General features: G+C 41.9%; 4 protein-coding genes, 1 non-coding gene and 1 pseudogene across 11 annotated transcripts in view; 2 read left to right on the forward strand and 4 right to left on the reverse strand.

Annotated features, from left to right (window-relative positions):
• Positions 1-1,832: 1,832 nt before the first annotated feature.
• On the reverse strand, positions 1,833-39,996 carry LOC102972133 (coiled-coil domain-containing protein 170-like). The gene is made up of 8 exons (XM_042989265.1): positions 39,718-39,996; positions 32,755-32,883; positions 25,028-25,284; positions 17,030-17,165; positions 13,868-14,068; positions 7,639-7,809; positions 6,158-6,373; positions 1,833-2,144 (listed from the first exon to the last, which is right to left on the reverse strand). Exons 1-8 carry the CDS (start codon positions 39,853-39,855, stop codon positions 1,983-1,985), a joined length of 1,410 nt encoding a protein of 469 aa, XP_042845199.1. The 5' UTR covers positions 39,856-39,996; the 3' UTR covers positions 1,833-1,982.
• Positions 39,997-42,255: 2,259 nt separating this feature from the next.
• Positions 42,256-111,453, forward strand: MTHFD1 (methylenetetrahydrofolate dehydrogenase, cyclohydrolase and formyltetrahydrofolate synthetase 1). Of its 2 annotated transcripts, none has more exons than XM_042989870.1 (28): positions 42,256-42,740; positions 64,003-64,087; positions 71,973-72,032; positions 72,708-72,761; positions 73,858-73,994; positions 74,134-74,234; positions 76,283-76,419; positions 77,727-77,838; positions 82,105-82,232; positions 82,822-82,919; positions 83,555-83,728; positions 84,357-84,493; positions 86,019-86,065; positions 86,707-86,814; positions 86,957-87,031; positions 90,275-90,377; positions 94,238-94,314; positions 94,936-95,076; positions 96,968-97,036; positions 97,310-97,421; positions 97,520-97,659; positions 100,170-100,211; positions 102,529-102,629; positions 103,456-103,633; positions 105,917-106,024; positions 107,048-107,200; positions 109,797-109,890; positions 111,200-111,453. In XM_042989870.1, the coding sequence occupies exons 1-27, from the start codon at positions 42,703-42,705 to the stop codon at positions 109,884-109,886; spliced, it is 2,805 nt and encodes a 934-aa protein (XP_042845804.1). In that variant the 5' UTR covers positions 42,256-42,702; the 3' UTR covers positions 109,887-109,890; positions 111,200-111,453. The 2 variants fall into 2 exon arrangements, with proteins under 2 accessions (XP_042845804.1, XP_007095267.2); XM_007095205.3 differs by lacking the exon at positions 42,256-42,740 and adding an exon at positions 48,246-48,534.
• Positions 42,601-42,807, reverse strand: LOC122239754. The gene has a single exon (XR_006219150.1). It is a non-coding gene; the product is annotated as a small nucleolar RNA U3 (small nucleolar RNA).
• On the reverse strand, positions 65,708-65,797 carry LOC122239749 (annotated as a pseudogene).
• A 7,560-nt stretch (positions 111,454-119,013) lies between the features above and the next one.
• Positions 119,014-120,546, forward strand: AKAP5 (A-kinase anchoring protein 5). The gene has a single exon (XM_007095204.3). The coding sequence runs from the start codon at positions 119,252-119,254 to the stop codon at positions 120,539-120,541; it is 1,290 nt and encodes a 429-aa protein (XP_007095266.1). The 5' UTR covers positions 119,014-119,251; the 3' UTR covers positions 120,542-120,546.
• Positions 120,547-131,352: 10,806 nt separating this feature from the next.
• Positions 131,353-143,874, reverse strand: part of ZBTB25 (zinc finger and BTB domain containing 25) — a 23,443-nt gene continuing 10,921 nt past the window's right edge. For 5 of the 6 annotated variants that reach the window (XM_042989877.1, XM_042989875.1, XM_042989874.1 and 2 more), the window contains 2 exons: positions 140,563-140,742; positions 135,646-137,240 (listed from right to left, as the gene is read on the reverse strand). In XM_042989877.1, coding sequence (XP_042845811.1) covers positions 136,106-137,240; positions 140,563-140,735 — 1,308 coding nt within the window. In that variant the 5' untranslated portion in view covers positions 140,736-140,742 and the 3' untranslated portion in view covers positions 135,646-136,105. Of the gene's footprint in view, positions 132,102-135,645; positions 137,241-140,562; positions 140,743-143,874 lie in introns of those variants that run through there. The other variant, XM_042989873.1, reaches the window with a different exon arrangement.

Consider the following 143,874-nt stretch of genomic DNA (forward strand, 5'->3'; position numbering starts at 1 on the left):
AACTCCATCTTGTTCTGTGTCCTTCACCTTGACCTCAACTTCTCCCCTTGAGTAACCTCCCGCTCACCCGTTCAAACTTCCTGATCAAAACACGCCTGCGTAACAGGACCCCGACCCTTCCCCAACCAATTGGCTGAGGCCACAGCTATTACCTCACCAACTGCCCCTAGGCCCCAATAAAACCTTTGTCCTTTCCCCGGCATCTCACCGCTGCGTCGGTGCCGGTAGGGGATTGAGCTCGAGCTAGGTCGAATAAAGGCTCTTTTGCTTTTGCATCGGACTGGGCTCCCTAGTTGTCTTTGGGGATCACGAATTCTGGGCATAACAGTCCTTGACTGAGTATTCAAGATAATCATTTTCTCCAAAATACAACCTCTCTAAGCTCCAGTATAACCTGACCCCTTCCACCTTGAAGATTCTTCTAAAACCAGGGGCGCCTGGGTGGCTCAGTCGGTTGAGTGTCCGACTTTGGCTCAGGTCATGATCTCACACTCTGTGAGTTCGAGCCCCACGTGCTGATGGCTCAGAGCCTGGAGCCTGCTTTGGATTCTGTGTCTCCCTCTCTCTCTGCCCCTCCCCTGCTCATGCTCTGTCTCTGCCTCTCAAAAATGAATAAACGTTAAAAAATAAATAAATAAATAAAAAATAAAACTAAGCTCCACAGGAGATATTTTTAGATGACCACAGCAGATACTGAGAGTCCAGATTCTGACTTGTTCCTATGGAGGACATTTTGGATAAGTCTAAAACTACCTTGGAAGAGGAACAGTTTCCTATTTTAAATGAAATAAATAATAAATTATAATAACTGTTTATTTATTTTGAGAGAGAGAGACAGAGGGTGTAAGTAAGCAAGGGGCAGAGAGAGAGAGAGAGAGAGATTGAGATTGAGAAGCAGCCTCACCCAATTTGGGGCTCCTGCTCACCCAGTGTGGGACTCGAATTCACAAAGCATGAGATCATGATCTGAGCCAAGTCAGATGCTCAACGACTGAGCCATCAAGGCACCCTCATTTTATTTCCGGGATAGCCCACACGCATGCGCATGAGCAGGGGAGATACAGAGAGAGGAAGAGAGAGAACCCAAGCAGGCTCCATGCTCAGAGCAGAGCCCAACATGGGGCCTGATGCCATGACCCTGGGATCATGACCTGAGCTGAAATCAAGAGTTAGATATTCAACTGACTGAGCCACTCAGCACCCCAAGAAGTTATAATTGTTTAAAATGTAGCCATTGACTTCAGGGTGCCTGGGTGGCTCAGTCAGTTATGTGTCTGACTCGAATTTGATTTTACTCAGGTGAATGGCTGATGGCATGGCTCATGACATGGCTCAGGTCATGATTTCACAGTTTGTGAGGTCAAGCTCTGCATGGGGCTCCACAGTGGCAGTGCAGAGCCTGCTTGGGATTCTCACGCTCCCTCCCTCTCTGCCCTCCCCTACTTGATCTCTCTCTCTCTCTCTCTCTCTCTCTCAAAATAAATAAACTCTTTAAAAAGCCTTTAAAAAGTAAGTATTCTTAATTACTTTTTTGCCACTCAACGTTTCGTATCTGGTTTTCACACTCTCAGTTAATCAAATAGATAAGACAGATTCAAAGTATAGAACACAACTGTACCTGGATTTGTAAGCGGGTATACCCAGGAAATTGTTCACTCTAGAAATAAATAGGCTGTTAACTATAAATATAAATATTACAACTAAGAACACAAGTCCTGATTAATACCCTGCTTAAAATACAATTAATAATAAATATAATTAGATATTGTATATTGCAAGTAACAATCTAGACTAGACCATAAATAAATGTGTAGAACACGACAATGACAAAGTTAAATGCCAAATATCAAAGGTGAGAATTTTTCAAGTGAAAAATTCTCAGTGCATTTTATTCATAACATAGCTGCTGCATTCAAGATGCTACAGGAGATGCCCATATCTACTGAGTTCTTGTCGGGAGTAATGAAAAGGACAGAACTTTTTTATTCATTATCCTGTCCAGTCTCAGAGTGAGAAGCAACCTTTGGTTTGTCAGATGCTTTATAATCTTGTATAATAAGCCTTAGGTGATTGATGATTTCCTTGTCTGCTGTTCTCATGTTAAATCCCAACATCTTCATAATAGTTTCTCGAAAATCAGTAAGCTACAAAAAACCACCAAAAACATCAAGTCATACCATTAGTTTCAGTCACCTACATATTATGTACAATAAAATCAGTATCAGAAATGTAGTCTTATTAAACATTTCTCTATGATATGTAACATTCTACATTGAAATTGTATTTTTAAGATAGAAAAATGGTCTCTTTTGGAGTGCCTGGGTGGCTCAGTGGGTTAAGCTTCCGACTTTGGCACAGGTCATGATCTTATGGTTTATGAGTTCAAGCCCCACATGGGGCTCTCCCACTCTCAGCACGGAGCCCACTTTGGATCCTCTGTCTCCCTCTCTCTCTGCTCCTCTTCTGCTCTCTCTCTCTCAAAAATAAATAAAAACATTTAAAAAAGAAAGAAAGAAAAGTGGTCTCTTCTATTACAAGAACTTTTTATTTAAAATGTCCTTTTCATTTTAAGATTTTTCTTTTTAAGTCTTTTTCACCCCCAGCACAGAGCCCAACATGGGCCTTGAACTCATGACTCTGAGATCAAGAGTTGGATGCTTTACTGACTGAGCCACCCAAGCACTCCTAAGATTTTATTTTTACACTTTATAGACTAAACCTAGGTTTTTTTATTTGCTTTTTTATTTGCTTTTCATCTCTAAGGTAATTCCTTTTTTTGTTTTGTTTTGTTTTTTTGTTTTTTGGGTTTTTTTCAATATATGAAATTTATTGTCAAATTGGTTTCCGTACAACACCCAGTGCTCATCCCCAAAGGTGCCCTCCTCAATACCCATCACCCACCCTCCCCTCCCTCCCACCCCCCATCAACCCTCAGTTTGTTCTCAGTTTTTAAGAGTCTCTTATGCTTTGGCTCTCTCCCTCTCTAACCTCTTTTTTTTTTTTTTTTTTTTTCCTTCCCCTCCTCCATGGGTTTCTGTTAAGTTTCTCAGGACCCACATAAGAGTGAAAACATATGGTATCTGTCTTTCTCTGTATGGCTTATTTCACTTAGCATCACATTCTCCAGTTCCATCCATGTTGCTACAAAGGGCCATATTTCGTTCTTTCTCATTGCCACGTAGTACTCCATTGTGTATATAAACCACAATTTCTTTATCCATTCATCAGTTGATGGACATTTAGGCTCTTTCCATAATTTGGCTATTGTCGAGAGTGCTGCTATAAACATTGGGGTACAAGTGCCCCTATGCATCAGTACTCCTGTATCCCTTGGGTAAATTCCTAGCAGTGCTATTGCTGGGTCATAGGGTAGGTCTATTTTTAATTTTCTGAGGAACCTCCACACTGCTTTCCAGAGTGGCTGCACCAATTTGCATTCCCACCAACAGTGCAAGAGGATTCCCGTTTCTCCACATCCTCTCCGCCATCTATAGTCTCCTGATTTGTTCATTTTGGCCACTCTGACTGGCGTGAGGTGATATCTGAGTGTGGTTTTGATTTGTATTTCCCTGATGAGGAGCGACGTTGAGCATCTTTTCATGTGCCTGTTGGCCATCCGGATGTCTTCTTTAGAGAAGTGTCTATTCATGTTTTCTGCCCAATTCTTCACTGGGTTATTTGTTTTTCGGGTGTGGAGTTTGGTGAGCTCTTTATAGATTTTGGATACTAGCCCTTTGTCCGATATGTCATTTGCAAATATCTTTTCCCATTCCGTTGGTTGCCTTTTAGTTTTGCTGGTTGTTTCCTTTGCTGTGCAGAAGCTTTTTATCTTCATAAGGTCCCAGTAGTTCACTTTTGCTTTTAATTCCCTTGCCTTTGGGGATGTGTCAGGTAAGAAATTGCTACAGCTGAGGTCAGAGAGGTCTTTTCCTGCTTTCTCCTCTAGGGTTTTGATGGTTTCCTGTCTCACATTCAGGTCCTTTATCCATTTTGAGTTTATTTTCGTGAATGGGGTGAGAAAGTGGTCTAGTTTCCATCTTCTGCATGTTGCTGTCCAGTTCTCCTAGCACCATTTGTTAAAGAGACTGTCTTTTTTCCATTGGATGTTCTTTCCTGCTTTGTCAAAGATTAGTTGGCCTTACTTTTGTGGGTCTAGTTCTGGGGTTTCTATTCTATTCCATTGGTCTATGTGTCTGTTTTTGTGCCAGGTAATTCCTTTTTTGATTTCAGACTTGTTGTATGATAATAGCAGTCCCCAAAATCCATCTGTCTCCACCCCTCCTCCTTTATAAGGAAAGCAGCTCTAATCACCCATAAATCATGAGCCCAGGCTGAAGGATGCAGCTGGCCTCCAGGGGCGGCCCAGAAATAGGACAATGCATAAATGAGGAAATACTGAGAAGTCCAAGACCTAGTGGGTCAGAACCCTGGCAAGTGAGAGGGAAAAGAGAGGGCCTTGGAAACACATTAGCCGAAATGGGCAGTTGTAAAGGACAAGGTTTCTGAGGGGAGGAAGAGATACTTGGAAGGGTAAGGTGTTCCTTGGAGGTTTAGAGATAAAGGAAAAGAGAAAAGCAAACAGTGGGAAATGAGTGATTTCTATAAACAAGAGTGTACTGCAGAATCAGACATCACATAAACCCCCCCACACCTCAATGTAAAAGACTTGAGGTGGTAAACTTTAGAAACTGCACTTACTGTACCAACACAAGAGGGTAGTATTGAGTTAAGTAACTAAGTAAGTAAACCATGCCCTGTAACTATGTAAAGTAGAAACACCTAAAATTGAGAGGGCAGGACAATTAAAAGGATTTTAAAGTGAATAGATAAATGGCAAATAATATCCATCCAAATTTCTTTTTTTATTGAAAAATTTTTAACGTTTATTTATTTTTGAGAGACAGAGTGCCAGTGGGGTAGGGACAGAGAGAGAGGGAAACACAGAATCTGAAGCAGGCTCCAGGCTCCAAGCTGTCAGCACAGAGCCCGATGCGGGGCTCAAACCCACGAATCCGTGAGATCATGACCTGACCCCAAGTCGCACGCTTAACCGACTGAGCCACCTAGATGCCCCCATCCAAATTTCCTTAAGAAGAAAATAGCCTCCTCCAAACTAGTCAGGTGATGAAACTCTGCCCTGACCCCCCACCCCCCTTCAAAGAACTCCCATGAAGCAAAAGAAACATGTTTGACACAATACCCGGTATGGACTAAATATCAAACAAGGATTTTCAGACATGGTGGGGGGGAACCTTTGTTTTGAATCAGAAATACAGTATTCAGAATACAAATGGACAAAAAAAGATATCCAAGATGTCTCATAGATAAGATGTGAGGTCAGGTTTAAGTCAGGCAAGAACAAGACAAAGTCATCTCAGAGATAAGGAGTAAGCTACAGAGTACCCAAAGTAGAAGAGATCTGACTGAAAATATAATAAGGAACATCGAGAAGAATAAAAACAAGAATATACATAAGCAGAAGTTTAAAAAGAGAAAAAGCCAAATAATATCATGATTTTGTGTTTTAAGAATTTCTTAAGGTAATCTCTAAAGTTACATATTTTGTAAGAATTAATAATGGACAGGCGGCATATAATCTCACAATAGCCCTAAATTACCAGTTAGCCTTTAAAAAATTCTCCGAAAACATGTGCTCTGTAAATGCAGTGGAAATCTAAGCAAATTTAGAAGCACAGCCCTCTTTTCCTAAAAGTGACTCAGCCCCAGACACGTGGGTTCCCCTGAACTCCCAGTCTCTCACATCGTTTTCCTCCTTGTCACCGGTTAATCGGAGGATGTGTATGCAAACCTAACGTAAGATAATCATATATCCCCTCCTTTGCCACGGAGGATTTACCAGGAATAGGCATTTGATCTAAGCTGGGCTTATAAGACACTTTCTTGGGATTCTCTCTCCTGTCACAGAATCTCTAAATATCAAGCAAGCTTACATACATGGCGAAGCCAAGCAGAGATGGTGAAAAGAGCTGTATGAGGCTCCAGGCACTGATCCTGGGGCCCTCTCAGAGGTCTGGCTGTTTAACTCACCTTTGATTCCATAAGCCAACAACGTCCTTTTTATCTGGCTTAGAGTCTAAGTTGAGATGGGTGTTGATCACTTCGACTTAAAGAATCTTAATAAAGTAATAAAACAAACCTCTTGTTGTCCTGATACTTTATCAAGCGTGCTCTTTGCTGTGTAGCGCTCAGGACTGATAGCGTCTAACATCTGATGGACTTTCTCTTTGTCTCCTCTTTCCTCTGTCTTGGCAGAGTCTGATGTAGTTTTCAAGTTGTCTGTTTTCATAACTGTCTTCCCTTGCGTTAGTTCAGCTTTTGTTAAAGATTGCCTGAGCTTTTCAATTGTTTTGTCCTGTGAGGGTATAAGGTTGGGGGAAGGGAGATGGCTGTGATTAGATCTTTTCTAAATAATAGACAAGATGCATGGTATAACCCATGCTTCTTTTCCTTCTTCTTCTTCTTGTTTTTTTTTTTTTTTGACCTGATATACGGAAAAGAAAGAAAATTCCATAATTTATGAATTAAGAGAACATTTCTTAACCATCAAACTCATCAATAACCAACAGTCACTGAGCACCTGTATCAATTAGACACTTGGGATTTAAAGACGTTTAACGAGTATTCCATGCCTTCAAAAGTCTTACAGCCTCTGCTAGCCAAATTCAGAAATACAGACAATAACTGGCTTTGAAGTAAGATAAATATTGTGATAGAATGGGAAAAAAAACACACTGATCCATAAGTATTTAGTGCACCTTTGGTTTAAGGAATCAAATGTATGCTTGAAATAGTACAGCGAAGCTTGGTATGGAGAAGATCCAAAGAGGAGCCCCCAAAATGAGTAAAACTTTTAACTATTACCCCAATAAGAAAGACCAAAATAAAACTTAAAAAGCAAGGGTTCTGGGGCGCCTGGGTGGCTTAGTCAGTTAAGCGGCCGACTTTGGCTCAGGTCATGATCTCTCGGTCCGTGAGTTCAAGCCCCGCATCGGGCTCTGTGCTGACAGCTCAGAGCCTGGAGCCTGCTTCAGATTCTGTGTCTCCCTCTCTGTTCATGCTGTGTCTCTCCCTTTCTCAAAAATAAATAAACGTTAAAAAAAAAATAAAATAAAATAAAGCAAGGGTTCTAGAATCCCAACATTTAGAATACCAGTTACCTTTGAGAAGTAGGGAAGAGAATACATGATGGCTTCAGTGGAGTTGATAATGCTCTTGTTCTTTAAATTTTTTTTTTTATGTTTATTCATTTTTGAAAGACAGAGAGAGAGAGAGCACCAGCAGGGGTGGGCAGAGAGAGAGGGAGACACAAAATCTGAAACAGGCTCCAGGCTCTGAGCTGTCAGCACAGAGCCTGATGCAGGGCTCGAACTCACAAACCGCGAGATCATGACCTGAGCCGAAGTTGGATGCTCAACCGACTGAGCCACCCAGGCTCCCCGATAATGCTCTCGTTCTTAAGATAAATGGTAGATTTGCATGCATCTAATTTTATTATCCAATATATATTCTTATGTGTGTACATAAGAATGCTTTTTAATTCAATGAGAAACATGCAGCTAAAATAGTAACAAGACCAAAGCTTAAGTGAATCTTTGAAAGCTCACTTCCTTTACTTACCTTAAGGACATTTACTCTTGTCAGTTGAGTTTTCATACTTTTATTTGACAATTTCAAATCACTCAGCTGTTTCTGAAGTTTCTGAATTTTCTCCTCTAATCTTTGAGTCGTAGCATTCTGCAAATTCTGCTGAATATTCAATAGTGTTTGTTGCTCATTGTCTTTCTCTAGCTATTTGGATATCTTGCCATGTTCTGCTATCCACGAATTCTTAATCCCAGAGTTTTCCTTTGCAGAAATCAACAGTATGGAAATAAAGAAGTTGTGCTTTAAGGTGGTGTTCCACACTAGTATACCACATCTACTCTAGTCTAATGAACTGCAGACAGTAATACTTATATAAGTAAATTTTTTTTCACCATAAATATGCATTATTAAAATAATCTGGAAAATAAAGTATGACAATATAAGGGGTGGCTCAGTGCTAACAAGGGCACAGGTAAGTAGACAATTTCATAAACATCGGATGGTAACAGAGGAGATCAGCTTTTCAAGGAATGTATTATAAGGAAATATTTAGTAAAGATGCATACGCAAATATATTCTTTACATTATTTATAACACAAAAAAGCAGTAACAGTGCAAATGCCAAAAAATTACATATTATTGATTATACATTCCCTAGAAGTCAAGCTTCAAAAATATTTACTAAAAGAAAATATTAATGCTACAACTAAATGAAGAGAGGAGGATTAAGAAAAACTGCCTACCAATTATGTTAACATAGGTATAGAAAAATATTCTTTTTAAGTATTTATTTGTTTATTTTGAGAGAGACAGACAGAGCATGAGTGAGGAAGGGGCAGCCAGCAAGGGAGAGAGAGAGAATCCCAGGTAGGCTCCATGCTGTCAGCTCAGAACCAGACCGGGGGCTCGATCTCATGAATTGCAAGATCATGACCTGAGCCAAAATCAAGAACCAGATGCTTAACCAACTGAACCACTCAGGTGCCCCTCTATGGAAAAATATTAGAATTATACCTATATTTTAACACTGCTTATCTTACAGTGCTAGGATTACTGTGATTTTAATTATATTCTTTCTAATAATCTATACTTTATAAAATTAGTACCAGAAAAAAAGAGAGGATAAAAATTGAATAAAAATACCATATATTTTCACTATATATAAATCAAAAGATAATAACGTTTGTATTAAAAAAAAACCCAACTGTTCTTTGGAAGAATAAAATAGATGCCCCAAGCAAGCCTGGTTAAAGAGAAAAGAGAGAAAGTAAAAAATACATAATATTAGGAAGGAAAAACATACAGAATGCATAGATACAGAAAATATGAAAATAATTCTACACTTGATCTTAGCCAAAAGGACGAGAGACAATTATATGAAAAGAATTCTAAAAGAATATTTTATAATTCAGTGGCAAAAAGTTGAAAATCTAAAAGAAATACATTATTTTCTAGAAAACAATAATATGCAATCATGACCAGAAAACAAAAAACCCTAGTAAAGGGGCACCTGGGTGGCTCAGTCAGTTAAGTATCCAACTCTTGGTTTCAGCTCAGGTCATGATCTCATGGTTCATGGGTTTGAGCCCTGTGTCAGTCTCCATGTTGACAGTGCAGAGCCTGCTTGGAATTCTCTCTCTCCCTCTCTCTGCCCCTGCCCCTCAAAATAAATAAGTAAGTAAATAAATAAATAAATAAAATGAATTATACTTGGAGAATTTGGCATACTTTTTCAGAATCAAGGAAAAAAAATCAAAGATACTGACAATTTGAACCATATGAATTATATGAGCATTAACTATCTATGGAACTTTATGCCCAACAAACAGAGAGCACATTCTTTACAAGCACACGTGGAACAGTTACCAAAATCAATCCAGTATTAAGCCATGTAAGAAGTCTCAATAAATTCTCAAGGATCAGGTACTTCCAGCATGTTGTAATAAAAGACAAAAATCTTAAATCCCATGCATCTGGAAACCTAAAAGTGTATTACTATGTTTAAAATGAAAAATAAGGAAAACAGTCCATGTCAATATTTGTGGCACAAAGCTAAAGTGCCTCTTGACAGAATAATTATAGTTTAACTAAGCACATTTATTAGGATATTTGAAAGGTTAAACATAAAGCAGGTGCTCTTATTCCTTCTCTTCTTATTCTTCCTTTCCTTTCTTTTCCTCTCTGGACAATATAGTCCTCATGCTGGTAGATGGGCGGGACAAGGTAGGCACCAGAATGAAAAGAGAAAAGCTGTGACCCAAGCGGGCTGGCAGAAGTGGACACAGAGGTGGGTTGCCCTGCAGAGGGACTCAGAGCCTGACCAGGGTGAAAGGAGAGCCCAGGTGGAGAGGTGACCTGCCATGGAGGGTAACAGCCCGAGCAGGGTGAGGAAGGCATGCACACGGTTTTGGAAATTAACAAGAAGAGACAGGAACCCAAATAGGCAAATGGGTGAAGGAAACATCCAGGCAAAGACTAAAAAGCCAAAAGACTAAAAAAGATAAAAGAAATGCTCCAACTCACTAATTAGAGAAATGCAAATTTAATTAACAACACTTTATACCCCCCAAAATAGGAAAATTTAGGAAGCTGGTTAATGCCAAGAAATGACAAAAATGTGGAGATTCAAGAGCCCTCCTGTATCTCTGGTGGGACTATTGTTCTGTGAAAGCCGACTGGCAGTACTTAATCAAATTAAATGTCCATCTATCCAATGAACCACCAATTCCAATCTTGAGCAAACAGGTCCTTAAGGCGACTTGTACAAGGATGTTGGTAGCAGTATTTGTGGTGGCAGAAAGACAGAGGTAACTGGGGTGCTCATCACTGAGGAGTGGACAGGCAAATCATGGCCCATGTGCACACTGTAGAATTCCATGCAGTAGACACAAGCAATGAACTAGATGAGAAAATAGCAATACTATGTGGATCTTAAAAATATAAAGCTGAGGGCACCTGGGTAGCTCAGTCATTTAAGCATCCAACTCTTGATTTCGGCTCAGGTCATGATCTCATGGTTTGTGAGATCAAGCCCCGGGTCACCCTCTGTATTGAAAGCACAGAGCCTGTTTGGGATTCTCTCTCTCTCTCTCTCTCTCTCTCTCTCTAAATATAAATATTTAAAAAATATATATAATGCTGAGTAATAGAATGAGATTTTACCACAGTACTATTTATGCAAATTAAAATACACATATAAAAGTATAATTTAATGGGAATGCAAGCTGGTGTAGCCACTCTGGAAAACGGTATGAAGGTTCCTTAAAAAACTAAAAATACAACTATCCTACGACCCAGCAATTGCACTACTAGGTATTTATCCAAGGGATACAGGTGTACTATATATATATTGGAGTATATATATTGGGGTATATATATATATATTGGAGTATATATATATACTGGAGTATTGGAGTATACAGGTGTGCTATATATATATATATATATATATATATATATATATGTATTACTCAGCAATCAAAAAGAATGAAATCTTGCCATTTGCAACTACGTGGATGGAACTGGAGGGTATTATGCTAAGTGAAATTAGTCAGTCAGAGAAAGACAAATATTATACGACTTCACTTATATGAGGACTTTAAGAGACAAAACAGATGAACATAAGGGATGGGAAACAAAAATAGTATAAAAACAGGGAGGTGGGACAAAGCATAAGAGACTCATAAATATGGAGAACAAACAGAGGGTTACTGGAAGGGGTATGGGAGGGGGAATGGGCTAAATGGGTAAGGGGCACTAAGGAATCTACTCCTGAAATCATTGTTGCACTATATACTAACTAATTTGGATATAAATTTTAAAAAATAAAATTAAAATAAGTAAATAAGTAAATAAATAAATTAAATAAGTAATAAAATAAAAGTATATTTAAAAGAACATATACAAATGACCCTTGAACAACATGGGTTTGAACTGTGTGAGTCTACTTACATGCAAATTTTTTATCAACATGGTACAGTACTCTCTCATGGTACAATGTATTGTCTCTTATGACTTTTTTTTAACATTTTCTTTTCTCTAGCTTACTTTATCATAAGAATACCATATACATAAATATGGCATACAAAATATGTGTTAATTGACTCTTTATGTAATCAGCAAAGCTTCTGGTCAACAGTAGGCTATTAGTAGTTAAGTTCTGAGGTAGTCAAAAATTATACATGGGACCTTTCAACTACATGGGGAAGGTGTCAGCACCCCTAACCCCCACATTGTATAGACAAAAAGATACACATTAAACACATTAGATTGCTCTCTTTTGGAAGAGGGAATGGGAAAATAGACTTAAAAGGAGTAAATAAATAAGAGAAAGCTCTTCCATGACCCAAGATAGTGTGTTATGAACCATAGAGTTTGATTAACTCAACCTTCTGCATATGAGGTCCAAATTGTGAGGAGTAGGGAAGCAAAGGAATACAAGAAGCCAACAAGCAAACAAACAAAAAACAAGGTGGTCAGCCTTACTAGTAATCAGGTAAATGTTATAACTATACTATTTTAACCCAACTCTCTCTCTCTCAAAGAATGACATCATCCAATGCTGGCTAGGCTGTGAAGAAGAAGCAGGCACTCAGGCATTTCTATTTGGAAAGTGAAACTCTTGCTTTTTGGAAGGTAGTATTTTGGCAGTGGCTATTAAAATTTAAAATACTCATACACTGTGATCCTATAATTTCATATCTAGAACTCAATCGCCTAGGGGGAGAAAGCACCAATGTGGAAAGACATATGTATAAATATATTTATTGCTACATTATTTGTAGTGGCATAAAAGGTGGAAATAATTTAGTAGTCCATCAGTAGGGAACTAATCAAATAAATAAGTTATATATACTCTGTGGAATACTATGCAGCTATTAAAGGAATGAGTTAAATCCATTCTTTTAACCTAAGGAAAAACCATGAGGTACTTACTTTTTACTATGTAAAAAGAGTATTTAACTAGCCTAGTCCCAGTTTTTTTTTCCAGTTTATTTATTTTGAAAGAGAGAGAGGGTGCAAGCAGGGGAAGGACAGAGAGAGGGAGAGAGAGAATCCCACGCGTTGTCAGCACAGAGCCCGACGCAGGGCTTGAGATGCTGACCTGAGTCAAAACCAAGAATCAGATGCTTAACATACTGAGCCACCCAGGTGCCCCCACACAGTCCCAGTTTTATAAAAAGTACCTACATACATGTACTTGACTATTTCCATAACCATGGCAATAGTTGTAGAAGATATATATACTACTGTTTACTGGGGTAAAATAGGCAGAAAGAAGGTTGGGGGAAATTACTATTGTTTTCTTAAAAACTTTTCACTTGGTTTCAAGAGTTATAGAGAGCAGGTGTTAATTGAATATTCTTAAAATTTAATATAGCATTTTACGGGTGCCTGGGTGGCTCAGTCAGTTGAACATCTGACTCCTGAGTTTGGCTCAGATCATGATCTCACAGTTTGTGTCGGACACTGACAGTTCGTGTCCTGACATTCTGGGGAACACAGTGCCTGATGCTCCACTTGTACAGTCATTCCTTTGGGCTTCTTTCCTTCGAATCGGCTTTTTAAAGCACATTAAGAAATACATTAACAAATGCCCTCATAAAAAATACCAAATGTGTGCATTTTAGAGAAATGAGAGATATGGAAAGAGGAGAGGATTTTTTTTTAATGTTTATTTATTTTTGAGAGAGAGAGAGAGAGAGAGGGCGCAAGCAAGAGAGGGCCAGAGAGAGAGAGGGAGGCACAGAATCTGAAGCAGGCTCTGAGCTGTCAGCACAGAGCCCGACATGCGGCTGGAACCCATGAACCACAAGACCATGACCTGAACTGAAGTCAGATGCCCAATCAATTAAGCTGCCCAGGCTTTCCAAGGAGAGGATTTTTTTTTTTTTTCAACGTTTTTTATTTATTTTTGGGACAGAGAGAGACAGAGCATGAACGGGGGAGGGGCAGAGAGAGAGGGAGACACAGAATCGGAAACAGGCTCCAGGCTCCGAGCCATCAGCCCAGAGCCTGACGCGGGGCTCGAACTCACGGACCGCGAGATCGTGACCTGGCTGAAGTCGGACGCTTAACCGACTGCGCCACCCAGGCGCCCCAAGGAGAGGATTTTTGATAAAAACAGAAGGTTTAAAGGTTTGTAGCAGATTTTCCTCCCTTTTCTAATATTAACTATCAACAGCTTTAAACGTTAGATGATACCATAAAATACGATCATTTTCATTGTCAAAGAAATGCTTTATATATAGGAAATTCTTACTTTTTTCCTGTGCAATTCTAATCTCTCTTGAAAAAAGTCATTAATAGCAGTGTTTCCCTCCAGACGTTTCAAGGGTCTTTTTTGTTCCCTCTGCCTTTCTTCCATTTGGGAGAATTCTCCAGCGGCTTCTTCAGAGTGGCCACGTAGCTGCTCCAGCCGTTTGGTGAGCATCTGGATTTCCTGCTGCAGACCTGCTGTCCTCTGTAGGGAGAAAAGGATAGACAAAGCTCCCGACGGTCTGTGACCTCTATTTCAATTCAAAACTATGTATGAGGTCTACTGACACTGACATTGTGCTGACATCACATTACTAAATAGGTGAATGGGGCAGACTTCTAAGATTTGACATGTAGAAGCTGGTTTTAGAAAAAGAAATCGAAAGGTGTGATATACAAAATCAGACATTTTAGTTAGCATTGAGAAATAAAACTGCGTGATGAATTTTAAGCAAAAAGTAAAAGAAAAAAATGGAACTCCCCAACAAACAGACTGAGCAGATTTTATCGACACACTGAATTTAAGCAGGTTCTAACTTTGTTTGAATTTTAGGGCGAAGAGGCATGAAATTTTACTAAAATCATGTGGACGTGACAAGGAGATATATAGCCACTTAAACTTGCCGGTTCAATCTTTTGATAGACTCGGCCAGTATATTCAAACAAATGACTGACTTGACAATATATTTTACCCCATTGACTGAACTGACCAGTATTTAGTCATGATGGACACATATATATCTTCACCATACCACTATTTTTTTTAATTTTTATTTATTTTTGAGAGAGAGAGAGCAGGTGAGGGGCAGAGAAAGAGGGAGACACAAAATCCGAAGCAGGCTCCAGGCTCCGAGCTGTCAGCACAGAGCCTGACACAGGGCTTGAACCCACGAACCGCGAGATCATGACCTGAGAGGAAGTCGGATGTTTGACCGACTGAGCCACCCAGGCACCCCACCACACCACTATCTTTAAGCTAGCATTCGTTGACCTTCCACTGAACCGTAGTAAGCATTTATCATGTATTAATCCATTTAATCCTTACCACTCTGTGAGACAGGAACTGTGCCCTCCCAGTCCCCACCCCGCCCCTCTCCACCAAATTTTACAAATGAAACCGAGGTACAGAGAGGATAAGGAACCGGCCCAAGAGCACACAGCTGGCAATGGCTCAGCTGGGATTCATACTGGGGCCCTCTACTTTTCACAAATACACTATACTACCTCTGCTGTAATAATGGACATCCTCTTCCCTTTTATATTGTAGTAATAAAAATGAAATCAAAATTAAAATTCAGAGCCACGGAATTTACTAACTCGGCTAATATAAAAAAATCCACATGTTAAAAGAAACAAATCTGAAAGGGTGGCTTGTCTGTCAATACACTTAACAGACTTCCAAGATTGCTCCTTTGCACCAACTTCCTGAACCCTCTCTTTCGCAGCTTCCTCCGTGGCTAGTGTGGGGACAACACTGGTGCTCAGAAGAGTAGCCAACCGACTGAGGAATTTCTGACAGTAACATCGCGCAGTTTTTGTTTCCCAGACGGAAGGATACAAAGGTCTGTCCAACTCATATTTTTGTTTTTCCTTCTGGATTGAATCTTGCTGACATTTATCCCAAATTTTCTTCCCATCTTTTGGTCCTTCAGAGTGAAAAATGTTGTCTCTCTCCAAGTTCTTGGTCAGGATAGCTTCCCCTATATCCTAAACGTGCCAACACACGTGAAACTTCCCATTTGGAATTTAATATGGAGACATTGACTTCCTTTTGTTTTCTTGAAATAGAAATATAGTCATAATACAAGACTTCAGGAGAAAGGTCTTCCAAAGAAATAAAGAGTTATGGAGTCATAAGACAGACGAGGGCATGCTCAAAAGAGCAAACTGGAATATCAAGAGGTATTAAAATGACTGTATGAAGAAATTGTTTTGAGAACACAGGAAATTTAGCTTAGAGAAGCAGCTAACCAAATAGCCTCAGTTATGAAGTTAAACTCTTAATAGAAAATTCTGGGGGTACCTGGGTGGCTCAGTTGGTTAAGCATCTGACTCTTGGTTTCAGCTCAGGTCATGATCTCACAGTTTGTGGGTTCGAGCCCTGCAGTGGGCTCTGTGCTGACAGCTCAGAGCCTGGAGCTGCTTCAGATTCTGTGTCTCCCTCTTTCTCTGTCCCTCCCCCACTCGTGCTCTGCCTCTCTCTCTCTCAAAAATAAATAATAAACATTAAAAATGTAAAACAAAAAAAAGAGAAAATTCTGAGCTAATAAATGTAGAAGGAATGATAGAAATTTAAAAATCAGCATTTTCTATCTAATGAAATAACTGATTCAGGCAAGGACCGTCAATGAATGCTAAGACACTTAATGAAAAGTTAGGAGGGCAACAGATATTTCTACAAAGACTTCATCATGGTTCTATAACATCACTTAGTAACAACAACTTTGACTATGTAGATGTATAGATGTATAAATGAAAGTAGTCACACCTCTTTCCCCCAACCTTTCCCTTGTACTCCTGTAATCATCCTGCTTCCATTATAAATAGTCAGGGCTAAAAAAAAAAAAAAAAAAGCTTGTATTTCTTCCCTGGCTCCCATCCTCCGACATTCTTCTATAAAACCTCTATTCATCCGGTGAATTGCTTTCTACTAGTGACCAGGCTCATCTCTTCCTTCTAAACCCAACTCATGCCATAATTCTAAATTTCAAGGTCGAATGTAGATGATCTGCCAGTTTAGCTTTGTGATTTCTGTGCCTCGGTTTCAATGACTTTTGCCTACACCGCCCTTCAACACACATTCAGAGCCCAAAATCCAGCTGCTGGCAGCAGCAGGAGGTAACTCACACCAGAAATGTAAAACACCGACATTTCATTCTCTTATCACCACCGCTCCTCCCAGGTCTCGCTCAGCTCCAATCCCTTTTACGGTTCTATCACAGAGGTCTTAGATCCACCTTGTGATTACTCTCTGTACCTCAGAAAGGCTTTCGGTCAACCATACTGCACAGCTTCCTTTGATTCCCCCCCCCCCACGCCCCCCCATTCCCCATCCCCCCAGGATCAGAAGCAGACCAACAACCTACTAAACATTTGCCAATTATCTCTCAGAGTAACACGAGGTCTTGCAAATCCTGTTTCTTGAAAAATCAATATTTATTCTCACCTTCATCATGAAACTATCCAAGGAATCTTCTTGTCCTTTCATATTCATATGATGGGTGAATCCATTAGCACCTGCTAACTTTTTCTCCAAAAGGCCTGTTTTCCGCTCTGCCTTTTCTCTTTCAGACAGATGGACTCTGTGTAAAATATTGGTGGGTAACAATATCATGAAACCAACTCAATTTTCAAACTTCAATTAAAAATAATTAAAGTTGGGGTGCCTGGGTGGCTCAGTCGGTTAAGCATCTGACTTTGGCTCAGGTCATGATCTCATGGCTTGTAGGTTCGAGCCCCTTGTCGGGCGCTGTGCTCACAGCTCAGAGCCTGGAGCCTGCTTCAGATTCTGTGTTTCCCTCTCTCTCTCTCAGCCAGCCCCCATCTCAAAAATAAATAAACATTAAAAAAAAATAATGAAAGAGAGCACCTGGGTGGTTCAGTCGGTTAAGCGTCCAACTCTTGATTTCAGCTCAGGTCATGATCTTGCGGTTTGTGATTTCGAGCCCCATGTGGGGCTCTGCGCTGACAGTGCAGAGCCTGCTTGGGATTCTCTCTTTCTCTCCCTCTCTCTGACCCTCCCCTGCTCTCTCTCAAAATAAAGTTCTAAAAAATAATAATCATTAAATAAGCAATCCCCACTTAAAATATATTAAATATATGTATCAAGTTAGAAATGTACTTTTGCAAAGAGCTGTGCGGTTACCCAACTATTTTTAGGGAGAAACTAGAAATGGCAGAGAAATAGAGATGAAAACAATCCAGTGCTAGGTCCTCTAGTAGTTCCCCTGGGGAAGGTTAATTTTTAAACTGTCCTTTTCACGGGGAAATTTGAGCATGAATATCTGCCTGCCACTATTAGTAACATTGTGATGACCAGGAGGTTCCACAGAGGTACGAGGACTCCTGTTTTAATAATATCTGATGGCTCTTCCACTGGGATTTAATGAGAGGAAAGGGAATTTGAATAATGATGCAGCAATAGAGAAGAACATATGTAAAAACTTGTTTTATTATCAAATATACAAATAGCTAATTATTTGGTGTGGGTGTGTGTATGTGTGTGTGTGTGTGTGTGTGTGTTTGGTTCTTGTTTTGATTACCTATCAATTGCTAGGTATTGTTAATATTTTCTACCCTGTACCCATAGCTAGGTCAAAGTTTCAGCCGATCTTCCATATTTTTGTTTGTTGCTGTTTGTGCATTTTTGATCCTCTCCTGTCTAAGAATTGCAGCTTACAGAATTAGTGAATTTGAGTCAGGTTAAAAGAAATTACCTGTATTATCCAAACAAATTTTTAATCGAAAAGATTATATTAGAGGGGCGCCTGGGTGGCTCAGTCAGTTAAGCGTCTGACTTTGGCTCAGGCCATGATCTCATGGTTTGCAGGTTCAAGCCCCACATTGGGCTCTGTGCTGACAGCTCGGAGCCTGGAGCCTGCTTCAGAGTCTGTGTGTGTCTCTCTCTCTCTGTGCCTCCCTGTTCATGATCTGTTTGTCTCTCTCTCCCAAAAATAAACACATTAAAAATTTTTTTAAAAAAGATTATATTAGAGACATGCAGGAGACCCTCAATAGGTCTAACACACCTATAACAGTAGGCCTAGAGTGAGAGTAGAGACAGAATGGGAAAAAACAATATTTGAAAAAATAATTCCCAAGACTCCATACCTGATGAAAGACATAATTGATAGATTCAGTAAGTTCTTTAAATCCTAAGCAGGACAGATACAAAGAAAGCCACACTAAGACACATCATAGTCAAATTGCTACCAATAAAAAGCACATCTTATTACCTCCAAAGGCACAGCAATAAGACTGATAAATAACTTTTCAACAGAAACTATAGATGTCAGAAGATAACCAGATGACATTTTAGAGTGCTGAAAGAAAAAAATACTGGCAACCCCAAATTTTGTACTCAGTAACACAAACCAAAACAAAAAATGACCTTCAAAAAATGAAAATGAAATAATATAGTTTCAGAAGAAGAAGAAAAAACAGAAAGACTGTCAGAAGAAATGCTTTATAGGAAACACTAGGGGAGGTTCCAGTCCAAGATGGTGACATGGGAAGACCCTGGGCTCACCTCCTCCATGGAGGCACCAGGTCTACATCGATCTGTACAGCAATTCTGCCCTAGGGGGAGCTGAGGGCTGACTGAGCAGCTTCTATACAACAGAGGATGGGGTGACCACATGGAGAGGCAGGACAGACAGAGTAGCCGATACCCCTGCAAGCTCCGGGTCACTGGCCCACACCAGGTCCAGATGCCCTGGGGCTTGGAGGGAAAGCTGAAGGTTGGAAAAGCAACTGGAATGTGGAGGAACTGGCCCTGGAACCTTGCCCAGTGGTGAGAGAGCTGTTGGAACTCTCTCTGGGTAGCATAGTCTGTGCTCCCCCTCCACCACGGTGGGGATGTGGATGGGAGCAGGGTTCCAAACCCCTCGTTGGCCTGCCACCCCAGCGAGCCTGGGCCCACTGGGTCCTGGGCCCATACCAGCCCCAGACACCCTGGGGCATGGAGGAGAAGCCACGGTTTAAAAGAGCAGCTAGGGTGTAAAGGAGCTAGGTCTAGAATCTCGCTAGGCAGTGAGGGAACAGGTAAAGCTTTTGCTGGGTCAGAGGGGCTGGGGAGCACCATGGTTTACCTTCCCCTTCTACCTGGATGGTGCAGATAGGACAGGGTCCAGGCTCCATGGCCAGCCTGTCATGTCAACAAGCCCCATGCCCCTGGCCAAACACCAGCCTCAGACACCGTGGGGCACAGAAAAGCCACAGTTTAAAAGAGGAACCAAATATAAAAGAGCCAGTCCTAGAACTCTAACAGACAGCAGGGGGACCTGCTAGAACTTTCCAGGTTGAAAGGGCTGGTGAACACCACAGTTATGTTCCCCATCCAACTTGATAATGTGGACGGGAACAAGGTCCAGGCACCATAGCCAGCCTACCACCTCAGTGAGCCCCAGGCCCCTAGCCCGCCAACCCCAGCTGTCACACAAAGATGGCCCCAGCATGACACACACTGGGACACCCCCGGTCCAGCACTCACTATGGCTCCAACCATCATGCCAAGGTGACACAGGCACAAAGCACCTCCTTGGAAAATTCCAGGCCCACACCACTTCAGCTCCAGATAGCTTGCTAGGGGACCCCTGACACAGAGCACTCTGGGACCTCTTAGCTAATGCCTACTTTGGCTCCAGCTGCCTTGCTAAGATGTCCCGTGCATGGAGCACCCTGGGAACCCCTAGCCCGTGTTCACTTTAGCTCCAGCTGCCCTGCCAAAACACCTCCTGTATGGAGCACCCTGAGACCCCAAGCCCACCCCTCACATCGGCTCCAGCCACCCCACCAGGGAGCCCTCTGTACAGAATATCCTGGGACAACCTGGCCCATGCTGGCCTCCGTTTTAATCACCCCAATAGGGCACACTCTTCACTGAACACCTCAGGACACCCTAGCTTTCACCTACTTCTGCTTCAGGTATCCTCCCAGGCTGATCCTGTGCAGCACATGCCTCACCTCAGTTCCAGACATCCCACTGGGACACTTCCTACATGAGGTGCCCCTGGACCCTTGGGCCATGCCCTCCTGTGGCTCCAGCTGCCCTGCCAGGGCACTTTGTGTGAAGGACCCCAGGACCCACTGGCTTGAGCTCACTTCAGCTTCAGCTGTCCTGCTGGGACACCTTCTACACAGAGTCCTGGGACCACCCAGGCCCACACTCACTTCCGCTCCAGCCATCCCACCAGGGTAGCCACAGCATGGAGTGCACTGGGACCCGAGCCCATGAAGACACAGTTCCAGCCAGCCAGCCAAAGGCACCAGCCACATACAGTCTACACAGAAGATGACCATATACAAGACCATTCCTGCAAGTTTAGGAGAAGTAGCTGTTCCATCTAATTCATAGAAACAAACACAGACAGTCCAGCAAAATGAGGAAACAGAGGAATATGCTCTGAATAAATGAACAAGACAAAACCCCAGAAAAAGAACTAAATGAAATGGAGATAAGCAATATGCCTGCTACAGAGTTTAAAGTAATTATCATAAAGATGCTCACCAGACTGGAAAGAAGAGTAGACTCAGTGAAAACTTCAATAAAGAGATAGAAAACATAAAGAGAACCAATCAGATTTGAAGAATACAATAACTAAAATGAAAAATACATTAGAAGGCAATCAACAGTAGATTAGAGAATACAGAAGAATATATCAGCAATCTGGAAGATAGGGTAATGGAAATCACCCTAGCTGAACAGCCAAAAGAAAAAATAATCTAGTTTTAAAGAGGATAGGGTACCTGGGTAACTCAGTCAGTTAAGCAACTGACTCTGGATTTTGGATCGGGTCATGATCTCACAGTTCATGAGTTTGAGCCTCATGTCAGGCTCTGTGCTGACAGCCCGCTTGGGATCCTCTCTCTCTCCCACCCCTCTCTCTCTGCCCCTCCCCTGCTCACTCTCTCTCTCTCTCAAAATAAGTAAAATAAACTTAAAACAAAAAGAGGATAGGTTAAGGGATCTCTTGAATAACATCAAGCAAGCAAACATTCACATAATAGGGGTCTCAGAAGAAGAAAGGGGAAAAATTTTTTTTTGAAGAAATAATAGCTGAAAAATTCCTTAACTGGAGAAAGGAAACAAACATCCAGATTCAGGAATCACAGAGAGCTCCAAACAAGATGACTTAAGGAGGTCCATATCACCAACACATAATAAAATAATTAAATGTCAAAGGTTAAAGATAAAGAGAGATTTTAAAAGCAGCAAGAGAGAAGCAACTAGTTACATACAAGGGAAACCCCATAGGCTATCAGCTGATTCTGCAACAAAAACTTTGCAGGCCAGAAAGGAGTGGCATATATTCAAAGAGCTGAAAGGAAAAAAACCTACAACCAAGAATATGCTACCTGTCAAGGTTATCATTCAGAATTGAAGAAGAGATAAAGAATTTCCTAAACAGGGGTGCCTGGGTGGCATAGTCAGTTAGTATCTGACTCCTGATTTTGGCTCAGGTCATGGACTCATGGTTTGTGAGATCGAGCCCCACATCAGGCTCTGAGCTAACAGTGTGGAGCCTGCTTGGGATTCTCTCTCTCTCTCTCTCTCTCTCTCTCTTTCTGATCTTCCTTCCCCTCTCCCCCAAATAAATAAACTTAAAAAAAAAAGAGTTACCCAGACAAACAATAGTTAAAGTTTATCACCACCAAACCAGCTTACAATAAATGTTAAAGGGGCTTTGTTAAGTAGGAAAAAAAAGGTTATAATTAGAAGTAAGACAATTATGAATAAGAAGATACAAAATATACGACAGCATATACATAAGATGTGGAGGAGAGTAAAAAAGAAGTTCTTTTAGAATGTGTTCAAATTTCAATCAATTTACTATAAACTGCCAAAAACTTAGGGCCCTATATATGAACCTCAAGGTAACCACAAACTCAAAACCTATGATGAATACACAAAAAATAGAGAAAAAGAATTCAGGCATAACACTACAGAGAGTCATCAATCACAAGGAAAGACAGTTTGAGAGGAAGAGACAGAATAACTACAAAAATAACCAGAAAACAACAAAATGAAAATAAGTACATACTTATCAATAATTACTTTCAATGTAAATGGTCTAAGTTTTCAAATCCAAAGACAAAGGTTGGCAGCTAGATTAAAAAAAAAAAAAGAGCTATCTATATGCTGCCTACAAGGGACTCACTTCAGACTTAAAGGCTTACACAGACTGAAAGTGAAAGGATAGAGAAAGATACACCATGCAAATAGAAATGAGAGAAGAAAAAAAGCCAAGATAGCAATAGTTATAACAGACAAAATAGACTTTAAAACAAAGATTGTAAGTAGAGATAAAGAAGGACATTACATAAGATAAAGTGGTCAATCCACCAAGAGTATATAATGACTGTAAATATCTATACACCCAAAATTGGAGCTTAAATACATAAAGAAAACATTAGCAGACGTAAAGGGAGAAATTAACAGTAGTACAATAATAGTAGAGAACTTTAACACCTCACTCACATCAATGGATAGATCATCCAGGCATAAAATCAATAAGGAAACAGTGTCTTTGAATTACATATTAGACCAGATGGACTTAACAGATATATACAGAACATTCTATCCAAAACAACACTATGCATTCCTTTCAAGAGCCTATGGAACATTCTCCAGGATAGATCACACATTAGGCCACAAGGCATGTCTCAATAAATTTAAGAAGATTGAAATCATATCATGCATCTTTTCTGACCACAATGGTATGAAATTAAAAGAATCATAAGAATGTACTAGAAAAAAAACACAAATGGAGGCTAAACAACACGCCGCTAAACAGTCAATAGGTCAATTTAAAAAAATCAAAGAGGAAATAAAAAAATACGTGGAGACAAATGAAAATGAAAACACTATGGTCCAAAATTTTGAGGACACAATGAAAGCAGTTTTAAGACAGAAATTTACAGCAGTACAGGTCCACCTCAAGAAACACACAAACACAAAATCTCAAATAAACAAACTAATCTTACACCTAAAGGAACTAGAAAAAGAAGAACAAAGTCCAAGTTTAGTAGAAGGAAGGAAATAATAAAGATTGAAGTAGAAATAAATGAAATAGAGACAAAAAAGAAAGAGAGAAGAAAGAAAAAAGAAAGGATCAGTGAAACTGAGAACTATTACTTTGAAAAGATAAATAAAACATTGATAAACCTTTAACCAGGCTCATCAAGAAAAAAAAGAGAGAAGACACAAACAAATAAATCAGAAATGAAAGAGGAGAAGAAACAATAGACATGACAAAAATAAAAAGGATTATAGGAGACTACTCAAAAAATCATATGCCAAAAAATTGGACAACCTAGAAGAAATATATCAATTCCTAGAAACATATAATTTTCCAAAACTGAATCAGGAAGAAATAGAAAATCTGAACAGATTACTAGTAACAAAATTTAATCAGTAATAACAAAATTTTTAAAATCTCTGAATAGGGGCGCCTGGGTGGCTCAGTCGGTTAAGCGTCCGACTTCGGCCCAGGTCACCATCTCGTGGTCCACGAGTTCGAGCCCCGCGTCGGGCTCTGGGCTGATGGCTCAGAGCCTGGAACTTGCTTCCGATTCTGTGTCTCCCTCTCTCTCTGCCCCTCCCCCATTCATGCTGTGTCTTTCTCTGTCTCAAAAATAAGTAAAAACGTTAAAAAAAATTTAAAAAAAATAAAAATCTCTGAATAAACAAAAGTCTAGGACCAGATAGATTCAAAGGTGAATTCTACTAAACATTTAAAGAAGAGTTAATGTCTATTCTCCTCAAAATATTCCAAAAAACAGAAGAGGAAGGAAAGCTTCCAAATATGAGTCCTGATACCAAAATCAGACAAAGACACTACATAAAAAGAAAACTATAGGCTAATATCCCTGATGAACATAGATGCAAAAATTCCCACCAAATAGGAGCAAATTGGATTCAAAAATACATTGAGGGGCGCCTGTGTGGCTCAGTTGGTTGAGCATCCAACTCTTGATTTCGGTTCAAGTCATGATCCTGATTGTGGATCATGGGTTTGTGGGATCAAGAGCTGTGTCAGGCTCCACACTGAGCAAGGAGCTTGTTTAAGATTCTCTCTTCACCTCTGTGTCCCTCGCCCATTCTCTCTCTCTCCCCCTCACTCTCTCATTCTCAAAAGTAAAATTAAAAAAATACATTGAGGGGCGCTTGGGTGTCTCAGTCAGTTGAGCGACCGACTTCCGCTCAGGTCATGATCTCACGGTTGGTGAGTTCAAGCCCCACATCCGGGTCTGTGCTGACAGCTCAGAGCCTGGAGCTTACTTCTGATTCTGTGTCTCCCTCTCTCTCTGCCCCTCCCCCACTCATGCTCTGTCTCTCTGCGTTTTAAATTCTGTGATCCATCAGGAATATGGAGTTTATATACTATTTGCAAACTCATTATGACAAATGAGATGTTTGAAAACAAACTAGAACATTTCCTACCTTAGATTGTTTTCCAGTTCTATAATTTTTTCAGTTAGATCCCAGTTGCCTCTTTCAAGATTCTGAATATTGGTGTTTTTCAAAGATTTAATTCTGGTTAGAGAAGCGATAAGTTCCTCTAGGTCCTTGATATCCTCTTTCAGGGACATTATCTGGGAAGACTGATGCACGTTATTTCGTTTGTAACTTTCTAGCTCACTCTTCATCTCTTGCAATGAAGTTTCTTTTATGAAGAGCTTGTTTTGAAGGTTTCTTAGCTATTCAGAAAGGGAAAATGTTACTTAAAATCATAATGTTGGTTTTAGAAAATTCATGACTTTAAATCATTATGGATATTTCAGTTATAACTTATTATACAATAAAATGAAGATTCTCAAATCTCCTAACAGTATATTCCAGTGTTACACTCATTTTTTTTTTTTAAGTTTACTTATTTATTTTGAAACAGAAAGCAAGAGTTGGGGAGGGGCAGAGAGAGAGAGGGAGAGAAAGAATCCCAAGCAGCGTCTGCAGTAACAGCACAGATCCCATGAGCCTGAGATCATGACCTGAGCCAAAATCAAGAGTTGGACTCTCAATAAAAAAAAAAAAGAGTTGGACTCTCAACTGACTGAGCCACCCAGGCGCCCCTGAAGAGTGTAATTGTTTTAAACATTTATTTATTTATTTTGAGAGATAGAGAGAGAGGGAGAGAGAGGATCCCAAGCAGCTCTGTGCTGCTGTCAGCACAGAGCCCACGCGGGGCTCGATCCCATGAACACTGAGATCATGACCTGAGCCTTTAAATCAAGAGTCAGACCCTTAACCGACTGAACCACCCAGGGACTCCTGAAGCAGCATAATTAAACAACAATAACAACCACAACAACAACAAAAACCATTAAAATGACACATTAGAATAAGCGATTTTATTCTCATCAACATTAAAGTTGTTCAAATTTTGTTGTGAGAGTAAATCACACCAATAATGAATTCTATGACACCTAGCAGAAAAGAAACACTTAATGCTTTGGCCGTAGACGTGTTACTTTATGTTGGTTGTGAAGGGGAGTATGTTCAGAGGCCTCTCTCCTTAAAAGCTATGTTTACACCACTTGTTTCCTGGCCTTATCTGTGCTCATCAGTGAAATGGTTGCATAGGAGAGTCAGGAGAAAGAATGAGGCTTATACTGAGTATATATTATTTTAAAGCAAATAAAGGAAAGAAAAGATCATAAAGTTATGAAGAGAAGCAAGAGTGATGGCTTGCGAGAGAGGAAGCAACAGAAGACAGCCACAAACCGCTGAGAAAGACCAAAAAGAGATTGGAGAGGCAGAGTGCATGGCTGCTGTCAGGTGACTTATTTATCTTTTGGTAGCATTAAAAAAAAATTTTTTTTTTATTTTAGGAGTGCCTGGGTGGCTCAGTCGGTTGAGCATCTGACTTTGGCTCAGGTCATGATCTCGTGGTTTGTGCATTTGAGCCCCATGTCAGACCCAGTGCTGACAGCTCAGAGCCTGGAGCCTGCTTCGGATTCTCTCTCCCTCTCTCTCTGCCGCTCCCCTGCTTGCACTCTGTCTGTCTCTCCCTCTCTCTCAAAAATAAATAAACATTAAAAATTGTTTAAATAATAAAATAAAATAAAAAATTTTAAATTTTAGAATGGAGAGCAAGTGGGGGAGGAGGCAGATGGAGAGAGAGAGAGAGAGAGAGAGAGAGAGAATCTTAAGCAGGATCCACATTCAGGGGGAAGCCTGATGCAGGACTTGATCCCATGACCCTGAGATCAAAACTGAGAGTCAGCTGCTCAACTGACTGGTCATTAGGGTGCCCCTTGGTATCATTTTTTAAACCTCTGCTCTTCTATCTGATAAGTGAAGAAAGTTCACTAGATGGAGAAAATTGAGGTACTGCTAATATTCAGGGGTCAGTTAACTTTTTTTTTAATGTTTATTTTAATATATAGAGAGAGAGCTCACATGAGTGGGGGGAGGGGCAGAGAGAGAGCAAGAGAGAGAAGCCCAAGCAGGCTCCTCACTGTCAGTGCTGAGCCTCACGCAGGGCTGGATCCCACCAACCGTGAGATCATGACCTGAGCTGAAATCAAGTCAGATGCTTAACTGACAGAGCCACCCAGGTGCCCCAGGGGTCAATTACCTTTTGATTTAACCTAATTTGTTCAAATTTCTTAATAGGCTGTATAAGATCCTTATGAACTAGTAAGAGAGGAGGGAAAAGGGCAAATTAGATGTAACATTATAGGGGTGCCTGGGTGGTTCAGTCAGTTGAGCATCCGACTTCAGCTCAGGTCGCGATCTCATGGTCCGTGAGTTCGAGCCCCGCGTTGGGCTCTGGGCTGATGGCTCAGAGCCTGGAGCCTGCTTCTGATTCTGTGTCTCCCTCTCTCTCTGTCCCTCCCCCATTCATGCTCTGTCTCTCTCTGTCTCAAAAATAAATAAATGTTAAAAAAAATTTTAAAAAACCTGCAAATGATTCTTCAATTATCTCAATAAAATTTTCAATTTTAAAATTAATAATAATGGGTTCTGACATATTTTTCCTTAGCAGGAAAATTTACATTGCCTCCATTCACCCCCTCCAGAACTAGCTGAATCCACCAGGTTTCTCCTATTTGCCTTATTACCAAGCTAAAGGAAGAGAAGCATCTTATCTGCATGAACACAGTCATATTGCCCTCACAAATAAAAATTTCTATGAAAAATCAAACTAAAAATACTGGCAAAACACACTAAATTTATTTTAGGACACCAGGCCTTATTATACATATTAGTAACATTTTTTTACAAGTTCTTTAACTCCTGTTTATTACTACAGCAGTGTACCTGACTATGCAAGAGTTTTAGTTCAACATCACAATGCCTAAATTAGACAATACAATCACCAACTGAATACTTTAATATTCATCACTTCTATATCTGGCTTTTCCTAAATATAGCCCTTCTTGCACCTGTGTCTCCATTATTGGGCAGAAACACATGATAATGTCCCACAAAGAAATGAAGTTGATTATAACAAAAAAATTTAAATGCATGCAGTGAAGAGAATAAACTGGCTTATCAAGACAATTGTGTTCCTGTGGAATTAAATAATAGGTTATTGGAAAAGAGAAAGATGACTCATGTTGAAGATATTCTGTTGAAATCACTGGACTCTTTTTTTTAAATAACTTTAGGGGCACCTGGGTTGCTCAGTTGGTTAAGCGTCTGACTTCAGCTCAGGTTACGATCTCAAGGTTCCTCATGGGTTTGTGAGCTCAAACCCCACATATGGCTTGCTGCTGTCAGCACAGAGCCCGCTTTGGATCCTCTGTCCCCCCCCCCCCCCTTGCTTGTGTTCTCTCAAAAATAAATAAATAAATAAAACATTGAAATAACTTTAACACTGAGAAACCATGCAATAACAGTCACCAATTTTTATTAAATTCAGAAAATCCCAATAAGTGATACAGAATACTTTTTTTTAATTTTTTTTTATTTTTTTTATTAAAAAAAAATTTTTTTTTAACGTTTATTGATTTTTGAGACAGAGAGAGACAGAGCATGAACGGGGGAGGGTCAGAGAGAGGGAGACACAGAATCTGAAACAGGCCCCAGGCTCTGAGCTGTCAACACAGAGCCCGACGCGGGGCTCGAACTCACGGACCGCGAGATCATGACCTGAGCCAAAGTCGGACGCTTAACCGACCGAGCCACCCAGGCGCCCCTACGGAATACTTTTTAATACATATACTATCAAAAACCAAGTCAAAATGATATCTTGTAGAGCCTTTCATATGTGTTTTGATAAATAGATTAAACATACTTATAGTTACCAATGACTTATGTACATGTAGAGAATTGCTTTTAAAAAGTACTTTGAAATTCTTGAAAATAACTTACATATTTTCTTTAGAGAAGGTTTAAAACCTATGATCTTTTGTTGACAATTTGGTTTAAAAGCCTTCTTTATGAATTAGGCATAGATAAACCTTAATCTACTCCAAATCTGAATTATCAAAAATCCCAAGGGACACCTGGATGGTTCAGTTGGTTAAGTGTCCAGCTTGGGCTCAGGTCAGGATTTCGTAGCTTGTGAGATCCAGCCCTGCATCAGGCTCTGTGCTGACAGCTCAGAGCCTGGAGCCTGCTTCAGATTCTGTGTCTCCTCTCTCTGCCCCTGCCCTGCTCATGTTCTGTCCCTCTCTTAAAAATAAATAAACACTAAAGAAAAAATTTTTTTAAATCTCTAACTTGTTAAATATTAGTAGTAAGTTATACTGCGGACAAGAACAATAATGTTACCCATACTAAAACTGCTAAGGTTTTCAGGGATTTGGCATTATATTTTTCTGTGGGAAAAAAAAAAAAAAAAAAGACAAATTAAGAAATCTCTCCAGTGTCATAAAATGGATTGCATTTATATAAACTCCACCACTTCAATTTAATCTCTATTCACCTCCATATACTAAAAGAGGGAAAAATTTAGAATAAATAGAATTAAAAGAAATATATTTATCTATATATCTGTATATTTATTTAAAATTTTTTTTACATTTATTTATTTTTGAGAGACAAGGTGAGACAAAGTGAGAGTGGGGGAGGGGCAGAGAGAGGGAGACACAGAATCTGAAACAGGTTCCAGGCTCTGAGCTGTCAGCACAGAGCCTGATGTGGGGCTTGAACCCACAAACTGTGAGATCATGACCTGAGCCGAAGTCGGACACTTAACCGACTGAGCCACCCATGCGCCCCTGTATATTTATTTTTTTCATGTTTTTTTAAATTTTATTTTTGAGAGAGAAAGAGAGACAGAGCCCCACGTGGGGCTTGAACTCACCAGCCATGAGATCATGACCTGAGCCAAAGTTGGTCACTTAACCAACTGATCCACCAGGCACCCCTATGTTTATTTATTTATTTTTTAATGTTTATTTATTTTGTGAGAGAGAACGAGTGTGCATGAGTGTGAGCAGGGGAGGGACAGAGAGAGAGAGACAGACAGACAGACAGAGAGAGACAGAGAGAGAATCCCAAGCAGGCTCTGTACTATCAGCACAGAGCCTGATTGGAGCTCAAACTCACGAACCAACTGTGAGATCATGATCTGAGCCGAAATCAAGAGTTGGACACAACCAACAGAGCCACCCAGGTGCCCTTCTTTATCTATATGTTTCAATAAAACCTGGAGTCAGACTATTGGTAGATGAGATAGCAGAAAAGAAGGCCCAAGGAATCAGGCCCCTGTTGTAGGCTGAGTTTTGTCTTCTCAAAATTTCACATGTTGAAGTGCTAACCCCCAGGGACTCAGAATGTGACTATATTTGAGGACAGGATCTTTAAAGAGGTAATTAAGTTAAAATGAGATCTTTAGGGTAGGCCATAATCCTGTATGACTGATGTTCTCAGAAAGAAGTGAAAGTTTAGGGGCGCCTGGGTGGCTCGGTTGGTTGAGTATCTGACTTCAGCTCAGGTCATGATCTCATAGTTTGTGAGTTTGAGCCCCACATAGGGCTCACTGCTGTCAGTACAGAGTCTGCTTCAGATTCTCTGTTCCTGCCCCAGCTCCCGCCCGGCCCTTGCCCCTCCCCCACTTGCACATGCTCTCTCTCAAAAATAAACATAAAAAAAAAAAAAGAAGAGGAAATTTGGTCACAGATACAGAGGGAAAACCTCATAAAGACACAGAGAATAGATGGCTATCTATCTATAAGCCAAGAAAAGAGGCCTCAGAAGAAATGAACCTTCTCACCACACACACACACACACACACACACACACACACACACACACACACACACACAGTCATTATGTGAGGTGATAGAGGTATTAACTAACTTTACTGCGATCATCATTTTGCAAAATATATGTACATCAAAACATCACAGGGGGGGCGCCTGGGTGGCGCAGTCGGTTAAGCGTCCGACTTCAGCCAGGTCACGATCTCACGGTCCGCGAGTTCGAGCCCCGAGTCGGGCTCTGGGCTGATGGCTCAGAGCCTGGAGCTTGCTTCTGATTCTGTGTCTCCCTCTCTCTCTGCCCCTCCCCCGTTCATGCTGTGTCTCTCTCTGTCTCAAGAATAAATAAACGTTAAAAAAAAAACAAAAAAAAAACAAAAAAAAAAAACATCACAGGGGCACCTGGGTGGCTCAGTTGGTTAAGCGTCTGACTTCGGCTCAGGTCACAATCTCTCGGTCTGTGAGTTCAAGCCCCGCATCAGGCTCTGTGCTGACAGCTCGGAGCCTGGAGCCTGCTTCACATCCTGTGTCTCCCTCTCTCTCTGCCCCTCCCCCATTCGTGCTCTGTCTCTCTCTGTCTCAAAAATAAACATTTAAAAAATTTATAAAAAAAACCACATCACATTGTACATCCCAAACTTACATAATGTTACATGTCAATTATGTGGCAATAAATCTGAGAGGAAGAGGAAGAGGGGGAGGAGAAGTAGCAGTTGCAGTATTGGTAGGAGAAGAAGGAGGTGGAGGAGTACTACTAATCCTGCTGATACCTTGTCTTAGACTTCCAGCCTCCAGAACTATGAGAAAAATTTTTATTATTTAAGCCATCTAGACTGTGCTCCTTTCTTATGGCAGCCCTAGCAAACTCATGCACACGCCATATATAGCTACTTACTTGAAAGGCTGGTCAGTGTCCCACAATATAAGCATTCAGAATATTTTACTTGAAGGTAACCATAGAGACAGGGCAGGCATAAACAGCCACATCACAGTACCTTAACAATGATAGTGGCCTTTGAGATTCAATCATGGTTATCTGGGAGACTCTCTTGCAACAAATAGCCTGAGGGTGCTTGAGCTCAACTAAAGAATTCCTACACTCTTGGGGCGCCTGGGTGGCTCAGTCAGTTGAGCGCCCAACTTCAGCTCAGGTTATGATCTCACAGCTCGTGGGTTCGAGCCCTGCGTAGGGCTCTGTGCTGACAGCTCAGAGCCGGAGCCTCCTTTGGATTCTGTGTCTCCCTCTTTCTCTGCCCCTCCCCCACTCATGCTCGCTCTCTCTCTCTCTCTTAAAAATAAATATTAAAAAAAAATTACTACACTCTAGTTCATCACCTGGTGTTAAGGGAAAAGTCAAGGCATTTTCTACAAATGTGGTTTCTTTCTTTTTCAACTGTTGATGTTACTCAGATGTCTCCTCAAGTATTATATAAGACTAGTGGATATTTGACATTTGGTGCTGTTTTAAATAGGAACTCAATCTTTCCATTAAAAAACGCATAATACATGTAATTGATTAGTATCTTTACATAAGTTTTGAGCATGGCAGTTCCTAGCACGATTTTAACACTACAGCATTCAGTGGTCCACTCAAAAGTATCTAACTATGTACCATCTTCAAAAGGATTTATCTGGTAAAAAAGCAAACAGATTTGGGTCTAAATTAGTGTTCCTCAGTAATAAGACAGTTCAAAATTTAGAAAAAAAGCACAACTGAGTTATGAGTCCCTTATCAGAATGTTTCTCTCTCTGGTGCACCTGGGTGGCTCAGTTGTTTAGTCTGACTCTTGATTTCTGCTCAGGTCACGATCTCATGGCTCATGAGTCTGAGCCCCACTTAGGGCTCCACACTAATAGCACGGAGCCTGCTTGGGATTCTCTCTCCCTCTCTCTCTGCCCCGCCTCCACGTGCATTCCCTTCTCTCTCTGTCTCTGAAAAAAAAAAGTTTCTCTCCTTACTTTTACAGAGGATACATTTTCCTTTGGCACTTTATTTTCAGATAATCCATATACCTCAGCTAAAAGAGTCTTGTTTTTCACCAACAAAGCAGTAAGGTCAGGACAGACTGGGTCAGCTGCTCTTTTCTTGTACATCATTGGGTTCTTGGTGGGAACCGTTTTAACAGGTGGATCAAAACAAGCCTACAAAGAGAAACTGCAAATTAATTAACTGAACGTGTACCCTATTGATCAAAACCAACAATGTTTGAACTCACATAGATGCAATTAAGTAGCTTTAAACAGAATACAACTTTAAAATATTTATTTTGAGGTGCTGGGATAACAAATGCAATAGGTCTCAGGAAAATAGCAAGTAGCCCATATTATTTATCTAAATAAGTATAATTTCTAAGAGTATAGGAATCAAGACAACACATATGAGATATCTGGGGAAATGTTAAATCACATCCAATAAAAACTTTATAGAGACGTGAACTATTAGAAAGCCATTGATGAAAGAATTACCAGTATGTATTTGTTTTATTTTTGGTTACAAATCAATTCCTATGCATTTTATTATTATACAAATTGATTTTTTAAAATCTGATTTTAGTAAATCAGTGTCAATTTTGTTTTTTCCATACCTATATGGAGGGTAAAACTTAGGGAGTATTTACCTGTATGACAGTATCTCCTCCTATTGTCAAAAGGGTGTGCAAAGTGTAATTGTAATTAGTACAATTTTTGTTAAGAACAAAGTTTATATGACTCAAATAAAACCAAGAAACATGTATTAACATAAATCTCTAAAAAAAATATAAATCTATCACATGGTGCTTAATGTGCTAAAGAACAAAATACATTTTTCTAAAGTTACCAGGTTTTAGAATTTTATGCTTACCAAGATACTAGGAAACAGAATTGCACAAGAGAATACAAAATAACTATGTTTAACTATTTAAAGAAATGAAAAAGGAGCATTTGGCTGGCTCAGTCGGTAAAGCATGCATCTCTTGATCTTGGGGTTGTGAGTTTGAGCCCCAGGTTGGGTATGGAGATTACTTCAAAACAAAACATTAATAAAAAAATAAGAGGGGCGCCTGGGTGGCTCAGTCGGTTGAGCGGCCGACTTCAGCTCAGGTCATGATCTCGCGGCCCGTGAGTTCGAGGCCCGCATCGGGCTCTGTGCTGACAGCTCAGAGCCTGGAGCCTGTTTCAGATTCTGTGTCTCCCTCTCTCTGACCCTCCCCCGTTCATGCTCTGTCTCTCTCTGTCTCAAAAATAAATAAACGTTAAAAAAAAAAATTTAAAAAAAAAAATAAGAGGGCTGCCTGGGTGGCTAAGTCACTTGAGCATCCAGCTCTTGATTTTGGCTCAGGTCATGGTCCCAGGGTTGTGGCATTGAGCCCCACATTGGGCACCACTCTGAAAAAAAGAAAGAAAGACGGAAAGAAAGGAAGAAAGAAAGAAAGAAAAGGGAATTTGGAAAATATAAATAAGTCACAGGATCACAAAGAATAAATGTCATGGAAAAAACAACCAAATAAGATTTCTAGAAATTAAAAGCATAATTTTAATTTAAAAATGGAATGGACATGTTAAAAAACAGATTAGGCCTAGTTGAAGAATAAACGGATTTATAGGAAGGAACAAGAGGACAGCATACAGGAGACAATAAATGGTAAATATAAAAGAGAGTTCAAAGGCACAGAAACAACATGAAGTGGTCTATCATATGTCTATTTGGAGTTCAAGAAGTTTATAATTTAAAGAACAGGAAGAGGCATTATTTAAAAACATAATGTCTGAGAATTTTACAGAATTGTTGAAAGATATCAATCTAAGTGGTCTAGCAGATCCCAAGAAGAGTAAATAAAAAGAATTCCTTACCTACACACTCATAATGAAATTGCAGAACATCAAAGAAATATCTAAAAAGCAGATAATTAGAAAGGACAGGTAGTTACAAAGAAATAGCTGTTGGACTGGTGAGTGACTTCTCAACAATAATACAGAAGATCGAAAACTGCAAAATGATAGCTAAGAAAAATTTCCACCGATTCTAAGAGACACAACTTGTCAAGTCTCTGCAACTGGGATGCATCTAAAGTTGGTGCCATTTCATATAGTGGGTAGTTTAGGTGGCAACATTTTTAAACTTTATAATAGTGCATAAAATAGTAGCAATTCTTCAAATCAAGGATATATTGTAACTGGAAGCTAGAATTCTATACTGAATGAAATTATGTTTTAATAGGGGGGTAGACTAAAGACATTTTAGAGAAACAAAAACTGAATTTACCAATATGCCCTCATTTAAGAAAATTCTAAAGGATAGATTTCACATAGAAAATTAACTTACAAAGTCTAAAATACAAGCAAGAATAGTAAAAAATAACAGTAAATATGTGGATATATTTAAAGAAGCATTAAGTAATTTTAAAAATAGGATTTAGGGGATTGAAAATAAAGAATAGAACCAATGCAGGACAAAAAAATGCATATACATGGATAGGAGAAAAATAGTTTAAAGCAGTATAAAATCTTCAGATTTCTCAGGAGTTAACAAAGATTTCAGTTAGCTTTGTTAAGTATATAATGTAATATAGTTAATATAACTACTAAAACTGTAGTCATATAACTTTTAAACTAGTAGAAAAGGATGGGGTGCCTGGGTGGCTCAGTCAGTTAAGCAACCGACTTCAGCTCAGGTCATGATCTCACAGTCTGTGAGTTCAAGCCCCGTGTCAGGCTCAGTGCTGACAGCTCAGAGCCTGGAGCCTGCTTCGGATTCTCTGTCTCCCTCTCTCTCTCCTGCTCATGCTCTGTCTCTCTCTGTCTCAAAAATAAGTAAAACATTAAAAAAAATTTTTAAACTGGTAGAAAAGGAAAAAATGGAATGAAAAAATAAATACAACAAAACAAAAACATAATCAGTTTTTGGCACGAGAAGAGGAGGAAAAGGAAACAGAAATATAATGGGACAATAGAGTATGCATAATGTGGGGTGTCTGGGTGGCTCAGTCAGTTAAGTGTCTGACTTTGGCTCAGGTCATGATCTCATAGTTCTTGAGTTCGTGCCTCATGATGGGATCTGTGCTGACAGCTCAGAGCCTGCTTCAGCTCCTCTGCCTCTCTCTCTGCTCTTCTCTGCCTTGCACCCTCTCTCTCTCAAACATAAACATTGAAAAAAACAAAAAAAAGAATATGCATAATGTAATGACAGATATACATCCAAATAGTAATATCTATAAATGTAAATGAACTAATCCTTCTAGTTAAAAGCAAAGATTATCGACATAAGTTGAAGCAAAAAACTGAAAAACCATATGACAACTAAGAGTTTAATAGGCAAATAATGTGGTATAGTCATACAATAAAATACTGCATAGTGATGGAAATTAATTTTTCATTTATTATTTTTTTATTTTAGAGAGAGAGAGCACACACAAACAGGGGAGAGGGGCAGAGAAAGAGAGAATCTTTTTTTTTAAAGTTTATTTATTTTTCGGGGCGCCTGGGTGGCTCAGTCGGTTGAGCATCCGACTTCGGCTCAGGTCACGATCTCGTGGTCCGTGAGTTCGAGCCCCGCGTCGGGCTCTGGGCTGACAGCTCAGAGCCTGGAGCCTGCTTCCAATTCTGTGTCTCCCTCTCTCTCTGCCCCTCCCCCGTTCATGCTCTGTCTCTCTCTGTCTCAAAAATAAATAAATAAATGTTAAAAAAAAATTAAAGTTTATTTATTTTGAGAGATAGAGAAAAGAGAGAGAGAGAACCAGCAGGGGAGGGGCAGAGAAAGAGGGAGACAGAGGATACAAAGTAAGTTCTGAGCTGTCGGCACAGAGCCCAACATGGGGCTTAAACTCACAAACCTTGACATCATGACCTGAGCTATAAAGTCTGATGTTTAACTGACTGGAGCCACCCAGGTGCCCCAAGAAAAAGAGAATCTCTTTGATGCAGGGCTGGATCCCATGACCCTGGGATCATGACCTGAGCCAAAATCAAGAGTCAGGTGCTCAATTGATTGAGCCACCCAGACACCCCAAAATTATTAATAACTGTAGTAATTATTAATAACTGCATCAACACAAACTCACAAAACAAAAGAAGTAACAAAAGAAAGCAGTATAATTCAATTCAAATCAACTTTCAAAACCGATAAAAACATGGATTAGGGATACATGTATGGGTGATTAACTAGGAAAAGAAACAAGGAATGACAGATGCAGAATTCAAAACATCTACTACTTTGAGGTTTAGGTGGGAGGAAAGGGATTTAGTTAGGAAGGGGCACACAGGAAGCGGATAAGGCAATGTTCTGTGAAACTAGGGAGTAAGTTCATAGGTATTAGTTTCGTTATCTAATCTGTGTGTATACATTTTGTAGTTTTCTAAGCATGACATATTTTTTAAAATAAATCCATACACAAAACAAAGCCACGTATTTTTAAAAGATGTGTATATATATTCAAAGGCATATATCAAATATATTAGATTGAAATGGGATACAAATGGAGATTATGGGGGAAAAAGTAAAGCACAACCTGACACAGAAAGATGACAATATACCATGAACTAACATGAGTAACTTGACAGCATACCTGAGATCCAAAATAAGAGTAAACTGATTAAAATGTGCTAGCTATCTTATTTAGTACATTTCAATCTCCCATCCAAGTACTAACCAGGCCCGACCCTGCTTAGCTTCCAAGATCAGACGAGATCGGGCGCGTTCAGGGTGGTATGGCCGTAGACTAGTACATTTCAATCTCACTAAGATTTATTTTTTTTTAAACAAGGAATATTTCTTTTTATTCCCTCTTTTTTTTTTTAGTTTTTTTTTTTTTTTAATCCTTTTTTATTTTTGAGACAGAGCATGAGCAGGGAAGGGGCAGAGAGAGAGACACACAGAATCCGAAGCAGGTTCCAGGCTCTGACTTGTCAGCACAGAGCCCGACTCGGGGCCCAACTCACAAACCGTGAAATCATGACCTGAGCCGAAGTCAGACACTTAACCAACTGAGCTACCCAGGTGTCCCAGTCTTTTTATTCCCTTTTAAGACTAAAGCTAATATAGTTAGCTTTCAGGATTTAAGAAAGTCATGTACAAAAAATAAGCATTATTTTTCCTTGAAATATCACTGAGACTTAAAACACCAATAATAAAAATGAAAATAATAACTATTATTTCCAGTTAGGCTTTTGGTTCATAAAAATAAGCAATATACAACCTACAATTTATTTTTTGTATATAGTTCTTTCAAATACAGTTTGAAAACTTTTTATTTCATAGTTTAAAAGGTATGGATAAGGAGGCATGCCGTAAAAGAATACGCAACTGCGGCTTGTATATATACAGAAATTAAAATATATAAAAAATGTGATATATTAATTTGTAATGAAATTCTATGCAGCAGTTAACGTTCACAGACTAAACTAATGTGAATCAAAAAGAACAACTTTCAAAAACATAAGATTGAATGCAAATAGCATGGCAGAAAGTTATGTCTAGAATACCATTTATATAATTTTTTAAATGCCCAAAACATTAAAAGCCTTCATATATATGCAAGAACATAAAGATTATATATACACTTAGTTCACAAGAGTTCTCTCCCAAAATGGAAAAAAAAAAAAAAAAAAAAAAAAAGGCCCAAGATGGCCAAATAACACTTTCACAGAGGTTTGTAATAGCAGCTGCCTGGGGCACCTGAGTGGCTCTGTCGGCTGAGTGTCCAACTCTTGGTATCAGGTGGGGTCATGATCTCACATTTCCCCTAACCGGGCTCTGTGCTGACAGCGCAGAGCCTGCTTAGGCTTCTCTCTCCCTCTCGATCTCTGCCCCTCCCTCCACCTCAAAATAAATAGTTAAAAAAAAAAAATAGCAGCTTCCCTAACACCTCCATATCTCACCACCCCAGACCCTGGGGGTGCTCACCCCACTTCAGTCTAGTATCCAAGATACCTAATGCTCAACAGCAGAAACTCCAAGGCCTGCTCCAGTGCTAGGAATGGCAAAGATTCTTACTGGTTGATGTCTGATCTTGTTAAATTTTTTATATCATCCGTCCCGAGAGCTGGGGATGGGATCAAAAGTTACACAATGGTCATCAACTGTTACCAGTCAAGTTTAATCTCTTTTAAAAGAAGAAGTGAAGCAAACTGGGAGGGGGGGGGGCGGGGGGTCAAATATAAATCTGTGCAATGGGTACGTGTGTATATACATGTATATGTAACATTTCTTTATCCATTCATCCACAACTTATTTTTACGGTAAAACATTTCCTCTCCTAGCAAAGCAACTAAGCTTGTGATTCTCATTTAACCCCAATATGGGGAGTAGGAAATAAACTACGCTAGTCTGCATTTTCACCCCAAGCTCAGACGTCATCCCCGAAGAGCTGTATGCTAAAGATAAGGTGGATCTTTCTAGTGATCTTAAAAACATCAATGGAAGGGACATCAACTGATGCAAGAGGATATGTAACCTTCAGAAAGATTCTCATTAGGGTCTAGCGCTAATAAAACAAGGCTGTAAACCAAGGAGGTAATATGGTGCATATGGAGGTAATATGGTAAAAGGTAACAGGACTCAAGACTACTTAGTTCTGCCCCCAAATCACTGTGGCCTCTCTAGTGCTGTTTCCTAATTTGGAAAATGATAGAGTTGGATCAAATTAATTCAGAGGCCCGTTAGAGTCTATTTTTATGTTGTTTTGGGATTATTGGGCCTCAGTGAAATGTCAGAACCACCAAAAAGGCAAATATAAACAAAATCCACTTTGAGGTTCCATTAGATTGAGTTGCTTCACTGTTCCTTATTCTAGAGTCAAGCCGGGAATCAAAAGAAATGAGAGTTCATTTGACCTCACATCTTAGATCAGTCACTAGCAAAGACATAAAAGGGTGCTCGCACAGGCAGGTGGGCAAACAGAACTGGACTTTCCTTTCCCCTGGCCCTCAATTGTGCAGGCGTTGTTGTACCTCTGTCTTCTAAGAACAGGGCAAAAAAATAAATGCCAGCGTACAACTCACCACTGGGCTATTTTTCTGAGATGTGTGAGCTGATAGATGCTTGGCTTTTGATGGCTTAGCCTCGTGGAGCCCTTTGCTTTGGCCAGTAGCAAGGCTTCCTGGATCTGAGTGGTTTAAAAACTGGAGAGGGCCTGACATGTTGGAGATAAAAGAAGCATGAAACAGATCTAGTAGTGGTGATCCAAGGTGCTTCCAAGGAGAGTCTGCATAGAGCAGTCAGGAATTGCTGCTGAGGTATGCCCAGCATCAATAACAATGTCTTTAGGAAGGTTCCACTTCAGATCCACACACCTTAGCCAGACTTGAGAAGGAGATGCCTGCTGAACCTGTTGCTTGGAGACAAGGCAGATCTACCTTCTAAAGAGCAAATCATGGTTTAAATTGTAACTGGTGGAAACAGCCTGCTAACGTATATATATATGTACTCATATCATATTTAAATGCTACTTATGAATCATATCTATGGAAATAAGACTTGCAAATAGCCTTCATTTTCAGTTTCTCTATCTATCAGGATCCCTAACTATATCCCTCTGGATTCAGCCAAAAGATAGAAAGTCTAACACGAGTTCATAACGTAGCATCTGATAACTCATAGTGCTCTTTTTGCCCCAGCAGAATGTAACTTTACATTATAATTTTCATAAATTCAATTTCCCAAGAACTTCAGTACTGCCTTAAATCCATATTCCCTACTCAGTTCAACTTCATATATTATCTTTCTTTTCTAACATTAAAGTAAAGGCAAGAGTGGAAAGCCATCTTCCAAATTAATGTTCACATTTTATTAGACAATAAGAGCTTTCTTTATTAAGAAAAGGAGATTTCTTTTTTAAGATCAGGGGATGTATGAGGGAAGGGGAGGAGAAAGCCACATTTAGAAAAACTGAAGGCCAGAGGGCTGCATGTAAGTGGGGTATGTGTTTCTTTGGCTGGTTGGTATCTCCCAGGAAATTAAACTTTCCTAGATTAAAGGCATTTTCACAGAGAAAAAAAAAAAAAAATCAAGATGTGTGACTTGAATAACATGGAACAGAAAGCATGAAGGCCTGATTTTATTCACTAACCCTGAAATCCATTTTGAAATTCCTGTATTATTTCATTCTTTTGATATTTAAGGCAATTACTAAAGTACAAATATCTCTGAGGCACCTGGCTGGCTCAGTGGGTGCAGCACGTGACTTGATCTCAGAGTTGTGAGTTTAAGCCCCATGTTGGGTGTAGAGATTACTTAATAAAATCTTAAAAAATAAATAAAGTGCAAATATCTCTAATGAGACTTTAGTGTTTTCCTCATTCTTATCATTTAATACCTACAATCATTACTACATTCCTTTTCTAAGAACCAAAGAAGAGAATTGAAAAACAACTTAAGTTTTGGTGAATGAAAAGGGAGAATAAATAGCTCCTAAATTCTGGAACAAAAATGATAGTGGAGACAAACGTCTCCGTAAGAAATCTAGGGGCACCTGGGTGGCTTAGTTGGTTGAGCATCTGACTTCGGCTCAGGTCATGATCTCACGGCTCATGAGTTCAAGCCCCATGACGGGCTCTGTGCTGACAGCTCAGAGCACGGAGCCTGCTTCAGATTCTGTTCTGTGTCTCTCTTTGCTCCTCCCCTGCTCATGCACTGTCTCTCTCTCTCTCTCTCTCAAATATAAATATAAAATCTTTTTAAAGAATTCTATTCTTTACTTTTATTTCCTTACATTTTATGAAAATTATGCTCTATTAAAAACAAAGTTACTTAATGAGTTTCATTCATATTGCTTCTAAAAACCAGGCTATATTATTATGTGGACCAAACTATACCTCCAAAAGCATGAACATATAAATTCTTCAATATCAGTTCAAATACCACCTTAGTCCCCAATTCCTGCAAGGTAAGGGGGTAATCTCTTTCTCTAACTCTTGTAGTGTATGATCTACACCTTCCTTTCAACTGTTACCTCATTCAATGTTGGATTATGTAAAAATATTATCTCTCCTACTACATTAAAGGTACCTAAGAGCAGGATCTATTTCTGGTTTATCTCTATCATCTCAAGAGTAGGCACAAAAAATACACATTGAACAACTAAAGAACCCAACAGAAAAAAAAAATTCCTTAATACAAAGTTAACTCATATGGGTAATAGTACTGTTTTCCCAAACTAACCTTATATAATAAAAATGTATTAGGAGACTACACAAAATAGAGCAATATGACAGAATTATTCTGTGATGAGAGGTTCCTAGATGACTATTCTGTTTTTCTATTCATTTAAAAGATGTATCAATACTTCAAATGAGAAAAGATACAGTATGCTACACTTCACTATGCTTCAGAATGTAAAAACCATACATTTTTACCATATCAAACACAAGAGAAAAGTCCGAATTTAAGTTCAATTCCCAGAAGACACTTCAATTGTACAAGGTGAGTGGCAGCCTGGCAAGATTTGCCAGTAGAATGTTTGCACAACAAAGAAGCTGTTTCTAGGTGAACGCAACACAGAACTCCAAGGAAGGGAAAAGTCCTTCCAAAGTGACGCAGTAAGGTAGCCCATGACTATTTCCTTAATTAATGACGTGAAAGCACAAAGCGATTTTCATCAAGCACTAGTAAATCTAAGAACTCTGAAGAAAGTGATTACCCTGAAAGTAAACCTTTCAGAAAATTTGGGGCCTTTTGTGAAATTCTTGAAATAGGTGAAACTTTTGTCTCCAATACCTCATTCAGGGAAGAAGTACTTTGAGAGGAAAAAATGATTTGATTCAATCTACTATTTCTAAAGCAGAAGATGATTTGTCTGCAAAACTGATATTCTAATTCTAAGCAAATACTTTTTTACACTAGAGAAAGTGTGTCCCTAATATGTTTGTTTTTTTTTTTTTTAAGAAACTACCCAGACCATGTCCCTTTCTTCCTAATTGCTCAAAGGAGGAAAAGAACCATCACCAAGGGTAAAAAGCAGCTGTAAAAGCAACACCAAAGCCAGCTTCATGCTCAGGAAAGGACACTGCACCTCCTCCCTGTGGTTGTAAGTACTCTACATGTTCAGAGAAACTTCTCTAGTAGTGAACTACAGAAATGATCCCTGGGCACCTGGGTGGCTCAGGTCATGATCTCATATTTCGTGAGTTCAAGTTCCACATTCAGCTCTCCGCTGTCAGAGCGGAGCCTGCTTCAGATCCTCTGTTCCCATCTCTTTCTGCCCCTCCCCCACTTGCGTGCACACGCTCTCAAATAAACATTAAAAAATTTAAAAAAAATTAAAAAAAAAAAAAAGAAATGCTCCCTGAAAGTATAGTCTTCCTGTTATGTATTCTTGATACCAGAATCATTGGGATTATACTTTAAATGTCATCTTCTCATCTTCTTGGTTCTCAGCTCTGCCTGCACATTAGAATCTCGCGAAAACTTTTAAAAAAATACTGATACCCCGATCCCACCCCAAATTCTGACTTAATTGGTCGACACTGGAGCCTATGCATAACTTTTTTTTCTCTAAAGGTACACAAGTAATTTTAGTGTTGCTTTAGGGTTGAGAATGACTGTTGTACTATCTTCATTTATAAATATTAAAAATGAGGCAGCACAAAGTGATATTCATTGGAATGAGAGTAATAGTTAATAACTAACCTTAGAAAATAAGCAATATAATTTTCCCCTAAAACAAGGTTTTAAAAATTATATCCCTAAGCAGCAGGAATAGAAGCATGAACAAGACAGGAAATGTATTACAAAGCTTACATTTCTGGTGGAAAAAGTGAACAAGTATATAAATAAGATTATTTTATATAGTGATAAGAGTTGTGAATAAAATAGGCTAATGTGACAGTTATGAGTTAAATGAGTAGGCAGGCAGCTTTTGATAGTATAATCAAAGAAGGCCTGTTTTACATATATTAACATAAATTAAATCATATTATACATTTTATTGAATAACCTGAGTTTATCATTTAACAAAATGTGAAAGCTATCTTACACATCTATATGCATCCATTACATATGTCTATTGCTCCTTTAACCACTGTATCCATCCTGATGAAGATTTTTTTTACTACTGAAATCAACACTGTGAGGAACACTTTTATACATTTGTACACTTTTATACTCCAGGATAAATTCCTACAAGTGAAATTACAAGGTTAAAGAAAGCATACATTTAAGTTTCTGATAGATAGGATCAGATTTTCCTCAAAAAGTTTGGAACAAATGGAGCTTCTGCAAAAGGTTGCATTTTTTTTCAAGCAACTGCCATTAAGATCATTTGGATAAAAATATTTTGTCTTTCTATTCTCTGTGAAATTATTGATTCTCAATCTTTACCTGATCTGACCAATTTGCAATATATTTGAGTTACCCTTTTTCCCATAAAACACTTTCTTTACCTGTCTTCTAAAGAGGTATGCCTCTGTGGTTTTCCTCATAACACACTGGACTCTGCTTTCTTAAAAAAATTGTGTTATGTTTATTATTTATTTTTGAGAGAGACTCAGCATGAGCAGGGGAGACAGAGCGTGAACAGGGGAGGTTCAGAGAGAGAGGGAGACACAGAATCTGAAGCAGACTCCAGGCTCTAAGCTGTCCCCACAGAGCCCAACACAGGGCTCGAAACAATGAATCATGAGAACATGACCTGAGCTGATGCTTAACAGACTGAGCCACCCAGGTTCCCCTGAACCTTGCTTTTCAATCTGCTCTCCAGGTTCTTCCTCATTTCTTGAATTCTAAACATTGAAATATCCTGGGGATCAGTTCTTGGTCCTTTCTCTACCTACACCCATTCCCTTCATGGGCTCTTATCTAATCTCATGGACTTAAATATCTATTTCATTTGGATGTCTAAGAAGTCTCTGAAAACATCTAAAACTGAATTAAAATTCAAAACCTGCTCCTGCCACAGAGCTATCTTATTTCAATTCAATATATGACAACTCCATCTTTCCAGTTGCTCGAACCAAATCCATTCTCCTACACCCCAATTTCTTCTTTTCAAACAGGCTTCTGCCCAAGTCAGATTCCCCAGAGAAGCCTTTCTTACCACATTTCTAAAACAGTACTTTCCTGCCTCTTAACCACCATTGCCCATCCTCTCAGCTTGTCTATTATTTTTTTTGTTTTTTTAAAAAATTTAATGTCTATTTATTTTGAGAGATAGAAAGTGCGAGCAGGGGAGGGGCAGAGAGAGAGAGAGGGAGACATAGAATCCAAAGCAGGCTCTAGACTCTGAGCTGTCAGCACAGGGCCCGACGCAGGGCTCAAACTCACACGCCGTGAGATCATGACTGAGTCGAAGTCAGATGCTCAAACGACTGAGCCACCCAGGTGCCTCTCAGCTTGTCTATTTTTTTTTTTTTTAATTTTTTTTAACATTTATTCATTTTTGAGAGACAGAGAGAGACAGAGCATGAGTGGGGAAGGTACAGAGAGAGAGGATGACACAGAATCTGAAGCAGGCTCCAGGCTCTGTGCTGTCAGCACAGAGCCCGATGCGGGGCTCGAACCCCAAATGGTGAGATCATGACCTGAGTGGAAGTCAGATGCTCAGCCAACTGAGCCACCCAGGCGCCCCTCAGCTTGTCTACTTTTAAAAAATGATATGTCAACATCTAAAATTAGAGCATATATTTCTTTAATTGGTCATTGTTTTGTTACCAGAATATTAGCTGGGGACAGGAAATTCATTGTTTCACTATGGTATCTCTAGCACCCTGAGCAGTACTTTTTTTTTTAAGTTTGTATTTATTTTTGAGAACGAGTGAGAGAGAATCCCAAGCAGGCTCTACGCTGACAGCATGGAGCCCAACGTGAGGCTCAATCCCACAAACTATGAGATCAAGACCTGAGCCGAAATCAAGAGTTGGATGCCACCCAGGCACCCCAGTATTTTTTGTTGTTAGCACAGTAGCCACTCAATAACCATTTGTTCAATGAATGAATGAATGATATAGGTCACATAAAGATATTTTTATTGAAAACCAGGTTGTTGAGGTGGAAAAGACAATATATTTAGAGACGAAGCATCAAGGTTTGGGGCCTGTCCCAGGCACAGCTATACAGCTTTGGGCAAGTTATCCTTCAAAGTCTATTTCTCCAGCTGTAAATTGGGGTTTTGCCATCTTCCTCAGCAAACAAGACAGCTGAAATAGTCAATATGTACTTGGTATTATAAGCCACAAAAGTTTCACTACCTGCAATTTACCAGGAACATTTGCTTCAATTTTCCTCTTAATTTTACTTGTTTAGGTCAAACACAACATAAGGGTATGTGTTCAGGGGTCCTTATATTAAGTTATTACATTACATCACTATATTATATATTATTTAAAAAAATTTTTTTTAATGTTTATTTTTGACAGAGAGAGAGACCAAGCACGAGCAGGGTAGGGGCAGAGAGAGAAGGAGACACAGAATCCGAAGCAGGATCCAGGCTCCAAGCTGTCAGCACAGAGCCGATTCGGGGCCTGAACTCACGAACCGTGAGATCATGACCTGAGCTGAAGTCGGAAGCTCAACTGACTCAGCCATCCAGGCGCCCCTATTATTATTTTTTTAAGTAGGCTCCATGGTCAGCACGGAGCCCAACACGGAGCCTGAACTCACAACCCTGAGATCATGACCTGAGCTGAGGTCAAAAGTTGGACACCCAACTGACTGAGCCACCCAGGCACCCCCATATTATGTATTATTAAGTTGTACTTCTATTTTGTCTACTTGTGCAAACTTTAAGAAAGGTAAAGTAAATGCAATTACTAGAAAAAATTCACCAAAAAATTTTTAATTCTACTGGTGGTGGTTGTACAAGTCTGTAAATCAACCAAAAATCATTCAGTTGTACACTTAAATCAGGTGAATTTTATGGCATATGAATTATATCTCAACAAAACTGTTAATAAAACAAAAAAAGAGATTCTCTGACTCTCTATATAAGGCTACTGTAAAATATCCTCGGAATTTAGGAATAAGGCCAAAGTCACCTACCAAAAGCCCAAAATTAAAAAAAAAAAAAAGAAAAAAGGTCAGAAGATGAGCTCTGCCATTAGTTGAAGCATGACACTGTAAAAGATGTTTTATAAGAAACCCAGATATTTGGTCAATCCAAAATGACCTGAACAAAATCACTATCTCAAAGAGGTATCTGCACCCTCCTGCTCATCAAAGCATTATTTACAATAGTCAATAAATGGAAAAACTTATTCCCATGGAAGAATGGGTAAAAAGAATGTTATACACAATCCAACCCACCTACCCACAAGACTATTAAAAAAGGAAATCCTGCCTTTTAGGATAACGTGGACCTTGAGGGCATAGGCTAAATGAAGTAAGGGACAGAAAAATACTGATATAGTTTATATGTGGATCTAAAAAAGCCTACTTCATAGGAATAGAATGGTGATTGCCAGGGGGTAGGGGAAATGGGGCGATCTAAGGGTATAAATTTACAGCGATTAAGAAGAGTAAGTTCTGGGGATCCAATGTTCAGCATGGTGACTACAACCAACAACCATCAATACTGTATTATACACTTGAAAGTTAAGGTAGTAAACCTTAAATGTTATTGTCACACACAAACTACTGTCATTATGTGAGAATGGAGATGTTAACTAACCCTCTTGTGGTAATTATTTCATAACATACACGGGGATCAAATCATTATTCTACATTTTAAGCTTACATGGATTGTATATTCATTATCTCTCATTAAAACTGGGGGTAAAAAATAAAGGAAGTGACCTGAACAACTTAACTTTACAGCTACACCGGGATGACCGCACAGTAAGAACGCAGCTAGTTTCTAGAGCTGAGCAGACAAACGCCCCATCCCGCTTCCGGAGTGGAGCCTGCGGGGAGGGAGTGTCCCCTCCGTGGGTCACTTGGCGCCTAGTTCAAGCAGCGTCCGTCCCTTCCAACCCTAGATCTTCGCGGGGGAGCTGACAAAATTTAGGCTTGCTGAGCCGACGACCCTCCTTGCTTGCACTGACCGACCCCGAGGTTACCCCGGCCGCTTGGGGACTGGCGGCGCTTCAGCTCAGAGGGGTCTCACCTAGAGCGCTTCGACCTTGGCTGAGTAGGAGTCACCCGAGATTTCAAAAACGGTTACGGGCGCTATTCACCCGAGATTTCAAAAACGGTTACGGGCGCTATTCGGACCCTCGGACTCAGAATAGGGGTGGAAGCCCCACACCAGTCTGACAGCGCCGGTGGGCGAGAAGAAGCCGCCCCAGGCCAGCCCTGCGCCCCACCAGGTACCCCGCGCAGAGACCGGCGGAACTCTCCCGGGGAAGCCACGCGCCTTCAGCCCCCGGGGTACACCTTCCCTTGGGAGCAATCCTGCCCCAGAGACCCGCCTCACTCCCGCGCGCGCGAAACCGTTCTCCCGCGAGATCGCCCCTCCGACTCCGCCCACTGCTCCGCCCACGGAGAGCTGGCCTGGAGGCCAGACCCCTCTTCGGACAGTTCCCCACCCCACCCGAAGGCGCAATCTGAAACTATTCCTTCCACCAGCCAATCATTTCCTCTAGTCGCTCATCACCGAGTTCATCCATCTTTCCGGGGCTTTCGGAAGTCCAAATCCCGGCTCTTCACTACAGAAGTGCCTAGGTCCTTCCGGACTGCGCATGCGCATCGATGGGGCGGAGGGGGGGAGGGGCGGGTGGCGCAGGCGCAGTAGCATGATCTCCGGGGGTGGTCGCTAAGCACGTGGGTTGTGCTGGCCAGCGCGCCAGTGGAGCTACTGGATCCTCAGTTTCGGTGGTGTCCATCGTGGGCAGCGGACTAATAAAGGCCATGGCACCGGCGGAAATCCTGAACGGGAAGGTGGTCTCCGCGTAAGCACCTGTCATTGTTGTTAGGGCATGTTGGGCTGCAGGCGAGGGTTCTGAGCAGAGTATGCAGGTCCCCATATTCCCATTTTTTTGCTGGAGGGACACTTGTAGCGCAAGAGTAAGGCTGGCCGGGGGCGTGGGGGAGGACGTAGTGTTGAACCCATCACACTTGAAGATCGATCCCCTGCAGTCGAAAAAATGGGGACTTGGGCACCGTCCGCGTTTCTAGAAGGGCTCCCTGATGGCTGGGCCGGCTGGCTATTGGATTTTGGACCAGTTTTCTTAACCCGCCCGACTGTGCTCCTCAAAATGCAGCTGCTGACGGCTCTCTGCCAGAAGAGAGTGGTTGGGACTGTCTGCAGCACCATATCAGAACTCAGAAATGCAGTTTCCTCACTTACGCTGTAATTCGGAGCTGAGGAGACAAATTAGTAAGATTAATGAGTGACAAAACTTGACAAGGGTACAAGACTGATTAGTGACGGAGGGACCTCTTCCAACCATCGCTTTCCCACTGCACCTGAGTCATCATTTGCTAAGTGGAACCCAATAAGCTTTCGCTTTCCCTTCAATTTCATGCTCCTCTAATACCCTTGTCTGCATCCAGGCCCTAGAGTTACGTTCAAGTTTGGCTCCTGAGTCCTGACACTATTATGTGTAGCATTTGGCCTCTGCTTGTTCTACCTGTATAGGAAATGTAAATGCCTAACTGGTGGATATGATTGCCAGACTTACTCCCAAGAAGTACACCCTGCTGTTTTTTGTCTGGGAGGTGACTAGTGGGAAAATATGAGAGTAGAAGAGGAAAGGATACATTTTGTGTGACTCTCCGGGAGGTTGATCTTGGGGCCTTTGACTTCGCAGTTATTTAATAACTACTGTAGTTGGCAACAGTAATTGTCTTGTAAACCTGCCAACTCTGTGGGTAAAAGGTTTTTGAGTGTATTAGGGAGTCACTGGTAGTGAAAACCATCCTGGGGCAAAATGATTTTTCCTGGAAGGTAGAGATGGTGGACAAAGGAGGTGAGATGTACAGTAAATGGTAATGAATCTTCCACATTGGGAAAGAGAAACTCCAGACTTTTAGACTGGAAGTCACAATACATCTGAGTGCTTTTGAACATGTGGTATGCTGAATTACATTGTTTCTGCTTTACTTTGCTTTTGGCTTGCCTTCAGTCAAACCTACTCCCTTTACCAGTGGCTTTTTTCTGATAAAGTCTTTTTAAAAAGACTGGTTGAAGAGATAATTTAGGCTTGCTTCTTGGCAGGCCACTGAAAATAGGTGCTCAATGGGTACGTTTTTGTTGAGTGGAGAGCAAGTTAAATATGTTTGTTAACTCCACAAAGGCATTGTCTTGTTTATGTCTATGTCCAAAACACCTAGAAACCTTTCCTTAGTAGTTAGTTATGTGGCTTTAAGCAAATTGGTTAACCTATCTATACCAGAACTTCCTCTGATGTAAAATAAAGATAATATGTAGACCATTGAGTTGTTAGGAGAAACTAAATGAGTTCTTAGCTGAAGAACATTTAGAGTTATTCCTGACACGTAGTAAGTGTTCAACACATGTTAGCTGTGTTAATGATTAGAAATTAGTTAATGTATACATGGATGATTGATTCATGATCTTTTTGACAGTGATAGGTGCTTGAGATCTATTTCAATGGTTCCCAATATTAACTCACATTGAAGTCACTGAGGAAGATTTTGTTTACTATTTCTTTTTATTTAAACATGAATACATACAGGGGTGCCCTGATGGCTCAGTCACTGAGGCTTCCGACTCTTAATTTTGGCTCAGATCATGATCTCGTGGTTTGTGAGTTTAAGCCCCTGTTGGGGTCTGTGCTGAGACCACAGAGCCTGCTTGGGATTCTCTCTCTGCCCCCCCTCCCCCTCAAAAAAAACCCAAAACTTTAAACATTAATACATACAGTGAGTGTGCCTATCACAAGTATACAACTCAATGAATTTTTTGCAACTGAACTTAATAGCACCCAGATCAAGAAATGGCATTGACACCCAAGAAGCCCTCCCTTCCTAAACCTCCGGTCACCATCCCCAACAAAAGTCATCATTTTTAAGAAATATTTGTTTTTGAGAGGAGAGGAGGGGCAGGGAGAGAGGAATACACAGAATCTGAAGCAGGCTCCAGGCTCCAAGCTGTCAGCATAGAGCCCAATGTGGGGCTCGAACTCATGAACCTTCAGATCTTGAGCCGAAGTTGGACACTCAACCAACTGAGCCACCCAGGTGCCTCAAAGGTGGTCATTCACCTGACTTCTAACAATGTAGATTAATGTTGCCCGTTTTTGAACTTTATATAAATGGCATTGTATGGCATAAAGACTTCTGGGTCTGGCTTCTTTCAATGAACATTGTGTTTCTGAGATTATTTCATATTGCATGTAGTTGTAGTTCATTTACTCTCATTGCTGTATTGTATTCTACTATATGAATATGCTACCATTTACTCATCCAGTAATTAGGACACTTAGGTTTCTAGTTTTGGTGATTAGGAGTTTTACTGTTATGAGCATTCTTTTGCATGTCTTTCGATGGAACATATGCATATTTCTGTTGGTTACATATTTAAGAGGATTGTAGAGTAGTAGGACAAATATGTATAATTGTATTTAGTAGAAATTGCCAGTCTTTCCAAGATAGTTTTGCCAATGAGTCTCATAGGGTACTTTTGAAACATATCAATGCCTGGTGCCCACACCAGACTGATTTCATTTGAATTGGCTAGCAATAAGCCACTGGATTCAAATATTCTCTAAATCTTTTAAAAGCTAATTTCTATGATTCTAATGCATCTTGAAAGTGAGAACCACTTATTTAAAACCTTACATATAGATCCAGTTCTCATCATTGAAGTATGGCAACGATTTGGCTATAAGGATTGAAAGCATTGTCTGGAAAAGACTGTTCCAGGTACTGGAGGGGTCCCCTCTACCCAGCCTGCTCAGAGCTGACATAGCTAACTTTTTACATTGCCCTGTGGTAGAGCAGTCAGTTAGTTCCTAACACAGTTCTTACAGGAGCATTAAGACCAAGGTCTCCTTGTCCTTACGGAAGATCTGTCTTTTCATGTGCTAATAAAATGGTTCAGAGACTGCCATACCTTGCCACCTTGACCTTCATGGAGCTTGTAGTACTCACAGTTCCTCAGAGAGAGGGAGCCTTGGCAGGGGAAACAGCCTTCCTAGCTCATGGGGATCTTGCAATTCCCCAGCAACTTGTACTCAGGCTGCAACAGGTTTCTGACTTGGCTGCTGGCTCAGTGGGAATCTGAAGAACACGATTCAGCTTGAGTAGGCTGGATTGCAGGCGGAGGCTCTGGGCAGGGTATCCCCGCCTGTTGTCTTTTACTGGGTCAGGGACACTCTTGGGAGGAAAGGTAAGTGAACTTCTTACATTGCAACCAGGGATCCTGGAGTCCAAGGAAAGGGTCCCTCATTCCCCAAGTTTCAGATCAGCTTTCTTGGTTGCCAGCAACTGTTGGGTCTCTCTGGGGATGAATTTGCAAGCCTTCAAGGGCCCTGGGCAGTTTCTTCCCTGATACAGTGTTTGGAATGTAAAATCCCTTCCTTGGGGGGAGAAAGAGTGGAACAGGCCATGAGTTCTACAGTCAGAATTTCTCCAAAATCCAGTCCATTCAATCCATCCCATCCTGCAGCTGAGGCAATAATAGTTGAGGCTAGAAAGTGATGCGATTTGGCCAAAGGTTAATGGCAGAGGTTCAATTGGAACCAAGTCTCGTTCACCCAGCACATGGCATTTTTCACGCTATCAGGCACTTATAACTTTGCTGAAAGGAATTTCGTAAACTAATCTTTGTCTTACTTAACAGCAGTCTCTCATTGCTGTGCTTCCCACTCTGCTGAGAAGACCATCCTTGACTTTTGTTTACTTTTATTATTGTTTATTTTATTATTTATTTTATTATTATTTTTTTATTATTTATTATTTTGTTATTCCTTTATACCTTCCTGGAAGCCAGGACTAGACAGAGTTCATCATCTCCAGATTCCATCTCTGCCTGTTCTACCCTGTGGGAAATCTGGATCTAGTTGCCAAATTATCTCCCTTTGGGAGGAACACCCCATTTCTCCCTTAAGGGGAGTTTGAAGGTTGCAGTCCACGTTTGACAGTTGGGAGAGATCTGAGGGTCAGAGACAAGTGTGTGTCGTTTTGGGGTATTTATTGACTTATTCAACAAATATCTCTGTGCCTCCCGTATGCAAGCACTCTTCAGGACCTAGAGATGATGGCAGTAAGCAAAATAGCTCAAATCCCTGTTTCTGGAGTTTGTGTATTGATAGGTAGAGATGCACAATAAAATAGGTACAAAAATGTGAGGTGGTGAGATGTGCCAAAGGGAAAACCAGAGCAAGGAAGAGGGACAGAGATTCCTGCCACATGGGGGGACTGTAATTTTAAATATGGGAATTAAGCTCATACTATTGTAAAAGTGACTTTGGGGCAAATACTTGAAGGCTGTGGGGCCATGAGCCTACCGATGTTATGGGGAAGAGGGTTCCTGACCAAAAGCAAGCCTGTGCCATGGACCTTTGACCTCATTCTTTATTAAATGACTGCCTTAGGGTCAACAGTGAGGGCCCCAGAGAAGCTGACTAAGCATAACTGGGTGAAGTACACTGTCTTTGGCGGTGACCCACCACCTTGGCTTAAAAGAGGTGTCCTTAAAGAGACAAAGGGATGGAAATTAGATGGAGGAACCGCCCTGATTTGTGTGGTGCCTCAATGGGGTATCTCCTGATCAGATGGGGGCCCTAAATGCGGGGCAACAATCAGGTGGAAGCCTGTGGGGACGAGGGAGGTGAAAGAATTCACCTGAGGCAGAACAAAGGAGGTACAAGTTTACTGAATATGCAGCGAGGGAGAGGAGAGGCTGTCTGCTTGGAGGCAGTAGAAGGAGGCAGCTTTTCAGGAGGGAAAGTGAGAGGTTTGGTGACATAGGGAATTTTCCCTTTTTTGGCAACTGGCTGGTTGTAAGCAGCCCCTTGGTCGGTTAGGGCCTCTGGATATTTCAGGGTGGGTCGCCTGATGGGCCTGTCTGTGTTCAGCCTGGTGATCACTGTGGCCCTTTCTGCATTCCTTTGCTCAAGCCTGCTTGCCTAAAAGTGGCCTCCACAATTTGGTTTTTAGGCTAGAAATTACAATTCTTACCTGTGTGTGCTTTTCAAAGTGAGACTTGCTGGATTTTGTGTGATTTGTCTGCTTTTCCTTCTTCTGTTTGATATACCTGAGCCCACTCCCTCCATTGGTGGCATTTTTCTTGGTCAGGTCTTCTTTCTGCAAAGACTGGTTGTGAAGAGACAGGCAGCTTGCTACTTGTCAGGCACTGAGAGAAGGTGCTCTTAGTTTTTCTGGGTTGAGCAGAGCAAGTTGGATAAGTTTGTTATGCTCCCTGTGGGCGGAATCCCCAGATCTAGACATAGTGCTGCTCCCTCTGGGGAGCACGGGTAACTTAATTTACCTCTTTGTGCCTTAGTTTCCTCATCTGCATGTTGCGGATAGTGATGGCACATAATTCATAAGGTGGTTGAAATTAAATGAGTCATTCATTACTTTGAAAGCATTTGGAGCAGTTCCTGGCCCATGGTAGGTTTTAATGAATTGGTGCTTTATAGTTAGTATCTGTTGAATAAATAAGTGGTGTCTGTGTTTATCCAGGCTGTGTCTTTGGTAGCTGCCTTATAACCTTGAACCTTAAAATTAGAATTTGTCCTACTGATCAAATATAAAAATGGAACCGTGCTATACATTTAGCTCCAGGGCTAGAAAAATTATTTCTGTGAAAAGAATTTGCCCACCACAGAGAAGGGCTGCTAAATGTTGATAAGCTTTTCATTTTGTCCTGTAGATAAAATACCTGTAGACCTTTTGTGCTTTAAAAGATTTGCCTGTAATGAGATCCAAAGTGCAGGCCTTTCAGAAGTTACACGGAACCTCGAATGCCCAAGCTGGCTTGACTCTGGGAGCCTTGCAGGGGAGTGGGATCTTCTGCGAGGTTGTAACTAGGCCGCCTATCTAGGCTACTGGAGTATTGTTGTAAGCGGACCCTGGCAGAGTCTGGAGCTGGCAGCCAACTACTGTGGCCATGGCTCCAGCGAAAATCCTGAGGATGTGGCCCAAGAATAAGTGTCTGTCCTCATCCATCAAGAAGGTTGGCACCAGGCAGTTTGGGATTTGGACAGTGGGGCTTTGAGTAGGGGTGTGTGGTCCCTTGTGTATCCCTCAGGAAGAAGAAATATCAGGTTAGCCTAGCATGGAGTAGGGTCCCTGGAGCAGAGGGAAAAGACACCCTGTCCTTCCATGGACCCTGGTAGGGGCTGAGCAGGGTAGAAAGACCAGGGCAAGTTAGTGAGCCTCGCTTTCCTCTCTTTTCCTCTTCTGTACTGTGGGGGTGGCCGTAGCAGTTATTTATACCCTGGGGTTGCAGAGAGGATTACAAAGGTGTGTAATGTAAGGCTCTCAGAGCCACAGAGCTACTGTGGGCTACTGTGGTTATGACTGTATCCACTGAGGTCTGATCCATAGTGTTGAAAGTTCCCAGCACCCCTGCACTGTGCAGTTAGCTCCCCTTGATACTCTCCTGTAAGGTATCTCCTGGCACTGTCCCTCCGTGAGCTTGAAGGAGTGGGTGGAGGATGGTGCCACAGTCAGGATTCCTCAGCCACCCTGGCCACCTCACCCTCCATTTTGCAGTTTCTGAAGCTTTGGCCAGAATGACTAACTTGACCAAAACTTACAAGGCTGGAGGGGTGGGGGGTGGGGGGAAGAGTTATAAGTCTGATGGCAGGGACTCCACAGTGTATTTTTCTTCCTAGCCAAGGGCTTGTTACTTGCTTGCCAAAAGAAATTGCAAACTTGTATCCTCCTGTTAGGAGATGAAAGGACAAATTAAATCAGTTTGGAAGGCTCCCAGACTGCTTCTCTTCAGAAAGTCATTTTCAAGGTTGGAGACAAGTCAAGCCTTCTTGCTTTGTTAGCTAAGTTTTTCTTTTCACCCTTGATAAGAAGTTCTTCCCCTAGAGCCTGGGCAGGAGAGGTATAGCTTTGTGTTACTGGTGTTTGAGGACTACCAGGAAAGAGGGAGTATTTCTGTAAAAGGTTTTGCCAGAGCCTAAAAGGAATTTATCTTCAGTGACCTAACGTGATAAATGATCTTTCGTTTTGGTTCCAAGTACGAGTCCTTGTAAGCAGCCTCCTAAAATTTTATTTATTTATTTATTTATTTATTTATTTATTTATTTATTTATTCACTCACTCATTCATTCATTTATAATTTACTTAAAATTTTTTATGTTTATTTATATTTGAGGGGTGGGGAGAGAAACAGAGACAGAATCTGAAGCTGACTCCAGGCTCTGAGCTGTCAGTAAGCAGAGAGCCTGATGTGGGCCTTGAACTCCTGAGCTGTGAGATCATGACCTGTGCTGAAGTCGGCTGCTCATTGGACTGAGCCACCCAGTTTCCCCAAGCAGCCTTTTAGATGTAAGCCCTTTTTACCCAAGTTTTTCCTTTAGCGTTCCATAAAAGCAGAAAGCTTAGGTCTTTGTGAGGCTTTTCTCAGATAGAGCTCTTGGCCTGCTCTTCCTCTCCAACCAGAGGCCCCCAGTCTTCCACCTTCTTTCCACATTCTGCTTGGATGATGATCCAAAGACCTCTTGGACTTGGGCCCAAAAGCAGCTCTGATGGCCAGATGTGTGGTTAATGGGGAGACTAACTCTGCGTGTTGGGCTCTTGCTTACAGAGCCTCATATGTGGGGCCATCCTGTGATGTCTCATAACTCTTGTTACCAACTGACAGTTACAAAATGGTGGCCTAGCAGCCAGATGTAGTTATACATTTTGTTGGGTTTACAGAGTTATTTTTAAAAATTGGATTGCTTTCCAGCACATTTAGGTGTATAATTATACCCCAAAATCTGGAATCCTGACTTTTTGAGAGGAAAGGGAAAGCTTAGCAATGCTGTGCTCTCTATTCTTAATGTCACCAAGTTTGTTGGATCAGGGTACAAGCTTCCCCCTCTCCCCTGTGAGGGGAAAGGGCGGTGGGACCACATTGTTCAGGAATCCTACCACACTTGGTTGTGTCCACCTGGACTTGACAGTGTTTTCCACTTTGTGACCTTTTTCTAATGCACGTTTTTTCTGTCTGTCTCTCTCTCTAATGCACATTTAATCCACTTTTAAAATCGTACATTTCAGGGGCGCCTGGGTGGCTCAGTCGGTTGAAAGGCCGACTTCGGCTCAGGTCATGATCTCGCGGTCCGTGAGTTCGAGCCCCGCATCGGGCTCTGTGCTGACAGCTCAGAGCCTGGAGCCTGTTTCAGATTCTGTGTCTCCCTCTCTCTGACCCTCCCCCGTTCATGCTTTGTCTCTCTCTGTCTCAAAAATAAAAAATAAACGTTAAAAAAAATAAAAAAATAAAAAAAATAAAGTCGTACATTTCAGGAAGCTTTTCTTGACCAGTTCAACCTGGTTTCCCAGCTCCATGTGTTGTCTCTAGATCGGTGGTTCTCAAATGCTGCCAGTTTGCCCTTTTCTTCACCCCAAGGCACATTTAGTCAGGGCACATTTGGATGTGTCTGGAGACATTTTTGGTTGTCGGTTGGGGACTTGTCATCTATGCTGGTGGCATCAAGAGGTAGAAGCCAGGGATGTTCCAGAGCATCCTACAGTGCACAGAAGAGGCCCCTCCAACGAATAATTATCTGGCCCAAATGTCAGTAGTGCAGAGATTGATAAACCCTGATCTAGAAATTTAAGGAAAGTAGTTATTGTATCATTGTGTATATGGATTAATGATGCCTTGTACACTCACTGAGAATTAGAAGATTCACTAGAATTTTACACCATTAGCTGTTTTCACGTCCTGAATGTCAGGCACTTTACCTTCCTTAGGTGTTGGAGAGATTGGATGGAAGAATTTTACATTAGAAATTTTTATTGGAGCATGAAATGGAATCACATTAAGCTTTCAAATATATATTTGAGGTATCTGTCAAGTTTAGTATATATTTGCATTAATTATAATAATTCTCATATTAAATATTTTATTCTTCAACATAATGAAGGAAAGTACTGATACTAGTTGATCTGTATACTGATACAGTGTAGCTGTTGCTATTATACCATGTATCAGTGAAAACAATCAGGTGTTTTTTAAATGCTTATTTTTTTATTTTGAGAGAGAAAGAGAGAAAATCCCAAGCAGGTTCCAGAGCCTGGCACGGGGCTCAGTCTCATGACCTGAGCTGATATCAAGTTTGACAATTAACTAACTGAGCCACCCCAGGACAACCCTCCCCACCTCCCCCCCCCCTTTCTTTTTTAATAATTGAAAACAGTTCTAACAAGAAGGTAATTTAGACTTTTAATTTAACTTAACTAGGAATTTGAAATATATGTATTTCTTGGAACACTAGGTGGCCTCACAATCACAATTGTTTTTACAAGAAACTACGTGTTTTTGTTTTTGTTTTTGTTTTTTAATTTGAAGTATTTATTTTTAGCAGCATAACATTGTATGGACAAATGAGATAAAACAACAAATGAACAACATGAAAACAATGCAAATAAAATATATGTGTTGTTTTGCACAGTTAAAACCTTACAACAATAATTTACTCCTTGGGAAGTTGGGCAAAAGAAATTTGTGTCCTTTAGAAAAGCCCTACATACTGAATGAAGATGAATGTCCGTCCTTTTTCTCTGATCAGTTACTAAAGGTATATTCTGTTCACCTTTGAGAATCATTTGGGAATTACTCTAAGCTTGTGTTGTATTTCACTGTTTGTTGACTGAGGCAGCTTTATTTTCATCATGTAGATTTCTCAGCCAGGTGGTTAAATACCCTTTACTGCCTCCTTTTTCCACCTATAGCTTCTGTTGGAATGGCCCTGTTGGGTTATATTTTAGCAATGCTTTTGTCTCTGTCATAAAATGTCCAAAATTTGAAAATGAGCCAACATTTTATATCATAAAGAATGAGTTGTAATTTGTACTGGGCTTTTCCAGGAGTAATTGTACAACTTTGGCAAAAGAAATCTGGGTGACTATTTACGGGTATTATCTGACTGGGACTCTCTGGGGGTAATGTGATTCTATAGGGACATGCATCTTTGACTTACTGATTAGACTGTTTAACAACTGTATGTGGCAGAAGTTAAGTTGGAGAAAATAGTAATGCACATGACTCTTATCTATACAGATTTAAACAAATTTTGACAGGTTGAAATATAAATGATTAAAAAAATTTTTTTGAATGTTTATTTTTATTTTTTTAAAAAATTTTTTTTTAAGTTTTTTTTTTTATTTATTTTTGAGACAGAGAGAGACAGAGCATGAACGGGGGAGGGTCAGAGAGAGGGAGACACAGAATCTGAAACAGGCTCCAGGCTCTGAGCTGTCAGCACAGAGCCCGACACAGGGCTCAAACTCACAGACTGTGAGATCGTGACCTGAGCCGAAGTCGGCCTTTCAACCGACTGAGCCACCCAGGCACCCCTGAATGTTTATTTTTGAGAGAGAGCGCGAGCAGGGGATGGACAGAGAGAGAGACACACACAGAATCCGAAGCAGGCTCCAGGCTCTGAGCTGTCAACACAGAGCCCAACATGGGGCTTGAGCCCACGAACTGCGAGATCATGACTGAGGCAAAGTCAGCTGCTTAACTGACTGAGCCACCCAGGTGCCCTGAAATATAAATGATTTCTACCTTGCTTTTCACCCCTTAGACAAAAAGATACCTCCAAACATTGCATCTTATTGGCCAATAGCAATGCTTCTCAACTTTGGGTACTATTACCATTTGGGCTAGATAATTGTTTGCATTGCATTGTAGGATATTTAGTTGCATCCCTGGCCTCTACCCACTAGATGCCAGTAGCAACTTAGTTAAAACTGCATCTGTGTCTCTATCTAATCGCTATGATTATTTTACTAGTATCAGTTTAACAGGACCAGAGACTTGAATGGTTTACTGCCACTTTGTCTTGCCACATTCACCTGCACTTTAGTACTGATTTCTCCTCCACTGAGATTGAGATGTATCTTCCCTTAGGTTTTAGAGAATGTTCATGCAGGATGGTGAGACTCTGGCATATGGAGGTCTACCACCCAGGCATCAGGGGTGTTCTCCAGGTGCCTGTTTCTGCCTCACTTTTCCCTGAATCTTTATTAGCAGTGTAACTCATGGGCCATGGCTGGAAATCAAGGCATCTGCAACTCAAGAAAGTTTCTGTTGATTTAGCGGGTGTCAGTGTTTCAGAAGGTGTTCTGTGATGTGGCATTTTAGCTTTCTGGAAGTAATGAACTATGAAAACTAAAGAGTTTCCCAGCATTTAGCTCCTCATAGCTCTCTGACCCTAAAATAAAGGTAGATGAGGGAGAGAGTGTTAACTTTTCTCTCCATGTCTTTTATAGTTTCTGAGCTTCAAGCATGCTTGCACTTGGCTGTTGTTATTCTGCTTTTCATTCCAGAGTTCCTCAGTGGCCAACTCAGAAACCAAGGCAGGGAAAACCTTATAAGGGACCGTGGAGACCTTATTACAACTGTCTTTTTAAATTTTTTTAAAAATATTTTTTAATTAAAAAATTTTTTAAACATTTATTATTTAGAGAGGGGGCACAAGTGAGCGAGGGCGGTACCACAAGGGGCAGAGAGAGGGAGGGAGACAGAGAGACAGAGAGAAAGAGAGAAATGGGGCTTACCAGAAGCCGGTCTCATGCTCACTCCATGCAGGACTTGAACTCACAAACCGTGTGACCATGACCTGAACCCAAGTCAGATGCTTAACGACTGAGCCACCGAGGCACCCAGTTTTTTTTTTTTTTTTTTTAATTACAACAATCTTGATTTTTTTTTTTCTCCTCGCTAAGACAGAAAAGTTTCTGCCTATTGCTTTAGTGTTCTGGGCTGTCTAATTCTTGCTGATTGTGGTTTATGTGCATTTTTAAATGTTTCATTGCTATTCTGATCATGTCTCATAAGGAGACCTAAATGTTAGCTTTTAAACAAATCTTTCTAGTTGGAAGAATAACCCTGCTAATGCAACTTCAAAAACAGTCCTGCTTCTTAGAGAAAAGCTTAAGGGAGTCACTGTAACTGATCTCAGTCTATGATCTTTTTTAGAAAAAAAAATTGCACACTTAGATCCATTTAAATTATAGCATAGAAAATACAGAACATTTTGTTCTTTGCTCTTAACCTAGTGGGCTGAAATATTTTCCACCTATACCACCTTGTAGTACTGGGTTCTCATAGCTTGCTACCTGCTGGGTAAGGATATTACTTTTAGTTGTCCCTAGAGTCCCTTCTTCAGGCCTCAGATGGTCGTTATTCTAGAATCCTTATAAGATTTGGGAAATGAATTCACAGTATCAGTATGAAATCTGCTCTGTGCCTTAAAATATTTGTAGTTGTCAATCTTCCCAGCTCTATTTTACACCCCCTCCCCAAACCTCAAGAGTCATCGGTAGCCCCGCATTTTCCCTGTGCTTCATGTTAATATATCTAGAATCCAGCCACTTCTTGCCAGCTATGGATACCAGAGTCCAAGGCACCATCCCCTCTGGCCTGGATTTTTGCAATTTGAATAACTTTTTGCTTGTGTCCCAGATTCTCACCATTCTCCCTTTAGTCTGTTCCCAGTTCAGCAGCCAGGAGTAATTTTTCAGAAGTGTTAAGTCCTGTCATGTCAGCCCTGTTCCAAGTCTTCTAGCAGCTTCCTATCACATTCAGAATAAAAGACAGGCACCCCGCTTTACCCTATCCGGTTACCGCTTCTCCTGGGACCCCATTTACCCACTCAGAGCCTTTGCGCTTGCTGCTTTCAGCTAATTGGCTTTCAGAACACCACATGACTGCTTAGAGCCTGTTTCTATATCTTGAAACAGGAAGGCCTCTCCTCCCTTGGCCATCTCATAACATTGTTGAGAATTTCGGATACAGGTTTCCTCCACTATTCCACAGTACAGTATTCCTATGAAACCTTTCATAAGCCAAAGTGGCACAAAGCAAAGAAGCAGGTTTGGAAAATTTTTCGAGCATTCCAAGACCCAAAAAATAACCTCACTTAGGCTTCTCTGATACCTGAGGACACATCTTGCGCAAAATACATTGAGATAAAGCCCAGACACTCACACAGTTCAAAGCTCTCGTGGCTTCATGCTGAATTGCTGAGTTCCCCAGGAGGGAGCTGGGGAGTGCCTTTCAGGAAGGGCTTGCTGCAAAACAAACACTAAATGCTGTTTTGTTTTTGTTTTTGCTTTTTTTCCCCATAAAGCAAAAATCCTCTGTATTCCTTTGGGCTAGTGGAAACAGATATTAACAGAGGTTTTTCTGAAAAGCAAAGTGGCAAACCTGAACTTTTGAAAAGCAGGGAATCCCTGTAACGAGCTGTTTCCTCTCATGGTTCCTGTTAATGTCTTACATTGTGCCTGGCAATGGTTCCCCCCCAAGTGAGCTTTGTTTGGGTTGGGAGGGCTAAAGGAGAACCTGTAGGAACCTGTGCCTAGGCCTTTGTGTTACTATAATGGTTGGAGGGAAGGGAGGGGACAGGAGAGAGTTGAGTAGCCCAGCACTACACCTAGTTGTCCTGGTGGGGAGGCAGCCAAGGCTAGGACTGCTGGGGAGTTTCAGAGGCAGGGCCAGTGGAAATGCCACGTGTTTCCTGTTCTCTTGTGTTCGAGCAGAACTGTGATCTCCAGGTCAAATCTCTGATAGAAAAATCCAACAATCTGTTCATTCTTTTGAACTATATCATTGTATGGGATAATTGATACAAAATGATTTTTAAAAATAAGGTCACAAGCTTGAGATGATGAGGGAATGTGGGGCAAGCCGAGGGCAAGGTGCAGGCTAACAGCAAGCCCACCCCACCCCCGCCCCCACCAGTGGGACATGTATAATATTCCTTGGACACTCCCAGGCTACCCAAAAATATGGAAAGGACAAAAAACAAATGGTTAAACTGATAAGAGTCTCCACCAGTTTACCAGAAAAAGGCAATCCCATTATAGCCTAAAGTCCAGGAACTCCCTAGTGTCTTAAAGTTAATGCTTTGCTAGAGGGAAAACCACCTTAGCTTGACAATAGCTAGGCCTCCAGCATGTGAAAGTCTGGAAACTCCCTCTTGACTTTATCTCTCCCGATTGCATAAAATGGTCACCCCCTACACTTGCAGTGTAACTCTTTCTGCCCACGGGTCCTGTCCCCTTGCTTTAATAAAATCACCTTTTTGCTCCAAAGATGTCTTTAAGAATTCATTCTTGGTTGGGGCCCCTGGGTGGCTCAGTGGGTCAAGCGTCCGACTTCACCTCAGGTCAAGATCTGGCAGTTTGTGAGTTCGAGCCCTGTGTTGGGCTCTGTGCTGACAGCTCAGAGCCTGGAGCCTGCTTTGGATTCTGTGTCTCCCCAACTCTCTGCCCCTCCTGTGCTCATGCTCTGTCTCTGTCTCTCTCTCTCAATAATAAATAAACGTTAAAAAAATTTTTTAAAGAATTCTTTCTTGGTTGTTGGCTCCAGACTCCATGAACCCCCCCATCACCTCAAAACTTCATCAGAAATACAATTTTGAAGTCTTAAGTATGACTTCTTGTATCATTCAACATTCTTACCATTGATGAGGCTAATCCAAATAATCTATTTCTTGTAACACCTGTGCCTATTTATGTCCGTTGTTTATAAGTGTGGAGGACTGGAGCAGGAACTAATCAAGTCAGAAAGAGGGAAGAGATGTTTGTAATGTCCATATATATTTCATATGTCAAATGTGGTTGAGATGAAGAAAGGCGAATGATGTAATCTAATGTACTTGATGTATTGTCAAGAAGTTGTTTGTTGGTAAATTGATTTGTCCTTTGTTTCATGAGAGGTTATACTTTTAACCTTGTGTTAAATTCTTCTGTAAGGAAAATTCTTTTCTGAATTGGAATATATTTATAAATTCATATTGACTTTGGAGTGTGATTCATTGATTATCATTCAGCCTTATATGGGTACCCTGTGATCATCTTAGCAGGGAAAGTTGAGCAGGTGTGAGCTGTAGTTCTTTCCTGCAAAAGTTTTTCATTTAGCACCTGGAGAGGGGGAATGCTGAAAAAGATGAAGATTAACAGCCTTCCAGAAGTGTTGGTTCAAGTTTTCATTTATTCACTCTATGATTTTGAATGCCGTCAACTAATATGTTTTAAACTAAATGTCCTCATTCCACATGGCCCAGTCAGTGTAGTTAGGAGTTAGAATCTAAGATCCACATCTACTTGAGTCCTGGAAAATGGATGCGTATCCGTAATATCCTCAATTATACCAGATAATGTCTATTCAAGGGAGGTATTTTTAATTTAAAAGAAAAACGGCCTCTTTTAAATGACTTACTTGCGCTTGAGACATTCAGTGTTAATTCCAACCTTTCCTTTTTCTCTAGGCAAATAAGGGAGAGACTGAAGAACCAAGTCACTCAGATGAAGGAGCAAATTCCCGGTTTTACACCAGGCCTGGCAATTTTACAGGTATTATGATAGTGTATTTGCACGAATATCCTCTTTTCCCAACTCATAAGTAGCACTTCAGACAGCAAGCACTTCACACATCTTCCTTCCTTTCTCTTTCTCTTTCTCTTTCTCTTTCTCTTTCTCTTTCTCTTTCTCTTTCTCTTTCTCTCTTTCTCTCTTTCTCTCTTTCTCGGTTTCGTGAAACCTCCTCATACCTTTTCAGGCTCTCTCTGCAGGCCGCTCTTCTTCAGCTCAGCTTGTACGTGTTGCTGTATCCTGGCGTCTGCTATTCTTTGGGGGCACCTCTTCCGTAGTCCAATGTCCCTAGACCTTTGGTCTCAGGATCCCTTTACACTTAAAAAATTTTAAGACCTTAAGGACTTTTTGTTTATATGGATTCACCCATTGATGTATACTGTATCAGAAGCTAAAATGTTTTTAAATATTTATACGTTTTAAAATATCAATAGTAAGTTTATTATATGTTAGAATGAGTAACATTCTTATGAAAAAAAATAACTTTGAGGAAACAAAATTGAGGGGAGCTTGGGTGGCTCAGTTGGTTAAGTGTCCAACTTAGCTCAGGTCATGATCTCACGGCTTATGAGTTTGAGACCCGCTTTGGCCTCTGTGCTGACAGCTCAGAGTCTGGAGCCTACTTGGGATTCTGTGTCTTCCTCTCTCTCTGCCCTGCTCCAGCTTATGCGCTCTCTCTCTCTCTCTCTCTCTCTCTCTCTCTCTCTCTCTCTCTCAAAAATAAATAAACATTTTTAAAAATTTTAAAAATAAAATAAAAGCAAAATTTAGTGAGAAGAGGGGCATTATTTTGCACTCTACTATCTGGCTTAATGAAAGACACCTGGATTCCCATCTGCTCCTGTGTTCAACCTCTTGCTACATGTTGGCTTGATTGAAATATATGAAGAAAATCTGGACTTGTATAGATGTATAGTTGTAAAAAGGAAGAGGGTTTTTTTGTTGTTGTTTTGTGTTTGTTTTTGTAGTCTTCCCAGGTAATTGTGGATACTTTTGTTACTACAACAGGACTCAGTAAGTTTTTATAGTTTAGTTGCAATGTGGAATCTGACACTGTGCAGTGAACTCTCTCGTGCTTGGTTACATCCAAACCCACTGCTTTATGTTGCAGTTTGAATGGATATTTACCCATGCTTGGTTTGTTTTGTCTTCATTCCTCATTTAGAAAATAATGGTTCACTGAATTATGCAGATCTTCTGAATGTTAACACATTTCATTATGCAATGTAAAGAAAAGCACAATCATTAGTATCATAACAAACTTATCAGAAGAGTTTTTGATTATTGAGAAGCTTGTGGAGCTCACAGGAGTGGATAAAAAAACTTCTGATTTTCACTTGAAAGCTCAGATTTTACCTTTGGCAACAAATACTATTAAGCTATTTTCCTTCAAGTAGCAGGCTCGCTCTGTCCAGTTTTGAGAAAATATTTGCCAAATATTCAAGCATGAGTAATCATTGTTTGTCAGCTGTTTTTTCAAGTAAAGATAGCGTTCCATGTAAAACTGTGGCAGTTCAGCTGGCCGGGAGAAAAAGCACAGGACTTTTCCTGGAGACCACACCCTTCCCAGTTCCCCACACAGGATATAAAAGACATGTATGCAAGGGTTGAGGTTTAATAAAATTAATCATTTTTACTGCTTCATCGAGAGCATTTCTACACTTGATCTTAGCCAAAAGGCCGAGAAGCGATCGAGAGCACTTTAAGTGAAATTGGCATCTGTTTTTACTGAGAGTGGGGCAGTGACTAGTATAGTTTGGTGCCATTGCCTTGATTTGTGCAAAGTCTCACCCACCATTGGCTTTGCAGCCTCCATACAGATGTGAAAAAGGCAGATGACATCACGGTATCATTATAAAGTAGTCTGGCACTTGAAAGGGTCTTGGGGTTCCCTCAAAAGTGGGTAAGCTGCCCCAAATCTGGCAGTTTAACCTGGCTCTCAATACCAGCTCTAGGTCAGTAACTTCTTTTTTTTTTTTTTTTCTTTTTTCTTTTTTAAAAAGTTTATTGTTGGATTTACATCCAAGTTAGCATATAGTGCAACGGTGATTTCAGGAGTAGATTCCTTAATGCATGCCCCTTACCCATTTAGCCCATCCCACCTCCCCCAACCCCTGCAGTAACCCTGTGTATTCTCTATATTTAAGAGTCTCTTATGTTTTGTCCCCCTCCCTGTTTTTATATTCTTTTTGCTTCCCTTCCCTTATGTTCATCTGTTCTGTGTCTTAAAGTCCTCATATGAGTAAAGTCATATGATATTTGTCTTTCTCTGACTAATTTCACTTAGCATAATAATACCCTGTAGTTCCGTCCACGTAGTTGCATATGGCAAGATTTCATTCTTTTTAATTGCCGGGTAGTATTCCATTGTACATGTATTCACCACATCTTCTTTATCCATTCATCTGTCAATGGCCATTTGGGCTCTTTCCATACTTTGGCTATTGTCGATAGTGTTGCTCTAAACATGGGGCCGCATGCGCGCCCCTTCGAAACAGTATACCTGTATCCCTTGGATAAATGCCTAGTAGTGCAATTGCTGAGTTGTAGGGTAGTTCTGTTTTTAGTTTTTTGAGGAACCTCCATGCTGTTTTCTAGAGTGGCTGCACCAGTTTGCATTCCCATAGGTCAGTAACTTCTAAACCCGGGCTTCTTCTGAATTCTGGACTCTTGGTTTCTTGGAAAACTCTCACTTCCCTTCCTTCTCTGATCTCCTTTGCTTCCTGTTCCTTATCTTCCTGATACCTGAACCATTTGGATGCCATAGGGTACAGCCACAAAACCCCTTTTCCACCTATTCCTTCCCTCAGTGAGCTCACCTGGTTCCATGGCTACCTGGGAGAGTCCTTCCTGATTGAGGCCTCTGTCCAGGGTTTCTTCCTGAGCTCCAGATTCACCCAGTAGGACGCCTTCAACAAATTGGTAGGAGGCATTCAATAAATGTTTTGTCAGATGGACACATGGACAGACACACATTTGAAGGGTTGACTTGGATGACAGGAAGCCGATAACTTTCGTTTGAAATTCCCTTCAGAGATGGCTGCTTCCTCACTTCACATTTCTGTGTGTGTCTCCACATGTTATCATTTAATCCCTTACTAAGTTTTCTGTTCCATGTTCATCAAGAATTCCAGAGTGAATGGTTCTTAAATACTTCCCCCTGTTGCTGTTCATTATCCAGGAGGCCTTAGCCGAGAAGAAAAGCACACAGGCCTGGGTGTGTTCTCGCCTGTGGTGGGTTTTTCATTTCTTTGCAGATTAATGAGAATCAAAGGTATATGTTGTGGGCATTCACTTGGTTCGCTTGGGAGACCAGTTATTTCTTGACTTATTCTTGTGAATTGTTTAGTGTAGAAAGAGGAAACGTGGTAGGCAAGAACTCTATTTCTATAAACCTTTTCAGAAGATTTCAGAAAGGATTCAAAAAAAATCCCAATATTAGCAATATTGGGATTTTTTCCCCCTGTTTTTAAGATCAACTTCTGAACTCGTATTTCAAATTTATTGATTGCGAGACTTTTTGTTACATAAACACTTCTGCAGCTTGTCTCCTCTGTGTTGCTGCCAGTGAAACAGTGTTAGAGTATTTTCATCTTGCACTTCAGCACCAAAGTTTACAACATCTTTCCCTGATGCAAGGTTTACATATTATGTTGTAATCACGTCCCTGCTACCTTGGACCTCTTGTTTTTTTTTCCCCCTCCTGATGACTGACACCATCTTCCCACACACTCAACCAGAAACCTGCACTCTTCTCTTTAGGATTTCTCTCCCTCACTCTCTTGAGTCCCCTTAGTGAATGCCATGCTACTGATTGTGCCTCTCATAAGCTCTTTTCAGTTTGTACTGCTTTCACCCTCTGGGGCCACTGCAGTCACCTGCTTACAGGTTTTAGGGTTCTAATCTGGACCCTTCCAGCCTGTCTTTAGCTGCTGCTGCAGGACCCACAATCATCCAGCCACACACACCCTGTCCTTTACAGGAGTGAGAGTACTGCTTATACAGAGTGTCTGCTGTAGTCCAAACGGTCTGTATATATTTCTAGTTGTTCTGAGTTGCATACTAGCCTATAATCGCATTTCCTTATAGTCACAGTAACTGATGCTCAAAAGATCGTGGGTACTTGCCCCAAACCAGTCAGGAAGTGCCTGCGTCTGGGATGTGAACCCCGGTCTGTCTATCTCTACCCCCATTTGCTTTTCCTTTTTGTTTTCCTAATTCCTTAGCATTGCAGTCAAGGATATTTGTGATCTGGTCCAGGTATATACACCTAAAAGTTGGATTTTTTTTTTTTTTTTTTTTTTTTTAAAGAACAATGGACTGGTGACTTCCCAAACAACTGAATACTTAAAGGAAATTAAGACTTGACTTTTCACTATAAGAGATCAAATTGAGGCTGTATTTCTATCCCTTTAGCACATAAAATATTCATTATTAATAATATAATTCATTAGTTGCTTCCTATCAGGAATTATTCAGAGTGTTTTATATATAGTAACTCATTCAGCCCTCACAAAAGACATGGACAAAACAATAAAACGAATAAACTCAACTGGTCTGAATATCTACAGAAGTTTCCTGAAGCAGAAAGAAAAATTGATAAATAGGCCAACACCCAAGATATTTTATGGCATAAAGCAGGGATCAGTAAACTGGGGCCCCATCCAAATGCTGCCCAATTTGGAAGCCGTTAAGAATGAAGCAGGAGAATATACGACAGAGTATGTGGCCCCCAAAAGCTAAAATATATACTGTCTGACCCTGTACAGAAATAGTTTGCAGACTGTTGGTGTTAAGAAAAAAAAAAGTCCCCAATTTATTCTGGGATAGGACCTTTTTAGAATAATGCAATTCACCTTTTTCAGGGAGGAAATTAGCATTACTGATAAAGTGCTTCAGTGATTTTCTTGATAAACTGTGATGGGATTAAGATTTGTTCTCGGAAACCAGTCTTCCACCTACTCACTTGACTGTCAGTCAAGAATCTACTGTTTTTCAGCTAAACATTCTTTCCGCATCTAGTCTACCAGCGATTGTGTAACCTTTTCCCCTATGACGTGTCCATACCGAGAGGCTTTAGGAGGTCTTTTCCTTTGCACGAGGCTTACCTTAAAACTTTGATACATGCTTGTAATCATAACTATTGCACTTTATTTTTAAAACTGGTGGCAGTTTTGGAATTTTTTAAAAAAAGATTTCATCTTTTAAAAATGTGTTATTTTTGAGAGAGACAGAGAGAGCAAGGGAGGGGCGGAGAGAGAAAGGGAGAGAATCTCAAGCAGGCTTTGCATCGTCAGCACAGAGCCTGACGCTGGGCAAGGACTCATGAACCATGAGGTCATGACCTGAGCCAAAATCAAGAGTCAGACGCTTACCGTCACCACCCAGCCAGGTGCCCCTAAAAGATTTCAGTTTTAAGTAATCTCTACACCCAGTCTGGGGCTCAAACTTACAACCCTGAGACCAAGAGCCAGTCGCTTACTCCACCATCTGAACCAGCCAGGTGCCCTTGGTTTTGGAGTTTTAGAAAAATTCTTTCAGAAATATGCAGACAGAAAGCAGTTACCTGTAAAAGAACCACAACAAAAGACTTGAGACTTACCACTAGATGCTGAAGATAGCATTTATGAAGGAAAACTTCGTGACTCCAGATTCAGCCAGGTAAATCCTCTCGAGGGCAAACGCAGCAGAAAAATATTTTCAGATACACATAGACTCAGAAAAATGCCCACATACCTTTTCTGGGAAAGTGACTTAAAGTTGCATTTCCGCTACCTGGGGGATGTATGAAGATGAACTATAGAACAGAGAAGTTGTGGTTTAAAAATGTCTGGCAGAGGGGGCGCCTGGGTGGCGCAGTCGGTTAAGCGTCCGACTTCAGCCAGGTCACGATCTCGCGGTCCGTGAGTTCGAGCCCCGTGTCAGGCTCTGGGCTGATGGCTCGGAGCCTGGAGCCTGTTTCCGATTCTGTGTCTCCCTCTCTCTCTGCCCCTCCCCCGTTCATGCTCTGTCTCTCTCTGTCCCAAAAATAAATAAAAAACGTTTAAAAAAAAAAAATAAAAATAAAAATAAAAAAAAAAAAATAAAAATGTCTGGCAGTGAATAACAAAACCATCTAATCTCAGAATTGAGTTTAAATAACTAATTGTAGGGGCCCCTGGGTGGCAAATTGTGGTTGTGCGTCCAACTCTTGACTTCAGCTGAGATCATGTCCCAGGGTTGTGAGATTGAGCCCCACTTTGGGCTCTGTGCTGAGCATGGAGGTTGCCTGGAATTCTCTCCCCCTCTCTCTGCCCCTCTCCCCTAGTCATACTCGTGCACACAGCACACGCTCTCTCTCTAAAATAAAAAATAAATGTAGTTTAAATATTAATGATAATGAGAGGAACAATACTGTTGTGTTTGGAACCACCTCCTTTCCTACTTAGATCTAAGAATCCCAGAGTATGTTTAATGTGGTAACTGAATCAGTGAGGGCTTGAATGATAGGGGCAAGGAACACACAGAAAATGACTGAAGAAGAAACAGGAGAGGCTCTGAAATTCTGGGGATGCCCCCACAGGAAGCAGGTAACCCATAGAAAAATCAAATTCCCGTCAAAGGATTCATCTGACTCTTGAAATTCAGATGAGGGGCGCCTGGGTGGCGCAGTCGGTTAAGCGTCCAACTTCAGCCAGGTCACGATCTCGCGGTCCGTGAGTTCGAGCCCCGCGTCAGGCTCTGGGCTGATGGCTCGGAGCCTGGAGCCTGTTTCCGATTCTGTGTCTCCCTCTCTCTCTGCCCCTCCCCCGTTCATGCTCTGTCTCTCTCTGTCCCAAAAATAAATAAAAAATGTTGAAAAAAAAAATTAAAAAAAAAAAAAAAAAAGAAATTCAGATGAGTGCAGGCAGAACTGAGAAGTATCTGTATAAGGGACAGCCGAAGCTAAGAGGAAGGCCAGGTTCTATGACCCTGAGGAGAGCTTCCAGGAACCCCATCAACATGACAAGGACTGGAAGCGCTCACCCTTCTTTCTGTGCGGTTGTCCTCTTAAAAGGAGTCCTGCGTCTGTTATCTGTGGTATCAGTGGACCTACCATTTTTCCCCTCTGCGGTTTTGGGAGAAACCGAACTTACTGTTGATCACGAGAATGTGGAAAAATAGTTGTAAAATAAAAATTTACAGATATATGGCCAACAGTGAAAAACTCTTAAGTATGTTCATGATTAGAGAAGCTGAGGGAACCCAGTGAGACCGGCATGGTAGTCAGAGGGTTTGCTCCTGCACCACACTTTGCTCTCTGTCTTGAGGGCAGCGGACTGCCCTCTGCCTCACATAGCTCTTCCGAGTAAGCTAGGATTAGCTCCACCCCAGCGGGTTTCTCTTCTCTGTGTAACTGGGCAAGAGAATTTTCCACTGCCCCCGGGGGCTGGTGGGTGGGAGAGAGGGTGCCGAATATACCTTCTGGGTTTTCCTGACTCCCACAGCTATGGTGTTTGTCTTGCCTGATGACAGTTTAGCCCTCCATGTTTTGTGGTTCTGTACGGCAGCTCCAAGGCAGATTCCACATGTTTCAGGCAAGCCTGTGGCTCCTTTGTTTAGTTCCCATGGCAGATGCAGATGTCCCCTCCTTTATTACTTTTTTTTTTTTTTTGCCTTGTGGCTTTTTCAGTGGGAATCAGGGTGGGCCTTGTTTGGGGAGGGATTGGTAACACCACTGTGTTCATATCTCCATTCTGCCCCAACATTCTCCTATTCTCCTGTGAAGTCCTCTGCAACAAGAATCTCATGATTAAACATTCCTTTTATCAAAACTAAAACTTTAGAAGCTTTTCTGTACACTTTGCCTTTCCTTGATCGTCTGATTTGCATGTATTTATTATTCTAGGTTGGCGACAGAGATGATTCTAATCTTTATATAAATGTGAAGCTGAAGGCTGCGGAAGAGGTAAAGCCCGGAAGGGCAGCGCCGTCACCCCCAGCCCACCCCCTCCCCAGTCTTGTTGGTGACCCCGTGCCCTTTGTGCCCTCCCTGTAAAAGCTTTCATTGCCCATAGCAGGTTTGAGTCAGAAATGCAGGGCTGAAGCTGCAGCCTCTGGTTACCCTGGAATGTTTTCTAATCAGTGATGTGCCGACTTCCCAAAGAGCAGGAACAGTGGACGTGAAATTGCTTTAGTACAGTGGTGACAATGAACAAGTAAAGGATGAATGGGTCAAAGTGAGAGACTCATTCTTCAGACCATATGGGGGTGTGAGGTGCCTGGGTGGCTCAGTCAGTTAAGCAGTTAAGTATTTGACTTTTGATTTCAGCTCAGGTCATGATCTCACGGTTCTCGAGATTCTCGAGATGGAGCCCGTGTCGGGCTCTGCCCTAGCATAGCGGAGCCTGCTTGGGATTCTCTCTCCCTTTCTCTTTGCCCCTCTCTTGCTTTTGTGTGTGTGTGTGTGTGTGTGTGTGTGCGCGCGCGCACGCACACACACTTTCTTTCTCTCTTTAAATAAAAGCAAGCATACAAGGGTGAAAGGGTGACTAAGGCCATCTGATTTGTTAGTCATATTGGTTAAAAGAAATGGGCCCATGTCTGACATTCTCTTGCCTGTTTTAAATGTTCATTTTTGCAGATTGGGATCAAAGCCACGCACATTAAGTTACCAAGAACAGCCACAGAGTCTGAGGTGAGCTGTGAGGAATTGACTGTTAAGAGGGGCAGCTAAAGTGCTTTCATCTCTGGTCTTTGGTTTAGTGGAATTTTAGGGATTGGTACATTCACCATATGAAAGACCTCGAGGTAATTCTTTCTTTGCAGACTCTGCTTCCAGAAAATTTCTGAAACACCCAGAGTAAATGGTGCCATCCTGGGGTATGGCTGTGTGTATACTCAGTGCGTGATCACAGTGTCTTTTGCTTCAAACCCCCTGCAGTATTCACTACAAACCAATCCTGGACCTGTAGCTGTTTGCCTTTTAAAAACCAAATATGGGGGCGCCTGGGTGGCTCAGTCGGTTAAGCGGCCGACTTCGGCTCAGGTCATGATCTCACGATCCGTGAGTTTGAGCCCCGCGTCGGGCTCTGTGCTGACAGCTCAGAGCCTGTTTCCGATTCTGTGGCTCCCTCTCTCTGACCCTCCCCTGTTCATGCTCTGTCTCTCTCTGTCTCAAAAATAAATAAACGTTAAAAAAAAAAAATGTTTAAAAATAAATAAATAAATAAAAACAAAATATGTATTCCATTTATGTGATGTTCAAGAATAGGCCAAACAGGTCATGAGTGATTAAACTCAGAAGTGTAGTTGCCTGAGGGTACAGGGGTAACTGTGAAGGGGCAGGAGGGAGAAAGAACTTTTTGAGGTCATGGAAATGTTCTACGTTCTGTGTCCAGTGGGGTAGCTACTAGCCCCCTGTGGCCGTTCAATTAGAATGAAACAAAATGTAAAATTCAATTCCTTGGTTGTGCTAGCCATGTTTACAAGCATTCAGTAGACATTACTGTGTGGTAAAGGGCACATTATAGAACGTTTCTGTCATCACAGATCTTGGTTTGGGTGAGTAACATGGCTATTGCTATTAAAGTTCTTAGCTCTTTTTCTTGATGGTGTTCTTAGCAGACACTGAAGATTACATATGGTGTTAGAATTGCTCTCAGGTTCAAGGGGAGGTACATTCTAAGAGGACTACGATTAAACTCCTGGGGGAAAATAGGGCAACCAAAAAGTGTTTCTCCACCTTTTTGGTTTCTGTGTATAACACAAATTGTGTGCGCTATTTCTTTTAGGTGTTGAGGTACGTTACATTGTTGAATGAAGACCTCACTGTACATGGTTTCATAGTGCAGCTACCTTTAGATTCAGAGAATCCCATTAACACCGAAGCAGTGGTCAATGCCATTGTACCCGAAAAGGATGTGGATGGGTGAGTGTGCCTCGGCTCTCTGTATCACGTTGCGTGATTCCAATTATATTTCTGTTTCCAGAACAAACCATATGTGCTTCTGGAGAGTAAAGACATCTAATTATCTTTATTTTTCCCTTCATTGCTTTAATTGTTTTAGATTGACTAGCATCAGTGCTGGAAAACTTGCTAGAGGTGACCTCCATGACTGTTTCATCCCTTGTACACCTAAAGGATGCTTGGAGCTCATCAAAGAGACAGGTAAAAACAAATGTGAAAACAAAGCACCGTTTCTTGGGTCTGGTCTTGACCCATGGAGGTAAGGGGGAGGTACACTGTGGGCCCTAAATGAATGGACTTGATTGGCACAACGACCTGTCGGCTGGGGGCTTTTCCTAAATTCTCAACTTTTTCGACAGCTCTATGGATTAGGTACTGTTACTGTTTGACAGCTTGAGAAAACAGGCTCCGAGAGACACATAACTTGTCCCAGAGGCAGCCATGTCAAGATGTGAGCTCAGGGTTATTTGAGTTCAACGAAATTTATTTATTTAATTATTTGTTTTTGTTTTTATTATTTTTTGTTTGTTTGTTTTCAAAGAAGTTTGCTTTTTATGGAAAAGTAACTTACAGAGTCCTAAGAATTCAGACAAAGTGAAAAGTCCCAACCCCCCACATGGGCACTGAGTTGAGTTTGAGGACTCGACAGATGGCTGGAAACAGATCTCTTGAACAGTTGGCCATATTACCCCACCACCTAGTCAACATCTTGGTATTTTAATTTCATCATGAACACTTTTTGCAGAGGTTATTTTTTACCAGGAAATGTGTCCTATTTAAAGGAAGTGGATCAGAAGTTTCAAGTGGAAAATGCTGGCCAACGTATATGAAAATTTTCTGTGGTTGGCAAGAAAAGGTTAAGCTGTAAGCCTCGGGACAGCTATTACTGTTCAGTCCTCCAACTAAATTTATATACTCTAAAGCATATTTAGCAAACGATGCATTACAGAAGCAAATCCCATGAGCCACAGCAGCTTCTCTGCCCCAACACAGCTTCAAGTCCTTCTCTGAATCCTCGAAAGTCTATAATAAGGTACCTTTCAGACACCTCAGACTTTGAGGGCTTTACTTCTAGATGCTTATGATATTAGCATTACATAGAAGCTTATCTTTTTTGAATAAAATTAATGTTATACAGGAAGCACAGTTTAAAATAAGCCACCTTAAGTAAGCAAGAGTCCACTCAAGCCGGGCTGCATAGAGGAGCTCAGGTGGAGTCTTTGAGGTCTTACCCCTGCTTTCTTCTTGTGGTGGCTCATTCTTGGGCTCTCCTTGGCTGCCCCGAGCATCTCCAGCCTTGTGCCTGACAGTCATACGATTAGCTCTCATTGGCCAGGGACAGAAATGTGAGTGAGGGGCGCCTGGGTGGCTCAGTCGGTTAAGCGTCCAACTCTTGATTTCACCTCAGGTCATGATCTCATGGTTTGTGACTTTGAGCTGCACATCGGGCTCTGTGCTGACTCACAGAACCTGCTTGGGATTCTCTCCCTCTCTGTCTGCCCTCCCGTGATCATGTGCTCGCTCGCTCTCTCCCTCTCTCTTTTTCTCTCTCAAAATAAATAAACAAAATATTTAAAAAAGAAAAAAAAATGTGGGGGAGTACACAGATCATCTCCTTCAATGAGTAGAGTATGTCAGTCCTGGAAAGGACATTGGGATAGTGCCAGAAGAATGGATGCTGAGTCATCAAAAAAGAAAGCTTTCTGGTACATTTAAAGTTCCCCTTTATCACTTCCCTGCAAATAATCCTGTGGCTCAGGCCCTATGCCAAAAGAGAAATCTGGATGAGGAACTACATAAATAAACTTACCAGAGCTGGAAAGAATTACTGATACTCCTCTAATTTCCTTTGCTTCTGTCCAGCACGTCATATGTACCCTATTTGTTGTAACTATTTTTCCCATGTAAGTAAATCTACTGTCTTCCATATGGCAGTTTAGCTGTATGTCAGGGTTTCTTTCTTCTTTGAGTGTAGGTTTTCTTCCCACTCTCCTATGACTCAATGAATGGATCTTGGCTTAGTCTGCTCCCCAAAACCCACAGCAAGAAAGGCACAGTATAAGTCCCAATTTGCAGCTGAAACCCTAGAGCTGAGACTATTATTGCCAAAGAAGGGATGTTTTTAGGAAGATTTCTGTTTGATGCTCAGAACCCGTGTTTGTGCACTTGTTCTGAATTTTCCCATTTAGGCGGTGTGTGAAGAGGGCGACTTCTCCCCACACTCTGACTCACCCTGGCTGTTCTTTCAGGGGTGCAGATTGCTGGAAGGCACGCCGTGGTGGTCGGGCGCAGTAAGATAGTCGGTGCGCCCATGCATGACCTGCTTCTGTGGAACCACGCCACAGTGACCACCTGCCACTCCAAGACCGCCAACCTAGGCGAGGAGGTAAGGGGACCGCAGCCGAGTGGAAGGGTTCTGTGTGTGCCTGTGTGCACACGTGTGCGGTGGGCGTTCTCACCTGGTTTTGAGTGCAGAAACTGCCATGTACTTCATTCAATATCTCATTTAACCCCTACAGCAACTCCCTCAATTCTTGTCTCATTTTACATGATGAAGAAACAAATTCTACTTAAAAACTTGCCCAGGTTGTACAGATTTTGTTCTGATCGTATTCTTTCTTTACCGGTCTGCCTCGTGGGAAGGTAGGGATTCGCAGTATAGAAACTGGGGTGGATCACAGCAGCCAGATCGCAGATGTGTGACACAGTGGGGGCCTCAGAGGTGGAGGTGCTCCTGAGGGGGATGTGGACGGTGGTCCCCTGGACCCCTGTCACATCTTGTTCTTTTTTTTTTTTTTTTTTAATTTTTTTTTTTTTTTAACATTTATTTATTTTTGAGACAGAGAGAGCATGAACAGGGGAGAGTCAGAGAAAGAGGGAGACACAGAATCCGAAACAGGCTCCAGGCTCCGAGCTGTCAGCACAGAGCCTGATGCGGGGCTCGAACCCACAGACCGCGAGATCATGACCTGAGCCGAAGTCGGACGCTTAACCGACTGAGCCACCCAGGTGCCCCCTGTCACATCTTGTTCTTGACTCTGCATCAGATCCCGGAGCCTAAGAATTCTCACGTGTACCTATCCCGGCTGACAACGCACCTTCTCTTTTAATGTTTATTTATTTTTGAGACAGAGAGAGGCAGAGCGTGAACAGGGGAGGGTCAGAGAGAGAGGGAGACACAGAATCCGAAACAGGCTCCAGGCTCTGAGCTGTCAGCACAGAGCCCGACGCGGGGCTCGAACTCACAGACCGTGAGATCATGACCTGAGCTGAAGTTGGACGCTTAACCGACTGAGCCACCCAGGCGCCCCCGCACCTTCTCTTTTAATCCCCCCGAAGCAGTGGTCTGCAGGAGGTGCTGGTCCCCGTACTGCATAGGAGAGGGGGCAGCCTCCCAACGCCTCGTAATTTAGAGCCGGGCCTGTGGCTCCAAGCCAGTGCTCCTCCCTGCCCTACGTGTTTTCATCACGTTCCCCATTCGGGAAGATTTTAGTAGCGGGGAGCATTTTGGCACATGGAGGAATGAGCCCAGCATAGGAACTGTCAGACGTGGTGTGTGGTCTGCATAAAACAGCTGATGACATTGAACAAGTTCATACAAAGCTCAGGGATGTCTGTTCCACATGTACATTTTTATTTGTTTGTTTTATGTCTCACTGTTTAATTTCTCAAATCAAAATCCTCTTTTCCTAGGTAAATAAAGGTGACATCCTGGTGGTTGCAACTGGTCAGCCAGAAATGGTAAAAGGGGAGTGGATCAAGCCTGGGGCAATAGTCATCGACTGTGGGATCAATTATATCCCGGGTGAGTGCTGCTGGAGGATGCAGGTGCTGTCTGGTGTAGGGTGGGCAGAGGAAGACATCTAGGTCATCACGTGAAGCCTACGTGAGAACCTCTTGTCCCGTTTCAGGCTCGAAGTGCTAACCCTAACCCTTTTTAACAAAGGATGAGTGGATTTAAAATGCAACGTGATCTTTGCAGAATGCTCGGGTGCCTCCAGGAGAGGGGCTAGCTTCGCCAAGACTCCCATAGGAGGGCTTTACTGAGAAGGCTTGGGCCCAGACCCTTCCAGGCAGAGAGAGTAAAGCCAGCGCACCGTCATCCCCTCCCAATTGTTCCCTGTGTCAGATTCGTTTTTAAATATCGGAAATTTTCCCTGTCTTCTGTCTTCGGTGTCTCCAGTGAGCGTTAACCCTCGCAGGTGGAGGCCCTGCTGTGCGTCGGTTACTGGTCTCCCACGGCCAGCTGACTCCCACGCACATCCATCTGCGAGTTCTTGCCGTGTTGGTGGGTCTTGACGTGGAGCTTCTTCCTCCCACGTTACCTGTCAAACTCCTCAGCCCCACCCTGGTTTCAGCCAGCTCTGTGGCCGTTTATCTCACACCGCTTTTGAACACGTGTCTTCACGTGTTGCCGAGTGGACCACGTGCCCTTCTCTGCCCGCGCCTTGCTTGTCCCTGGCGGCTTCTATCCCCGCATCCTCTGTGCAGTGGGTGATTCCCTCATGGTGACGTTTTCAAAATTTGACAGGACGATACAGTGAATAACTGTGCCTCACAGATTCAAGAAAGGAACAGCCTTTCATCAGACAGCTGTTTCTGTGCATCACACACCAGGGCAGGCCTTGGGCTATGTGGTCGGAAAAACTCTACTTTGATCTTCAGTTTAAGCCACTTCCTCTCTATCTCTCCTTCTCTTGAAAATCCTTCTCTCCCTCCCTCCCCTCCCACAGAACCTGGTGTCTCTTTTACTGTGTGTGGTGTCCTGTGCTGTCCTCCACCTTGGAGCCGTGGTCTCTGCAGTTCCTTGTCTAGCTTTATGCCCTCTAACTGCTGGCACTCCCACCTGTTGAATTGTTGAAGGGAGTTTCAGCAAGAATATTGGGTTTTTTTTTCCCCCTTCCCATCTCAAGTTTGAAACATAGACACTAAGCTGCCAGGAACATTAGTCACTGTCAAGCCTTCACCATTTTTAACCTCCCTCCCACTCTCCTTACCGTACTTTTAAGACAGTAGCTCATAATTGATCACTCATTTTCTTGTAGTGTAATTATCTAATGGGTGATAAAGAAATTGCTCTCCTACAACTCCTCACTTTGAGTACTTGTGATATGACATTCAAGCCCATTCTGTTTAAAACCTTGCATCTTCTGTATCATATTTCTGCATTTTGGCATTTTGGGGGGTGGGGAGGGGGATTTGAGAGATTTGAGAAGATAGAAGAAAAAAACACCTGGATAGGAATCTTGAGTCCCACAGGCATGAAATGTTGACTTAAACATGAAACTCCCCATCCTGTTCACATTTATTCCTCACATAGATGTTGAAATATGAGTAAGAGCAAATCAATATCTGGTCAGCTGTGTTTTTACTGATCTGGGGTATTTAGTAAATAAGTTTTGATAAGGCTGGATTTTATTGTTTCCTTCTCAAATTATCTTTAGTAAGCCAAGCAGGAAGGCTGCTTTTATGTGTTTCTCTTCTGCTCTGAACTTGAATCTTAAAAGTATTCCTTTTTTTTTTTTTTTGGAAAAAAAAAAAAAAAACTTAATTCATTCTTTTTTTAAATTTTTTTTTTTTTTTAACGTTTATTTATTTTTGAGACAGAGAGAGACCGAGCATGAACGGGGGAGGGTCAGAGAGAGGGAAACACAGAATCTGAAACAGGCTCCAGGCTCCGAGCTATCAGCACAGAGCCCGACTCGGGGCTTGAACTCACCAACCGCGAGATCATGACCTGAGCCGAAGTCGGCCGCCCAACCGACTGAGCCACCCAGGCGCCCCCTTAATTCATTCTTAATTTGGCAAATGTCTTAGGATATTATCCCTGCGTGGACCATGCAAATGACTTTTATTCTTTAAAGTTTTTTTGAGAGAAAAAGAGCATGAGGAGGGGGAAGGGGAGAGAGAGAGAGAGAGAGAGAGAGAGAGAGAGAGAGAGAATCCCAAGCAGGCTCTATCCTGTCTGTAGAGCCTGACATGGGGCCTGAGATCATGACCTGAGCCAAAATCAAGGGTCAAACCGACACCCAACTGACCAAGCCACCCAGATGCCCTGCAAATGATTTAAATAATCAAAATATAAGTCAGGATACGGCCCAATTACAGAACATGATGCCTTGAAAATGAACATTGGCAAAGAATAGTATTTAGTTCCTCCAGTCCACCCACTGGTCTGTAACTCAGTGATTGGATTTTGTACCTATAATTCACAATGAAAGAGAACTTCTAGGGCTCAGATAAATAACCAGAATGTTTATTGGTTAGTGAAACCATACACTTAGTTTGAGAAGTGGTCACTTTTTCTACTGACCACATCATACTTTACACAAAACACTGGACATATACCAGAGGGCACTCGGGTCAACCCTAATAGTGTTGATTCAGGAGCAAAACAGAGCTCATCTAGTGTAGCAGTTGTACAGTGATTGATATGTCTCCTATATATAAAGACACTAAAATGACTAGCATGAATAAATAGGAAGAGGTGCAGGGCATTTTAGACTAATGTCCATGTTAGACTATTGAAACCTGTACAGTAGCTCTTAGCCATAGCTCCTTGGCATTTTGAAATGACTATAGGGGCGCCTGGGTGGCTTGGTCTGTTAAGCGTCCGACTTTGGCTCAGGTCATGATCTCACGGTCCGTGAGTTCCCCGCATCGGGCTCTGTGCTGACAGCTCAGAGCCTGGAGCCTGTTTCAGATTCTGTGTCTCCCTCTCTCTCTGTCCCTCCCCTGTTCATGCTCTGTCTCTCTCTCTCTGTCTCAAAAATAAATAAACATTAAAAAAAAACTTAAATAAAAAAAATGAAATGACTATAGGGTTCTGAGAGGAAATGTTCTGTGGTAGCTTGCTTTATAATTTAGCAACCTGAAACTATCCCAAGGAGAGATATTCTCCAGCTCCTTATAGTACATATAGAAAATATCCTATGTATCTAGGATGGGAAGAGAAACCCTTATGTTTAGAGAACGCTTTTTAAAAAAAAGCACAGAGCCCAACACGGGGCTCAAACTCACGAACCGTGAGGTTGTGACCTGAGCCGAAGTCGGATACTAAACCAACTAAGCCACCCAGGCGCCCCTAGAGAATGCTTTTTCGATTTCAAGAATGCACACAATTTCTGACTTCTCAGCGAGCTTGTGAAATAGGTAGTGTCAGTCCTTTGTAATCTTTGGCCTTCTGGTCAGGAAGGAGCCCACAGAGGCTAAGGACTGGCAGTCAGCTGATCCTAGAACTTAGATCTCTTGAAGTCTGACTTTTGGCTACATCCTAAAGTTTGCTCTGTCGGTTGTGGTGATCTGATCAAACAGAAGAGGTGAAATGGCTAAGATCCTACCAGATCCTGCCTCGGGAGCCTTAGAGCTGCAGGGTCTAGCCCTGTCCCCCAGCCCCTCCCGAAAGTGCACTGAAGCCAAGTAGAGGAGGTACTTTGTGTGAGTGAGCAGTGATGCATCACTGGGTTTTGTTCTCTCGAATAGCTGTTCTTTGCTGGTGAGATTTGTAGTTGTTCTGATTTCCTTTTAAGGGAAGCGTAATTATATTCTTTGCCTTTTGCATACATTTAAGTAGCTGCTTGTCTCTGGAATTGGATGTTGAATTGTTCCTCCAGCTCACGCATGGAGCTTACAAAGTGCTGACAGTTGCTGTAGAAACGGTATCTGGCAGCTGTGACATAGTTGGAGCTTTGTGCACCAAAAAATTCCTTTGTAGGCCTTGGCAAATTAACATTTTAAAAGGTGCTCATTACATACTGGGTAGTTGGTTTTAAGAATAAAAAACAGTTGGTATTTTATTTGCCACATGACTGCAAAAGGATTCTCCTGGTTCTGAAACACCACTTATGCAACTTGTGAATTTTTGCGGATAAAGTAAGTTTCTACCTAGAAAATAGCAAACACCTGTCATCCTATAGCTTTTTAGTAAAGTAGATGTTTGAGCCTGATGGGAATACACACCCTAAACTCTAGTTATTGGTGCAAGCTGTCATACTCAATCACTTAACTTGGAAATAAACATCACGATTGCAATTGTGAGACCTTGCCTTGCTTTTTTCCCCCCCTTGACCAGATGATACAAAACCGAATGGGAGAAAAGTTGTGGGTGATGTGGCCTACAATGAGGCCAAAGAGAGGGCGGGCTTCATCACTCCTGTTCCTGGCGGTGTGGGGCCCATGACGGTGGCAATGCTAATGCAGGTGCGTGTGAATGGAAGTTTCTGCACTGGGGGTTAACTGGACTTACTGTGATTATTTTGCAGTATATACAAATATTGAATCATTGTGTTGTACAGCTGAAACTAATACTGTTGTATGCCAGAAAAAAAAAAAGTTTTTCTGATGGTTGTGAAAAGCTGCCAGAATTCAAGTTACTGCTTTTAAGTAAGGATGTGAATCTATTGAAGGAGAAAAAGGGACTGTTAGAACAGAGATATAGAACCAGTTCTATTAGTAGGGCAAGGTAGGGATGGCACAATGGGGATTTACTCTGGAGTATCAGAACCTCAGGAAAAGGAAAGTGCGAACCCACAGCTTTGCTAAGTGCACTTTGTCTTGCTTGCCCTTGTTGATACACACACAAGCTGAGATGGGGCGAACCCAGGGCACTTTAGCGGCTGTAGATTCTAGGGGCTCAAACTCTCAAACATGCCTAGGATTGAAGCATGTTTATAGGGGGGTCATAAAGCTGTTCATTTTGTGGTTGAACTGGAGTGACCTGGGATTTGGAATTGAGGTGGAAGTTAAAATAACCACTTCTTCTAAGTTCCATTTGTGACCTTTCGTTTAGAGCACAGTAGAGAGTGCAAAGCGTTTCCTGGAGAAATTTAAGCCAGGAAAGTGGACGATCCGGTATAACAGCCTTAATCTCAAGACACCTGTTCCCAGGTAAAAATAAAATTTTACGGGTTTAAAACTTTGTGGATTATCTGTTTTTATCTCACGGATACTATGGCTACATATGTGCCTCCTCCAGAAGCGCCATCAGTGGTCGGGGTGGGTCATTCCTAGGATGCGGTTAAATAAATTCAGTGAGTCGGGGCACCTGGGTGTCCCAGTCGGTTAAGTGTCCGACTTCAGCTCAGGTCATGACTCACGGTTTGTGAGTTCGAGCCCCGTGTCGGGCTCTGTGCTGACAGCTCTGAACCTGGAGCCTGCTTCAGATTCTGTCTCCCTCTCTCTCTGCCCCTCTGCCACTCATGCTGTCTCTCTTTCTCTCTCTCTCAAAAATCAACATTGAAAAAAATTTTAAAGGGGCACCTGGGTGGCTCAGTCGGTTAAGCATCCAACTTCAGCTCAGGTCACGATCTCATGGTTCATGAGTTCAAGCCCTATGTTGGGCTCTGTGTGGACAGCTCAGAACCTGGAGTCTGCTTCAGATTCTGTGTCTCCCTCTCTCTGCCCCAACCCCACTCACGCTCTTTCTCTCTCAAAATTAAATAAACATTAAAAAAAAAAATTAAAGTTTTTAAAAAAAGTTCAGTGAGTCAAGATTGATAGATATTTTCTCTGTTTCTCGTAAGTGACATTGACATATCACGATCTTGCAAGCCGAAGTCCATTGGCAGCCTGGCTCGGGAAATTGGTCTGCTCTCCAAAGAGGTAGAATTGTACGGTGAGACAAAGGCCAAGGTTCTGCTGTCAGCACTGGAACGCCTGAAGCACGAACCCGATGGAAAATACGTTGTGGTGACCGGGTATGGTTGTTACTCCTTTGCTCTTGGAATCGTACTCCTGATTATTATTATCAAAGATGGCATTTCCTCTTAGCATATATATGAGAAGTTTCCTTTCATTTGGTTTTGGCATTTTCACATGTGTTTAGTCTCATTCGAGTCTTAACAGCAACCCTGTGAGGTAATTAAGAGTAGATTCTAACCCTTCGGAGATGAGAAAATTTGTCAAGGTTATCCATCTAGTAGGGGAAAGAGTTGAGTTTTAAAAGCTTGTCTTCAGATGGAATCACCTTTTTTTTTTTCAACCCCAGATTTTTTTATTCAGTAGATGTATTGAGCATTTATTTTTATGGTTTGGCTGAGTTATACACAATAGCTAATTTTTTAGATTACATCGAGCTATTAAAATTATAGCAGTGTCTCTATAAGATCAAATGTATTTTCTCCTCACAGTGCGAGGGGCTCAATTACAACAGTCTTTTTAAATGTAACATTTTTTTGCAACTTCAGTAAGACTCTTGGAAAAGAACTTTTTCAGGTCTTCTTCCTTACTATTCAGGTTAAAAATTATTCTCTAGGTCTGGTTTAGTGATTCACATAAATTTAATTCCTATAAGTTCACTTTCCCTCTTTTGCTTTCACCTTGAAGAATAACTCCAACGCCCCTGGGAGAAGGGAAAAGCACAACTACCATTGGGCTGGTGCAAGCCCTTGGCGCCCATCTTTATCAGAATGTCTTTGCGTGTGTGCGACAGCCTTCTCAGGGACCCACCTTTGGAATAAAAGGTATTAGTAGCACTAGACCTTGGGTGGCCAGAGGCCACTGCTTCTCCTTCAGTCCTCCCTGGTCCACTTGACCCAGGAATGCTTATGGGTCTTCATATAGACACCGGGAATGTCCTCGTGGTGCAGCCCCTATTGTGATGCTTTTGGTGAAGGCTTTTCATCAGATCATCCCAGCTCTTGCTGTCACTATTTGACACTGCACAGGGGTTCCCTGGGATGGGTAATAATGTAGCGAGAGGTGCTTTTCTATGACTAATAGTCAACTGTCACAGTAACAATAAAGGTAATCGTAGGTACTGATCATCATGCTGACTTTCTAGAAACAAAGACACCCTACAGCTGTCTCAGCCTGTTGGGAATAAGAAAAGCCTACTGTTACTGAGTATATGCTTTGCGCTGTGTTTTATGCTACGCAGCGTATGCATTTTCTCTTCTAATATGAGATAGTTACCGCTGCCACCAGTTGTCAGCAGCAGTGGCTGGGACTCCCAGAGTAACTTTGTCAAGTGCCAGGGTGGGTGCCATTTCAGTTTCAGACCCTTTAACAGCACTGCCCCCACAGGGTTTCTTCTGATTCCACAAAAACATGACGTCACTATTCACTCTCCACCTTTCGTTTTTGGTAGCTGTGGTACTGCAAACATGCTCTTTTCATTTAAAGTATTTTCATTAATCGTAAGTTCGTAGAGTTAGCGTTCTCATGTGCTCGGTGAGAGCACCACATATTCTGCTTGTTCTAGAGACTGCTGCACAGGGCACACCTTTGCTCTTCTGCCTGTAGTAATATATTTTATAAATGTCCCGACTCAGTACACTCTGAGCTTGTCTTACCAACCGTCTTTCCACTTCAGAATGAACCGTTCCCTTGCACTGCTTATTGAACCCAGTATTCTGCTTTTACTCTTATCACTAATTGCCCCATTTTCATCGCGTGGTCTCTGCCTCACAAAAAACCCACAAAATCTAAACCTCAAATTGACATTTGTCTCACTGATAACCAGAACATTTTTGACTGGTCTTTTGTTAATAATCCAAACAGACCAGCAAAAGCTAGCAGTTAAGCTGTTTTCTAACATGTGTCTCCTATTTAGGAAGAAGTACAGTCTCTGTGTTTGTGTTTGGCGTGTATATTTTAAACATTCCTTTTTTTAAAATGCCAGCGTAGCATTTATGAGAGTACGAAATTGAGCAGAGTTGCCTTTATGTAACTGTAGGCTGGGTCTTTTAACAAATGTTAGGAATCATGGGGAACCTGTCTCTAAAGATAATGAGTAGGTATGTATGTGTTCATGGTTTTGTCATTTAGAGTCAGATTTCAACAGAGACTATTCAGCATGAGCGAGATCAAGTGTTTTAGACTGGTAAAAGAAAATTAGAAAACACTTGGTCAAAGCTGTCCAAATGGTTGAAAAAAGTAAATAGATAATGTGCGTAGCAGCGACGAAAACCAATTTGCTTTTATTTGATTTGCAAGTGGTGGAGAAACACACTTAACCTGAGTCCTCACCCTTGGCCTGCCCTGTAGGTGGCGCTGCAGGAGGTGGCTACTCCCAGGTCATTCCCATGGAAGAGGTAAAGTACCTGGAATTTGGTTTCATTTGGACCTTTATTTATAGTTTTTCTTACAGAGATTAACTTTTTTTGTGCAGAGTTCTTAGTGGACAAATGACTTCTTTTTAATCAGAAAGGGGAAAACATCTTAATATGCAGGCTTGTGAGACAGCTTAGTTTTTTTCACGTGACAAGGACTTCAAGGTCTGGCTTTCACTGGGAATAATAATTTTTAAGCAAGAGATGAAACAAAGCATGGGAATGGGAAGGACCAACACAAGGTGTATTCAGAGCGGCAACTCCAGACACGGGAGCATGGTATGAGCATACAGGCACAGGGCTGCCCTCATGAACCCCTCGGTGCTCACAGTCTAAAGGACAGGAGTGTGCCCTCAGTATCCCGTGGTTGCTCCTGATGCTGGTGGTACGGGGTTTGTGGTTACAGGACATGTCCCTTCAGGTAAACACCAATTTCTTGTGAGGCTACACAGTCTGTAATTTATGTTTTCAAGAGCGATTTGTACCGGGTGTTTGTTTGCTAACTGTGCTGCCGTCAGGTTTCTGTTAGCTTTAACACAGGGATTGATTTGGTTGCGATACAATGATCATCGGAAAGATGTCAGAGAAGGTGAAAGACTAATGTGGCCTCTGCTCTTTTGTAGTTTAATCTCCACCTCACTGGTGATATCCATGCCATCACCGCAGCCAACAACCTTGTGGCTGCAGCCATTGATGCCCGGATGTTCCACGAACTAACCCAGACAGACAAGGTAGGCTCCTGAGGCCCACAGGCACTTTTGAAAGGGCTGACGCACCCAAACTAATGTTGTTGGTCCCTTGGGTGTTGATGATGCAGGTGGCAAGGCAGGGGGTTCCTCTCACTTCAAAGCCCTTTTCCTCCTTTTCTTTAAGGCTCTCTTTAATCGTTTGGTACCATCCGTAAATGGAGTGAGAAAGTTCTCTGATATCCAGATCCGAAGATTACAGGTGAGATTTTCCCCTGTTCATTTTTGATAATTGTATGAAGTTGGGTGATTAATAAGGAGATACCTATTTTAGATCAAGTTACATCCATAACCGTAACCTTAAGGTCATTGTATACATAACAAAGGTTGGTGGTGGAGGGTATCTCTCATCCATCTGTAAATTATAAGTGGTTAGTCCTGGAATACATACAGCACTGACACCCCACCCTCAGTCAAGAAGACTGATAATTCCAGGGCACCTGGGTGGCTCGGTTGGTTAAGCATCCAACTCTTGATTTCGGCTCAGGTCATGATCTCACGGTTCATGAGTTAGAGGCCTGCATCAGGCTTGCGCTGAGTGTGGAGCCTGCTAAAGATTCTCGCTGCCCCTCCCCTCCCTCTCTAAAATAAAAACAAATATATAGTCATTAAACATACATTGTACCCTGTGACCCAGAAATCCTACTCCTAGGTATTTATCCAAGACAAATGTTAAGTTGTGTTCATACAGAAACACGAATGTTTTTAGCAGTTCAACTAATAACCTCCAACATTTAGAAACAACTCTGATGTCCCTTAGTGGATGAATGGATAAACAAACCTGTACATTTATGCAATAAAAAGGAATGAACTATTGATACACACAATTTGAATGACTCTTAGAGGCATTATGTGGAGTGAAAGAAGCCAGTCTCAAAAGGTTGCATACTGTGTGCTTCCGTGTACATGGCATCCTCAAAAAGACAAAGCTGTCGTGATGGAGAATAGATCAGTAGGTGCCAGAGGTTATAGATCTGGGGAGGGTGTGACACAAAAGGGATAGCACAAGAGGGTTTTTTTAAATAAAATTTGAAAATATATTCATCACTTTTGTATATGAAAGAAATTATATGTATATATATATTTTTTAATGTTTATTTATTTTGAGAGAGATTGTGAGCAGGGAAGGGGCAGAGAGAAAGAGAGAGAATCCCAAGGAGTCTCCACACTGTCAGTGTGATCACAGACCTCATGAACCGTGAAATCACGTCCTGAGCCAAAATCAAGAGTTGGATGCTTAACCGACTGAGGCTCCCAGGTGCCCTGTACATATATATTATTTAGACAACCTGGCATATGTAAGCTTAAGTAAATGGCACGTGCTGCTTATTAGCAACAATAGTTTTATTTATTTTAAATTTTTTGCAACTTTATATTTTGATGTTGCAAGAATAGTACATGAAGCTCCCCTTTACCGAGCTACATCGTTTATGTTTTGCCCTACTTGCTTTACAATTATGTTTTATTTATTTATTTATATGCATTTTTTTTCTGGACTTGAGAAAAAGTGACTTAGACACACTATGATATGTCTAGCTTACTTTGTTTCCATACCCCCAAAAATCCTGTGTGTAAGGTAAGTTAATTATTGCTCTGTTTTGTAAAAGGGTCATGTTTTGAGAGGCATGTAAAGAGCAGGCAACGTCTAACCTTACTTTTGCTGATGGAACTTTCTGTCAGATGTGGGGAGGTGCTGGACTAAATGTGTAAATGATTCTTTAAAAGTCTCTAGGATTTGAAATCAAGGGACTTGCCCAAGGCCACAGTACCCTCTCACCACCACCGCCCCCCCCCAGGTTTGAGCTAGAACCTCGGTCTCCTCCTGGGTCCCCAGGCCTCCTCTGTGGCAAAGTGTGCTCACGGTCTACACCCCGTGTGCCCAGTCAGAGTGGGGTGTCAGTGGCAGATTCTCAGCTGAGTGACTGAGAGTTGGGCTAACTTCTGTAAACAGTGTCATGTACTAGGCTTCTGAGGCCTGTGATGAGCCAGTGAGGGCCAGCTCTGAAAACACATCTGAGATTTTATTTTACTTATTTTATTAAAAAATTTTTTTTTTAATGTTTATATTTATTTTTGAGACAGAGAGAGACAGAGCATGAGCAGGGGAGGGGGCAGAGAGAGATGGAGAGAGGGAGAGTCCCAAGCAGGCTCCACACTCTGAGCTGTCAGTACAGAGCCCGACACGGGGCTTGAACCCACAGACTGCGAGATCATGACCTGAGCCAAAGTCGGATGCTCAACCAACCAAGCCACCCAGGCGTCCCACATCTGAGATTTTAAAACAAAGTCTTCACAGTATGAAAAAAAGGAACTGTGGGAAGAACAGGGCTTGCTGGAGCCCACTCAGATCTACCACACATTAGGCAAAAAAAAAAGGAGGGGTACCTGGGTGGCTCAGTCCGTTAGGTGTCCAACTTCGGCTCAGGTCATGATCTCAGGGTCCCTGGGTTTGAGCCCCATGTCATGCTCGGTGCTGACAGCTCAGAGCCTGGAGCCTGCTTCGGATTCTGGGTCTGCCTCTCTCTCTGCCCCTCCCCTATTCGCACCCTGTTTCTCTCTCTTTCTTTCTCTCTCTCTCAAAAATAAACATTAAAAAATAGAAAAGGAAAAAAAAGGAGAACACATTTTATTTTATTTTTGTTTTTTTAGGAGAATACATTTTATACTCACTTTCCATTTCAGGATGCGACCTGTATACATATACTCTGTAAATAAATAAAATTTCCAAGTTCTGTGAGGAAGAAGAGACAAACTTTTTTTGTGCCTTTTGGAACAGTAAGAAGGCACTAAAAAATGCAGTGCTGTGTAAAAAGCATGTGAAGGTGATTAACACAGAGTTTTACTGATTAATAACTTATTTTTACCCTTCCTAATTTTTCATGTGAATTGGGGTTCTCAACTGTCTGCTTGAGAAAGCTTTTGTACCTTGTGTTTCCTTTCATACACTTGGGCTTGGTGAATTAGGTACAGCACTTTTTGGTCATTGTGCTTTTGTGTTTTTTAAAAAAATTTTTTTAATGTTTACTTTTTGAGAGAGAGAGAGAGAACACAGGAGAGGGGCAGAGAGAGAGGGAGACACAGAATCTGAAGCAGACTCCAGGGTCTGAGCTGTCAGCACAGAGCCTGACATGGGCCACGAACCCATGAACCGTAAGGTCATGACCTGAGCCGAAGTCAGAAGCTTAACCAGGTGCCCCTATGCTTATTTCGGGCTAGGTTTAGGGAAATGCCTCTGGGGCCCAGTTATAGGGATAAACATGTTAACAACACCTGTGTGTGTGAGAAAGCGTAAGAAATAAAGGTTTGGCCTAAGGATTCTAATTTTCCCTTCTGAATGTCACGTGGTATATTTCCTAGAGGGCACTCCCTCCGGAGATAAATTTTTAAAAAATTTATCATGCTTGTGTTTTGTCTTACTGATGTTTTAATTTTCCTGCCTCTTCAGAGACTGGGCATTGAAAAGACTGACCCTAACACACTGACCGATGAAGAGATAAACAGATTTGCAAGATTGGACATTGATCCAGAAACCATAACTTGGCAAAGAGGTACCAGTGCAGTGTCTGCGCCCCGTTGGCTTTCATTGTGCTGCATGTCCCTCCCTGCCTGTGGGGGTTATTCGAGTGTAAGGTCCGGAAGCTTGTGTGTTGGTGTTTTCATGGTTAAGGCTTGACCAAGATGGTGCCTGACCTGTTTTTCTGGCCACCTCCATCAGTCTCTCTCCTTATGAGCTGTAATCAATCCTCCTTTCGTCGAGTTAGTTGGACATTTTGCTGGCTTTTCAGTGTTGATTGCAGTGAGGGTAGTTATAAGGAAGTTCATGCATAAACTGGAAATAACATTCTGCAAGTTTCTTTTTATGCAAAAAGTTTGGGTTTCATGAAGTAGAGAAATTATGTTTAATCACTTCTTGAATCATGCCGTTCTTTACTCCCAGAACTCTTGTCTGGCACACGTGATGTACTTTTTCTTGTCACTCTCTAGGTTGCCTACTCATTTTCACCTCATTTTATTAAACTCTTGTAACAAAGTAGGTAGGTTTCAAGGTTTAAACAGTTGGCGGTAGGTTGCTTTTCTCTGTGCACAACTGGTGTAGCTTAGAATTTTATTTGGTACCAAATTTACCAACATAAATTTTATTTATGTGGTGCATCTACATATTCTGTGTCATTGCTAAGAAGAAATTTTTATCCAGTCATGCAGAATGCAGCTAGTGGCAAGTTTATTCACTGTTTTTGTGATTTTCATTGGCTTAGTAACTATTGCTAGCTAATGGCATTTTTAAAGATTTTGTCTTTCGGGGCACCTGGGTGGCTCAGTTGGTTGAGCGTCCGACTTCGGCTCAGGTCATGATCTCACAGTCTATGGGATCAAGCCCCGAATCAGGCTCTGTGCTGACAGCTCAGAGCCTGGAGCCCGCTTCAGATTCTGTGTCTCCTTCCCTCTCTGCCCCTCCCCTGCTCATGCTTTGTCTCACTCTGTTTCTCAAAAATAAATAGATGTTAAAAAAAATTCTTTTTTTATTTTGTTTTTAAGGTTTATTTTTGAGAGAGAGAGAGAGAGAGACAGAGTGTGGGGAGGGAAGGGGCAGAGAGAGAGGGAGACACAGAATCCAAAGCAGGCTCCAGGCTCTGAACTGTCAGCACAGATGCAGAGGCTCGAACTCATGGACCGTGAGATCATGACCTGAGCTGATGTCGGACACTTAACCGACTGAGCCGCCCAGGTACTCCTTTTTAAAAATCTTTTAAATTTATTTTTTTAATGTTTATTTGAAAGCTTATTTATTTATTTTGAGAGAGAGAGAGAGAGCCAGAGAGAGTGAGCAGGGAGGGGCAGAGAGAGGGAGACAGTGAATCCTAAACAAGACTGCATGCTGTCAGCATAGAGACTGATGCAGGGCCTGACTCACAGACTGTGAGATCATGACCTGAGCCGAAATCAAGAGTCAAACGCCCAACCAACTGAGCAACCCAGGTGCTCTAGGTTAATGGCATTTTAAAGATGACTTCTTTAGTATCTAAAATCACATTGGTATACCTTTTCCTTTGCTTTCATTGACAGATGGTATAATATTTTATGAGGAATAAGGTAAAGATCCATTTTGAAAATTTAGTATCTCATTCCCTTTTCCTTTGCTTTATGTCTAATTCATGCTTCCTAAGAAAGTAGAAGCAGACAAGGAAAAAAATGGGTCATACCTATTGACTGGCTATTTTATAGAGAGAAATCAAATACAAAGAACTTGACATAGTTTTTGAAAATAAGAGTAGGCTCCAACAGCCCATTACATCCTTCACTTACCAAGTGGTGTGTGTGTGTGTGTGTGTGTGTGTGTGTGTACACATGCATTGTTATGCATTGTGCAAGACCCTGCTTTTGGGGTTTACATTTAAAAAAACATTTTTTTTTTTAATGTTTATTTTTGAGAAAGAGAAACAGAGCGTGAGGGGGAGAGGGGGCAGAGAGAGAGGTAGACACAGACTCTGAAGCAGGCTGCAGGCCCCAAGCTGTCAGCACAGAGCTGGGCTTGAACTCACAAATCGCACGATCATGACCTTAGCCAAAGTCGGACACTTAACCGACTTAGCTGCGTAGGCACCCCGGGGGTTTAAATTATTACAGTCTTTATGGAAAATAATTTCACGTGTAATCAAGGGCCTTAAAAATGTCTCTCCTGTTTGACCCGTTTATTTATTTATTTATTTATTTTTATTATTATTTTTTTAATATATGAAATTTACTGTCAAATTGGTTTCCATACAACACCCAGTGCTCATCCCAAAAGGTGCCCTCCTCAATACCCATCACCCACCCTCCCCTCCCTCCCACCCTTGACCCGTTTAGAGTATGAACTGGTTTCTTGTTCATTGTGTGTTTCATTATTGTTTGGCACGTCATACAAAAAACAAAATTGGTAATACACCAAAATGTTAACAGTAATTAGTCCTGGAAGGTGGAATTAAGATTAGTTAGCTAGTTGATCTTTGCCATGTTTTCCAGGGGTATACATTGGATACGTATTCTGTCATCAGAATGGAAATTATTTCTTCCAAGTGTGCTAAAGGAAAGAGTAAGCCTGTACCTAGCATGTTTCAGAAAGCATTTGCCTTGCCCTGCATTTGTGGCTCTTGTGTGTCAGGATGGTGTAAGGTCAGTGACACCCCACAGAACAATAACCTTGGCCTTTTAAAAAACTGGCCAGCTCTGGTTTTCTTTTTACGTGTAATGGGCTTTAAAATAGATGCCAGATTTGTAGTTAATTGTTTGAATTCTCTAGACAGAATAAAACCAAGTCACTCTGTTTCTTTAAAAATATCCTTCTTTGGGGCACCTAGGTGGCTCAGTTTGTTGAATGTCCGACTCTTGATTTCAGCTCAGTCATGGTCTCGTGGTTTGTGGGTCCGAGCCCTGCATCTGACAGCCTAGAGCCTGCTTGGGAGTTACTGTCTCCCTCTCTCTGTGTACTGGCCCCCTCAAAAATAAATGAATAAACTTTAAAAATGTATATCCTTCTTTAGGGGTGCCTTGGCCAGCTTCGTCGGTTGAGCATATGACTCTTGACCTGGGGTTGTGAGTTCAAGTCCCAAATTGGGGGCAGAGATCACTTAAAAATGAAGTCTCTTAGGGGCGCATGGGTGGTTCATTTGGTTGAGCATCTGAGTCTTGATTTTGGCTCAGGTCGCCATCCCAGGCCGGTGGGATCAAGTCCTGCATCGGGCTCCACACTGAGTGTGTAGCCTGCTTGAGATTTTCTCTCTCTCTCTCCCTGCCCCCCTCTTCCCCTGCTTGCATTGTCTCTCTCTCAAATTAAAAATATACATATTTTTAAAAATAAAATAAGGGGCACCTGGGTGGCTCAGTTGGATAAGCATCTGGCTTCGGCTCAGGTCATGGGTTGGAGCCCCATGTCGGGCTCTGCGCTGTCAGCTTCAGATCCTCTGTCTCCCCCTCTCTCTGCCCCTCCCCTGCTTGCCTGCTCTCTCTCAAAAATTAACATTTAAAAAAAATTTTGTTTTTTTAAACATTTATTTATTTTTGAGACAGGGAGAGACAGAGCATGAACGGGGGAGGGTCAGAGAGAGAGGGAGACACAGAATCTGAAACAGGCTGCAGGCTCTGAGCTGTCAGCACAGAGCCCTATGTGAATTGCAAGATTATGACCTGAGCTGAAGTTGGATGCTCAACCGACTGAGTCACCCAGGCGCCCCTCCTTCTTTTAAAATAATTCCCTGTTCGTTTATAGTTTGTGAGCATCATTTCTGAACTTCAACCCATATTCTAGCTTCGCCATCAGCTTTGAAGTCAAATTTTGGTAGACTGTCGTTGAGTTGGACTTGTAAGGCTGTCGGGTTAACTTACTGTGCTTATACTGAAGGCTGTTCTGTATCTTCTCTTTCTACTGTAGTATTGGACACCAATGATAGATTCCTGAGGAAGATCACAATTGGACAGTCTCCAACAGAGAAAGGGCACACACGGATGGTAGCTATTTGTTCATTTCTCAGTAAATTCGTTCTTGTGAACCAGATCCTTGCTGCTTCTGTCCTCCTCCGTCCTCTCCCGTACGATTGATCCTGCCAGGTGTTGTTCTGCCTTCTCCTTTTTAAAATGGAAGTGAGTAGGTGTGTGGTAACGAGCACTCCTGACGGCTTTCGCAATAAATCCCATGTGTCACCTGTGTGTTTTCCCCCCAGTATTTTTTCCTGGAGGTGGAAGCCCCCAGTGAATATCCTCGTATGTGATTTATTCAAACTGCCTCTTTTTTTGTGGCCATTTATGATGTTTCTTCGATGGAAGAGCTTCTGTGTCGTTTCCTTGTGGGTTAGGGAAACCATCACCACTTGAAGGCTGCCTTCAACGGAGCTTATTTTTTTCCTACTGGAGCATTTATTTTTAAAAATTAACTACTCAAGGTCTTGGAATAATTGATTACACATTTTTGCTCTTGGAGAATTATTTTCATTAAGTTCTTTGTGCACTACTCTGTCATTCTGTCCTTTTAAGGTATTTGTTTAAGGCTTGGATGCAAACGGGGATTGCTTTCGCGATCCAGTCTTCTGGTTGGACGCAGTGTTATGTGTCGTGTCTTTTCCCTGCCGACAGGCCCAGTTTGATATCTCTGTGGCCAGTGAAATCATGGCTGTCCTGGCTCTCACCAGTTCACTAGAAGACATGAGGGAGAGACTGAGCAAAATGGTGGTGGCATCCAGCAAGAAGGGGGAGCCCATCAGTACCGAAGATCTGGTGGGTACCCGGCTGCTGCAAGCTCAGTGACACGCCTGTGTCTGTTAGCGTATCTCAGCAGTTACTGATGAATTCACTGTGATTTTCCTGCTTGTAAGAGAATTCGAAATTTATAAACAGTACTTCGTAGCGAGTAACGGGTGGTATGCTCCAGTCATAGACCACAGGTTTCCGATGGTTTGAGCAACACCTTGAACCTGTGAGTATTCCTAAAAGCGGATGTATAATTTCAGTTTTCAGAGAACAGCCAGTGTCCCAGTGAGGTCCTTAGTAGCTGAGCTTGGAGCCACACCTGGCCTCTCCCTGCAGAGAGGCCTCTTGTCACGAGGCTCGCTGACCGCCATGTCCATGCTAACAAGCACATTGGGAACAACTTATTAGTGGTTTATCTGATGGTCCCCCTAGGCTACTTCTGCACTTCAGGGTTATTTCTGAACTGGGTGGTAATAAGAGGTTTGAAATGAGAGAATCTTACAGATTAATTTTTTGAAAGCCTGTTTGTGTTCACATACACCAAAATGTTCAGCCTGTGATTAGCAGTCTGTCAGTTGAATTCAGAAAAGGGGAAATACTAAGTTTCTGTTTTCACAGCCAATATGTGTAAGAAAAATCATTTTAAAGTTTACACCCAGAGGTGTCTGGGTGGCTCAGTCGGTTAAGAGTCCGACTTCGGTTCGGGTCATGATCTCACAGTTTGTGAGTTCGAGCCCCGTGTCGGGCTCCGTGCTGACAGCTCAGAGCCTGGAGCCTGCTTCAGGTTCTGTGTCTCCCTCTCTTTCTGCCCCCCACCCCCCGCCCCTGCTCACACTGTCTCTCTCAAAAATAAACGTTAAAAAAATTTTTTTTTAATTTTTTTCAATTTTTTTTAACGTTTATTTATTTTTGAGACAGAGAGAGACAGAGCATGAATGTGGGAGGGGCAGAGAGAGAGGGAGACACAGAATCGGAAGCAGGCTCCAGGCTCTGAGCCATCAGCCCAGAGCCCGACGCGGGGCTCGAACTCATGGACCGCAAGATCGTGACCTGAGCTGAAGTCGGACGTTTTATCCGACTGAGCCACCCAGGCACCCCTTAATGTTTTTTTTAATGTTTATTTATTATTTTTGAGAGAGAGGGAGAGAGAGAATGGAAGGGACAGAGAGAGAGGAAGACACAGAATCCGAAGCAGGCTCCAGGCTCTGTGCTGTTAGCACAGAACCTGATACGGGGCTTGAACTCAGAAACCATGAGATCATGACCTGAGCAGAAGTCAGATGCTTAACCGACTGAGCCACCCAGGTGCCCTCCCAGAAATTTTTTTAATAAAGTTTTACACCCAAACCAGAAACTTGGAAACTCCCAAAAATTGAACATGGGTGGGATCCATAGCTCTTTCTTACTTCGTTACCAGTTCATTCAACTATGGTTGGATGGTTTCAAAGAGAGACCAGATTTTAAGAGTTTGTATTGAACTCCTGGGTAAATTTTCAGTTTCAGCTTTGGGAAACACACACTGAATTTGGTTTTTAGCCATTTCTGCCCAGACATCAAAGTTACAAATAACTCAGTTCTCTAAGAGCTAGCATTTCTGTGCTATAAACCAGTATAAAATGGACTCCCCTCATCAGTCAGCAACAGAGCTTGATTGAGATGCTTGTTTCCAGAGTTCCATGTTTTGCACAAATTCCACGTGAATGTCATTTTCATTCTGTGTGTTATCTCTGCTTAAAGTAAGTGATAACTTCATAGTATATCCAGAAAAAAATAAGTAAATGGATGGTACAGCTCAGGTGAAAGTACGGATTGGTGCACAGTGGCTTAAAAAGGAAGACCTGAGAATGTTGAGTTTTGGTTTGAAAAGGTTGGGGTTTCTTGCGGGTCGGAAGCAATGCTCCATGCCTTTGTTTTGTAGGGGGTGAGTGGTGCATTGACAGTGCTTATGAAGGATGCAATCAAGCCCAATCTCATGCAGACGTTAGAGGTGAGCAGAGTGACCACCGCCTTCCCAGACCAGTCTTCCGTGTCAGAGCAGAGCGGTTCTAAATCACACTTCTCTTGGGGAGTCAGGGAGTTCTGTACCTGCCCGTGTCTCTCTTCCCATTCTTCCTCACTGTTGTGATCGGGATGCTGCTGAAATAGAAAAGAGGGGGCTTTGTATTTTTCTTCTGGGAAGTCTTTATCTTTCGGATTCCAACTGACTTTCGTCCCCTTGACCATGTTGGCAGCACTGCTCACGATGTCTTGATTTCCATAGGGCACTCCGGTATTTGTTCATGCTGGACCGTTTGCCAACATTGCACATGGGAATTCCTCTATCATTGCAGACCGGATCGCACTCAAGCTTGTTGGCCCTGAAGGGTTTGTGGGTGAGTATTTTTGCAAAATCGGTGGATCAACTGTTTTCCTTTTAATATCAAAGGAGTCGGGATGGCCTTTTTACAGTTGCTTTTCTCCTTACTTACAGTGACTGAAGCAGGATTTGGAGCCGACATTGGAATGGAAAAATTTTTTAACATCAAATGCCGGTATTCTGGTCTCCGCCCTCACGTGGTGGTGCTTGTTGCCACTGTCAGGGCTCTTAAAATGCACGGGGGCGGCCCGACGGTGAGGACCAAGAGTTGGAAGGATCTGATTGTCAGGAATGTTCTGAAGGCTAGGAGGAACTTGGGATGACCTGTGCCTGTTTCTTCATGAAGTTGCTCATATTCTCATGACTAAGAGGTGCCCAAAGCAAGAGGTGTTCAGACGGCTCTCGTACTGGCCGCCTTATCACTCACAGGCACTGGGGGCTCTTGGCATTTACAGATGGTGGAAATGGGCTTCGCGGTCTGTCTTCTGAGGGAGCCATCTGATAATATCTAAGCCCCTCCAAGGACATGGGCTTGGCTATATCCACAAAAAGCCCCTTTATGTTTAGACTGTTTTTAAATGAGTCCCATTTTCCCTCTAAATAGTGACGCTGGCAGCCAGCCAAGCAAACCATTAAGCCGAGACAGAGGTCAGGGCCTTCTTGAAAGGCACATGCTGGGTGGGACTAGCACGGAGTAGGAGAGAAGGGGAGGAGAAAGGTAGGTCTGCCCTGGACTGCCTCCGGGTAACAGAGAGAAACTAGGTTAGGACTAGCTTATCTTCAACTCCAACCTGAACTTTGTGTGTTCCTGAATTCCTACTGGTTAGAAATTACACTTTTTATCCTATTATTTTAATACCTTTTCTTTAGCACACGTACATGAAGACAGTGTGCTAGTTTTCAGAAATTACTTGAAGAAGTATTAAATTCCTAGCCTTCTTAAATTCTAGAAGTTGGTCTTACAACTTGAGAAATAAGAGCCCCCTCTCTTAAAGTCGGTGTTTCTTTTCTTTGTTTGTTTGTTTGTTTGTTTGTTTGTTTGTTTAAATGTTTATTCCTTTTGAGAGAGACAGAGTGTGGGTGGGGGAGAGGCAGAGAGAGGGCGACACAGAATCCGTAGCAGGCTCCAGGCTGTCAGCACAGAGCCTGCCGCGGGGCTCAAATCCACGAACTGGGAGATCATGGCCTGAGCTGAAGTCAGACGCTTAACTGACTGAGCCCCCCCCCCGCCCCGGGTGCCCCTAAAATCAGTGTTCTTCGTGTAGCTATCATACAGCAGTTCTCAAGCATTTTAGTCTCAGAACTTCTTTACATTTAAAATTCTTGAGGCGCTGAAAGAACTTTTGTTTCGGTAGTTATATCGGTATTGACTATATTGGGAATTGAAGATGAGTTACATTTTAACAAAAACAATTTTTTTTTCATGAAAAGTTCTTACATTTCCCCAAACAAAATGTAAGAATCGTACAGTTTTCAGGTCTCTTCAGTGTCTGACCTAATTGAAAACTACTGGATTTTCATGTTCTGCACGGAATCAGTTGTGTTAGCACATGTCACGTATTCTTTGCAAAAGTCCATTGTACACTCAGTGAGAGAATGAGTGTGAAAAGGGCCGTGATATTTTAGAGTTACTATGGAAATAGTCGTGACCTCATGGCCCTGTGAAAGGATTCGGTCCCCAGACCACTCTGTGAGAACCACTGCCATAACGCAACCCCAGGACACCTCTCCAGTGTCACTGGTCCCCCAGGTACCAAAAGCACTCCTAGCCCACGAATGTAGGTTGGACTCCTTTTCCCAGTTATAACCAACATGTTTTCCTCTTGCGCCCCTCACACCATTGCACCTTCTTTCCTCCTGCCCTCATGGTCTGAAACATAATGCCAGACACTTAACTCAGGCAACAGTGAGAGGAGAGCCTCGTACGTAGCCTCACTTCTGTCAAGGAGCCAGACATGCTGCTCACAGTCCCTCATGGAGCTACATGTCAGCCCCAGAACACGGCGGCTCAGGTCCCTGCTTGCCGCCCCACCTCTCTGGCCCCCTTTGGAGACAGAGGAATGGGAGTGGACCACGCTGGGTGGCTGAAGCCTTGTAAGGCACGCCCACTGTCCACAGTGGAGTCCCTGGGATGAGCACCTTTACCTCAGTGCTCGTCCCTGTGGATGCGGCAGAAGCCAAGCCACCGGCCACCTCCGTGACAGTGAACTCATCACTTAAGTATTCTGACACCTTGAAATATACTCTGATAGAGGGAGAAAATCCTGGGCTGTGTCCCTCCTGTTTTATTGCTCATGCTCCCTAGTTCAGCCCCACAAACTTGCGCGTTGGCTCCGTGGGCCAGGTCAGGAGCCCATTGCAGGGCCTGTCATAGACTCCTCTGGGGGACATTCAGGGTGGCCTTTCTGACCACTGCCTTTTTCCATACGTGCACCTTTACTTCCGCCCCCACTGCTGTGTGCTTTGCTCACTGAGGTTATGCCCCTTGCCTAGAACACATCCCTTTCCACACCGCCTTCACAGATCTGCCCTCACGTCCCTCATTCAGGCCATAGAGGTTTCCCACAATGCTCAAACCAGACATTTTTGTTGTTGGTCATATGCCCTAAATCCCTTGGACAGGAAACAACCTTATCCTGCTGTAAACTACCCCTCCCCCGCCAGTATGCAGCTTCTGGCCTTTTACACATGGCAAGGCATCATTTTAAGCTAAAACCGGATTGTAAGTAGAAAATGCCTCTGACTTTGCCTGCTCTCCTTTCAGGTTACTGCTGGACTGCCTCTTCCCAAGGCTTACATAGAGGAGGTAACTTCAGTCATTTCTAACCACTTGTCCTAGAGAGTACGCAGAATCAGCGTCTCTCAGCCTGTTTGGAAATGAGGGGGGTGGGTATGGCTCCTGTGGACAGGGGCACTAAGAGGCCTGCTGTGTGCTGAAGAATCTTATCGAATAAAGTAGGGAAGAAGTGCTTCTAGTGAAACCAGTGGTTGGTTCTCCATCGGGAGCAGTTTTGCCCCCCGGGGGACATTTGGCAATGTCTAGAGACCTATTTTTGGTTGTTTCCACTTCAGGTAGAAAGTGCTGCTGGCACTGAGTAAAGGCCAAGGCTGCCTCTAAACACCATGTGGTGCACAGGTCAGCCCCACGGCAAAGAATCATTTGGCCCCAAATGTCAGAGGTGGTGAGGCGGAGAAACCCTGCCCTATAGACTAATGACGTTTCTTTCCACTGCCTTAACGCATCGGCTGCTTCCTTACCAAATGCCATCTGAGTCTGGAACAAGTAGGGACTTTTTGTGAAATGTCTCTTCCTCTGCGGATTTAAATCCACCTTAAAGGGGCACTATGCAGTCGGGATCCTGGTTATATTTTTCTAGGTAAAGTTTCCCTAAGCTGATTTGGTCTCTAGCTGTCAAGGAGGAGCTCAAAGAAGAACTGTGACCTTGAGCCTTTTCCTCTTTATATCATTTACTACCCAAATCCCTGGAGGCTGTTGGGGTGGTTCTGTGAGAGACAGACCCTCGCGTGAGACGGGAAGGTCAGCCGCTGCCACTGTGAATTCAATTCTTCTGCCTTTTGTGGAGGCTTTTGAAGTTGTCAAGCAATCGAGTGCCACTGTTCAAGCCCTAAATGAAGTATTTCAGAAGCAGCTAGAAGAGAATTGTTAGTGCCTTGAGTCTGCCTGTCTTCTGAGTTATGATTTGCCTTTTATGGTCATTTGTCTGATTCACGCGTAGGAGGGGAATTCACAGTTCTGGCCCTCCTGCCACCCCACAGCCTTTCCTGTGTCTAATTAGAGTGACTGCCCCTCACTGGCCCAGCTGGTGTCTTCATTTACGAAATTCTACTTTTCAAAAACTGTTCTCAATCAGTCTTACATATTAATTGGTTTCCATGTGACTAGAGGTAAAGAATTAGCAGTGCTCTTTAGAATATCAACTCAATCCTAATTTTAGTTTTCAACTGTTAAAGGAGAAAAAAGCCTAAGTCATGTATATAACCGTAATTGTTTTCTACCTTTATCTTGCCCCCTTTTTCTGCTCTTTCATTGAATCCACAAACCAAGGGCTATTACTGCTGGGTTTGCTCATGAGCCAGTGTATGTATTTTTACGTAAAACTATTACATTTTTATCTTAAAGATATCTAATGTATTTTAAGCTTATAATGGTAGCATCCTTTTTGTAAAAGAAAGTTAAGCAATGTAAGGATATAATACACAAATATGAGTCCCCTGAACAGTTTGGTATATATTTTTCAACATTTAAAACACTTCATGAATATATACACGTATTTTTTGTATTTGTCCAGAAGTGGAATTAATGAAGCTGTCCATAGTTTTATAACTTTGGCACACTTTAGTACATCTTTGACAGTTTCCACGTTAATGCAGATTATCTCACTTTTCATGGCATCTGCATGGTATTTAATAGAGGGTGTATGTCATAACTCACTGGCACAGTCCCCCATCGAAGGAGGTTTGTGTTTGCAGTTTTCCAAGGCTGCAAGTAGAGCTGCCGTTAACATTTAACATATTTAAAGGTATGTTTCCTTAATGACTTTCCTTTAAACGTCATAGTATTTGGTTATTAAAGGTGGCATCTATCTTCTTTGTCCCGAGTGAAGGTACACGGTTGAGCTCATTAGAACCTTTGAAAGCCTCACTGATCACTTCGTGTTTTCTGACGGCACGTGCGGTGGCTGTGTAATGAACCCCAGGCACTGTGCTAGGCTCTGTCTCCTGTGCAAGATGCTGAGTAGAGTTTGTACCATTGTACCACATGAGTACATGACATCTATAAACACAAGCCTATAAATATAATTTACTTAAGAGCAACTGATTCTCTGCAAACAGCAAATATGCTATTAAGATGTGGTGTGATGACAGCAGCTATGCCCACTCTCATGCTTTCAAGAGAGCCAGGAGACGAGCCTGACGCCACTCCAGTGTTACAGGCTGGCCCAGGGTTATGGCTCCCTAGCGCCCCCTCACCACGGTGTGCGAAATGCATCAGCAGATCTGCCCTTGGCTTGTTCTGACTAAGTGGCTGGCTGCTGGTTCAAGGAGTTCTTTTAAGAAGAACCTGCAGCTGACCTCATGGACCTTTCCTGTTGTTTTTACAGAACCTGGAGCTGGTTGAAAAAGGCTTCAGTAACTTAAAGAAACAAATTGAAAATGCCAGAATGTTTGGAGTTCCAGTGGTAGTGGCTGTGAATGCATTCAAGTAAGTACAAAGAGTAGGAGTCAACGGGACTGTGGAAAATGGTCAGAAAACATCTCCTGGAGCTGACTGTGTAGCACTGCTTTTAGCTTTGTTTTGTTCTCCAGCTACTGGTATTGGTTATTAAGCCTGTGTTCTAGCAGCCAATAATGAGAGCCTGTGGTGTGAGCTACACCACAGACGCCACAGCAAACTCATCACTCCTGCCACTGAAGGTCCAGGGTCAGCTTTGGCTCCCATGGGTCCCCTTCTCTACTGGGTGAAGTGGGTGACACATAGGCCTGAAGTTAAATGTTCTTTGTGCTCTCTAGAGGCCTTTTGTGCTAACAGAAGGTCATAGCCCTACAGAGTTCTATTATTTTAGGAGGTCTGGTGGGACATTATCTTGACAAAGAGTCGACTGTATTGAGCTAGAAGTGTTCGTGCAAGAGGCAACTTGTGTAGGCTGTGTAGGTATTGTAGTGCTAGCTTTGGTCTTGTTATAATGGCCTAACCACAACAGAATGGGAGGAAACGTTTTTAAAAAGCTAGTATTTATTGATTCCTGTGATGTGCCTGGAATGTTCTAAGTATTTTGCATGTGTTTGTCAACTAAGCCTGATGACATCCCAATGAAATAAGTGCTATGATTAGTCCCATTGTACCACATGGAAACCAAAGCACATAAGGATTAAATAACTAGCCAGGAGTCCACCCAGATGGTAACTGATGGAGCCGGGATTCAAACCCAGTCAGTATTACTTGATTAGTTGCCATTTATCGGTGAGTAGCTCAAAAGAGTTTGTCCTAACTGTCATTAATGCTTTAACACGAAGCGCTACCTTTACAGGACAGATACGGAAGCTGAGCTGGACCTCGTCAGCCGCCTCGCCAAAGAACACGGGGCTTTCGATGCTGTGAAATGCACTCACTGGGCAGAAGGGGGCAAGGGCGCCTTAGCCCTAGCTCAGGCCGTCCAGAGAGCAGCTCAGGCACCCAGCAGCTTCCAGCTCCTCTATGACCTCAAGGTGGGTTACTTGCTATAAGACAAAACAAAAACAAAAAGGAAAAAAAAGCACAGTGAGGTTTCTGTGTGGCTGCCTCTCTTTAGAGCCCGTGTTTAGCGTCTTTAGCCTTGTGAGTTTGATTCCCACATAGGTGAGTTACACAACCACAGCCTGGGCTTTCAACCCTAGACAGCTTTCTTACCAGTGCATGTTTCTGCTTATTTACAGAGGAGCAGGTCCAGGCAAGAACACTCTGGGAGGTTGGCTCCTGGGCTAACTTTTGGGAAGGCTCATGGTACCTTCTCTCTGCTGTCAGGAGAAAGGGTTAAATGTAGAACCAGTAGTGTAATTCACTACAGCCTTTAACCCAAGGCACCAGCCATGTTGTTGCAAATCGGCAGGGAGCTCCATCATGCTCAGAAAAGCTTTTTGACCACTTCCCAGTACCAGGGGAAAGCTGCGTGCTCCCAAGCTCACCTCCTGGTTTGGGGCTGCCTCACGTGCAGAGAAGCTCTAGTGCAAAGCCAAAGCATCCCGGCAGGTTTTAGTATTCTTTTCATCACTGAGTAACTGCTTATTCTGTGATGCGATAAAGTGAGTTCAGGGAAACGTTGTTCTTATAGTAGGGTTGTGTTTTGTTTTCAGCTGTCTGTCCGTGTATTTCAGGATGTGATTAGACATTAAGCAGCATGCTCACGACACCTGGAAACTTTGTTAGGAACATGGGATGGATGTGGTAGTTAATTCTGCTTGTATTTTCCAGGCTAGTTCTGGCTTGGTTTTTAAAATATAGTCATAGACTTTCAAAAATAGCCATAAAAAGGTAGAGGGAAGAAACCCAAGTATTCTTGGGTTTTTAACATTCTCTTGTTTCTGTTTGCCCTTTGCAGATAAAATACACTGACATTTCATTGACATTGTCCTATTGACATTGACATTTTCCCATTAGGCTTTAGTTTTATAGACTGGTTTGAAAATCTGTTCAACCAATCATATTTTCAGGAAATGCTGTAAATGCCAATCTGTACACACATGCAAAGAAAGCATTTATAGGGCCTCTCTCTAAGCTCCATCCTTAGTACCTGAGTTAGGAACCCCCAGTCCTTGAAGATCAGCAGGAGGCCCAGAAGAAGTTGAGTGATAAAGACTTTATCACTCGTTTCTACTTGGAATTTTCTCTGTTCTGATAAACTGGAATCTGCCGCTTTTTGTCTTATTTAGCATCTGTTAGCCTTCAGTCACCCCTCAATGAAAGTACTTTCACTTCAGAAGCTCTGAATGTGCCTCAGCATTTATAAAGCTCCAATGATAAGACACATGGGAAAGCGATCTCTGTCGCGTCTGTATACAACCGTGATTGAATAGTCCTCTTATTTTTGTCCATTATATAAAGCCTCTCCTTAAATTGGCACTGTGTAGCTCCAAAGGAAATTTTTATCTTTATAGATTATTGCTCCTTTCAGAAAACAACATTCGCCCGATGTGTCCTGTTAGCCTTAGTTGCCAGGGAGCATAGTCAGGTTATTGCCTAATTTTAGTACTTTGCTCATCCAAGGAGCTTTCCTTCCCATTTCCTCTAGGCAGTCTCTCCTTAACGCGGTTTGCATTTCATTCCCCAGCAGAGCAGCCCCGTGGAGGGGGAGGCTCTCACTGGGTGAGAGACCACTGGCCTCCGTGCCTGGCACTGTTCGTTTCAGGTGCCACACAAGTCATGGCCTTGTGCAGCACGCCCGGTGCATGTTGTCGTGTAAGTCACTGGGGTGTTTTTTTAATACGTAGGTGATTTTGTTTTTATGGCTATTTCTAAGCAACAGTGGTTTGCAGTCACTGCCTTATGTTAAAAATAGCATCTGCCTCTCACATAACAAACTGGGAGTTGTTGGATGGATGCTGGTTGTCTTTCGTCAGGAGTATCCCAGGTCTGGTTTGACATGAGTCTGATCTGCAATATTAGAACACTACTTTGTATTTATGAAGAAATAATTATTCTTGGGTAGTCAGCAGTATTGTTTATGACGTACCTAGGGAGGTCCTGAATACACATAACACACGTGTGCGTGCGCACACACACACACACACAGTAACTTTACCTCTGTGGGACGTTTTCCACGTATAAAATCTGGAGCTTGATATTAAAAAAGAAAATGTTTGTAACCCACATGCACCTCAAACTATTTGTGTATCTGTATGTGTGTGTGAAAGCATCTTCTCGCCCTTGTGGGAACTCGGACCTAGACTTTGGCCCAGTTCAGCATCATCATGTGTGTCCAGTCATGGCATCTCCCCCTCTTTCCTGTGCATTAGCTTCCAGTTGAGGATAAAATCAGGATCATTGCGCAGAAGATCTACGGGGCCGATGACATTGAATTGCTCCCCGAAGCTCAACACAAAGCTGACGTTTACACAAAACAGGTGGGTGTTTGGTTGGTTGGTTCTTTTAACTCTTTACAGAGCAGCCTGGGTGTCAGAGCCCCTGAGTTCTCCCCACCCTGCTGGGCACCCACTGCCTCACTTCTCTGGGTGACAGTCTTCTCCCCTCTGGATACTGAGCTTGGATTAGGTGGTCCAGTTCTTTATCTACCCAGAGGTGGTATATGAACGCGTAGAAAAGCCATGGAGAGGGGCGCCTGGGTGGCGCAGTCGGTTAAGCGTCCGACTTCAGCCAGGTCACGATCTCGCGGTCCGTGAGTTCGAGCCCCGCGTCAGGCTCTGGGCTGATGGCTCGGAGCCTGGAGCCTGTTTCCGATTCTGTGTCTCCCTCTCTCTCTGCCCCTCCCCCGTTCATGCTATGTCTCTCTCTGTCCCAAAAATAAATAAAAAACGTTGAAAAAAAAAAAATAAAAAAAAAAAAAAAGAAAAGCCATGGAGAAATAGGAAGTGTCTTCCTCAAATACTGAGAGCCTGCCTTCAGTTGTGTCCTCACATCTGCTCCAAACTATCATTTTTAATAGGTTGTATGGACGAAAATAAAATGCTCACTTTTGGAATATGGTTGTGGATGTTTACCTCCCTCACCCAACAGTGATTCTTTTTTTGGGGGGTGGGGGGGGTCTAGAATACAGAGCTTGAGGTCAGTGAGGTAGAGGTGTATGTAAAGGAAATTAGATGTTTTATTGTTTTTTTTATTTTTTTAATATTTATTTTTGAGAGAGAGAGACAGAGTACGAGCAGGGGAGGGACAGAAAGAGAGGGAGACAGAATTTGAGGCAGGCTTCAGGAGCTGGGCTGTGAGCACAGAGCCCCACATGAGGCTTGAACTCATGAACCACGAGAATATGGCCTGAGCTGAAGTCAGAGGCTTAATCGACTAAACCACCCAGGTGCCCCAGGAATTAGACGTTTTAAGTAAATTGAAGAATCTGTATCATCACGATGCCCAGATGTGCTTTGTTGTCAACCTTTCATTTGTCCTGCTTTGTTTCTTTCTCTCCCCAGGGCTTTGGGAACCTGCCCATCTGCATGGCCAAAACACACTTGTCCTTGTCTCACAACCCAGAGCAGAAGGGCGTGCCCACAGGCTTCGTCCTGCCCATCCGTGACATCCGTGCCAGCGTCGGGGCCGGTTTTCTGTACCCCTTGGTGGGGACGGTAAGTGAGTGCTGCAGGCAGAGTGGGGGGTGGTTCATCTGTGCTTCTCGTCTGAAATTGATCACTGAAGCTATCAAGCAAGTGCCAGCTGAGCAGAGTCCATGGCTGACGAGCAAGCTGGCGTCGGGCCTGTTAGGATTAATCCTCTTGCTGTGGATCATCCTGGTGTCCTTTCAAGGGTGAAGCCATGACTACTTGTGATGAGTAACAGTTCTCATCAGTTTCCCAGGGGCAGTATGACCTTGACTGAATCCAGGACAGGCCTAATCGATAGTCTGTGTAGTGCTAATGTATCATCACAACTGACATTCATTGGGTACCTTTCACAGATTAACTCAGTCCGGCCAACAGTAGGGGGGTAGGGGGTAGGGACAGAGGCTCCGACCTTCCCTGATCATCTTGACAGGCCTGCAGCTTATGCCTGAAACTCAAGGAATTGGTTGTTTCTGAGTAAAGAATTCCCCCCCTTAAAATGCGATTGAACCCTTTAGACTTGGAAAATGAGGTTGCTTATTTCTGCTTCAAGATGAATTATCAAATGCTTCCTTATGACTTCGTGCATATTAAAGAAGGAGCTTTGCTGACAAGGCAGGGAGAGTGCTGAAGGGCACACTCACAGTTTGCACTGACCTTCCCAGGTTAATGCTGATCCTGTGCCTAGGTTTCCCCCTTTGATCCGCCCAATGTCCTATACCTGCGGCTAGTCCTTACCTGCAGTACAGGATCGAAATAGTAAACTGAGCCAATTCATAATGGAAAAGAAACCAACAGATCTCCTGCTGGAGCTGGGTTACTCTTTCAGGATAGATAGAAAGAAAGTGGTAAGAGGTAGCATTGTAAGTCTGAAGTGTGTAACTTTAAAGCCACATCCAGTTTTCACTGCTGGTTTTGGCCTTGGGCAAGTTATTAAAGATGTGTGCCCTGCTCCACTCAGCTCTCAGCGTGGGGCAAGCTGGTGCCCCTTCAGCCACTGCAGAGAGCAGGAGGTTCAGCTTTGTGACGACGTTCTTCGGTCCTGGGGATTTAGAGAAGTTACCTTTCGATAGGAATGTTAAACCATTGGCCTGGCGTCTTGACTGTCACAGAAACGGGTGTTATTCTCTCTGGAGACACTGTCAGCAGCCGCCAGCTGGAATAGGAGGAGCTGCACTGGGCGCTCGCTTTTGATGTGCGTGCAGGGGGTTGGCCATCGAGGGGAAGGCGAAACTGACAGGTCCGGCCTGAGTTTGCCAGTAGCATGTCTGCATCAATGGGCACAAGCCCGTCATCTTCACCGTCACCTCCAGGCTTTTCTGCTAGGTCTGAGGACCAATCCCTTCCTTCCCCCTTCTTGTCCACACACCCACCAGTTGCTTACAGAGTTCCAGAATAGAGACTGATAGCAGGTCCCTAGAGAATGTTCTGGGAAGTTATCGTTAAGTTGTGGAAGTTCAGCTTAAACTCTTTTCCTGTCTGGATCTGATTTGGAACTTGTACATATTCATTATACAAGATACTGTTACAGGTGAAAGTTTACTTACAAGCCTTAAGGATTTGTCACGAGGTAGATTTTTGTCAAAGCCAGGTCTTTAGAAAAGAAGGAAGTACAAATATAATCCATAGGCATTACAAGCTCAGTTTTAGAAGGCCAAACTGGACCCCTAAGAACAGTGATTGTAAAACTATTTAGATTTTGTACAGAAATGTCTTGGCCCAAGTTAACGGATACTAATTCCTAATGTGCTGCTGAAGCAGAATGATACGGGCATCAACACAAGACTTTTTTTTTTTTTTTTTTAATGTTTACATTTATTTTTTTTTAACATTTTACTTATTTTTGAGACAGGGAGAGACAGAGCATGAACAGGGGAGGGTCAGAGAGAGGGAGACACAGAATCTGAAACAGGCTCCAGGCTCTGAGCTGTCAGCACAGAGCCCGACGCGGGGCTCAAACTCCCAGACCGTGAGATCGTGACCTGAGCCGAAGTCGGCCGCTTAACCGACTGAGCCACCCAGGCGCCCCTGTTTATATTTATTTTTGAGACAGAGACAGAGCATGAGCAGGGGAGGGGCAGAGAGAGAGGGAGACACAGAATCCGAAGCAGGCTCCAGGCTCCAAGCTGTCAGCACAGAGCCTGATATGGGGCTCGAACCCATGAACCGCGAGTTCATAACCTGAGCCAAAGTCGGATGCTCAACCGACCAAGCCACCCGGGCACCCCAACCCCAGACTTATTAAAACAAATTAAAACAAAATTAAAAGGCAGACAAACCCTGCACCTCCCTTTGGTCTTATGAGGGCTGAGGAGGGGGGAGGAGACTCCTCAGCATCCCCATACCTGCCTTAGAGAATGTAGGTGGAAGGCCTTCCTTGCTACTTCTTGTTGCAGTGGTCAATGTGGGAGATGGTAGTGAAGCCCAGTGTTGGCTTGCTGAAGACTCGCTGGTCTCTCTGTGAGACCATAACAGGATCGGTGACTTGGTGTGTAACAAGAAGAGTGCCCCTTTATTGACAACTGTAAAAATAATATTCTGTTTTTGTGCCTTGGGCTTTTTATCTGAAGGGAAGGTGGAAACGAAGATCACTTTATTTTTACTGCTATTTCACATCTCCTAGATGAGCACAATGCCTGGACTCCCCACCCGGCCCTGTTTCTATGATATTGATTTGGACCCTGAAACTGAACAGGTGAATGGGTTGTTCTAAACAGGTAAGTTGTCAACTGTGAGAGTTTTGCTTTTTTTTCCTTACAAGGCACAGTTATGAATTATGGGACTCAAGCTAACGCTCTGAAAATGCCCGTTGTGATACTTTCAGAACTTCTCTTTCCAAACATCACTGAGGGGAGAGTTGCAGTGACCAATGAAGGAAATATCTCAACACATTTTTGGACGAAGAGCGTGGCTTGTTCAGGGGCAGTGTAGGGGAGAAAGCCACCGTCTCGTGAACTCTGGAGGGACTGGTGCGGAGGCTGCGTTCTGAGTTGTTGGCACCCTGGAAGGCAGGTGCCACTAGGGGTCTGTGTACTCTGAGTAGATGGTGGGCAGGAGTTGAGTAAATGTTCCAGAATGTAGAAAAGAAAAGAGTCTAGGACTTCATGGGGTCTTAAGTGAAAGGCTCCCAAGTACTCGTCACAATGAATGAGCCTTCCCTAGATACATCTAGTTGAAATTTCAAAAACATCAAAGATGTAATCCTAAAAAGCCTTTTCCAGAAAAGAAAAAATGGTTTGTCTATGAGAAAATAGGAATCAGACTGAAGACTTGTCTTCTTATCAGCAGTAAGGGACTTTTCGACAATGGAAGAATAGACTCCCAAGTTCACGGGGCAAGCTGACTCCCCACCTGTGCTTAACACCCCACCAAATGTATCTAGATGTTTTCAGACACGTCCAGCTGTGCCACCCCACCTCCCTTCCTAGGAAGGTATTTAGCAGTGTCCTCCAGCAAAACGGGGAATAAACTAAGAAAAGGGAAGACCTGGTTTTCAGGAAACTGAGTCCTGATCTGGGCAGTTACAAAGGGGAATCCTGACAGCTGCAAGTGACCTAGAGTTACAAGTCTAGGAATTAAGCAACACTAACTAGAAGGAGCCATTGAAGACAAGGGTGTCAGAGGGTAATAATGCAGAACGAAAACTCTCAGGTTGTTTAAGAAAGTAAAGGTCCGGCTGATGGCAAAGTATAGTCCTCTTCCCAGCAGCCGCAAGGATGGGTGCTTACACAAGTCCCTGCAGAGGGAGCAGAGACGGTGTGCTCCATGCCTGGGGGACTTATGTGACACTGGAGGTGTCCCCCTGGCTCACTCCCGGCCCGAACAGTGTTCACATAGCCATAGTAGAAGAGTGGCGTGCATTGTGTTCAGGTCCGTGGGCAAACCCTGCCCTCCTGGAGTTGGTTGTGGGAAGGATGGAAGCGTTAGCAGCTTTGGCAGAGCAAAAGGAGGATGCTGCAGGGTGGGGGTGGGGGTGTGTTTCAGCTCGTAGAGGAACGTTTACTTCTCATGTCCTTTTCCTTCTAGATTTCCCCTCTTCGAGGAGCCACTCTGAACATTTGGCCAGTGTCTATTCGGGCCGACTGTTGGTTAGGAAGTGTGAGGAAGGTGGAGAGGAGTCAGCCCCTGCCCTGAAGATCTTCTGAAAGAAAGAGCAGAAGTTTCCCCAGGAGCCTTTCTTCAGTCTTAATTCCCACCACCATGTATAAATTAACATAAATCATGCACAAGTCAACTTACTTGATTGAAGTTCCACAGAATAAAAGGAAATGATTTTGCAATCTGGATGTTTAAATATAAATTCTAGCCTTAACAGACTGTGCTACAGTATCACTGCCGTCCTGCGGGAGCCCCTTTGCCAGCAGGCACCCGGGACTGAAGAAGCAAGTTGCAAGACCTTCTTTATTGACACTGTTGTGTTCAAAGGGGTAAATGGCACATGCACGCAGAGTTCTTGGGGGGGACACAATCGGGATCCCTCCTGAGAGGGTTGAGGGGGAAGTAGGGTGTAGAGAATGTGCCTTTTTAATCACGTACCTTTCTATATTGTTCCTTTAAAACAGACCTGAGAAAGTCACACTTATCCAGGTTTTTGTGCTGAACTTCCTTGGAGGTCCCATTTCTGGCACAGCTTTAGCACCATTCATTTTTTTAAGTCTTCAGGAAGGACGGTCATGAAGCACTAACTACAGGTCCATCCTGTCTGCTCTGTTGGTTCAGCAAATGTTGATTGGGCTTGTGCCATGTGCCCTGGTCTCTACCCCTCCCTCTGGAATGTTTTTTTCCCTGAAATGTTTTCCCTCCTCTTCTTGTTTATCTTCTCTGTTCTTCCTCTCCTGTTTTTTCCTCCCTCTTCTCCCTTATCTTCCTGCGTTGGATCCTTCCAGGAGATGTTGCATCACCATTGATGCTGATGTAAACACTGCTGGCATTGGCAGAGCAATATTTGTCCCGGTGTCCTTGGTTTTATTACATTTAATTCCCTGGGTTCACGTTGGTGTTGTCATGCAGTCAGTTTTGCCATCCAAAGAATTGATGGCAGTGCTTCGGAGGCATATGGTAAAGGGATCATGAGTGCGGAGCCCAAGCTTCACCATGCTTTGTATAGTGCCTGGCACATTGTTCACAACGATGGTGTCAGTTCCTGTTCCAAAGCATCATTTGGGCCCCGTCTGCACAGAGTTCACTGTTTTTGATGGGGTTTTTTAATGTCCTATGAGACGTCATCTGGAATGGGACTTGCCGGGAATTCATTTTGTAAATAAGGGTAGAAAGCAGGCTATTGTTAGACGTGGTGACTCAAAGATCATCTTAAAGGATTTAGGCTTCCTCATCACCAAAAGCCAGGTGGGTTTATGTCCTTAATATTGATAGGAATAGTGAACACGATTGGTGGGAGAAGGTGAGTGGAGGGTGTATAAGCCAAAGATAGTAAACAAACCCCTAATATAATAAGTAGTCCAAACTGTTTTTTACCAGATACTGCTTAGAATGAATGGACTATCACGAATGCAAGAATTTTCCTAAGGAGGAGTAAAATGTCTTCAGTAAAAATTCAAATGGTACCACTTGCTTTTTCCCCCTGGCAGTATATCTTGGAGATCTTACTATGTCAGCAGCTGGAGACACACCTTGTTTTTTACAGCTGTGTAGTATTTCAGCAGTCCTCTATCGATGGACACTTACCATCGTTTCATGGTTATTGCTGTTACAAATGAGAGCAGCGAATATTCTCTCATGCATCTGTGCAGTCTGTGTAGAAGCACGTGTTGGGTAAATTGTTAGTAATGGAATTGCTCAAAAGTGACCTCTAGCTTCAAAATGGGACCTGACCTTTGGCTAGAAATGTGTCAAGAGAAATGATAACAGAACAAATTTGTAAATTAGGTTTGTATCTCCATTTTGCAGGAAGGCAGACTTCAAAATTGCACTACTTGCTGCCTGCCAGATGGACTTTTTAAGTCCTCTGACGCTAAAGCCTCTGCTCCTGTTATTCTGCCCATCAGAGCTGTTCCTGGAAGGCAGCCCCTGCCACGTGGTACAGAAGCAGACTTCCCATTTGTGACAGGTGGAAAGCTGTGTCCATTTCACTTCCCTCTTGAAGGAAGGGAGAGTGAAAGGCGGAAGAAACAGAGGGAAGAAATAAAGAGGTTGGGAAGGCTGCTGAGCAATTAATAGCATGGGTTTTGTGAAACTGATTCTTCGATCTGTGGTTAAGAAGTGTGACCACACTTCTTAAGAGGGTACCTGGCTGGTTCCGTTAGTAGAGCATGTGACTCTTGGTCTCAGGGCCGTGAGTTTGAGCCCCACACTGGGAGTAGAGATTACTTAAAAAGTTTTTTTTAAGGGTAAAGAGCACAGAGGCTAATAAATAAATAAATAAATAAATAAATAAATAAATAAATAACTGCAGGCTAATTGAAGACATAATTCAAGACCTGCAGAAGCATTAGTGCTCGGAGTACATATTATATGTTGCCAGACAAAGTCCAGTGTCTTTACCTTGGGCCGAGGAGCCCTTCCAGATCACTGGCCTCCCCGTTCTTAACCCTTTTCCGGGCCACTGATGCTTTCCCTCCCCCTATTTGTAATGTTACTGATGAACAGAGCGGACCTTCTCTATTCTGTACTTCAGAGGCTGTCGCCATGCACTGAAGATGTTCGTAGTAACAATTCAGAAGAGGCAGCACGCATGTACTGTCAAGTAAAGCAGATTACGACAGAACTCCCGTTGAGTTTGTGTTCACTGGTACAACCAACCGGACGGTGCCCCGAAACAGATAAAAGTACCAGAGAACACGAGGCACAAGTTCATTTAATGGTGTACCAGGGAAGAGGGTGGTGGGCTGATTCCCAGAAGGTCTCTCAAATGTGTGTAAGAATTACTGCTAAGGAGTTCTAAGCCATTTTTGGTAGCTACAGGCCCAGGCCCGGGGGGATGAGGGCCAGAATGGGAGAAACGGTAGGACCAGTTGAGATCAGGTAAAGAGGAGTTCAGATAAACAAGCAAACTATGCTATTGGCACGCTATGGCTGGTGATATTGACAAGATAAGCTGTAGGAAGGATAATTTCTCATCAGATTGGAGAAATCTATTTATAGCCTGTTTCTCATTATATAATGAAAAGCTACTAATGGAGTAGCAGACAACGATATGGGTAATAGCTTACTAACTGTCACTTGAGTTCAGGGATGACGGGTTTCTTTCATGCATGAAGTACTGAATACATTTCTTAAAATTCAGATATGGCATCAGTTTGTAGTCATATCCTAAAGAAAAATCACAGTGCAGTATTTTATTTATAGTACTATATTCTTTGTGAGTGTGTGTGTGTGTGTGTGCATGCACATGTGGTACAGGTTGGGGATGAGTTATTTGAAATATACCTTAAAGAAATCTTCCCTTCAAATACAAAATCAATTTACCTCAACCTCTTACCAGTTCCCTTCCACTAGTCTTTTTTTTTCCCAAGAAAAGTGATAAAAGATCTACAAGTCATTAAAGTGGATTTTGTTGTTTTTTACCTGTCCCTTATTTTATTTCCAACTCCTGCCTAATAAGACAGCTCTCCTACCTGTCTTCATCTGGATAAGCTCATCTTATTTTTGCCTGAAATTGTTGTAAATGCCTATGTCTAGTAGATTTGGGGAAACTTGGATCTCAATGAGTAATAGCATCTCAGTTGTTTATGAGTGCCATGGATTTCTTTTGGCTTGTTTAAAGTTCAAAAGTGTCAGCAAGGTTAGCAACCCATCTGGGAATATAAACGGCATTTTCACAGGCTGGTGTTGGCTGTCTGCACAAAGACAAGCTGAATTCTTAATTACCACTAAAGTAGATGCTAATGGATTTTCCTGTTTTACAGCTTTCATCTCTAACTTTATCTGTAAGTTTAAGACCCTGACAACTTAGATTCGGCTTTGCTGTTGGGTCCTCGTGTTTCTTTCTTAAGTCTCAGTGAGAGCTACAGAATCTCACAAAGGTAAAATGTATTTCTGGAAAAACATCCAAAAGCAGATACCAGATTTATTTCCGTGAAGATCAGAATCCTGTCAAAGAATGGAGGTAGTAAGTACAGCGCTGTTTGGTAATTCTTTGCTCCGCCTGAACAGGTTCTTCATCTGGACGGCGTCCCGGGGAGGGCCCCTGAGGAGCCCAGAACTGTAACCCCGGGAGGACCTCACTGCTGGAACTCCCAGGAATGCCCGGGTAGGTACTGGTAATCCTGAAGCCCTCACACCTAAGCCCTCACAGCAACACCTCATTGGTTAATGAAACCGATGCGCTAAGTACAAATAAATGCTTGCGGTGTGTTTCACTACGCTTGTAACCGGTTTAGACAAAGACCCAGAAAACGTATGAAAATACACAACCTAGCCATCCAGTCAGGAAGGAGGGTAGATGTTGCCTGTGCCCTTTGCTCTGATTGGGACTGGAATCGTGAGGAAAGCAATCTCCTAATCCCCACTCCCGCTTAATCGAGAGGGACAAGATTAAGCACACATTGTAAATACGTAAGGTATAAAAGATGGATGGGGCTGGGTTCCTGTGCCCTGACCTCCTCCGCACACAGATTGTATCACCTCCACCTGGCCCCCTAGACTAGGGAGATTAGGGTCTGTCTAGGTCTTGGGCCTCAGAGTCCATTTGGCAATGAACCATAATGACACCATTGCACCCAAAGCCACTCCTAGGATAGCTGGTTTGTGTGTGTCTGTGTTTTGTTCTGTTTTTTTGTTTGTTTGTTTGTTTGTTTGTTTTTGGTCTCAATTCACAGACGTAATTTTCTCTCCAAACGAGCTCTCACCGTGCACAGTTTTGAATCCTTTCAAAATGTATCTGCTGTGTCTTTAAATATTTGGTGTGTCGAGGGGGCTTCGATGGCACTGCCCATAATTTAAAACCAGATTTTGCTACTTTGCATCTCAGGAGGTGCGGGGCTCACTCCCCCTGTCCCCACCCCATCTGCGGGTGGTCCCCAGCCCCGGGCCGGACGGGGTCGCGCGGCGGGAACTCGCGCGGGGGCTCGAAGCGCCGGGTGCGCTCCCACGCGGGGGGGGGGGGGAGGGGGCTCTCTCAGGCCGCGCCCCCGCCCCCGCCCGCCCTGGCCCCGCCCCGCGCCCGCCCGCCCTCCCGGCGCGCATTGGAGCCGCGGGCTGTCGCTCCCCGCTCTCTGGGGAGGGGGCGCCGCGGGCTGCGGTCCCACTGCAGAGGGTTGTTCACTGCGGGTACGACCGAGGCTTCCCGGCCTCCTGGGCGCCCGGCCCCGCGAGCCGCCCCCTGACCTCGGCAGCAGGGTCGCCGGGGACCCCCGCGCCCTCGGTAAGTGAGGGACGGCGAGGGGGTGGCAGGGAAGGGGGTCTGGGCCAGGGTCAGGTCCTCTGGCCGCCCGCGCGGCGGGGTGGGCGCCCACAACCGGGGCCCCCGAGGTGGCCGGGGTAAGAACCGGGAGGGTCGTCCGTCCGCCCGCATCTCCAGCCAGCGGCCACCCTGGTCAGCTGTGCCCACCCGCCCTCTCCGCGTTACAGCTCGTCCTGGCAGCAGGGGTTGCGGGGACCGCTTGCCCTTCCTTACCCTCATTTGAGAGGAATGTGATTTGGGCCCCCTGGCCATTCTGTTTGTGCAGACAGCCTGAAGCTGGGCTATCTGTTCCACGCCCCCGGCACTTTCCTTTTTGAGTTCTTTATCGTGCGCTCCAGCACCTGCCACCAAGCGCGTCCAGCCGAACGAGCCGCCTTCCTCCGGAGGCAGCTTGGTGGTCCGCATCCGGCCCTGGGAGAGATTCGCAGCTTTCCTCGCAGGGGGCTCGCTCTTTTCCTCCGGGTTTCTCTGCTCAAGGGGGAAAGGGGCGTTAGACATGAGACTCGGTCAGGAAATGACAACAGGGACTTTAAGATTGCTGTGGCGGTAAGAGTACCCTGCTGGCTAAGGAGGAATCATCTGCAGACTAACACTCTTCAAAGTTTTAAGGTCTTCAGATTGTATTTTCCCCATTTCGGTTAGGTTTTTGGGGAATTTACTTCTACTGTGATATCCATTCAAGTGACCTTCTCAGGCAGTTGTCTTTGGGCAATCCAGAGCAATTTCAAATCCTACAGTCTTAAACATGGTCTAATTTCAATATTTCTGTTAGTTATACATTCTCTGGCTGGTAAACACTCAGGTGCTGAGAACTCCGAGACAGGAGAAGACTTAAAGAGAGAGCTATAATCAGCTGTGATTCTGGAGCGTATGGAAGCATCATTTGAGGAGGGACACCTACAATGTTCATATTTTAGTTCCCGCGCTGTTCTGGGATGATCTTGTCCTTCCATCAGGGGCATCGAGTATGGAAATCCAACCTAAGGGAAAACTTAGATCATAAACTGATTTGCAGAGTTCCAGTTCCTCTTGTGGTTCATAGAATCAAGAGCTGCCCAAATAAACCTACAACGCTGAAGGATTTACATAAAAATAGTACAAGGAAAGAGTCCCCTTGCTTATTTTAGGACTTCGAACAACAAAAATTGGTACAACTTTTGTTGAGATCATCCCCTCACATCTTTGTTCGTTGGTCACGCTATTCTGTGGATTAATTTTATATTTATATGTAACCAATCAGTTTGCCAATCACATAGCTTAGCGATTATCTTTGGCTCCTTAATTAGTTCCAGAACCAAGAAAACAAAATATAAGGAATTTCAGAAGCTTGATTTTAAAATAACACGAACCCAGTCTAGTCTTGGTTCAATTATGAGTTCATGGGCTGTGTTATGGTTAAATAACCATAAGTTAAATTTAAGCAATGAAAACATTTTTGACTAGTGAATCTACTGCAGATTAGTATCTCCAAATAATTCATTTTCCTGATAAAACTCTGTTGCGCACTTTCAGAGCTTGGATTCAACCAAAGATTACCTACTAGCTGTGGAATCTCAGGCAAGTTGCTTAACTCTGTGCCTCAGTTTCTTCCTCTGCAGATAGTGATACCAGCACCTACTCACTTCGTAATGTTGTGGGGAAGATTAGAGATGTATGTAAACGTGCTTAGCCTTTCCTAAGGCACAGATGCTGCTCAATAAATGTTAGTTCTTATTATCATTCACTCTTACTGACCTTTGGCTATGTGCTCATTATGGAAAACTTTTGAACAGTAGATACTTAGGGAAAAAAATGTCAAAACCATACAACTACATTTAAGAGTGGTGAATGACAGTGATGTTAAATTTCCTGAAAGTATGTATGAAAAGTAGCAGCTCCCTGACAGAACATACATTTTTAGAACCGAAACCTTATGGTAGAATGGAAAGAACATCGGAGAGGCAAAGTCTTCAGTTCTAACTCTGGCTATGACCTTGTCTAACTGTATGGCTTTCAGCAGTCCAACCACCCACTCTGGAGCTCGATTTCTTCATCTGGCCGGGCTTGAAAAATCTCTAAGATCCTTTGCAGCTGCAGAATTCTTTACTGCATGTAATAAAAATTACCCTAGCTTGCTTATCACCTTGCCTTTCATTGTTTTGTTAATGTTTGTTTTGTTAACTTTGTTAACAAATGTTTGGAATTGAGTCATAAACATTCGTAAAGACAGCGCAATGAAAGAATTGATATCAGATTTACAAATAATCCAAGATGAAGTTTTAAGAAAGAGAGTAGAGGAAAATAGATTCACATGGAGATCTTTTTGATATTTTAATTCTCCAGTTATTTCAGTAAGTTATTCTGTGGGAAACGTGCCTGGTAGAATCATATACGTTCGACGGAAATCTAGGAAATTGTTTTCCTAGAAAACAATAGGCTGATGGTGAAATAAAATGCCACTCTCTTTTCTCTCATCAGGTTGATCCTTAAATAAAATAAAAATCTATCCCGTAAAGGGCTTTCATGAAGAAATTAAAAAGAGGAAATTTCAAGTAATAGAGAAACTAGGAGTTGTACACTGGAGAAGCCACCTAAAATAACTGGAGTAAGACAAAAAGAGTGAATACATCTGGAAGAAATTTTACTTAGTATGGTATTTTTGCCCACTTTTTGGTCATAAAGGCCGCTAAGGAAGAAAGAATATAGTTTTCTAGAGAAAGAACGAGTGTAATGTAAAAATGGAAGCCACAGTTTCTGAAATTCAAGTCGAAAGCAAGGATGAGAAGAGACCCACAGAAGTTAGTCCTCAAGATGAGCGGCAGGAGGAAAAAGCATCAGTGCTTTGCTTCAAGAGAAGAAAGAAAGCAGCCAAAGAGATGAAGCCCAAAGCTAGCTCTAAAGCTGCTGGTGCAGCAAGAACGGGTCTCCCAGAGGCGGGAGCTTCTGATCAGCCCCAGGCCCCAGTGGGGGCCTGGGCGTCAATCAAACGTCTTGTAACGCACAGGAAAAGGTCAGAAGCTTCAAAGCAGCAAAAGCCCTTTGAGGCTAAAGTGCAACCTGAAATCAGTGCTGAGGATGCTGATCTTTCTAGGAAAAAGGCGAAATCCAGACTCAAGATTCCCTGCATAAAATTCTCAAAAGGAGAGAAAAGAAGTAATCATTCCAAAATTATAGAAGACTCCGACTGCAGCCTCAGAGTCCAGGGAGAGGCTGAACGTTTGGATACGGAAGCTCCGACCCAATCCGATGACCAGGCAACCACGCCCAAGTTGCCCCAGGATGTGAGTAAAGCTGTCTCACAGAAAGGGGGCGATGAGGTCTGTGAGCCAAACGTGAGCCACAGCACAACGGCACCTGGGGAAAAAGTGATTGCAGTAGAACTTGGGTTAGACACGGGGCATTCTGCCATTCACACAGGAACGCTAGTCATTGAACGAGATACTGAAACAACTGAGGAAAAACAACGCGTTCAACCCCAGCAAGCAAGCCCACTTGAACCTTCAGAAACACAACAGCAACTGCCGGTGGCTTCTGATGTTCCTCCCTCACCTGCAGTCCCAGATCAGCAAATTGTGGAAGAAGCCAAAAGCAATATCCTAGAAAGTGGACCAAATTGGAAACAGCACGAAAGTGGAGAGATGGTTGCTGAAGAGAGTGAGCCAAAAGATACTGAACTGAGCCAGGAATCAGAGCTTAGAGGAAATGAGGTCACTGCAGAGAAACCAAAACCAGAAGAAAGCAAAAGAATGGAGCCAATCGCTATTATTATTACAGACACTGAAATCAGTGAATTTGATGTTAAGAAATCTAAAAATGTCCCTAAGCAATTCTTAATTTCAATTGAAAATGAGCAAATAGGGGTTTTTGCTAATGATAGTGGTTTTGAGGGTAGAACTTCAGAACAATACGAAACACTCTTAAAAGAAACGGCTTCTTCTCTTGTCAAGAATGCTATTCAGTTGTCTATAGAACAGCTGATTAATGAAATGGCCTCTGATGATAATAAAATAAACAATCTTCTGCAGTGACTTAATTTCCAAATCATGGGAGGAAAAGAAAAAAAGCTTAATGCTGGCTGAATTATTTTACATACTTGCGGCATTTCTTTTTCAGTAACAAATGAGGGATTTATCATCTGTGGAATTTAAAGGTACAGTTCTGATCCAGAAGTGCTAAAGAATTACGTTTATAAAACCCTTTCTCCCCCTGAGATGTAGTCACTTCTGGATCAGAGGAAGCCCATACAGATTGCAATGCACAGTGACATACAGGGAGGTGTGAAAATGACATGTGGAGATTGGGGTACTTGGGGGAAGGAAGCTGTATTAATTGAGCACTTATGGGATGACATAAACTCTTTACTGTTCTCTGATGTCACAAAGCCTGGTTTCCCTTTGATAGTTCGATCCTGTGTATAGGTTAACATCACATTCGATTTTCAAAGCTTCCCCCCCACCCCCACAGTGCACTTTTATGTTTAAAATGGTGAAGAAGGTGAGCTATTTTTGTGAATGTGTGATTTATAGTTGTTACACTCATAGGCAGTAGTCTTACCTCAAAAAAATATTGCCTTTTCTTAGTTTCAGCAGAATGTGCATATTTGAATTAAACATGAGTGTTTTTCTAGTCCTGCTTAAATACTGTACACAAGCCATTCACAATTTACTTCAGACAGACAAATAATTACCAAGTGCAAAGGTGTAGAAACAGGCAGGGCATCTTCGCTCTCCATCTTCTGCCTCCAGCAGACCTGTATAAATCCATTTCTGCATGGGTTCGTCTACTGAAAAGCTTAAAAACAAAACCTGAAAAGCTAAGCAACAGCAACAGCAGCAACAAAAAGTGAGATCATTGTTTTCCATCCAGGGGAAGGCACACTGCCCGAGTAACAAATTATCACAGATAACATAGGCTTCATCTTGCAGGATTGCTTCTCTAGAGCCCGTATTCATCAACCTCTCCTCGAAGAGGGAACGTGAATTCAAAGCCTGCCTGGCAGTGAAAGTACTAGGAAATCATAATAACCTGGTGAAAATATTGTCCATTCTTGACCAAGAAGGAGCCAAGTACATAGTTGAATAGAAAAAGTAAAAAGTTACTGCTAAAGCACATTGAATTTTAAATGTTATTCTCTCATTGTGCCTCTGTGTTGAGATACCAGTAACAAACATTTTACGTGGATTTTGAAAAATAACTTTTTCATCAGTATTTCCAGTCCAGCTAATCCCTTACAGAAAAAAATGAACTTAATGTAACCATAAGGGCTTGTTTGCATTTTATTCGGTTATTTAAATCACCGATCTCATTAATAATTACCATATTTTTTGAAAAAGTAATTACATTTCAATCTTTCCTTGTGTGAAATGGCCATAATACTACAATACACTTCCCTACCTCACAGGTAAAGGTTCAAACTGTAGAGTCCCCCACTGTCTAAGGGGCGGCATTACTCTGAAAGTGGATGAAGTATGAAGAGCTCTCCATTTGAGTTGTAAGGTATTTGTTAAAGAATATTTGTACATTCTTGGGGAAAAGAGTGTACATTGGATGATTGTAAATGATCTAGGTGACTTCCAGCATTATTACGTATAGAAAGTATGTGCTAATTTGTCCTATAGAACCTTCTTTGTTTCTTGCTGTGAGTACATCTTGAGACCTCTGGCAGAAAAACCTAATCTGACTTTGGAACTGAACCAAATAATGGATATTATTAGCAAGATTCTTTCCTGAGGTGCAAAATTATCCCCCCAGACTTTCCTACCTTCATGCCTATAACCTTGGGACCAGAAACCCACAAAAATCCTTCAATTTAGCAATGTGAGCGTGGATTTTCAAAACACATGACCCAAGAAATGAATTTCTTTTAGTGTACAATTTTTAAACATTTAAAAAAGACTGCTAAGTCATTCTCCCTAAAACTACTCTTTTTCATTCACTCTCTGTGGTGCTAATGGACTTGAATGGCTACCAGCAAATACCAGATCATATTTAAAAGTGAATAATTGTCAAAAACCTGATCAAAGTTGGTGCATTTTAACTGTTTTGAAGAATCCTGTCTTCACTTACTGCCAGAATGGCTCAAGCCAATATACTTGCATTGTAAACTTTTTAGTAATCTCTCATGAATGAGCACAGAGCACAGCACTTACCAGTGATTGAAAATATTTTGGAAGGCTTAAGCATATTTATTTGGGAGTTTTAAAAACAGATACAAGATAAATATGTGTAATTATTTTTGTTAAAATAGCACTTCCTCTAGTCCTAGGTTTCTACTTTTTTTTTTCCACTATGGTTTGATATATATTTTTGGTTAGAATGTATTATAATTGATTGTTTCTGTGGTAAGATGTGTAACTCCACTTGCATTCATCTTAATTGGTTTTTCCTTAATCTTTCCTACTGAGAATATCTGGGGAGTTAAATAAGTAGGATTCCAGTTTGAAAAAGGAATCCAGAAATTAATTGGTCTCCATCTAAATATACCTGCCACATGGCCAAATCCTATTAAAAGGAATTCTAAGGTGATCCAAACTGTATTGTTGTAGACACAAGCAGGAGTCACATAACTTGGAAGTCTCTTATAAAATATGTTTCATTTCAGTAGTGTTTATTTTAAGCAATTCGACCTTATATGCGAGACATTAAATGAATTTAAGTAGGTTCCTATTCAATTCATATCCATTTGACATGATTAAAATGATCATTTAAAAGGCAATTCAATGACACTACATTAATTTTCACTTAAACGTGCTGTGGTATAAATGCTGCTTTTAATGAACACTTATTAATTAGTTGGGATTCAGTTTGTCTTTGAGCTTAGGATTTTACAAGGTGGGTTGGTTTATTGGATGCTTGTTAATTTTTTCGGCACATTATCTTCCCCCTTCTAAGAGTCCAGTATTATTCACTTCACTTTACAACCCAGTGAATATGAAAACCCTCTTCTATTTTCTCTAGCACTATTCACTTAACATTTTCTCAAAGTACTTTATAGGGTATAAAAATAGTACTGGGTAATATCTAAGTGAAGGTAGCAGAAAACAAAAGAACTTTCAAACAGAAATTATGTTCCCTGCCTCCTCCTCCACCTCAAAGAATAATAAGCATGTGGCACAAATGGAGTTCTTCAGAAAAGCTGTCTGCATAATTTTCTTTCAAGGCAATTTCAAGGCATTTGACAGCACGAAGTTTGTGATGATCTTAATTGGTCTACTATTTAGTGGAGTCTAAGAAACTCTGATTTATTTCTGAGAGATTATCTTATTTCACGAGTATCTGTGAAAAGCCTTACTGCTAAAGTCCATTAGTCATGGGAGGGCACCAGTCAAATCTGGCTTTTGCATGCAATCCAGAGTTAACTTCATAAATGTTTAACTTCAAGTTGCCTTATTTTTTATAGTTATGAGTTCATTTGTGGGGGTGGGGGGTTTCCAGCAGAATTTTTAAAATAATTGTTAGGCTTTAGAACCCCATTGTTTGGAAAGATCCTTTTAATCTCAACTTTATTCAGATATGTAAAGTCTTTCTAATTTCATCTGATACTCAATACATCAGGGGCTGACTTTTCTGCCTGCCATTTCTGAAAAAAAAATTTTTTTTAAGTCCTCATTTATGGTTTCAGGTTCTTTAGGTTCAAATTCCTACGATGTTTCATCCTGTAACGTGAAGTTTCTTATTATGCAGAATTCAATCAATAGTACATTTTATGATACATTTTTGAAAAAAAGTTCTTGCAATCCTTATTTAGTTACAAAAATTAAACAGAAGGAAGCTCCATGAAATTTAGATGTCCTGATTAAATTCAGTTTGGTTCAACATGTGTTGGGTATAACATATGCCCAACACTGTTTGGTGAAGAAGACGGGCTCCCAGCCCTCCAAGAGCTCAAGCCAGGCAACAGCAACCACAGGAACTGGGGCAGGGATTAGGGCAAAGAGCCACAGGCAATGCAGCACCATGAGTGCCATAGAGGGGAGAATAAAGAGACACTGGTTAATTTGCCCAGTGTGGGGAGGCGGTCATCTAAATACAGGGACAGTTTGAAAGCATTCAGTTTCTAAATAGTTACACAGTTATATTCATTATGATTTGTGAACAGGTGCAGAAAAAAGCCTGCATAATGTTACATATTTATAGTAGTTCTTTGTCTGTAAAAATGTTAAGTGGATGAGCTATTATGAAAGTAAAAGTTCCATTTTGTATTTCTCATTAAAATTAGTACTATAGGACTGTGGATCAGATGCTAATATTAAAGAAATACTCTGTAGAAAAAAGGTTTTAACCTGAATTAATATATGTACTGACTATTAATATAGAATAAATGTTATATTGGCTCATGTTTATTTTATTTACCTAAATCTTTTAAGAGAAATGTGGTATATTATATTTATTTCCTAAAAGTATAAAGATCACACTGATGAAAACTATTGAGTTAACATTACCAAGAGTTCTACTTTGCTAGTTGGGTGTTGGACAGATTTTACAATGATCTGCCCAAAAGAGCTCACCTGCAGGGGCTCCTTGGTGGCTCACAGTTGGTTAAGCGGTTAAGCGCCTGACTCTTGGTTTCAGCTCAGGTCATGATCTCACAGTTCATGTGTTCGAGCCCTGTATCAGGCTCCATGCTGATAGTGTGGAACCTGCTTGGGATTTTCTCTCTCTCTGACCCTTCCCTGCTCATGTGTTCTATAAATAAGGAAACGATCAAACAAACTTAAAAAAGATTCCACCTACAGCAAAGAGAAACACAAACACCTCAAACTTGAATTCAATATCAGCGAACTATCCATCTAAAGGGCATTTCTGACTTTGATGCCATCTATAAATTTGGCAAAAAGTCCACTTGTTTTCACCATCTCCTGCTATACTCATTAGTTGTTTTTCTACATTATATTAACCTAATAATTGTTAGTAATCTTTATGGTTTTCCAAATAATTAAGCAATCTTGATATGAAAATGCTTAAATTATTCAGATGTTGCTGCTAAAGCTGGGTTCTGTGTTTACAGACAGAGTAAACACAAGTTCTGTGTTTACAGACACTGATTTTATTTCCCTAACATTGACAACCCTGTTTTTCTTAAGCACAGCACAATGGTAATAATTGGACTTCTATTACAGATTGTCTTTTCTAAATCTAAGGACCAGTTTAAAGTCGATTGTGTCTGGGGCACCTGGCTGGCTCAGTCAGTAGAGCATGTGACTCTTGATCTCAGGGCTGTGAGTTTGAGTCCCACGTTGGGTGTAGAGGTTACTTAAAAAAGAAAATAGAGTGGATAGCGTCCTAAAACCAAAATGTGTGCCAAAGTGAAATGTCTTACTAGTGAACAGACCCCGTATATAGGGTATTTCTGCAGGATTTAAAAATTCTTATTAAATCACAATTCTGTTGTAAAAGAAAGATACACCACCTTTTGCAAGACTTGTTTTCACAGGCAATCCTGTGAATCGTTTTTTAGACCCACCATTACTGCTGAAGTCTGGAGTGAGTTCCTACTTTCCCCACCCTCCCCCCCGAGAAGCTTGAGATCATGAGGGGTTGAGTTTCTGAGAGTGAGTACAGACAGTCCCCAACTTAGGTTGTTCAACTAATGATTTTTTTTACTTCATTGGGACAGTGAGGGCCAAGGGCCTTTTTCTTTTTTTTTAAGTAGGCTTCACACCCGACATGGAGCCCAACACGGGGCTTTGAACTCATGATCCTGCAGTCAAGAGTTGGACGCTTGGCCAATTGAGCCACCCAGGTGCCCTGATTTTTTGACTTCATGATCGTGTGAAAGCGTTCAGTAGAAACCATGCTTGGAAGTTTGCATTTCGATCTTTCCTAGACTAACACTAGTGTGATACTCTGGCAGCAGCCACAATTCACATTCAACCGTGTGATCATGAGGGTCAATAACTGATACACTCAAACCATTCTGTACCCATACAACCATTGTTTTTCACCTTCAGTACAGTATTCAATACATTACATGAAGTATTCAGTACTTTATTATAAAATAGGCTTTCTGTTAGATGATTTTTCCAAAGTAGGCTAATGTTAGAGTTCTGAGCTATGTTTAAGGTAGCCAGGCTAAGCTCTGCTGTTCAGTGGGTTAAGTGTATTAAATGCATTTTCAACTTACGATGTTTTCAATTTACAATGGGTTTATTAGGACGTAACCCCGCCATAGACTGAGGAAGATTATATGCGTTTGTACATGAGCACACTACACATCCTCAGAAAATCCTCAGCAAAGCTGGGCACAGGTGCCATGAATAATTAAAGACAACCTAGGTAAGTGGAGAATGGTGTGGTGGCTCCCAGACTAGAAAAGTCCCAAACTGAAACTCGTCTCTGTAGGGGCGCCTGGGTGGCTCAGTCGGTTGAGCGGCCAGCTCTTGGTTTTGGCTTAGGTCATGATCTCAGGGTTGTGGGATCAACCCCTGTGTTGAGCTCCACACTGACAGTGCAGAACCTGCTTGGGATTCCCTCTCTCCCTCTCTGCCCTTCCCCCACTTATGCGCTCATGCACTCTCTCAAAATAAACTTAAAAAAAAAATTGTCTCTGTAAATTCCAGCTCATAACAGCAATGGTGGTGGTGTTCAACAGTTTCTGCACATTAGCAAGACAAGATGCACTTTCCCTGTTGACTCATTTTGTGCCTAAACTCAGATCGGACTTTCAGCCTTGATTTTTTTTTTTTTAATTTTTTTTTCAACGTTTTTTATTTATTTTTGGGACAGAGAGAGACAGAGCATGAACGGGGGAGGGTCAGAGAGAGAGGGAGACACAGAATCGGAAACTCAGCCTTGATTTTTTTATTGCAGTGCAATTATGGGGCAAGGATTCAGCTTTTCACAGCTCTACTTGTGGCCGTGAAACCCAGACCTTCCACTTCTGCACTCGGGGAGATGGGGAACACAGGGTGACACAAAAAGCAGATGGCGTCATTTGTATACTTGTACTCGAATCCTTTATTCCCAAATCCCTCCTGTGACATCCATACCTTCAGGACACAGGAAGTTCTAGTCAGTATGCCTACAAGTGGGTCTCCGGGCCACATCTGTGATGATCAGTCAGTCACAACTACTGCAGCTACAGGCATGCACCCTCAGATCAATCAGATAGCCTCATATACAAATTACAATGCACAGCTTCCATGTGGAACAACCATTTATGGCATAAAAATGTAGAATATTGACTATTTAAAGACATCATCCCAAACCGTAGTATTTCCATCCTCCTGATCAGAACTAGTTAGAACTTATCCTTGTACTCTGGGTAAGGCTGAGATGTACAGAATGCCAAAACAATAGGTCACCACGCAATTCCAGTGAAAAAAGTCACTAGGCTAAGCTAGGACGTTCGATGGGTTAGGTGTATTAAATGTATTTTATAATCTTCTATCCAGATATGCCACAAACAGCCTTATCGGCAATTTCACTGATTTCATAGTGAATTTGCTTAGAATTATCGTTTTAGTTTTATGGGTTTCTTCTATACCCTGAATGTCTGGCTGATGTGTTTTTTTCTGATCTGCGGAGGTTTAACAGTGAATAATAATCATTATATACAGTAAAATCCACTCTGTGCACAGTTCTACAGATTTTGACAAGCATATAGTTGTGTCACCTAGGGAGTCTTTTTTTCTTATTCTGATTTCATTATTTTTTTATACCACATGTGTATTTTAGTTTAATTTCCTGACTGCATAAGTGGAAACTGCTACTTGCTGCAGACACTCAAAATAAGGGCTTCTTAAACCCTATGTTTAAACCGGGAAGGAAAAGCAAGGCTGTCATGCACGGCTGTGCAAACTGCACAGCTCAACTGCAGTCACGGCAGGGAGTGGCGCCCCCTAGCGTCTATTGTGCATGATCATGGCCATACGTGGTGGCTCTGAATATAGCCACCAGTTTGAGAGATCTGCAAAACTGTGATGGTGTTAACAGTGAAACAGGAGATGTTTAAAATAAAAAAGGAGGCTTCCATTTATATGCCTTTCCTCCCACATTTTAAAAGATTGTGATGGAAAGAGAAGACGAGAACCACTGAGCTCATAGCACCAGACTTTGCACATATGTGTAAGAAGGGCGATGTTGCAAAATGAGAAATAGTCCGGTTAAAAAAAAACAAAAAACAAAAAACTTGGAGACTGCTGGATTCTCTGGTCTGCATTTTAAAACCTTTTCTCTTACCTTTTTAAATGTTATGTCCTTCTTCTAAAGAACCACCATAGATTCTTTGGATGTTTCTCCCTACAAGGCACTTAGAACAACAAAAAAATTTCCTTAATTAGATATTTACCTACATATGGTTTGGACTAAGTACCATATGGCTCCCACTACAGAAAAATGTGGCAAGGCTAAACTCACAAGACCTCATTCTTCCAGGGCCTATTTGGTCCGCAGGAATCTAACATGGACCTTCCAGAAATTCAGACAGACCAAACAAGGAGTAACAGCTATAGCTGACGACGGCCTCCTTCTTAGGCCCTCTTCCCACACAAGCCCCTCCCACAGTTCCCAGGAGAGCAAGGACCCGTTCAGGTGTGCAGACAACCCTCCCCAAGGTCCTGCTATTCCTTCAGATTTCTGGCATGAAAGGACACCATAGTTTTCTAATAGTTTAGAGGAAGATACTTTATTATTTTGATACAATATCACCAAGTTGTTTCAATGAAAAAAGTTTCAACACCATCTAAACGATGAAAGATAGTTTATCTGAGAGGAGGGGGGTTCATTCTCCAAATTGGCTACTCAGCTGTAAAATGAATTTAAGAGAAGCATTTAGTGATTAGATACAAAGTTCTAGGGTAATAATAACAACACTGCAAGCTGAAATGATGGAGGGAAAAAGAGGGCACACTGCACTCACTCAGCATTGGAAGGCAAAAAGAGTTGAAGGCAAAAGAACTCTATTAAAGAAGGTCTCAGTTTACTCAGAAAATGGAACTGGTTGGAAGGAAGGGAGGGAAGAAAGGTAATAAACACCCGCTTAGGGGTGCCTGGCTGGCTCTGTCGGAAGAGATGTGACTTGATCTGGTGGTCATGAGTTCCAGCCTCACGCTGGGTGTAGAGATTACTTAAAATAAACAAAACAAAAAACCCCACCAACTTAGAAAATCAGTTGTTGAACCATAGTTAAAAAGGAAATTCCAGGGGTGCCTGGGTGGTGGCTCAGGCGGTTGAGCGTCTAACTTTGGCTCAGGTCATGATCTCACAGTTCATGGGTTCCAGCCCCAGGTCAGGCTCTGTGCTGACAGCTCAGACCCTGGAGCCTGCTTCCGATTCTGTGTCTCCCTCTCTCTCTGCCCCTCTCCTGCTCACGCTCTGTCTCTCTCTCCCTCTGTCTCAAAAATAAATAAACATTAAAAAAAATAAAAAGGAAATTCCAGAAAATTATAGGCCAATCTCACAGGATGTCAATGTAAGGAAACAGGAGGCAAGAAGCAAAGGAATATTTACTCATATGTCCCTGGATTTATCTCTTGACCAGGCAGGCCACCAAAAACTGAGTCTGACGTCTGGTTAGAAAAGCAAATGTTGATGGGGACTAAAATGCCAAGGACTTAATGTTAAAGACTTAGAAGAATCCTCAGATGAGCTCAATGTAACAGTCACAGTGTTATATTTAAAAAACCCATCTGTTGCAATATTTACACGTAAATTGGAAGCTTCTTGATTAAAGAGGGATGTCAAAATACAGAGGTACCCAACATATTATAGAATTCTAGGAAAATTCTTATTAGTCATGACTAAATGAGACCCAGCAGTAGCTAACTAAGTACTAAATAGTGAATTAAACAAATAGTGATGCCAGATTTGAGTGCCATATAAAATGGATTTCTAAAAGATACACGGGTGCCACCTTTTGGCCAGATTAAAAATTTACACAAATTATAACCCACGATCACATGTTAATTTCACAAAGAGACCGTGTTAGACATGGTTGTTTAATTCAAACATCATGTGAATAGATTTTAAACTGCCTTGTTGCTTAATACAGCTGATTTTTAATCACATTTTTTTATTTTTTAAGACCTGGGATAGAAGATAATGCAAAGAGAGTTTAATTCTGAACTAACGTAATTCATACTTGGTAAGTATCCCTTTAGTTCTTGACAACCATCACAAAACTTATTTTAAGCTTTTAGACCAGGATTAGTCGACTTCAGCACTGTTGATGTTTTGGGCTAGATAGTTCCTCATTTGAGGTGGGGGTGGGGGCTGCCTCCTGCATTATGAGATGTTTAGCAGCATCCTTGGCCTCTACCCACTAGATGCCAGTAGCAACTATCCCCTCCCCAGCCCAACCCAGTTGTGACAACCAAAAACATCTCTACATTGTGAAATGTCCCCAGGGAAAGGGGGATCACCCTGTGTATGGTTAGCTTGCAGTGTCAACTGGCCACAGGTGCACAGATATTTGGGCAAACATTATTCTGAGTGTGTCTGTGAAGGTGTCTTTGGATGAACTAAAAATTTGAATCTGTAGACTGAGTAAAGCAGACTGCGCTCCCTAAAGTGAGTGGCCCTCATCCAGCTGAAGACTGAATAGAACAAAAAGGCTGACCCTTTGAGAGTAAAGGCAACTTCTCCTGCCTATTAATCTGGGACATTGGTCTTTTTCTGCCTTTGTGGATCTCAAGCCTGCTGGCTTTTGGACTGGAATGATACCATCGGCTTTCCTGGGTCTCCAGCTCGCCAACTGTAGATCTTGGAACATCTCAGCCTCCATATTTGTGAGTCAATTCTTTATAATCAATCAACCTCTCTCTCTCTCTCTCTCTCTCTCTCTGTACTACACGCTATTGGTTGTTTCTCTGGAGAACCCTGAGTAATACATGCTGGTTGAGAACCACTGTTGTACATTAGGTTACTAGAGAAAATACAGGAAACAGGGAAGAAAGAAAGAAGCAAAGCAGGGAACTACTGGGCAATGGCTAGACGTTACCTTTCTTTCCAGAGATGGTAGTTGGAAAGCATTTGATTGGGACACCAATCTTCTATTAACACAGGTTATGGTTGATAAGACCTGGGCTCACTGATGCATTTTTGCATTACACATCCAAGATGGCCCCTGGCACAGAGACTTACTTACCCCAGTGCTAGGATGACAACACTTGGCAGACACTGCTGTAAAATAAGAACAGTCTTTAAGCCGCACTTAAAAAAGGTTTTGTTTATGATCAAGTCACATTAATTTATTGGTCGTGATAAAATACATGAAATCCACTGTTTTCATTCCAAATAGAGGATACAAAACTTTCCAAATTAATGTGTCGGAAGCAAACTCACGGTGCGTAAGGTGGGAAGAGTTTAACCATACAATGTACTATTCTCTGTGGTCTCCTGAATTTGCCATGTGTTACTTGTACGTGGAGGATTTCTTCTGTGGGCCTTTCTTCTTGCACAAGTGTTTGAATTCCAAGTTTCTTTGAAACTATTTTAAGTTCATATTTGATCTACGCTGACTAAATGACTTTATTTGGCACAAAATGGAAGAGCCAATGGCAGTTAATGTCAGATGCGTCGGAGCAGTTGTCTACTAAGCAGCCGAGCGTGGCACAGAAACATGCTGCAGCACAACGGGTTCTTCCAGGTCTTGAAGACAAAAATCGCAGTTGGTGATTCCTTGTATTTAAGACATCCAGGCTTGGGGCCGTATAATCTCACCAGTTTTCAAAAAGTCCAACCATACAAACATAGAAGTACAGCAGAGAACAATCATTTACAGATTTCACTCTTAGGAATTTAAAAATTAATTATAATCAAATCCCTTAGAGCTACATTTAACGTAAAACATACAAAGACACAGATTACATTATGAAAACTCTTCGTGTGGCTTATTTTACCTCAATTACTACTAAAAAATGACACTTATCAAGGATCTGGGTTACAACACTAAGAATTTGCCTGGGCAGATAAACATTAATGGAATTATACCATTTTCCAGACTATCTTTTTCCATGATTAATAGGTATTTCCTTCAGTTTAAAGTGAGGCCTTTCCAATGTTACTTTAATAGAACATAATGAATAACTATGTTATTATCCCCACTCTATTTCTTGTCTCCATGTACTTTTTAGATGACCTACAGCAAAGAAACGAAAATGGTATTTTCTCCATTGCTTTTGTTCTTTTTTTTCCATGTGTAAACAATATGTTTGGGGTAACTTTCCATGAAGCTGAAATTGGCAAGGTTTTATTCCCAATAATGCCAATGAACGAATATCCCCCTTCCTAAAGTCTAAAGAGAAATACTACTGATTAAACTACAATAGAAATGGAATTCTGGCAATGTTGCCGTTTCTAGAGTATTTCTAAAAAATAAAAGGAAGAACTGTGTCAAAAAATTATTGAATATTAAATAGTATATGACTGCTTCTAAGACATTCTAGAGTTTACAGGTTGGAATACTGAAGTTAATAGGTTTAGCTATAGAATATATGTAGTTTTCTTTATATGGCTGGTTTTTATTAATAATATTAAGAGAACTTAACACAATTCCTCACAACACCCCTGTGAGGTAGGGATTGTTTATGTCCACTTTACAAGTGAGAAATCAGAAAAACAGAGCAAGAAATAATAATCTCAAGATATAGAAATCAAGAAATTTTGCTTTTCTTATAAGGCAAACTGCACTTATGAGTACCAGAGTTCTGACAATATGCTAATAGGGACAAATACTGAAACAAGTCTGTTTTTCTCCAGAAAACAACTATATGTAGGCTGTGGAAAGAAGAGAGAATCCTAAGTTGATCCAAGAAGAAAATGTCTGCTTAGTATTTGCCTCATACATTAATTAAGGTGCATCTAGCATTTCCAGTTTTAAGAGCTTGGTAATCATGCAAACCACATTATATGGTTAAGATTACAGCTCATTTTACAGATGATGAGGTCAAAACTAAAGGGTTTAGCTGAAAGAACCTTTTATATATATATATATATATATATATATATATACAAAGTAGATTCTCTTAGTAAGGAATCAAGTCTTAAAAAAATACACTCAGGGCACAGTATTAATTATACGTGTAACAGTTATTTTTAGAATATGCCTGTTGAATGAATGAAAAAAATTAAACAGGGGTCAGTTCCCACACCACTATTCACTGATTCTCTGCAACCCACCTTTTGGGACTTTTTTCCTATAAAATGGAGTTAACATTTTCCCACTTCCTAAAATAGAATATTATGAAGACTAAAAGAAAGAACATTTGCTCTGAATTTCTAACATTAAAAGGAACTAAATGAATGAGAATAAAAATACAATTAACCATTATGTTCTTAACGTCTAATAAGTATAAATATATTTCAGCTTTAAATTAATGTCTGCCGTGGCCAATCAGCCACAAGCAAACACAATTTCTCCAGACTCTGCCCTGAACTGCTACCCTACACCTCAACTCATATGCACCCGCAGTCCTACCCTTCAGCTACGCACTTCTTGTGTCAAGGACTAATGACTGAGCAAGAAGAAAACAGAGAAGGAAGAAATCAGAAAAACTGTCATCCTAGTGAGAAAAATAAAATTTCACTTGAAGAAGGCCGAGGAGTATATCATGAGTAGCCTAAAATACATGAAATCGATGTTAAGATGTGTGTTCACCCTATGAGATGAAATCTTTGAGGGCAGAAAAGCTTGAATCATTGTTTAAGTGACTTAAGTTTAAGATTAGATGAAGTTCTCACCCCCAAGAGCAACACATTTGTTTTTAGCCACTCCCAATGTAACTGCTACTATAAAAACAGCTAGTTAGATTTTATTCTCAACACATAACAATCTTGACCCCAGGAAGTTTTAGTCATTTGTCTGAGGGAGAAACGCTACTGCCTTAGTTAGACAATGCCCAGTAGTTTCTTCATTCAGCCTTCAAGAATAACTTACCACTTCATAAGTCACCTAAACTCAGTGTTTACCCAGAGAAAACCTTTGTGCCCTTAGAATGGGCTGGATTACTCTTTCAGCTCCCTTCTGACTCCACTCTGATGCTGTCAGGAGATGTCTTCAGAAGGATGCAGTCAATAAAGGAGCTCAGAGTTTCTGTATACAGTTAAATTGTAAGCCTCACAAGCCAGATTTATTAAAATGTCTGTGAGGCTTTGAATTTAACAGGGCAGCACACACAAAAAAGATGAGGCTGTTTTAAAGCCTCTCTGCTTTGTTATTCTTGACTAATCTTTGAAATTTAAACATTTCAGAAACAATTTAGATCTATCCTTTGTGGTGAAGTTTGACCAGCTATTCTCCAGCTACATAAAGCAGGACAATCTATCATTTAGCCCATCAGTTTTAATTTTTCTGGTGTTTTAGCTTTGTAAGTTTCACTGTTATAAAAGGGAGCTAAGGTTATTCACAAAGGGAAAGCTATCATGGACTTTAGACATAGTTCTAGGACACTGTGTGTACTGTTAGTTTTATGGACCAGAAACAAATGAAAACTGTGTCACTGAAAAACTACTTCTGCAAGTGATAGAAAATTAACATCAACTTAGGCAGCCTAGAAAATCCTCGGGCGCTGAGGGTAGAAAGACAATTTGTATTTTATCATTTTCCTCTCTAAGCTGATGTAAATTTCTGGTTATAAAAAAGTCTCAAATTTCTCTTAAGATCCTTAAGAAAACGTTCTAGATTAAGGTAACAACATTGGTGTTAGTCAAGGCAGTTCTGTCTGAAGCTCTGTTTATCTAGGTGTATGAACATTTCTGTTTCTCTGCTTAGGATTTTGTTTTACTGTTTGAATCTCCTCCATTTCTCTCTTTTCACTAAAATATTTTTCATTAACAATGAGGTATTCTCAATGTGAAAAAATAAATAAAAGCCATGCAAGATGCTGCAGAGCTAATAAGTAAAAAGTGATTTTAAAACTACTCATGATTTATTATAGCTATGCCTTAAAACAAAATTTTTATACATTATATAGTTATGCATTAGAAATAACTTTAACTCCCTATGTGGCAGAAAATATTATTATTGTTTTTTATTATTTTTAAATCTTTAATGTTTATTTATTATTGAGAGACAGAGTGTGAGTGGGGGAGGAGCAGAGAGAGGGAGACAAAGAATGTGAAGCAGGCTCCAGGCTCCGAGCTGTCAGCACAGAGCCCATGTGGGGCTCGAACTCAGAATGGCAAGATCATGACCTGAGCAGAAGTTGGATACTCAACCAACTGAGCCCCCTCAGCGCCCCAGAAAATATTTTAAATAGTCTTTACAGCGGCTTATTCATGTGAAAAATTAGCCAAAACTGATAGTCTAGAGTATTCTTTAAAAAATTTCATTTACTTCATTTTCAATTTGGTTTTACTGATTCTACTTAGAAATTCTATAAATATTTACTCTAAAGTTCCATAATTCTTACACTGATTTCTGATTGCGTAATTGCGATTTATGAACGGTTCACGGCTCTACTTGAAGGTTACATTTTAATAGCCATGTGTATAACATACCTTACAATAAGACCTAATATATACCACCTTAAAGCTATGGATAAATGGCAAAGAAAAAAGCGAACAGACGTTGAGGAAGAAGAGAGTTTATGAATAAAAAAAATGCATGTGGATTTTTTTTCAGAATTGGTATAAAAATTATGGAGGAGAAAGTGCTACTCCACAAGGATAGTGTCCACACTTTCTTGTGTGAGCTCTGACTCTAAGGCACAGGATGAATCTAACTGTTCTTGCGACAAGCAAGAACTTCTCAGGGGGACATCAGACCAGCTGTCACAGTACGGCTGAAATCTCTGGGCTACCGCATTACTGAACCTTTGGCATCGGTTGTATCTGGAAGATTTACCTTTGTGTATATACATGTGTTCCAGCAGTTGGCTTTTTCGGAGAAATTTATGACCACAGATGGAACAGCTGATTTTTCTTTTCCTTGAAAAAGAAAAATTACAGTTTAATTCTACTGGCTCTGAGTCTTTGGAGATCAGAGACACTTGGCTGATCTGCAGAGGCTCGGTGGTACCCTGGTTTGAGTGGTCAGGCTGCTGCTCATTCTCCTTGACAATAAAGGAGCTGACCCTGCGGCATTCAAGAGCCTCACTGTTTTCATTAAGCGGATGCACTTCACCAAGGTCGTTGCTTTCCAGAATGGAAGCAGGGACACCAAACGGGAGGGATCCGGACACGTGGGTATGGAGATGTTGTCTTAGGTTACTACGGGAATCAAAACGTTCCCCACAGTAATGGCATAAGTGTATTTTGATACCGCTTTCGGTGAAAGTGGGGCCTGTCACCTCCGCTGAGGGTGAGGGATGGCTCTGGGAGATCACAGACTCTGGGTCACATCTCTCCTGCTTGATGGACACTGGGGGCTTCTGGTGTTCCTCCAAGGCCTGGGCAGCAGGACGGGCCCTCTGCTGATCGGCAGTGCCATCATCCAGCCCAATAGCGAGAGAGAGCTGCAGCTGGGGGTGGTCGCCCTGCGCAGCAGCCCTGTTGCCACTGTTACTGGCAGGAGCTTCTTTGACCTCCAGCCCCGGTTTGACAGCTGTTTTTTGGGTTGTTGAGATCTGAATGCCATACAGATTGGAGGACTGCACAGTCTCTGGTGAGAACACCTGATTCATTTCAGTCGCAATGTGAGAAAGGTAGTCGGCGTGAAGAAATCGAATCCCTTCCTCCAGGCGACTATGATCCACAATCTGTTTTGGCCCTTTCCCCGTGTACATAATGTGCAGCAAATAGCTGAATATGTCAGGTTGGATATCAGTTGGTTGTATTTTTATGCATTCACTGTTAAAAACAAAAAACAGAACCGCACAAAATGAAATGACCAGCTGGCCTTTTGGGTAGCAGCATACAGTCTAAGGCTAACGTGATTTCTTCCCAAGAAGTTCAAACTTAGCAATCTGCCTTGATGAAACATATCAACGGAAAATTAAACTTTCACTATACACCAGCTCTGTGGCCCAGCAACAAGTCTTCATGTCTTCAACCTACCGCCTAAAGTTAAGAAACACACACAGATGTTCTGATGAGTTCAACATTTAGTGACTCCTAAGTGATATGCCCTATACAAGCTGCCAGGGAGTAGAAACGTGATGAATAAAACAGGTCCCTTGCTGTTAAGGAACTTACCAGTCTTTTGAATATATAATCAAAAGAACTGAGAATGGGGACCCAAAGGACACCTGCACGCCAGTCTTCACTGCAGCATTATTCACACTAGCCAAAAGGTGGAAGCAATGCGAGTGTCCAGCAACAGGTGCCTGGATAAACAAAATGTGGCCTGTCCGTACAGCGGACTATTACTCAGCCAGAGACAGGAATGAAGCTCTGACACCTGCTACAACATGGATGAACCTGGAAAACGTCTGGTAGGTGAACTAAGCCAGACACAGAAGGACACATTTTGTAGGATGCCACTTATAAAAAATATCTAGAGCAGGCAAATTCATGGAGACGGAAAGTAGATTAGAGGTTACCAGCAGTTTGGGCCGGGAGAGATGGGGCGCTATTGCTTAATGGGCACAGAGTTGCTGTTTTGGGTGATGAAAAGTTTTGGAAATGACAGCAGTGATGGTTGCACAACGCTGCTGAAAATGGTTCAAATGGCAAACTTTATGTTATATATATTTTACCAAAATAAAAAATATTAAAAATTTTAAAAGGATCTATTGAAATTGGTAATATTTAGAATTTCAATTACACTAATCCCAGGGGCACCTGGGGGGCTCAGTCGGTTGAGCATCCGACTTCGGCTCAGGTCATGATGTCGTGGCTCGTGGGTTCGAGCCCTGCATCAGGCTCCATGCTGACAGCTCACAGCCTGGAGGCTGCTTAGTTCCTGTGTCTCACTCTCCCTCTGCCCTCCCCTGCTCGCTCGCGCGCTCTCTCTCTCTCTCTCTCTCTCTCTCATAAATAAATAAATAAATAAATAGCACTAATCTTATTTTGGCTTCCTAACTATATTAACACATCTAGTCTTTACATCACAAATGAATACAGGCATAACTTTGAGAAACTTCAAAATAACCCCAAGCCCAATTTTTAGATATGAATCTAGAATTCAGATAATAGGTGGAAATAATGAGTGAACAAGAAATTGGGAAACACCCTGCAAGATGAGGATAAACAGAACCTGAGGGAAGTGCTGGATGTCAAGGAACAACAGAACCAGTCAACGGACTTACCTTCTCTGAAGCAAAACTTTGTGAATGCTTCACAGTGCACTGGGTGTCAGTAAGTATAGCGACAATCCATTTCTTTAGTCCCCGTATCTCGGGATTGCCTCCTGGGTTTCACTCTTAGCTCTCACCCACCCACTTCCAGGGTCTGTGGCAGGGCTTTTTTATATCGGTACAGAGCTCTGTTAACTGAGGATTTTTAGTTGCTCAACAGAGATACCAGACAGCAGGCCTGACACCTTTGCATCTCTTGGATTTAGTTCAGCGTGCATGGTGCCTGGCACACAACAGGCGCTTTGGGAGCTGAACCAACTCACAGCTCTTAGAGGAGACTGATGTGAAGGTACTGTTTCTAAGCCAGTTTCGACACTGACCCTAACTATGACACGTCCTCCCCTCCAACCTCCTCCCTCCTTGTGCCATGCATTCCAGTCATTCTGACATACTCCGTTTCCTCAATGTACTAGCCTGGTTCATATCTGCCTATGTTTCCGTGCACTTTTCCCTCTGCCTGCAACGTACCTTCCTGCATTCCTCTACAACATCCGGAAAACTCCTCCTGATCCTTCAAGATACAGGGCCTCAATAAAGCCTATTCCAACCTCCTCAAAATAGAGCTGCTGACACTCCACTCTACCTTCTACAACACTTCTATTATAGACGTATCACGTTAATTATTGATAGCAGTAGCTAACAGTGCAAAGCTCCGTTCCAAGCATTTTAATATTATTAATCCATTTAAATCTCAACACCATGGGGTGAGTACACATACAATGCCAGTGTCTTACACAGAAGGAAACTGAGGCACAGACAGATCAATTACACTGCGATTATTTTCTTTACGTGCACTATCTATGAGACTATTAACCCCTTGAGGGCAGGGAGCATAATTAGCCTGTTACTGGGGTCTAGCACAGTGCTGACATTAAGTACCTGATAAATACTTGAATGAATGAATGGGTAAATAAAAATGTGTAATTGAGGCTAGACTCCTAGTATTTCATGCACGGTCCTTTAAAAAAACATAGAGAATTCTATCCCTTTCAATCGAGGATGGATTAAAGCTATTCTTTGAGAGCTCAGAATCTGAATACCACTTTCCTGCCCTCTTCCTACATACCCATCATGTTGGGATAACCTAAATTCAAAACATCAAAGCACTTTTTGAAAATAGTATTTGAAACAAATGACTTTTGAACTATAGTCTAGAATATAAGATGGGTAGAACTATGACATTAAGGCCTTGCTATGAAAGTGCTACAGAACAGGTATCAAAAACTTAGTGGGTTAGAACACAGATCTTTAAAAACACGTATCTGCATTTGAGTGTAACTTATTGGGGGGCTATAATCCTGGATGGACCAATTATTTACTTCAACCTCAGTCTTCTTTTCTCTAAAATAGTGTGGATAAGAGGCACCTGGCTGGCTCAGTCGACTAAGCATCTGCCTCTTGATTTCGGCTCAGGTCATGATCTCACAGTTCATGAGTTCAAGTCCCACATTGGGATCTGTGCTAATGGTGTGAAATCTGCTTGGGATTCTGTCTCCCTTGCTCTCTGCCCGCAATCCCCACCCCCACCCCCACACTGGGTTCTGTTTCTCTCTCTCTCAAGAATAAATAAACAAATAAACTAAAATAAAATAGTGTGCATAACAGTAGAATGTACATTAGGTAAATACTTAGTGCTTGGGTATGGGATAAGCCTCCAATAACTTTTAGCTATTACTGTTTTCATTTTTACCTTCCACCATGGATCCTACACACAGAGATGAATTACTGGATGTGTAAAAAAAAAAAAAATACATAACTTTTTTTTATTTCTTAAGATGACCCCATGACAAAGAATCCCCCAAATGATGTTACAATAAGGTTTAGCTATATCACAATATTTAAAATTCTTCTGATTTACAAAAGCACATCCTTACCTTGTTTGGTGAATAAATATCATCTTGAAATAGTTAGAAAAAGCAGCAAGCACTGCTCTGTGGGCTTTGAAGTAAACGTCTCCAATAGCAACTGTGCAATCACACAGAAAACCAAATTCTCGCTGCATGTTCAGCTGCTGCAGGAGGACAAGGCTATGGCTACCTGTGTCCATTGTGGCTCTGAGAAAAAGCACAATTTTTGTTTGGTTTTTTTTTTTTGTTTTTTTTTTTACAAAATTAGCTACAGTTCACACACATCTAGAGTACAAGGACACCTAAATTTAAACGAGATTATTCAATAGTTTTTAATACTGTTAATTTCACCCCAAACCTAGCTAACATGAAATCCCCTCCTTATGAAAATACCAATTCTTCAAAAACGGTAAAATATGGTCTTTTTCATTTGGTAAGAAGGTGGCTTGGTATGAGTGACACAGAAGCAAAAGGAAGGCTGTCCTTTTTTAATCTATCTGACCTCAACGTTACCAGTCCGTCCTGTTTCCTCACTGGAAAATGGGATTGAGATGCTGACCCATTCCTCAGAGCTAAATGAGTGAGGTTATGTGACAACCACCTTGTGATGGAAATGCTATTCAAATGTTAACCATAACTGTTAATAACTTAACAGTGTCCTGGCTGGGCTAGAGGTGTTACTGCTCCTTAGGAATCCTCTATGTGGTCAGGGGACACTGGCCTCCTGACTATCATACAATGTTTGGGAAATGTGTCAGTCACAGTACATTCAGGAGCCCTTAAAATAGATACTAAGCCACATCCCCTGATTTACATGGGGCCTGGAACCCTATGGGAAAGAGCCTATACCCTGATATTGACTGGATTCAGACATACATACAAGTATGGAGGCTCCTGAAGAAACAATACAGAATGGGACCACTGGTCCTGGGGAAAATCACGCATGAGAAAGAACACGCAGAAGAATTCTGCCAGCAAGGGAGAGCAGTGTGAGCAGCAAGGGTACTGAGTGCTGTCGTTATGCGTAGGTGGGAAGCCCCGCTTCACCACCTCCTCCCCAACCGTGTAGACAGCCACCAGTGTTTTAAGGAGAAGGCGGCCGGGTACGAAGGTCGTCACTGGCAAGCTGGGGAAAACCTTCTCTAAAAGAGCAATTTCTGCGAAAGAGAATGAAGGTTCCTCACTAGCCAGAGACCAAAGTCAAAGAGGTCAGCGTTGAAAGTGTGGGGTTAGCTGTCTGGAGATTGGCCGCAGCTTGGGCAGCAGACAGCTGAGTGATCAATTATATAATAGAACCAGCTAACACTTAACGGTGTTTCCTTTCCCTTAGGAACTTTCTACTCATTTAATTCTCAATACAACTCTACAAGAAAGGGAGTAAGCAATGCACCTTACAGATGAAGAAACTGAATCAGTGCAGAATAAACGGACTCAAGTCATATTGCTAGTAAGTGGGAGAGCAGGGGATTCAAACCCAGGTACTGGGCTCCCGAGCCCAAATGTCCTCCCTTTCCACCTTTCAGAGGGAACATGACCCACAAACTGGAGATGCTTAGGGAATGGTCAGGTTATACATCAAGACACACAGGGAAGCCTTGGGGCACCTGGGTGGCTCAGTCAGTTAAGCTTCTGACTCTTGGTTTCGGCTCAGGTCATGATCTCCCGGTTTGTAAGTTTGAGCCCCGCATCGGGCTCTGCACTGACACTGTGGAGCCTGCTCAGGATTCTCTCTCTCTCTCTCTCTCTCTCTCTCTCTCTCTCTCTCTCTCCCTCTCAAAACAAACTTTAAAAGAAAAAATTATGAAGTAGTTCAGATGGACAAATAGGCCCAGAGAGCAATGGGACAAACACGCAGCCACCCAGCCCTGAGCACATAAGGTAAATGTTACAAACATGGCAGAGACCCCCTGCCATCTCTCCCCCGTTTGCACTGCCTCCGACCTTGCCTCTGAAGGCAGTCATCATCCTGACTTTGGTGTTTATGACTGTCTTGTAACAGCATTATGTTCTTGCTGCATCTGTACATATCCCTTAAGAAGGGAGAGTACTATTTTGCATGCTTTAAAAACGTATGTAAATAATAGCGTACTTTAGGAATCCTGCAATTTGCTGCTTTTAGTTCTACATTCATAAATTGCTTTTTAAAATTCTACTTACTCACACATAAGTTTCTCCTAGGCCTCCCCCAATTAAAAAATAAATGAAAACAAGACTCTTACTCCTTGCCATCTCATTTTAAAAGCCTGTAAGCAGTAATGAAATAAGGAAAATAACAGAACCTACAAAGACCCGAGCCTCAATAAAAATCCAAATTGTAAGTATTGTTCCAAAAGGCCATTTGACTAAAAGTCACTACTTATCGTATTTGCTACATTACCCAGAATCCTGAACTCCACCAATTTAGAGAGAGATTTAAACACCAAAATAAAACTGGGTATACTGAAGATTTCACCATGTGAAAAACATGTGTCTTAGATTCAATGAATGGTTCAAAGTGAAGTAGCTTAAACTAGCCTTACAAATTGTTTAAAGCAAAACAAAACCTCAGATCATAAACATTTTCACCAGATCTATATCTATCTGTCTATATATAGTGCAGTAGTATAATGAGCTATTGAACCACATGGAAATGAGAAAGGGCACACTAAAAAGCCACATATACAAAAATGTTGTGGTTAATCGTCTATGAGTAACAGTTAAATTCTTCACTTACTGAACACATTTTTTTTGAAGAGAAACTTAATAAAGAAAAAAATTATTTGAAAGCACGCATTACACAAGGCCTAGAGATAGAAAAAAAATTACACAGATACTGCAATCAAGAAGACTGCAGGCTAATAGGGGAGACAAAACATAAAACATAATAATTATGATATAAAGTAAAAGTGATAAATGTCATAAGAGCAGTTCAGAGAACATGTTATGGGGGGGGGCAGGGATCAACAGCAGGTGACTCAATGGAAAATAAGCCATTATTTAGATGGACAGGCAGAGGATGAACATAGCATTCCAGGCAGAAAAAAAACAGGATGAATAGAATTACAGGGAAGAGTGTGAATATACAGGTAACTGAAGAATTCAGTCGGGCATAGAAAAAACAAAAGTAAGTGACTAACGAGATGTGGTTAGCTCACACAGGGTACCAATTGTAAAACTGAAAGGTACTCCAGTTGTGTTTGAGATGAACTGTTAAGACGTTTTTGCTGGAGGGAGAACACACAGTAGTTAAAGCTCAGACCCTGGAATTAGACAGCTTGGATTAAAATTTCAATTCTGTCATTTAGCTGTATGATCTTGAGAAGATACTTAACTTTCTGGTCTTTGGTTTTACTTGTAAAC

Source organism: Panthera tigris, chromosome B3 (genome assembly GCF_018350195.1).
Source record: "Panthera tigris isolate Pti1 chromosome B3, P.tigris_Pti1_mat1.1, whole genome shotgun sequence".
NCBI classification, from domain to species: domain Eukaryota; kingdom Metazoa; phylum Chordata; class Mammalia; order Carnivora; family Felidae; genus Panthera; species Panthera tigris.

What these genes read in the sequence shown, in the direction of transcription:
- LOC102972133 (XM_042989265.1), bottom strand. Translation starts at nt 39,855, where the DNA reads ATGTCAGGCCCTCTCCAGTTTTTAAACCACTCAGATCCAGGAAGCCTT. An exon ending in CTCAGAAAAATAGCCCAGTG is followed by an intron (nt 32,884 to 39,717) that starts GTGAGTTGTACG and finishes TTCTCTTTGTAG; the next exon opens with GCTTGTTTTGATCCACCTGT. An exon ending in AAGTATCAGGACAACAAGAG is followed by an intron (nt 2,145 to 6,157) that starts GTTTGTTTTATT and finishes GGTTTTTTGTAG; the next exon opens with CTTACTGATTTTCGAGAAAC.
- MTHFD1 (XM_007095205.3), top strand. Translation starts at nt 48,494, where the DNA reads ATGGCACCGGCGGAAATCCTGAACGGGAAGGTGGTCTCCGC. An exon ending in AACTAACCCAGACAGACAAG is followed by an intron (nt 86,815 to 86,956) that starts GTAGGCTCCTGA and finishes CTTTTCTTTAAG; the next exon opens with GCTCTCTTTAATCGTTTGGT. An exon ending in TGCACGGGGGCGGCCCGACG is followed by an intron (nt 97,660 to 100,169) that starts GTGAGGACCAAG and finishes CTCTCCTTTCAG; the next exon opens with GTTACTGCTGGACTGCCTCT.
- AKAP5 (XM_007095204.3), top strand. Translation starts at nt 119,252, where the DNA reads ATGGAAGCCACAGTTTCTGAAATTCAAGTCGAAAGCAAGGATGAGAAG.